This window comes from Sander lucioperca, chromosome 3 (assembly GCF_008315115.2).
Source record: "Sander lucioperca isolate FBNREF2018 chromosome 3, SLUC_FBN_1.2, whole genome shotgun sequence".
Lineage (NCBI taxonomy): Eukaryota > Metazoa > Chordata > Actinopteri > Perciformes > Percidae > Sander > Sander lucioperca.
In genome coordinates, this window is record NC_050175.1 from 18,425,430 (window position 1) to 18,569,608 (window position 144,179).

The 144,179-nt window shown below is 39.1% G+C and overlaps 3 protein-coding genes across 12 annotated transcripts in view; all 3 read left to right on the forward strand.

The window, feature by feature from the left end:
• Nucleotides 1–3,757: 3,757 nt before the first annotated feature.
• Nucleotides 3,758–72,974, forward strand: spon1a (spondin 1a). Its single transcript, XM_035999417.1, has 16 exons — nucleotides 3,758–4,391; nucleotides 5,477–5,583; nucleotides 10,291–10,424; nucleotides 21,566–21,639; nucleotides 22,096–22,218; nucleotides 29,453–29,601; nucleotides 56,390–56,454; nucleotides 62,112–62,313; nucleotides 64,674–64,814; nucleotides 66,511–66,586; nucleotides 66,747–66,929; nucleotides 70,341–70,511; nucleotides 70,621–70,788; nucleotides 71,118–71,282; nucleotides 71,686–71,952; nucleotides 72,064–72,974. The coding sequence occupies exons 1-16, from the start codon at nucleotides 4,157–4,159 to the stop codon at nucleotides 72,225–72,227; spliced, it is 2,424 nt and encodes an 807-aa protein (XP_035855310.1). The 5' UTR covers nucleotides 3,758–4,156; the 3' UTR covers nucleotides 72,228–72,974.
• A 29,949-nt stretch (nucleotides 72,975–102,923) lies between these two features.
• Nucleotides 102,924–124,244, forward strand: syt9a (synaptotagmin IXa). 2 transcript variants are annotated; one of them, XM_031314252.2, is made up of 7 exons: nucleotides 102,925–103,663; nucleotides 110,043–110,538; nucleotides 111,029–111,584; nucleotides 120,800–120,920; nucleotides 121,017–121,188; nucleotides 121,408–121,537; nucleotides 123,433–124,244. In XM_031314252.2, the coding sequence occupies exons 1-7, from the start codon at nucleotides 103,516–103,518 to the stop codon at nucleotides 123,499–123,501; spliced, it is 1,692 nt and encodes a 563-aa protein (XP_031170112.1). In that variant the 5' UTR covers nucleotides 102,925–103,515; the 3' UTR covers nucleotides 123,502–124,244. The 2 variants fall into 2 exon arrangements, with proteins under 2 accessions (XP_031170113.1, XP_031170112.1); XM_031314253.2 differs by lacking the exon at nucleotides 123,433–124,244 and having other exon boundaries at nucleotides 102,924–103,663; nucleotides 121,408–121,546.
• A 4,340-nt stretch (nucleotides 124,245–128,584) lies between these two features.
• ppfibp2a (PPFIA binding protein 2a) overlaps nucleotides 128,585–144,179 on the forward strand; it is an 18,808-nt gene continuing 3,213 nt past the window's right edge. The window contains exons 1-14 of one of the 9 annotated variants that reach the window (XM_035999418.1): nucleotides 128,585–128,854; nucleotides 133,287–133,373; nucleotides 134,390–134,503; nucleotides 136,262–136,393; nucleotides 138,109–138,414; nucleotides 138,733–138,825; nucleotides 140,135–140,246; nucleotides 141,069–141,130; nucleotides 141,788–141,866; nucleotides 142,033–142,157; nucleotides 142,237–142,304; nucleotides 142,393–142,453; nucleotides 142,709–142,847; nucleotides 143,721–143,862. In XM_035999418.1, coding sequence (XP_035855311.1) covers nucleotides 128,612–128,854; nucleotides 133,287–133,373; nucleotides 134,390–134,503; nucleotides 136,262–136,393; nucleotides 138,109–138,414; nucleotides 138,733–138,825; nucleotides 140,135–140,246; nucleotides 141,069–141,130; nucleotides 141,788–141,866; nucleotides 142,033–142,157; nucleotides 142,237–142,304; nucleotides 142,393–142,453; nucleotides 142,709–142,847; nucleotides 143,721–143,862 — 1,763 coding nt within the window. In that variant the 5' untranslated portion in view covers nucleotides 128,585–128,611. Of the gene's footprint in view, nucleotides 128,855–129,511; nucleotides 130,070–133,286; nucleotides 133,374–133,619; nucleotides 133,637–134,389; nucleotides 134,504–135,101; nucleotides 135,355–136,082; nucleotides 136,184–136,251; nucleotides 136,394–138,108; nucleotides 138,415–138,732; nucleotides 138,826–140,134; nucleotides 140,247–141,068; nucleotides 141,131–141,787; nucleotides 141,867–142,032; nucleotides 142,158–142,236; nucleotides 142,305–142,392; nucleotides 142,454–142,708; nucleotides 142,848–143,720; nucleotides 143,863–144,179 lie in introns of those variants that run through there. The other 8 variants (XM_031314246.2, XM_035999419.1, XM_031314248.2 and 5 more) reach the window with 8 other exon arrangements.

Here is a 144,179-nt window from a genome sequence, read left to right on the forward strand (position 1 = left end):
CGTACCTGTTAGTGACGCAGTATATTGACAGTCTCCTACTGTTGCCTCTGAGTAGCTCCCCTGAAGCTGTTGGGCGCTAAGTGCCCCACTCAAGGGCAACTCAAGAATAGTTGTTGAGGGAATGACAGCTCATAACTCATTCAACTTCCTCAGATTTTTTGACTAGTTCAGGAATTTGAAGCAGATTTCCCTGGTCACAACATATTTCTCTAACATTATGAAACATTGAGACATTGCCATCTCTTTAAAGGGTAAAAAAATCCAACTGCTGTAATACAAAAATAGGAGTGTTGAGTATAGAAATCCATATTCAGTAACTGCAGACTCCAGCTCACTTTATTCTCATGCAGAATGTGTCTGAGGAATGCAACAACAATTAAACTGCAAAAGGTTTCATGTGCCCAATGTAGAGCTACAGCACTTATGAATATGTATTATATAAGGCTGTGGGCAAAATAAGTTAAAAGTTATGAATCAAGAGCTATTGTTTTTTTTCAACTGGAGAGTCATCAGCGCTTATATAATTCATTAGGTGCATATCTGAAAATTCGGTTAACATTTTACTATCATTGGTAAAAGGGAATGTGAGGATCTTGCGGATATTGTTCTGATGCGTGTATTATGTAAAAATGCAGAGAGTAACCTGAGGACTGAAGGTGGTGAAGGGATTCAGCTCAGCAGGGCTGTGAGACAAAATGCTTTCATGACACCTGCTGGTGCAGTGTTCTGCTAGCCAGACTCTTATACTTTCCTCTCCCATCATCCATCCATCAACCCAGCGGTCGATTCCCAGAGCGTAGCCACTCTCTATTTGTCACTGCCCATCAGAAATGGTTACATGCTTGCTGACCCTTTTGAAGACTCTGGGGGTGTTGCAAGAAATTGTCACAAAGAATGAAATGTTGCCTTCCTCCTCTGCAAGATTAAGAGGCAAAAAAACAAGAGGGATTACATCAACACTTTTCAGTTTATCGTTTCATTCTCAGAGTTGTGTTGTTGTGTAACGTGTCATGTTTTTATTTCAGTGACTGGAGAACTGTGGTGAACAGACAACTGTCAAAACCAAAACGCTTTGGAAGGCAGAAGGAAATGAGAAAAAAGAGGCAGAAAAGAAGGTGAGGAAGATAACAAGAGAGAGGCAGTAAGCGATCAGGAGAGAATATTTTATATCTTGGCCTGTTAATGAGACACAGAATGTCAAACTAAAGTAAACCATGTGATAGATTAAAAAGTGATTAGTCTACTATAAAGTAGTTTCCTTACCATGGTTTTGGTCCAAACACCCACTATGTTTTCAAGAATGATGCTAACTTCAATCATTAAGGCTTGAAATAGGCAGCAAGTGGGTGAAATCCAACTTTTGAAACCCCCCACTAAATCACCATGCTTCTGTTACTGAGCCAAACAATGCATGGTTAATTTTATTAGCTTTTAATTGCTGAATCAAGCAGTTAATAAATCAATGTAGGATACTATGTAATAGAAAAGAATAAACCAAATGTGAATGAATGTCTTGATTAATGGTTACTCTAAACACTCTTGTATTATTTGTTTAATCCTATGTATTAAATGACTTCATACCTGGACACAAAGGAAACTTTCCCTGATGGAGAGCACTTGGTCATGATCATTAGTTGTACTTGAACTATATTTACATTCTGATTACTGATTCTGATTTAAGGTCTAAAGGTGAAAACGCGTGTGTACATATGTTACCGTGAAAGAGACTAAGCTGGGTGGAAGAAACCGAAAAGCAGAGAATAATGACAAATGAGACAGCTCAAGCTTACATTTGATCCAAGAATCATATAAAACCAATTCTAACAGGCATGCTTGTCCCTTCCAGGGCTTATGAATAACAATAATTCAGATTTACCTGAAAAAGATTTTAAAATGTATGAGTTTTTAATTGGCTGATAGGAATTTCAGATGTTAGCAGGCAAGTCAGTGGGGCACCAGAGGCAGTAAGTTTCATCCTCTGGGGACCATGACAGTTCATACAAAATATTTCTATACAAAATGTCATGACAATCCATCGAGATATTTCAGTCTGCACCAAAGTGGTGGATGGACCAAACCACAGACAGACATTGGCATCTCAGAGACATGCAGCTATGGCTAAAATGTTTTTGTACACAGTGCTACAATCTACATAACTATAAGTGTGTACAGTGACTCTGCAAGGTCACACTTAATCTGTGTTTTTGAAGTTAATTCACATGCCTTGTTTGCAACTGTCGGTAGGTTAATAAACCCTCCAGTATCAGTAGCATCTAAACTTTTATCCACCAGGGCCTGCGATGAATTTGCCTCCTTCACTGAAAAAAATCAGAAAATTAGACAAGCAGTCAGTGCCTCCATATCAGGTACAGGATGTGTTGTTCCTGTATCCACATAAAACCAATTAAAATACCATGACACAATTTTATGCGACTAACCATAAAAACCTGGAGAATATTATACCATATCTGAAATCCTTCTCCTGTTGCCTTGATATTCTGCCAAAGCCACTCACAACAATCTAGACAGGTCACTAAGGAGCAATTATAGGCCCATATCAAACCTTCCATTTTTAAGCAAAATCATTGAAAAAGCTGTTTTACAACAGCTTGACTTTTTCTTGTCACTAAACAATTGTTTTGATGCCTTCCAGTCAGGTTTTCGACTGAGACGGCTCTTGTTAAAGTCTTCAATGACATCCACTTGTGGCAAAATTTCAGTCTCAGTATTACTTGATCTCAGTGCTGTATTTGAAAGAACAGGGATTACTTTGTGTCCATAGGTAATTACACATCTGAGTGGACAAATATGGAGTTCCCCAAGGCTTCATTCTGGGGCCTCGTCTGTTTAACATCTACATGCTTCCACTGGCTTAGATTATGAAAAAAAAATTAAAGAGGTTACAATAGTTATGCGGATGACACACTAATTCACATAACCATATAACCAGGGGACTATGGTCCAATACAAACACTGAGTAAGTGCATTGAACAAATCACCTGAACAAAAGACCTCTTCGTTGTCTGGGTCAACTGTCTGTCACCAGAATCGGAACTAAAGAACTCCCATAAAACTGCAAGTACGCTGCAACTCTGTTCTTTTAAATCATTTTTCTTTTTGATGCTGCCTTTTTTAAGTAATTCTTACACTGCACTGTAACTTTTATTCTTGTATTTCATACCTGTCTTATTCTATTTTAGCTGTTTTTATGTTCTCTTTACCAGATGTTTTTAACTGCTCTTTAATGTTTTATGTAAAGCACTTTGAATTGCCTTGTTGCTGAAATGTGCTCTACAAATAAAGCTGCCTTGCCTTTTTAGATGTTATTGAGATGGATCAATATTCTCTGAGAGTTCCCTAATGTACTGAACAATCTGTAAAATCCTATTCCTTGTGTTGATCATGACAGTAGTTCCTTTTAGTCCCAAACTTTAAAAAAACCCTATAGCCTACTCAGATTTGACTACCATGACTAACCTTATTTTGCCTGATCTCACTGATGTGTTGAAACAGGTGGAAGCTCACATATTGGCATCAATTCTGAGACAATGTGAAATTCATCAGTTCGCTTATCATTTAATCAGTCACCTAGACAACCGTTTAGCATACTTTATGAATTCCTTTGTGTGTCATCCTTATGGGTCTTGAGTAATGACACTACACACACACACACACACACACACACACACACACACACACACACACACACACACACACACACACACACACACACACACTGCACAGAGTTCAGTTCAAGTATGTCCAACGTGTCCTCCTCATTGGTGGGAATGTTTGTCTTTGTTCTCAGTCTGTTGGTTCAGAGTATTCTATAGTCTGTCTGTAAATAGCTGTGGCCTTGGAGACAAACACACAGCGCTCATTCCTCTCTTGGCCATTTCCTCGAACCTCTGCTCTCCTGCTCAGTCTACCAGCGACACAGTTCTCGTAGAGCGAGAGAGCACAGCGCATCCCAGTCCCTCCTTCTCGCTCTCTGTTACTCAAACCAGGATGGATCTACCCTCCTAGCAGAGCAGAAATCTACTTCAGCAGTTGGCAAGTTGGGTTCTCATTTAGGAGTGAAACAGGAGCTTAAACAAACGTTCATTCTCCCCCCGACAAGATTTAACACACATCAACTTGGCTTTCGGAAACCTACATGATGACAGCAACCGAGCTACAATCGCGCTTTATTCTCCTGCTCTGCTTAATCTCCATCGCAGCGTGCAATATGTTCGCATTCACCGAGGATCCCTCTGAGAGAGCCGGGAAGGGAGACGGGTATTGTAGTCGGATATTACGGGCTCAGAGCAATCGGAAGGAGGGCAACAGCGAGTTTCGCCTCCGCGTTGAGGGAGACCCGGAGAGCTATCAGCCAGGGAGCACATACAGAGGTTTGTGTTTATCCGCGGGATTTTACGCACACTGCGGTGGTTTCCACTATACGCATTGTGAAATAAATACGAGTCTACGGTCAGTAGGCTATGCAAACATAATATTATAAATAATATTATAAAGTTTCTACAGGGTCTACTTTTGTTGCGAAGCGAGTATATGTGCCCTGAAAGTATATTTGGTTAGTAAATAGATCCCAAAAAGGAAATATGCATTTAAACTATTTATAGCCAAAGGTGACAACGATTTACTTTCAACCTAATTTGGACACAATTAATAAAGAGTAGCTAAATAGTTGGTCTTAAAAGCTACAGATGAAACATTCAAAAGGTTTATATAAAGCTAAATCCCTCTGCAAACTCTTCCATGCTTTTTGGTATTCTCTTTCATAGTTAAAACAGATTTTTAAAAAGCCAGCAGTCCCCGATTGTATAGCTTTTGTTTAAAGTGGAAGTTGTTTGGAGCTGCATGTGCCATCTGCTCTGTGAATCTCAAAAAAACATGCTGTTCTGGACTTGACAATATATTGCACTGCGATTAGTTCATTATTTTCTGATTTAGCCTAATTATGAATAGTTACATATCATTCAAAGCCAATAACTGAATTAGCTCAAAGTGAGGAGTTGGTAATCACAAGTTATTTTGAAGTTCAAACACTTCCCATCCCAAGATTCTGATAAAGTTGTCAAGTGCAGCAAATTAAAGTTTCCCTAAAGTAAATGAACATTCTTTTATGTTCTGCTGATTTGCAAATTCATAAAAAACACTTAAACATCTTCTGTTAATAGCCTACTGCCTGGCTGAGACTGAACCATTATAATTGCTGTTATGTGAGCTACATTCTCAAGAACAGGTGGCATGTTTGATTGTGCAATTAGAATTCTATCAGAATATATTACCGTTTATCCACCACAATCCAACACATACAATCATTTCACATTACTATTATAAGTGTAACACTACTCAGGCAGGTAGTTAATTAAACCCACTTTAGTCTACAGGTATGTTTGGCAGTGAGTATTGTAGTTCAGCTGCTTTCTCTGTCAAATGATCCTTGTTGTCACTCTTGTTTGAATCCATCCAGTGACTCTGATTGCATCCAGCCCCTCCTACTTCAGAGGGTTCACCCTTATTGCCCTGAAGGAGGGTGCAGAAGGAGACAGAGAGGAGGACTACACTGGAAATTTCCAGGTAAGGTAGCAGCTAATGACATGACTGCTTGTACAATCAGAAAAGATTTGACAATTCGACAATTTGTACATTTTCTCTATTCACAGTGCAGTTCCATGGCAATTAATTAACTTATCCTAATCTGCCACACCGGTAATTAAACCTTGGTATTTAATGTCCATTCTGCATACCATCCTTCCTCTGGACTCCAGCACTGTGCATGACGTGTGTGAATAAATAGACAGATCTTACTGTAGATTGGGGGGATGGGGGTGTTGACAGATTTTCTTTGCACGCCGTCCTGTCTTGACATGTCAAAGTGCGATAATTCTCACCTCAGCTTTTTTAATAGGCTTGATAAAGCATATGAAAAGAGCGTACTCTCAGCTCAGCTGCATGTAGCTTTGCTTTCCCAGGCTGTGAAAGTACACGTTTGTGGAATTTGAAAAGTTGTGTGCCCACAATCAGGCATACAGTGCAGTTCATGTATGTAAGAAGTGTATAATTGGTGTAGTTGAGAGGCTAATAAGCATTTTACACAGACAGGCCAAGCTGGAGTTTTGTAGGAAGCAGGGAGAGAACGGAGTGGTGTCAAGAGTGCCAAAAGAAGAGAGAGAAGGCAAGGAAACTGGTGCTGTTGCACACATTTGATAATGGCCAAATATGTGAGGCCTTTGTAATTATTATGCAGTGTGAGGAGTCGAGTGGTAGAGAGAAGATTGATTGATGGGGTATGTGTGAGTCCAGAGAGAGGAAGGGTAATAATCATGTAATGATAAACTTTATTTCTAGAATGTAGAAAGTATTATACATATACATATATCATCATGTAATGTCTGTAGGTCCTATTACAGCACATTCACAGTGTAGAACTACATTGTAAGTTGATGAAACCTCTACGTAACATTAAATTTATAACCTTTTGAATTAATTCCACTCTACTGGTTCTTGTTTTTTCTCATGCCTTTTAGCTTACTGTGTCCTGCCAATGTTTATTCCATTCAAGTCTAGGCTACAGTTTCAAGACATCCATAGAGCTCTCAGTGCAGAAGATGACATCCTGTTTTCAAAGGATTCAAAAAGAACTGAGCAACTGAGGAATTGGGTTTTAGCTGCATCAAGTATGAAAATGTTAGAGAAATATTTGAGTTCAGTTTACAACAGTAAAGGCACTGTATACCACGATACAGAGTTTGTTTTTAAATAAGAAAATGCAAGTCATACATAAAGTTTTAAGCCAAATTCCCACTCCTGCCCAGAACTTGAACATATGTCTTCATAGGGCAGAACTCGCAAAGAAGCAGTTGTTAAATGGGTTTAACAGCATATGTGGAGTTCTCTTTTTTTGTCTGTTTCAGTCGCTTCCCACATAAAACCCTATTATTTTATTGAACCTGTAGTACAATACACAGGAAGGGTTTGCACAGCAGCCCTCAGGCTTCTCTGATCACAGCTACTGCCATGTCATGGCACTCTCTGTGAACCTTTGAATATGGTAGGACTTAAAAAACGGGAACATTTGATTTTTGTCCTGTCATTAACCAGCGCTAACACTGGCAAGATTCCTTCTGTTTTATTTGTCCTTGCAATATATTTCATGCTGTTGTTATTTAGTGCCAGCCTTGAGTGTGCTCTTCAGCCGTATGGCGGAGTGTGGCGTGGTGTGACAGGGCGCTAAACGTCAGGAGTGAAGAAACACTACATCATTTAGTCACGTTCAGTCTCTTTGCTTTTTACGCATGGATGCAACTGAGTGTGGCGTGCACACAGAATGATAGATAGATCTGTGACCGTAGACGTAAGATGTTGGCATCAAAAGTAAAAAGAATGGATATGTCATTACTGGGACCTGCCTTTGATAGAAGCCTGCTAAGTTTTAAGAAGTTGAAGGTATCAGCTGCAGATGATCACCTGTTTCGTACAAGCACTATGTGACAGCGCAGTAAAAATAAACTGCTGTCCAAAGAGATATCCCTCTATCATCACCTGCTCAGTCTTTCATTTTTTATGTATTTTATGTGAAACACACACAGACACACACACACACACACACACACATACACACACACACACACACACACACACACACACACACACACACACACACCATTCCTCCATTCTGAAAGAGTCCTGGGTGGGCTGCCCTCCAGGCATTGAGAGAAAAGAATGAAAAAAAGAAGCTGCAAGAGAAGACGTCAGGCTTTATTTAACATACAGCTCATTTGAAATCTGATGGTGTGTCCCGTCTCAGCCGTCTTAGGACAGCTCCTGACTTGATGAAAAGCACTTTTATTGAGCTTTCTGGGAAGGTCAGCTGCCACTGTGTGTATGTGTGTGTGTGTGTGTGTGTGTGTGTGTGTGTGTGTTTGTGTGTGTTTGTTGGCAGGAGCGTAAACCAGCTGGCAATGCTGGCGATGTCTGATGAGACATTACTTCTCAGCAGGGTGAAATGATAAAACAAGAAAAGGCAAATGTGGCTATGTCAAGGGTGAAATCGGTGCCACTGTGAGGGCAACACACTGTATGACTTAATTGTATACGTAGACATTACAGAGATCGTGGGTGCATCGTCTTCACATCATACTTCCACAAGGATGATCTGATATTACGACAACAAAGATGTTTGACACGTAAACCTCTGTGCAAATTGTTCCATTTGCATTCAATTTTCCAAAGTCCCCATGTTATTTTAGATCAGTGATGTTGTTTGGGTCTGACCAGTAGCTACTGTAGAGCCAAGCACTTACTCTGATGCACAAATGCATACATTTTTCCAATTATGTGTCACATTTTTCTCCTTTCCCAACTCCCACCATCCATCTATTGGTAAAAGCTTTGGAAATTTGGAATTAGAAGAAACTGGTCATAGGTCAGTTAGCAGCAAACTAACTGACCTTTTGCAGATGGTGTTTAATGCATTCCCATGAGACTTCACTGGTTTTAACATGTGTTGTAGTCCAGTCAGGCCACCCCAGGATGCCTGTTAGAAACCATGGGAACATAGAGGGGGGGGCTGTATAATCCGTCACACCGTGATAGGCTGAACACACACACACACACACACACACACACACACACACACACACACACACACACACACACACACACACACACACACACACACACAGAGAGCATCCAGGCTCCCCTTCTGATTCCGACTCTCCCTCTCTCATGCATTTTAACACACACACACACACACACACACACACACACACACACACACACACACACACACACACACACACACACACACACACACACACAGAGGCATGCACATCCACACACAATCCACTTTAAGAGGGAACTCATTCATAACATGGCATGACAAAGGAAATTCTCTGCTGACAGCTTTATGGAGTGAGAACGTTGCTGCCCTGATGTCACTTCCAATCAAACAGATCCTTGGTCTCTGGGCAGTGAATACTAGCTTGCTGGCTGCGCTCCCTCGTGCAACCAGCTCTACTAATTTCCTCTCTAGTTAAAATCAATGAGATGCTCAGTGTCTCAGATGTGTACCTGAGTAGAGAGGGCAGCATGCATTTGGACTCTTCAGTTTGATGCAAAGAGTCTGGGGACTTTTTTTTTATGCTGCTTACAGTGATCATGATATATACAGGGGTCATGATTGGGCATCTGGGTGTTAACTCTCTGATCGATCTAAGTAGCTGTTTGGTGTCAGAAGTCTTAACCAGCTTTTTTTTGGTACTGTGGTGGAAGGTCTGAAGGAGCTTGTGTCCTTGTCCCCAACACACTGACAATGACAGATTTTCACAAGGACTGGAATGAGAAGAATCGACTGTCCTGTCTCTTATTCTGACTCAGTGGGTCCAAACCTTTTTGGCTTTTGACCCCTTGAAAAGAAGCAGTATCTACTCCACATTAAAGGTTATGGTGACTGTTTCATTTTAAATAGACAAAGTAAGAAGAAAAAGTATCCAGTACTTTCTTCTTTCTTTGTCTGGTAAAATAATGTAACACTTTACTTGAAGGTATCTATATAAGAGTGACATTTTACTGTCATGAACACATGACACTGTCATGACACAGTCATGACACATGAACCCTAACTCTAACGCTAACCTTAACCATAACTTGTCATGACAAAAACCGAATGACACTTACTAAAAGAAGCGTTATGTCATAAACATTTATGACTTGTTTATAATGTTTATGACAAGTTCATGACAGTGTCATGTCACTCTTATGTAGATACCTTCAAGTAATGATTGGAGAACAACATATACAACATATGTTTTATGTGTCAATCTCTTTTCTTCTCTCCTCTCCTGTAAATCATAGTTCGGAATGATTTTGTGGCCAATTGGAAGCATCCTGGACCTCAGGATGCTTTAACACTGGCGTTGGAACCAGTGCGTGTGAGAGGCTTCTGTTCATTTTAACGTAATAGCTGCTAAAGTCAAATGTGTTTGTTGTACCAACAACTCTCACATTGTGTGTTTTGGATTTATTTTTGATGAATCCTGAAAATTTGAAATCAATGTCAGTTTCAGCTGCTAATTATGTTTATAGGCACTTGAGCTGACAATGGGAGAGGAAATTAAAATGAAATAGTCCAATGCCTAATGACTAAAATCACATGCAGATGTTTCAAGTGCCTTTGAGGCAAGTCTTGTCTGAGGACATTTTTATTCATCACTAATCTCTTTTTGTGTGTGTGTGTGTGTGTGTGTGTGTGTGTGTGTGTGTGTGTGTGCGTGCGCTTTACAGATAATTGATGAGGAGGAAACACAGTTCATGACCAACTGCCCCCCTGCAGTGACAGAGAGCACTCCCCGCAGACGCACCAGCATCCAGGTGTTTTGGACTGCACCTCCCAGTGGCTCTGGCTGTGTATCTATTAAGTATGTATACCGCGCCTGATGCTGAGCCTGATGAGCAGAGGCGAGTCCTCAGCTCAAATGCTTAGACATACAATATACACTACTGGTGGAGGATTAACTTTTAGCTAAACCGGTCCTTGCGCTTGGTGAACTGTAATTCATTACGTTCTAAGTAGTGCTGTCAGTTAAACGCGTTATTAACGGCGTTAATGCAAACCCATTTTAATGGCGTCAATTTTTTTATCGCGAGATTAACATTCTTTTTGGCCTAGCAAACTTTGTCATTTTTTTCACATGCTGTTGCAACAACTAGTAACGTTAGAAAAACTACAATACCACACTGGATCTAGCTAGACCGGAAACAAAACAACAGGCCCGCCGCACACACTTGTTTGGGCTTGCGAGCCGGCCAAAGAGTAGGCTAGTAGGCTAACGTTACGTGTTGAGTGGATGGCGAGCGCGAGATGCCGAAATGGATGCCAATAAGATTCTGAATGGAAAGTTTACTTTTAAAAAGTTGCCAAATGGTTCCATTGACAAGACCAAAGTAATCTGTGTGTTTTGTCGTTGTGAACTGAGCTATCATCGCAGCACGTCCAGTCTGAACTTGATGGCCAAGCACAGCTGATGCGAATTCTCCGTACACGGTTAGGACTTAGTTTGCAAGTCCTGAATGATAGATTTGATTTGTAATTCTCTCCTGCTGACTATTTTCAAAGCATACTATACTAGGGGTTGCATGACTTCAGATTTTTTAAAGTTGACTCTGATGTGATGAAAGTCAAGTTGACGTCGACTAGTTAAATATGCGTCACACATTTCTGTAATTGTCAGTCAATCAAAAGTTCGCCATAAACAAACACTCAGTGCAAAGCCTATTATCCGTCCTCGTTGGCAACAAATGCATTGGGTTCATGCTTAGTTATGTGTGCACGCAATTTAAATGGCCATTAAGTTCAGCGTGACTCATACCTCCTACATGGGGCTCCGTGTGATAATCCAGTGATCTGATGCTGGACAGCCTGTAACGTTAGCATTAGCACGTAGCTCCTGCGTGTCTTTACACAATTAGCTGACTGCAGACGCCCTTTAGCGTAGCAGAAATCCAAACAGCTACAGGCAGCTCTCCTCGTCCTTAGCTCCAATATCTCCATTTGTCCCAAACGTTTCGTGGCTTTCAAATGAAGTTCCAAATGAGCTGGGTTTTTGACAAATTTTGCCAGTGACGGTGCTACAGGTCTATGGTGTTAGTGACAACACCACATGATCAGCGACTAGTCGACTTCAAGCTCAAAACGTCATTGTGGAGGAGCAAAGTCGACTAGTCTGTGCAACCCCTATACTATACGCTTTTAGATGAATAAGGGTTAATGAGGTAACCTAAGTAACCTAAGAATAAGGTTTCTTTTCTACTTTCCAGGCAGCCACACTAGCATGTCTTGTTGTATTTTTGGGAATGTGAATTTATTATAGCAGATTGAAAGCACTTATATCAACGAGGGTAGATCTAATAACAGAAACACCTCTCTGTATAATGCAATACAGTTTAACAGCACTGCAAGCTACACCCTACAAAATTATCATAAGGATTTATTGCAGGACTTTTGCATCAGACTGCATTATTTTAGCTAGGTGTACTGGCAACTGAGTAACTGTTAGTTTTGATGTGAGAGAGGTTGACGTGCAGTAGTAGGATGGTTTTTCAACTTTTTAATTAAATGCTTTACAAGATAGAAGGTTATCTATTTTATATGTAATTCTGTCATACAAAGGTAAATCTAAGTTGTATCATTTAATTTAAAGAACTACAGCTCTCTGGGATTGCGAACTTTGCTACCAGCATACACCAAGTCCACATGTACAGTAAATAGGGTTGGGTATCGTTTGGGTTTTTTCTGCGTTACTATTCGGTCCGGTAGATACCGATCGTTAAGGCACCGGTGCCGTATTAACACCAGGTGTCGGTACCCAACAGTAAAACAGTTTCAATACATTGCTTCCCCTAAGCTATGCAGAGTTAAGTACAGAATGTCTCGTCAAATTTTCATTCCCACTTAGCTTCATAAAATATTCATTACTTTTATTAGTTATACGGCTGATTGACATCAATCAATTCTACTGTTTTTCTGTCCTCTGGGCTTACTTGGAAACAGAAGGGTAGTTATGTTGAGCTGAAGACAAATCATGGCTGGAATCCATTTATTAATCCAGTACTGTGGGAAAATAATGAGAGTACAGGAGGTAGAAAGATACAAAGGGATTGTGACTCACAAGGCTTTCTGATCAATTCATTATTTAACTGTGTGTGTACCCAGTCGGTTTCTCTGCTGCCTGGTCTACATCTCTGCTGTTCCTATTTACAAAGGGATGATGAAAAGGTTGCATTTTATAGTAATGCATGTTATTATGTGGCTGATACAGAGTGCGAGAAGTTTTTCCTTCTTCTATGTCTCTGTGCTTTCCATTTCCCTTGTCCTTATCTTTCTGGAGTATCTTCATGACCTGCCCTCTCAATAACCTCTAAGCTTTCTTATACTCTCTCTCACTCCTCGCTCTCCTTGCTTCTCTTTTTTATCCATCTCCTCTTTCTTTTAATCTTCACTGTGGTGTGTTGTCATAGTTTTCTCGCAGCAAGTCATGTCGGCACTTCGGCTGTCCTCATGAAGATCAGTGGGATGATGGCAGAATAGTACTCAGTTAGGCACATGGGTAGAGGGATAACAGTTTAAAGTGTGCCAGAGCATGCAGTCTAGAAAGAGATACTTGAAAGTGCTGAGATATGGATGTAGTAATACCAGAGCGCAGACAATAGGGGAGGGAGAGAGTAAGAAGTTCAAAAGAGACACCTCTAAAAATCATAATTACCCCTTACCTAGCACTCATAAAGATGACAAGGCTTTTTTATGCATCTGTGCTACAACAGAACAAAAGTGTTAATTAAATGGTATTGATTGAGGAGGTTCATCTCCTGTAACTAGAGGGAGAGACATTCTTGTACACCATGGTTGTGCTATCATACAGCTCATACCAGCAGAGAACCATGGGTACATATACACATACTGTGTAGTCAACACATATGCAGAGAAAGAAACAACATAATAATGTGAAGATTGCTAATTTGTATAGATTATGTAGAGACACTTAAATTAAACAGGCAGGGTAAATGTAGGGTAAATGCAGGGTAAACAAAATTTCATTTCATATCCCAAAAGAGCTTGGTCAGTCTGCCTGCTTGTAAAATAACATGGTTATTTAAAAAAAAACATCTGGCCATGAAATTAAAAGAGTGTGTGTGGCATGTGTGTTACTGTTAGAAAGCTTCTGTGACTCAATTGCTGTCCCAGGACTCCCGAGTGGTTTTCTGCAGTATAATTGACGGGCAGTTGCTGTCTTTTAAATGGAATGACTGAGCTTGGTGGTTTGGTTTCGTCTAAGGTTGGTCTGTGATGATAGGGTCAGGCAAGGATGCTCATTCAAACTCCTGTTCTCAGAGCACTGTCTTTGAAAGTCTTACCATCCAATCCAGTTATTTTCAGCTTTCCTTCATGCTAGACTCAAATCAGGCCAAGGTTTCCGTCACTGTGTCTCTTGTTTGGTAAAAAAATGTATCTATACATGGACGTTTTGCTGCACAACTAAAATCTTGTTTTTGCTGACTTACAGTGGTTGGATTTCTCATCTTCCTGCAGTGATACAGAAATGTGTTCAGGCTGTGTTCAGTACACTTTGACGTCGCTGTCTCAGAGCACACTCTGGACAACGCCCAGTAGTGATGCTGGTTGCAGTCAGAGGTAGGGATGGGGTTCAATAGCATCAAATTCAGTATTGAGTCTGCTTATTGAATCTGATTCCTTTCAAATCCCTTATCAGATCTAATTAAGTTTAGCTGAAGTTTTTTTCTTTTTAAATCTGTAGTCAGCTAAAACTGCACGGCACTTGCCTCACCATATATAACTATTAGGTTAGATTATCTAATATCTGCTGGTCTTGTTAACTACAAAAACACACAGTCCACTCAGTTGTACAGTGGTGTTACAGAGTGCAACACATTCTCTTGAACGGGTTTGTATGATATTGTATGAAAAGTAATGCACACTAAAACGTATGGTATACGAAAACTAGGAGACCGCCGGCTGGTCACATGACATTGGCTACAGAGCTCCGTGCTACAGAGCGGTAGTTGCTAGTTGTTTAAGCCGCTACAGAGCTTCCTGACACGGCTACAGACCTCCGTCACAGCTCGTCGTATCAGCGTCAGTTAGGGACCGTTCGGTATTTATGGAATGGACCACCGGAGGAAGATAGGAGAGGGTCATGTCTTTTTATTTTATGCTGAGGGGAGGGTCATCCAACATTTTTTAGTCTGGGTGGGGGGGTCACCCAACTTTTTTATTCATGAAAAGAGCAAAATTTCAAAGTGGCTTGTTTGGTGCATATTTATCCATGTAGCTCTCAGTCTTGGCCCCCTAGCAGATGGGTCTGACCCCATACGCGGAGTTTGCTGGGGCAGGAGGAGCACTCAAACAGGTAATTGCATTGTTTAAAAAATGAGTGGAATAATTACATCTGGCATGACCAGATATTTTATAAATATCTTAAATAACACAAAACAACTAAATGGTGATAGGTAATACATCAGAGTTCATATACTGCTTTTGTAAAAAAAATATTACCTGGCTGACGATGGGAGCAGCAGGATGCAAAAAACGAAAGTTACTGTTGCACTAGTCTGGACATCTTGCCGTGCCAACCTTGCAATAAAGGTTTCCTAAATGCCATGTATATAAATGTGATGTCAGCTTACTAATTGAATGCGGGTTTTGTGTAGATTTGGACTTTTATACGTTTATTCCACTTTGTTTAAACGGCGAAGTGGAGAGGCTTCGTTCACCTGTTTGGAGCTGGCTGGTGAATGTGACGCCTTGCTGGATACACCGTGTCATTTACCTTTTTGTGGATCTCCTGATCGCTGTGGATTACTTTTTTTTCGTGTCATTGGATTACGGCAAAATAGGGATCTTTTTTTGAAGTGTCTTAACGTTTTATGGTGAGTTTGGAGAGGCATCTCAACAGACTGGAGGTCCAACACTGATTGTTCACTGTTACATTTTAGTTGAATTTAAGCGTCTGTCTATTGCGTTCCAAAACAGCCGTGCCGTGATTGGATTTCATAAGGGCGAATTGTTAAATTGTTACAATGTAACTTAAAATCTTCTTTAAAAATAAACATATATGTTTGGGAATATAATGTTCAGCTTCGGCAGCTTTACCTATGTGCTAAAATATACAATGACGAAGCCTAGTGACAAGTCCATAGCAACCAGTGTTGAATTGGTTATTGGTTATATCCCAGCGTCCTTTGCTGAATGGTCTCAATGTTTTATTGTTTTATTTCATATGAATACTAGTTTACTAGAGGAGTAACTTAGTATTTGAAGTAATGCAGTAATGCATGAAGTGTGCATTTAGTTTCCAGTGCTTATTGTGTTTCCACAACAATGTTAGTGAGTAAATCTACTGAAATGGCCACCACACCATAACAGAGGAGTATGATGTGTAAGATGAGAATGCAGAGGTTAACTCCTGTATCTCATGGCTGTAAAAATCAAATGGTATCTGTACTTCTTTGCTAAGTGCAAGCTTGCATGCAAGGGGAGGGTCATTCCTCTTTTTCAAATCATTTTGGAGGGTCATAGGAAAATTATTACTGACGAAGGGAGGGTCACGTCTTTTTAGGTTAGAGGCCACAAAACTCCTCCGGTGGCCCCTTAATTAAATAACGAACAGTCCCTTAGTAGATGTGTTTAGCCGCTACAGAGCTCTGCGACACCGGCTACGGTGCGCTGCATGGTGCTCCGTCAGGTCAGCGGTAGTTGGTGGTTCAGTTACACAAGAATAGGTGACTGTGAGCCGGGTACAGAGCACCGTGAGCTGCTAGTCATTTCCGCGGAGATTGCGGTTAAGAAGAAAAAGTGAGCGTTATGCGGCGCCGAAAGTTAAGTTTTAGGCACCGAAACGACTAGTTAAGTTTAGGAAAAAGTTAATGGTTTGTATTAAAACACTCCCAAGGAATACGCATTTCCTGGGTGAAAGTCTTTTGTTATTCCCGGGAAGCGAACCCATCTACCCCGACCACCTCCCTACGTGGCCAGCCGCGTTCTTATACATCAGCAGTCAATGTGGTGCGCACAGCAACAAAAAAAAAAACATGGAAATCATATGAATTACAGTGATGTGTGTTCCTGCATATAAAGGATCTTTGGTCAGTAAAAGAACTGACCAAAGTTTTTTCAGCCTTGTGCTGTGTATTATTGTTCTGTCTTTTTTATTGCTTGTATTGTGTAATTGTTTTTAATGTTAAGCACTTTGTGATCTGTGAAAGGTGCTATATACTGTAAATTAACCTTACTTACTTACTTACTTACTTAAAAAGTAAGTCTAAAGAGACGTTGGCGATGGCTAAAAATAAGAAGCAGTTACTAGACTGTTTTGCTCTTTGCTAATAAAACAGAATAAGGAGAAATAAACTTTCCGTAAGATATTTGTTAGCCTATTTTGCCTATTGGAAACCAGATCTAAAATGGAACCAGCTATAATAACCCAACCCTAGTAATAGGCACAAATTAGTTAAAAGATTTCAACTTGAATTAACCAGTGAAAGGGTTGCTCTTCAGCACAGTGTTTCTAATTATTACCTGTTTGCAATTGGGCTTTTTCTACTGCTGCTTGATTGAAAATGGTAGATAAATGAGTGCTAAATTATCATTAAACCTTTCATTGTAAATGTCCCCATCATTTTTTATCCAGACTGTTCTTTGTGCAATATAAGCTCTAAATGTCCTTCACAGCAACTTTTAGTAAAGAGATGACAAAAAGTGGAGCTCTAGTCATGAGTTACTGTAACAGCTGAATCCTTGTGGTTGGAGCCAGAGTAAGTCACCCATCAAAATATAATCCATATGTTGCACTCGCCATTGAAGTTGCCACTATCTCTCATCTTTCCATTTGTAGGTAGGAAGCAATTTATTTGTCATCCCCCTCTGGCGTGCAATATGGAGGGTAGTGCAATGTGTTCTGATGGGCTGTCTGATTGAGACAGTGTATCAGTGATCAGATGAATGTCACAACCACATGCAGCTGTCAGAGTCTGCTAATCTCCTTCAGCACAATGATAGGACAGATCAAGGAGAACTTTGACAGGCCACTATAGTCAAGCAGACACATATAGTATAAATTAAATGTAAATACGTTTGCTTTTGTGCAGTGGATTTTTGTAAGGCAGTTGTTTCTTTTTTTGTAAGTTTAAAATTAAGTAATTTAATCTCTGGCTGTAGCAGGAGCCAATATAACTAAATAATAATTTATTTATTTAGTTCTTTTACACATCTACTGAGCATGCAAATGGAAACGTAGCCATAGAAAGACTAAATCTATCTCGCTTTTTTCTTTTTTCTTTTATTCTCTTTCTCACTCTCTCTTCTTTCTCTCTTTTTGTTAAGGTCTCAAACATGCATACAAACTCCCTCCCACACAGAATCACACGCATTCAAATCAGTGCACTTTTGGGGTTATTGGGATCGGTGGCTGTGTGGATTCGGCAAAGTGAGATAGAATTTAAATTGGATGTTAAATAAGCATTACTCCGCTTGCTTGTCTGGCCAGCCCAGTAAAGTGGGCAAGCAGTGAGGCAGAGTGTGCTCCTCTCTCTCAGGGAGATATGTGAAATTGGTGTGAGATTGAATTAAAGTGTGAACAATTACGCCTCATTTCCACTGCATGGTTCGACTCCCCTCACTTTTGGTACCATGTGCTTTTCTGTATTTCGTTTTCCCCTGCAGATAGTACCCCTTCAGTGTAGGCGGGACTCTCAGATGATTGCCATAGCGACGCCGTGTGAAGAGATGTGCTGGTGGTGCTGGCTTACCTTGAATCATTTCATCCCTGTTGGCCTTTTTGACCATAAATCATACTTGCGCTTACCCACACCATCATAATCTCACATTTCCCCCAATATACCCCAAAAAGTATCCATATGAGAAAGATCATTTTTATGAGAGTGAAATATGGTGTGTTTGAGTGAGATTGAAAATACAGAGAGAAATGATAGTGTATGTGAGGGAGAATAGTAGTGTATGTGAATTGTGTAGTTGTAGTATATAGTACGTGTGTGAGACAGAGTTAATGTACTGACGGTGTCCTGTATGTGAACGAGTATAATTGTGTGTTGTTGGTTTTTCTGTGAGAAGGAATGACATAGAGAGAGAGAGAGAGTAGTAGCATTTAAGAGTGTTTAAGTCAAAAGGTAATTTGACTAAAACGGAAGGCCATTGGGGCTTACAGCCTCTTGAAATCAAAGCCTGAATCTGCTCTGTGGCACTGCCGATAATATGTTGAAAGGTTAATAGATGAACATTTAACTCAATATAGTATGTTTGTGGACAAATTATAATCTTTACATTTCGTTAAATTGATAGAAAGATCACCATTTTTCTGTTCTCCTTCAGCCTGTCAGAAAATACAATTTTGAATATTTTTAACTATTTCGATCAAACTCTCTCACACACCACTACCACATATACTGTCTTTCTCTCATGTGTATACTATTATTCTGTTACGCTGTGAGTAGTAGTGTATGTAGGAGAGTATGGTGATGAGTATTAGAGAGTGTTATCAGGACACAGTAGTGTGTGTGAGACTGTCGTGGACCAAGCAGTCAAGGAACACAGGTTTAAAGTTCAAAAAAAGTTTATTTTCCCCAAAACAAAGATTAAACAAAGTAAATAAAGGCAAATAGTTATAGGGCCCTTAAAAAGGTCAACAAAACATAACTCTACTGAAAAATAATGCCAGAGCAAGTCGGGATCAAGTTGGATACAATTCTTAACCGGCATGCATTGGGCGGCGATCGCCGGTGATCGATTCTGCGCAGACCTAGCTCGTCTCGAATGAGCCTACTTATATACAAGCTGACCAAACCAATAAACATACACAGGGGAGGACAACATGGACAATCACTAAAACTCTCAGAAAGAAATGTCAGATCTTTTGGTATGGTCCAAGGCTGGGGCCTCTGCAGAAAATCAGGCTCCACCCTTTTTCCCATCATTTGTTCCACCAGGAAGAGAACTCAGCAGCCATGTAACTCAAAGACAAAGAGAAATGACTTAATATAAAAATTTAACTAAATAGCAACATGACAAACAATGTAAACGGTGTGCTAGAGGGTCTAGTCTAGGTGCTAATAAAGTAATTCTAAATCAAACAAACATGTTTTTTTTTATGTACTATAAACTGCAACTTAAAATAACTGAACACGTGGTAATGATGTGATGAGTGTGTTCAACCTCAAACCATCATTCGTTTGGATGTGGCCACCACAGAGACCTTAGTGTGATGTATGACCTAAACGGTCTCTCATATCCCGAGACAGTGTGCAGGATATGACCTGCGTTGACCGCCGCATTTTGAAATGTAAGTTTTGCAATGATTACCTCTTGTGTCTTCTATTTTATTGAAGACTGTTCCCTTGCTTTTTGATCTTTTGATATGTATCTGTTTATCCATCTCTCATACACACTGCTTACATTAAAAGTGTAAATAAAACTTAGAAATACTAAGAGAACAGACAATGTTATGTTATTTTTGAGCAAACCTCCCGGAAAAAGTAAGAGTTTCAGGATACGATTACATGCATGAGGCCAATTGTTATGTTTAAACATGTATATTACTGTCATATATTGATACCATAGAGATGTGGACTGTACAAATACCATCCCCAAACCAATACGTCATAATTTATAATGTATTAAGCCAGTTTTGAGAGATGTATGGGTCCATTTACGTATTGTACCCGGCTGGCTCATATCAGTATAATATTTCCTTATACAATTCAATAAATGTTAAACACGTTCATAAAGTGATTTGTAGTATGATTGTTTTATTTAGCTACAGTAGCTGTATGGGTAGAAGAGTGATCTAATGGTTAGTTAGCATGTTAACATTACGTTAGCTAACATTTCTTGTGGATAGATGTTTTTTTGCGATTACTCTATTATTTACTGCGAGTACTCGAATATGGAAATTACTTAAACTAATTTCTCTCATCTTCTATGTCAATGTCCACCAAGTCACTGGATGTATTTTCTTGCTGTGAAAGACTGGTTCTGGGATCAGCTCAGCTCAATAGAGCACAACACAGCTCAGCTTAGTTTGATACTCCAGAATAAATGCTATCCAAACAGTCCAGCTGGACGGGGCCCACCTGGATCAGACTTTACTCCCAGCACCTCCATCCAGCACCTCATTGTTGGGTTTTATCCCCATGGAAACCCTCCTTTAACCATAGCTGGTGTTTGAGAGGAAGTTAGGTGCCTGGAGGCTTGTTTTCTGTTGTTGTTTTCTCAAGTCTGCTGGCCTCTGAAAAGGTTTGTTTATGGCTGATTTACATGTCAAGGCCCCTCTCAGACCTGTGTTCCCCAGCACCCGGTGGAACAAGCCTCTTAGACAGCTCAATCTAGCGAAGCTCCCCTCTGCCAGGCCTCACATTTTGGGCAGCATCACTGTTGGCCTGTCATTCAGTTCTTATCGACACAGTGCATATAGCTTACTACTAGTATGTCTGCATTTCTGCTAATGTTACTTACAAAGTGCTGTAGGGACTTTATTCAATGCAAAAAAATATTTTTTGTTGTTGCTGTCTTTCTCTCCTTCTCTCCAGTTTTTTCTTCAGCCTTTCTGCATCTCATTTTTATGTACGCGTATATCTTAATGCTGATGCATGCTTTTTGTGGTCTTTGTATGAGACATTGAATGCCTGCGTCTGAAAGACAGACTGATTTTGCAATTTCCCTGTGGGCTCTGATACCTGCTTTTAGAATTCTTCTGGGGGAAAAAGGAAGATGATAATGAATAACTCTGCACCTGTTCCATCTGCCACAATCCACTGTTCACTCTGTCACATTTTAAAAGCCAAGATTTTCCACATTTCCTGCTGCCTGTTTTGTTTTTTTAAACCTCACAGCTTCTCCAAAATGTTTCTCATCTTTTCCTGTTGTGACATTTAACTTATACATTTGCCCCTTATGCTTAGATTTGCACTCAGTGCTGGCCCCGACAAACTTCACACCTCACTATCTTCATATATTTTTGTTCTCTCTGTGCAGGGCCAGTATTGTGCAGAAGAGGATAATTAATTTCCAGGATGAAGGCTCACTCACCAAGCGAATGTGTGAGAAAGGTAGATTTCTTTCATTGACATAGAATAAATAATTTAACATGCATTTCTTCTTCCTTCAATTTCCCTGCTGTTATTCTATTTCCCTCCCAACTTAGTCTCTTTTTTTGTCTGTCTTCTTTTACACTATTTTCTTTCATTCTTTATTTTCACCGGGACAGTCTGGCATTATGCTATGGCATATGAATGATAGTAAATAAGTGTGACCCCCTGACTGTATGACATTGAATGTCACACTGTGCAATAGATCAAAAGAACTGTGCTGCACATCCTCCCCTTTTCTCATACCCTCCCTCTCTTCCTTCCTTCTGCTCCCCACTTTCTTAAACCACCCGTCTCCTGTATGATGGGCACCACTCTCATCTGCTCCTAATAGTAATGAGCATTCTCTCTACACCTGTCTCATGGTCTTCTGTATTTCTCTCTGGCTCTTTTACTTTTTCCCTCATTACTGTACAGAATCCCTGTATGGAGACGCTACAGATAAACCTCTGCTCAGCTGTTGTGCCTGTGGAACAGCAAAGTACAGAGTCACCTTCTATGGGAACTGGTCAGAGAAGTCTCATCCCAAAGACTATCCACGTAAGCACAAACCTCACCTCAGCTCCTGATATTCTGTTTTTTTGTTTTATTGCTGTCGAAAAAATCCCATGAAAAGTCAGCAGTGAATTGATCATGCTAATGTGTATTTCCAGTGTAGCCGAAGCCTGTTATAGTTTATTCTATAGACTACCAGGCCATGGACTTTCATTGTTTTCCAATGAGCAACACTGTGTACTGGGTGACATGTCCCTTCATTACGATTAACATGGGTTTTGCAGTTTATTTTCAGCTGATTCCAAATACACCATCCTGCTGCTGTAAATACTCAATAGCTCACCACATCTGCAGTAGGGATGCCACGGTGAGGATATTTTTCCACTGGTTAATAAACCCTCGACAAAACCGGTGTTACTGATTACACCTACATACATTACTAGGTGACTGCTGCTACTCTGTGCTGCTGCTGTACAGAGCAGACACTTTCAGTTTATAATTCAAGCGTCTGTCATCCGACTTTGATAACACACTTAATATTTAAGTGGGCGCTAATACGGGAAAATTAACTAAATGGGTTTTATTTCTTTAAAAACAAAACAGTGGGGGTGGTGGGCCAATAATGTAATCCTTTAGTTAGTTTAGTTTTAGTTTAGTCAATTTATTATTTATTATTATATAACACGAAAACATAAAAAAATACAAATAGAAAATATAACTTATAAGCACTAAACAGAAAAGAAAAACAAATGAGATCATCAGCAACATATAAACAACAAATAAGCAATAGTGTATGCCCGACCACGTGTAACACAAGTCGAATCTGTAGCTAAAATTAGTCCCCAACAAATACACTATTTACTCCTGTTTGAGTAACTTTTGTTAAAAATTACAGTGCCCAGCTGTGTTAAGAAATGAATGTCTTTTTGAAAGTCATATACTAATGAGACTTTTTTTAAATATAAGTTTTGAATGAATGGTTGGGCTGGGGCTGAGTGCCATGGACTGGGAAGGCAAGTCGGAACGTTTTGAAACAGACACATTTACAAAATATTTCGTTTTTAGCCCTTATTTGGAAAAAGCCAAAATTCCTTCTAAGCTGTTTACATGGCTAATATAAATGAATATTCTACAAATATTCCCATTAACTTGCAGCCGTCAAAATAGGATTTTGTCAGAGTTTTCCAACGGTAGCAGACTTGTTTGACTGTGCAAATACAGCCCTTTCATTCCTTAAACCACCTTCTTGAAAGGTCGATGTTGCAGTGTTTGCACATATCCAAAAATCTGTTGTTGTATGTTTAAAAGTAGGTGTTTCTCCTTTTTAACAGAAATTTTTTCTTTTGCTTTTCTCTTTATGCATGCATCTCTACCCCAGCCTTGCAAACTATTGGCTAGTTGGTTTCTTTACAATGTACAGAGCTACTTTTTCTATTTTCAAAACCAAGCCGATTCTGTCATTTAAAGATCTTGAGAAAGTCATTCACACCTTTTATAACCTCCCGCTTGGACTACTGCAACTCCCTTTTATACTGGGATCAGTCAGTCAACCCTGTCCCCCCTGCAATTGGTCCAGAACACCGCAGCCAGGCTCCTGACAGGTACCCGGAAGAGGAACCAAATTACTCCTATCCTGGACTCTCTCCACTGGCTCCTAGTTCGCTTCAGGATTTTAAGCTTCTCCTGTTTTGTCTATAAAGCTCTTACTGGGCTGGTCGCCTCCTATATTGCAGACCTCCTAACCCCGGCTGACTTGGGGCTACTGGCTGTCTCACGCCCTAAACTTAAGCTCAGGGGTGACCGCTACGCCTTTGCTGTTGCGGCCCCCAGACTGTGGAACAACATTTCCCTCCATATCAGATCTGCCCCAGCCATTGACTCTTTAAAGTCCAGGCTCAAAACACACTCTGATTCGCTAGCATTTGAATCCTCCTGATGTGGCTGACTTGTGTTCATTTGTGCCTATAAGCTGTGTGCAATGTGTGTTTATGTTTTTTTGTGATTTTAGCTACCTGCTCTGGTCTGTACAGCACTTTGGTCAACATGGGTTGTGTTTAAATGACTTGAGAGCTGACCATAAACAGGCCCAAGGCCCTTTGTCGCAAACTGCGGTAAAAACCCCAATTGAGACGCATAGTCCAAAGAATGCTACTATAACCTGAATTATATCGGCATATCCCACGTCTTAATCAGAAAAATGTTACATTCTGAATAAGGCTTTATTCAAAATATACAAACGGAATATGCTGTTTACATGACCTGTATCAAATTCGGAATATTGTCATATTCGGAATAACAGTAGAATATTTGTGTGCATGTAAACATAGTCATTATTATTAAAAAAGGATTTGTTGACAATAGAAAAAATCGTTAACGTTATCCTTTAATGTTGATTGTAGCACTGTAGCCCAAAAAAACCTAGGATATGTTCCCAACGTGGGTGGTTTAGCCCTGGTACGTGACTGTCAATGTGTGTGGTTTGCTACAGTATGATGCTATGGTTGAGTGTGATGTGTGCATAACCTTGAGCCACTCTATCAGGATGTGATTGGATTTAAGGATTACACTGGCTCTCTTGTCTAAGTCTGGCTCTCGCTGGTCAGATCAATATACTGATTAGAGAGGAATAAGATAAACCCTGAGATCGAAAGGAGCCCTGATTTACTGTCTTATAGACGGAGTCGTTGGTGTGTGACTCACTCTCACACACAGATACACACCTCGCAGATAGATCAACTTAAAAGAGGATAGGGCAAGCTGCGTGGTGTCTGTTTCATCCCGACTCTTAGGATGTTACAGTTAAATTTCTCCTTGCACAAAGTCATCTCCTAGGTAACTAGTTATTATAGCACACCACATTTTTCACTGGACAATATTATTCACTGACTGCAGTATATTGAGCATATTATGATATGTGCTCATTTAAATTCTGATGATGCTTTCCAATAAAAAACAACAAATAATTAGCTATAAGAAAACTTGGTCTAACTTTTCCTTTCTGGTGCAACTAGTACTCTGGCATTTTTTGCCTGAGATATGCCAGAGATATGCCACTACTGTATGTCAGATGTCATTCCTCTATTTTTAACATATGTCCTTCAAGTGCAGGAGCATTTGACCATTGTGGTGACACACATTCCAGAGCAAAAATTCACTGTAAAACAGGCCAACAGGACTGTTTTTCTTTTTGTACTGCCGACATGATAACCTTGACAGTTCCATTTTCCTTCTCCCTTTCATCCCCATTGTAAGTCATGTAACAATGCATGACTATTCAACCCAAGAGCCGGCAGCTTGTTTGGACACAGAGTATATCGAGACGAAGACTGGCCTGGTTGTCAATAAAGATTTTTTATGGGATTAGTGAGAGATAGAGAAAAAGAGGGAAAGATAATTTTAACATTAAGTTATTGACCAAATAAATAAATACCCTATCAGTTATTTTCCTCTTACACAAGGGAAGCAATATATTGAAGTCCAGACTGAAAACCATATACACTAAAACAACACCTGCCTTCCATCTCCTCTATACTTAGCCTAGCCAAAACTTTCTTTGCCTTGACAGAATACAAAGTGGTATCGTATGATTTCATATAATGCATTCACAAACACATTTCTTTGCTTTGTAGTAGACAAAATTCACTTTTAACCAAGCCCCATCAAAGCTCTTGAACACCACAGCCACACTGTGGTTGGCCTCATTTTAAATCAGAACATCCACATTGTTGTTTTAACTGTCTAATTAATCAATTTTATTTACATTGTCCCCTATCAATAAAACAACAAAATAAAACATAACACTGTTATGTATTTTCTAGCATTAGCATACTACAACTTTGCATCATTTGTGTAGAACATCATGTCCATAGATTCTGTTTATTTACAGATATCTGGCAATACACAGAGCAACATCAGTTGAGTGGCAACAGAGACGTCCAGTGTAATCCTTAATTTGGGGGAAACACTGTTGAAGTCAAATGACTGATGCTGGAATGGAATGTTTACCTCTGAATCAGCTGCACAACAATCCTGTTGAACGTTTCCCAGGTGCATCACTACTTAATAAGTCTGTTAAATGCCTCTGTTAAGTCTGCAAGTGTTGTTCTGAGGTCTAGCAATGCACCATGGATCAGAGAGTTGTAGTAACCTGTAGAAAGAGGTCAAAGGGGGCAGTTATATCCTTATGAGGCTCCATATGTTCTTAACACGGCCCTGTAAATTGTGACAGGTCATTAAAAGACACTATGCAGCTCAGCACATATCATGTCACTGCTTCTCTCCCTTGTATCTTATGAAAAACATTTCCACAAATTGAAGACGGAAACCAGCCACAACACTGACCACAAGCACTAATCACTTCTTAAACTGCATTAAATGCATGGAGATGTGCTCCAAGTTATATCCAGCAATACTGCCTCAACCTTAGGTGAAAGAACCCAATGATGCATATAAAACTGCGAATCAAAGCCATTATGTTAAAGCAAATGTAGTTAATGGCAATGACTCCCTGCCTGCCAGGGTCCGACATTTATGAAAGCTTGGGGCACCAATGGCCTTACAATTTTATAAAGGGCCATCAACAAATATAGTAAACAACTAACTGAAATAATCTTGACAGTGAAGACAAATATGGATTAATGGGCAGGTAATGTTGCTTCCATACTTAGACTGAAAGGCCTTTTTAAAGATCAAATGAAGGAAGGAGAAATGCCCTAAAAAATTATATTTTTTTATCCTGGTCCTTGCTACATCCAAGCACCAACCATTTCTATTTTTTACTACAAACATTCAACTCTTTAAACAAAGGTCAATCTTGTTGACCCTGTCTTCTTTTTCACATAAACATATACTTGAAAAAGTAAGACATCCTTGTTTTTCCTCAAATTAATATCCTAGCTAAAGACCACAGCCACCAACGAAGAAGTTACCCCAAATAAATAATGTGTTTTGCCAGATTTGTGCTAATTTTTCTCATTCTGCACTCTTCCAATTCTCTTTTTGCAACTGATGCACCACAATTTTCCCTTGGGATAATAACGTTTTATCTTATCTTATTGTTGATGGCTGGCAAAAAAACAACAGGCATCTGTTATCAATCACTCAGTTCATGCACTAAAACTAATGGCATAAGCTATTACTAACTAATGAAGAACCAAACCATGCATTTAAATAACAGAACTCTAAACCTGATCCTGTATTTAAATATTCTCTAACAGCCTGAGCAGAAACGGCCACTGCTAACCTTCCCTCAGTTGACCATGTTTCAGTTTGGAGCTCTCAAGGTGCTTCAACTGCAAGGCAGATTAATGTAATGCACCTGGAGCACAAAAGCATTTAACAAACCCATCGGCAGCAATAAGAAAAGGGCACCTTTCACTGCTAAAAAACACACTCAGAACAGGCCCTAAGAGATGATATTGACATTGCTAGTCTGTGTTCCTCAGGCAGGTCATTCCAAATTATGGTCATAATTAGTCTTTATAACGGTTAGAAGGCTCTGTGAAGGCTTGCAGTAAAGAAAAGTTCAGAAAGATTCAGAAAGGCCAATTTAAAGGGAGTAGAAATTCAGTATTAATCAAAACTCACCCAAACACTAACTTAATCATAAAGGTAAAACAAGTTTTACACAATATTTGAGACATCAGAAACACTAGAAAGGGCAAGAAGTATGCTTATTGATTACGTTCAGTGCAAGAAGAAGGAGATATCATATCTATCATAGATATATTTCATATCCTTGTGATTGCCAATGAGGTTTGTACGTAGGGAATTTATGCCATTTAAGATCCAAAACTGAAGGATGTGTAACCATTTGAAAAATCATTTTTTACAGATAATATAATAATAATCAAAGAAAGTAAAATATTTCAAAGCACATATTCAGTGCAAGAGGTCATGCCAAGCTGTAGGAAGACCATAGGCAAAGAAATATCAGTCTCCTGAGAACTGCAAAATGTGTTGGTCACCAAGAGGCTAAATCTACCCGACTTATTAAACCGCAGCCGGTCCATCTCCATGGACACTAGTTCTGTGATAGCTGATACAATCGTTCTTTTGGGGATCATGCATCTATCTACTCTTACAAGTGTACATCCAGATCTCAGTAAAATACATTTTTTTTGTAGAAGTAAAGGTCATAACAAGTAAATATCTTATAATAAAGTGGTTTCACATTAACATTAGCCATGCCTACAACGTCCTATAAAGAACTGTTTACGTTTCCACAATATATTATTACAGGGATACTGCAAACACAGAGATTAGATTATCAGAGTGATTCATCTCTGTTCAGACTCACACTGGAAACCAGCATTAGGCAGAAAGGGTGACTTACAGAACTGCAGAGTAAGGACTCTATTTAGGCCATAGAATTGAGAGGCAGACCTATGACCAATTACAGTGAACCTCACCTTGACCAATTAAAGGGGTATACAAGTATTCAGACAAATGGTGAAGTCATTTAAAGATAACAACAATACTCTTTCAGTTTGGTGAGTAGCTGTCAAAAGCAACTAAGGTTTATGTCTTCAAAACCAGGGATGGTAGACCCACCAGGACCCAAGCAAACATTTTATGTAGATTTGGGCTGTAAAATCACCATTGTGCTCTCCGGGGATGTGTAATAGCTGGATGTCATTCCAGTCCATGTACACAATAACATACTAGGCAGATGATATTATCCTGCCATATTTCTGTGCTGTTGAGGGCACAGTGAGATAGTAAGGATACCCCAAAATGACCCGTAAACACTATACTATATTGACAGCTGTACTCCATGTTCTATTATGTCTTACACAACAGTGGAGGTTACTGAAGGGCTTTAGATTTCACAAGTTAATTGTGCAAGGCTCAAGTTTGCTTTAGCCTGTGCTGTCATCTCTGATGGATCATTATATACTACCACTGCTGCATTTTCTGTATGCTTACAGGTATAGGGCTCCACTATTCCTTTTTTCCATTTGTCATACACCTTTGCCTAGAGCGAGAGAGATAAAGAGAGGGAATGGAAGGATTATGAGGGAGCATACAATTTTAGTAATATACTGTAGGTGATTTGCAGCAACAAGGATTATTATTTTAGACTGAAACAAAACAGTTTGTCAATAAATATGAAACACTGTAAGGTGTTTGGTCAGTCAATCAACAGACTAATGTACCAATCAACTGATGGATCATCTCTAGAGCTATGCCTCTACAGTGGCAAACATGATCTGCTAATTACATGATTAACTGTTTGGGATGTCCAACTAATGAGATGTTTTGTTGTCCCATTCGCCAGGTCGTGCCAATCACTGGTCAGCCATCATTGGTGCCTCCCACTCTGAGAAATATGTGCTTTGGGAATATGGTGGCTTTGCTAGTGATGGAATTAAACAGATAGCTGAGCTGGGTTCCCCTGTCAAAATGGAGGAGGAGATCAGACAGAAGGTAAGATTCTCCAGCACGAAATTACATTACATGTTGTGTATAAAGTACACTAGAAAAAGATCACAAAAAAGTCCACAAATCAAAAAAACATGAAGCTACATATACACTAAGGAGACCTAGTTTTGATGTTGAAAGAAAAGGTTAAAAAGAAATATCACTTACTGGTGTGTCATGAAATAAGGCCAATTATACATACCTCCAAAAGGCTCAGCATTCAATTCTTGCATATCAGTTCATCTTTGATCAGACTTTGGGGCTTGGCATGACCCTCATAATGCTCAGTAGGTGCTTTGGAGGTAGCATCCATAGGAAGTAGCTGTGTCCGTCATCAACTCTGTGTTAATTAGTCACTGATTCCAACTTGGTTGAGTTACATCTCCCCTACTGTGCCCAAGGGACATATTCTCTGCTTTCACATTTGAATTGCTCTCACCTTACTTTTACATATTAAGTTGTAATATTTATATATTTCTTGTGCTCAACTTTTTATCTTCTTTCTCCTTCCTTGGCCTCTCTTCTTGTTATTATTTCCACAAACATGCATGGTATGAAAGCTTGGGGCACCAATGGCCTTACAATTTTATAAAGGGCCATCAACAAAAAGGATCATTTTCACTTTCCATCTTCTCCATGGCTGCCTCTCTCACTCTTAGAATAACCCGTGCTGGCAGAGCAGATGGTCCTGCAGAGTGCTTATTGCTGGCTAATTTTGAAGACCTGGAGTCACAGCAGATAATGAGTGCATACTGTGAGCAATAGGGTTTCTGTCATTGCTGCCACTGCTAATACAGCAAACTTTTTTTTGTATTATTCTCATCTCTCGGCCTGGATCATGAGAAGTGTTTCCTTGGAGCTTAGAGGTGAGAGTGAAGTGGTACTAGATTTAAATGACCAGTACAGTAAGTGTGCTTGAAAAAAAATCAGTTGTATCAGTCATTTATGATTGAATGTTGTTTTGTTTGCTGTTAACAATGAGAATTCATTTACTCACACAATCAACCATATATGCCTACCTAGACATCAGTTACATAAACCAAGAGGGACAACCCTCTGCTTTCTATAGGTGGGTTGAGAATTATGTACAGGATATACAACAGTTCGATTGTACAGTATGTCCTTTTTCATATCAGCAGATATGGTGAAATGATTGAAAAGGAAGAAATGAGGCGTTCTTCCTAACCACCCACAATCATATCATCACGAGGTGTAGCGTGGCGTGGCGTGGCGCAAGCTGTGGTTCTCGAGAATAATTGCTCAATATTGAAGTGGGACCGGCTGACACATGAATGGAGGGTGATGATTATGCAGGCAATCTATAAAAACCCTGATTATTCTGATACTAGCAAGCTTCATGCTATTTTTCACTGCCTGTAAAAGCGAATGAAAAAAGAAGAAATCAGCCTTTTTCAAGACTCTGTACATGGCTTAAGTAGTGCCATTTATGTGTGTTTGTTGCCTTTGTGTGTTTCTAAGTGGACATACAGTGTGATTGTACTGTAAATAGGTGATTGCACATAGCGTTTGTTATTTCCCTTACATACATATGGGTTCTTTGTGGTTGATGTTCACAGCAGCTTTGCTAACTGGAAGCTAAAAAAGTCTTTAGTTGCCTGAGACAACTATCGCACACGATCATCGTATCCACTTTTATACAACTGTAGACAACACATAGAGTCTGTCGATGCCCTTGAGGTAAGGAGGCTGGGTAAAGTAGACTCCCTCTTATAAGCCGTGCAGCACTTCTTGGTAAACGCTGACACAAACAGAAAGCTGATTCTCTTTTGTGTCAGGTGGGGTGTCAGGGGGAGCAACTAGCGATTAATTTAAAATTGATATTCATAGCCAGGCTCCACATTTCAGCCAAGGGGTACATTGATCAGAGTGTTCATACAAAGTTTCATTTGCAGAACCAAGCAGGCATGCAGTCAGACCAGACAGACACACACACACACACACACACACACGCACACACACACGCACACACACACACACACACACACACACACACACACACACACACACACACACACACACACACACAGACAGACACACAGACAGACACACAGACAGACAGACAGACAGACAGACAGACAGACAGACAGAGCCCTCTTTATCCTGCTCATGTCAATTCAGAGTGTGATGGCTTTATTTTATTTCTGAGTTTGTCACCCTTTCAGAGCTTGGACAAGAGTGTGCTGTTCCATCTGTCATGCTATTACTGCTCATCGGCTGTATGGTGCATGTTCCTGTCTGCAAAACTACAGTCGGCAGTGGTAGTACTTTGTATGTTCTTAGAATTTCCCTTTTAAAAGACAGTTTTTTTGTTTTTGTTTTAGTAAGGATGTGATATGCATAATTTGCTAAATTAATTTTTTCTAGCCCATACAAGCATGCTACTTGGCCTGCTTATTTCAGTCCTTACTATGTAACCAGCTGGTAATAAAATATATGATTGCATGTCAGAGCCTTCTTAAAAAAAGCCTTCACCCACACAGCCATAGCACCTCTGCACCGCACACAAGCAATCATGACACCATGCCACTCATCATATTGAAACGGCCTGAACTTATTATAAGTGTGGCTATTACTGCCCTTTTAAGAATTAATATATTGAAATGAACAGCATCATTTTACAGTGCATTGGACAAGAAGGAGCTTTGATCTTATTTATGATAGCTTTTCAACAGAGATGCAGATTAAATTTGTATTTAGAGTACACCTCTGTTAGTACAGTATGTGTATTATGTTAAAGAGGGGATATGTCTTGAGGTTTAGTCCATATAGTAGTTCGAGAAGGTGAGTTACAGAATTTAATGGGGCATCCATTCTTTTTCATTCATTCATTCTACAAATTTCTAGACTGTAAACAGATGTGCACTACTGTTCCATTCGCCAGGTACAAATGCTCTTATCAGAGGACTTGGCAGCACAGGGATGCAGCCTGGGTCCATTGTTGTTGTCCCTCCTTTCATGTTTGAGGTGATTTGTATATGCATTCAGTCATTACAGAAGCTCAGTGTGTCACTAATGAGAAGTTTAATGACGACCAGGGCCAAGGCCTCAGATTATGAAATCTTCTATTTCCTCTCGCAGCATGGGGCATTTTTCATTATTGCACAGTACGGACGCTTACGGAATCCTCTATTATCCCGAGCTCTGCAGCTGGGTTACAGAGCAGCGACAATGCAACTCAGGCTGGAGCCAAAAAGAGACATTACAGATTAATGACAGGAAATACAGAACCATGTCCGTGTCACAACTTTTTATTTTTACAAGGATACATGTGCAGATGTTACTTTCAGGGATCATTCAAGTGACTCCTGGCATTCCCCTAGATTTATTTTTTTAACGTAAGAAGTCAATGCTGAACAGGATTCATATGATTCATGTTTGTAAATCGCTTATACCAATTGATCTGTATTTAATACATCAACCACATCAATTGTCAGGTTGATGAAAGCTCATTCACAGGAGCTTTAGAGCTGACTCGGACATTTAGTTTGCATAATGAGCAAAAGAACAAGTATTATGGAAGACAATTTCAGCTCTTTGTTAGTCCTCCCTCTGCTCCTCTTTACGTTACAATGATTACAATTTTGCAGTTCAGTTGTCGTGAGAACAGTAAGGTCTGCCATCTGTAAGTGGGAGGCCTGCAGTCAGGAGTGTGGGTAGAGAATAATAGATATGCAGGTTCCTTTGGGTGTTTGACTCTGAATGAGCAGGTGTGTTTGTGTGTTCCTCTTTGTGTACAGAGAATTACTTTACAGCCATTTTTTACTGCACAAAAATCGGTTTTCCCATGTGTCTTTTGGCACACTTCTAATTACCTCTTGTATTAGCATTGATCAGTCATACATACATACATATCAGAGTTTATGTAGGGAGAAATGATGTAACTATTTAGTAGCTGCTCAGGGAGAAGAGCTACTGTCTACTAGGGGTGGGGAAACAACGATTGCAACGAATTTTAAAATAGATTCTTTTCCCTAGAATCAATATTTTTTTAGTTTAATTTGTTTTTGTCAATTAATTTTTTTAGGCAGCGCTGCCTGGAAGGAGCCGTTGGGGGCAAGTCGCACTAGGATTAGGCACTGGTTATGGTAATGGTTAGGGTTAGAGTTAAGGTTAGGGTTAGGTGCCTTGGAGGCAGCGGTCGCAGCGCTGCCTGTAAGGAGCCATTGGGGGCAAAAAACTCCATCGAGCATACATGTCAGACTGACTGGCTGACATGTGATGTGCATTCCTTTTTGAAAACAATTAGTTTTTAGAAATGTTTCATGATGTTTCTAAAAGTGTATTTTTCAACTTTTGTTTTTGTTAACGAAGGATAAGAAAATCGCAATACTCAATACTAGAATCACAATAAATGAAAATCGCGATACAAATCGAATCGGCACCCATGTGTCGTGAAAGAATCAAATCTGGACAGAATCATATTTTCCCAGCCCTACTGTCTACTGCATTGATCTTCTGAGATTGAGGGCGTTTATGGGAAGTATAAAGTTATTTTATTTAATCATACTGATAAACTGTTACTGTCTGCTGTTTCATTTTTCTTGTATTCCCATCTGAGGAATGCATCCCAGAGTACTTTCAGACCATTAACTTGTGTCATAGATGGGTTTATTCTTCTCATCGTTTAAACAACGATGCACTTTCAACAACACAATGTCTTGGAAAGAAACGGTTATGTTATTGCTTGGAAGTGTGTTTATGTGGTACACATACACATTTCACTCCATTTATTCCAATGAATGTGCAATTTAGTAACAAATACAAGACATGAGCACAATTCAAACACACTACAAGAGCACACTCTCCCCTAACTAAGTAAACACCTAATAGTTGACATTTTGATAATGAGCCTTTCTGCACACACCTCCTATAAGACCGGCATAAGGCCAGCAGATTAGAGAAGACTGATTTAGGTCCAGTTATTTTCTTGCATCGTTAAGTTTTGTAATGCCTTTTTGAGATCCAATCTCTCATCAAACAACAAGAGATGAAACGGCTCTTCACCTTGATGTTCTTCAGAATTGGGCTTTCAACCCTCACATTTGATTCTTTCTTTGTCCAACTAATTATCTTGTGCCTGGGTTTACTGTATGAGAGAGTATGTGGTGGTCCGTGCACCATGCAAGCATGTATGATACATCAATGAAATTCACTCCCTTTTATCTTCCATTCAGAAAATATCCCTATGACAATTGTATTTGAGATGATTATGATTGGAGAAATGTGTTTATGAGACAACATACTATTACAGAATGTCATTGTGCTGAATTCAAGTGTGCTTAAGACAAGTGGCCTGCTGAAAGGGGTCAAGCTGTGTAGGGGCTATGGGTTTAAATGATTTAAGGATTCATGGTGGTTCAGAATTTTCCTCTCAAGTACTGAATCTTTGCCAGAGGTGTAATAATCTTTCAATTTGTATACGGACTAAGTGATGTAAAAAATGGCAAAATGGTAACATGTATTATATTTAGGTACTTCACAAACAGTTTAAACTGTTTTTGTTATATGCAAAATACTGTGTTGATTTTTTTAAATGAAGTTCTTTGGTTTAGCTGTATTTTCTCTTTCAAAACATTCATGAAAATATTTGTCCTTAAATATTTAGATAAATATTTACAATGGATGCAAAATGCTACTTCAACACTCTGGACAAAGCAGAGTGCTATGCAGAAAATGTAAACTCATATAAAAGATAATTCACACATAAGCTATGGGCTCTTTTTCTACCTTTCTCTGTTTCTGTTATCGTCTTCACTCTCTTTCCTCTCAACATACCATTTGTCATGTCTTCGTAGTCCTTGTGTATCTTGCTGTGCGTGTGCTGCTGCATTAGGTCAGGTTTGCCACAGTGGGATAGCAATTAGCTATAAAGGGGCCTCCCAAAGGGTAGAGTCTTGACCCCACCTCTCATCCAACCTTGCCAAGCCATGGTGCACCATGCCAAACCCCAGTGGGTGTAAGAGCATGCAGGAATCCCCTAGCTCTTCACCACCATCCCCCGTGGCCGCTTCTCCTTTGCTACACCACTCTTCTGTTTGCTGAACATTTTGTTTTCTGGATATCTTCTTGGATCTCTGGTTAAAGAAAAAAAGAAGAAGCAAATACCCAAGTTAAGGAGGGAGTAATTCTTTAATTTTAGCTGGCAGTTTTCCCTTGGCCCGTCAATTCAGCTTTATGAGCCCAGCAGAAATATTCTTCAAAAGCCTTAATGTCTGCCTTGGTTCCCAGGACTGTTATTATGATTGCTGGAATCGAGCAGTACAGCTGGAGGCGAGCGCATTTTGAAATGCAGTGGGGTTGAGTTAGCCCATATGGGCTTTGTGTATGTGCATGTGTGTGTCTGAGTGTGCATGTGCACATTGTTTGGGCATATGAGTGAGTTCTTTATTTTTCTCATAATGAAGAAGTCTGAGAAACATGTTACTTTATCATTAAGAGTCACACAGGTCATAATACTTTCCTATGTAGGTTTTTAAGGTAGATAGTTTATGTCTGTGGTTAGTAGGTCTATTTGCATGTGTCCTCCATTTGTGTGTGGTGTGTGTGCGGCCCTTAATGTTGATTTAACCAGTCCTTAGTGCAGCTGGCTGGCTCAGGACTCAGGGCTACATACACAGTCACAGGGATAAAAGCTGGATTATTCTGGAATCTCAGACATCTTGGCCGGAGGCAGCTTTGAAAAACTATCCCAGTGTCCAGAGAACTGAGTGGAATAAAAGACTAGTACCAGGCGAAGGAGAGAAGAACCGACACTGCTCCAGTCCCTCTCCTTTAGTGTGTCATAGCATTTAAGGATTAGACATTTGCCTTGTTTGTCTTATATTTAGCTATGCCAGACCGTTTCTCTGAATATTTGTCAGTTCCTGTGAGTGTGAGATGAAACAGTTTAGGGAAATTAAAATTCTAATTTATGCTAAACTTTGGGTTGTTTTGAGTTAGCTTTGTATCTGTAGTCTCCAAGGGAAATCTTTACGCCTTTTATCAGTTATTAATCTAAGTTATTTACATCTCTTGTGGTGTTTCATGTGTTTATCTTTTTATATGTAGGACTTTTTTTTTTTAGTTTTTGTGAATATAACCGGCAATGTCATACTTGATGTGTCACTGGCTGTTTGTGTGTATGTGCTGTTGGTGCCAAAACTGCTACATCTTGCAAACACAGAGAAGTAAGTGAACAAGTTGTGAACAGTTGTCGGTAAATGGTGTCAGAGAAAGTGTTTTAGTGGAGCAGATATGAAAATACCTGAGTGGCACACATGGTGGTACACAGTGGTACACACAGAGATATATTTACTGTATGATGCCTCTCATGTGCTTACTCATCTCATGGGATATGGAATAGAGACGTCCCTTTTTTTTAAAGATCTTCATAAGATCAAGGCCGGCTAAATACAATAAACCCTCATTATAAATCTTTGTGATCTTTTATTCATGAGGTGGCCTCAAAAAATCTGCTTCCAGTAATGGCTCTACCTGTTATGCTGTCCCTATGTAAATGAAACCATGGCTCTGAGGCCCTCCATTCACTGCAATCTCCATATCATTTGGTAGTTTGGGGACATGGAGTCTGTCTTCCCATGCATGGGTCAAACAGATGAAAGAGACAGAATGTGATTGACAGTAAAGGACATAGTAGAGCATCCAGACACGACCACTCAAATATTTCTGAAATCAAATAAGTGCAATACGTTTTTTATAAGATTTGTCTCGATATTATAATTTTATATATTTGTTTAAGTGCTATCTAGCCAACATTTTGATTGTAAACACTATTGTCAACTGTTATTAGTCCATACTATCTTTTCATAAAAGTCGGGAAGAAGGCACAGATTTATTATCCAAAACACTGCTTCTGTACCGCTACAGTTTTGCTAATTCCAGGTTATTGGTTATTTCATTACTTTAAGTGCAGCATCTTTCATTTCTAATGTTGCATTATTTTGCCTCAAATACATTAAAAAGCTCATTACTCTCCCTCTCTCTCTCTGTGTGCACACCCAAACAACTCTGTGGGTATGATTCTCTGCTTGTAGAGAAAACTAAGAAAAACAAGACGTTTATGTTATCAACTGAGGCTGGCTTCATATTGGATGATATGGGCAGTCAAGCTGTAAAGCTGAAAACTTGACTGGTCAGTTATAAACACCGCGTTGTAGTTTCCGTTTGATATATCAGGGCTGTCTGTGCAGTAATTGACCTGTACGTAAAGGTTAGTGGGAGCAGTGTTGTGGGCACATACTGTACATAACCCTTTCTACAGGCCGTTTTGTGTACCTTGGATAACTTTTAAGCTATCTTTAATTGCTGATTAAAATTTAGATTGTTACAAATGAGAATCCCCTATATTTATTCAATCCCTGATATTTTTTCCATAGAAAATTATAGTGTTCTTGATGTCATTCTGCTTCAAACATCCATATACTACAGTATACATTACGTATATATTGTCTTTTAGGGCAAATGGACACACACATTATACAGTATATTCTGCAAAGACATATAGCTCTGACAGTTTCTGTAGTCTTACATACCGTATATCTATGCAAAGTAATGTTTTGCCCTTAGCATTTGTTTTTTGTTTTGTTTTTCCCCTTGAAGGTAATGCTGAGTTAATGTCTCTTGTGACTTTTGGACTGAATTATGTATTCGGGTGCATAGCCGTGTGTGATACAGTGCTTTAACAAGGATGCATAAGGCATCTCTGATGTTGTTTGTATGACAAAAACATGGACATATTATATATGGGTTTAATTTGAAACTTCAGGGCTCAGCCTAAGTTGGTAGAAATTTGTTTTCTTACCAGCGGTGGGCAATTTCAGGATCATCACTTACTCTGCAGTGCAGTACATCTAGCCTCAATGGCCAATGACCTCCTTACAGAGCATGATTCTGGGAGTAAGAATGAAAGTTAGCAAATCGGAAGAAAAGCTTAGAGAGCGACAGACAGCCTGAACTGGGTCATCAAAGGCAGTTACCTCAATTCATCTCTAATAATATCCCCTAGCCCTGGGCCCAGGTCTGCTGGAGTTGCCTGTATAATGGCTCAGGCTGCTTGATGAATGAGTGTGCCAGGCAGCACTATAGGCTTCCCGACTGCGCTGTGAGGCTTAGAGATTGCAACTGAGGACAACCATGGTCAGCAAATCAATTCACAGCTCTCTAGAGAAGTAGTCAGCACTTACAAACTCATCTGCTTTAAGCACGGACGATTCTCTTGTCACTACGTTTCCTCATGAGCCTGCGGGATGTTATCCTGTCCTGTTTTGAGGTAGATCGGTCTGACTGAAGTGACTTCACCTATGCAGTATCTGAACTACCATTTATTCTGCAGGGCAGGATGTAAGTATGTCAGTGGAGATTTAATTAACACCTGAAGGCTGTGTAAGCCTTTACGTGTGTGCTGATAACAGCCAACCTGCATCCCATTGGAATTTCGAAGCAATTTTTTATGTCTATTAATAGTTTGGAGTACATGCTGAGACAGACAGATCAGATATTCCTGGGCAGAACTTTGATTACAACATCAGAGGAGGTTCTCTCTCACCCAGGGAAAAGGCTCCTTTAAACCAAGTGGGGCTTTGGCTCACAGCTCTTAATTTCACGTAATTGTTGTCTCCTAGGGAATAGTTTGGCCAGTTTGAATACAGAATTATGAATTCTGCCATCTTTAGGCTGAGCGGAATCTTTATGACATACCACTAAATACTAACACCGTAAAGTTATTGTCCGTAAGATTCTCATCTAGTTAATTGTCTGTTAAGTTCCTATATATCAAAGAGTGAGTTACAACAATGGTGATCGAGCATATGACCCATTGATGAAAGCGCTTGTATTTGCTGTATTGTCAAGTAATAGGGGGGGGGGGGGGGGGAGTGTCAGTGGCGACTTTACCGCCCTAAATTCAAATGCGCGTGCACAGTTAGTGGCGCTTTTTACATTAGTCAGCAGGGGTTGGTCTCTCCCCGTCTGCCCAGGTGGAGCTTGACAGTGCCAGCTTTGCTGCGTTTTATTGTACTCGGAAAATGGGAACTTCCAACAAGGAAAGATGCAAAGAAGTGGTACGTAAATCGGACCGGGCGCCTACATTTCATTAAGGCTGACTCACAATGGCGGACCAACAGACAGAGAAAGAAGACCATTCAACTTTGAGGCCAAAGAAAAAATAAACAAAAAACGAATATCCAGTCTTCCATTTAATGAATCACCTTCTCTACATGGAGTCGCTTTTTGGGACGACCTTTCAGGAAATCACAACCAGGCTGTAAAGGCTCTCATGTCCGCAAATAGCAGCAGCAGTCAAGGTGCCGCCAGCGGGTTCGGCAGCTCCGCTAACATTACCCCGCGGAGCTTTGGAGATCACCGTCACTTGCCATCCTGGTTGCTCACTGCTCACTCACTACCACTGGTTTCAGCTTCAGGCCAGCCTGTGTTGTAACGTTACCTTCGAGAGAAGGCAGCACCACCAACAACAGCCTCCTTCTTTTATCAATAAGGGGTGTACATTTTTTATGGGCTCATGAGTTTTTCTTCCGTGCACTTTCTGATGCTCAGGTTGGTTCAGATGTTAGCACTGTTAGCCATGTTGTGTCAGCTAAAAATTGTTAGCAATGTGAGCGCCATACACGGCGAATAAGGGGAAAAGTTATTTCATATTCTGCCACAGTGGCTAGTAGGGTGTTTGTGTCACATTAGTTACCTAGATGCCCAGTGCTGCGCGGCTAAGTGCACTAATTTTATCCGGGCTGGGCGTGCACTGGCTAACGGCTCCACTTGTTTGACTGCTAAAGCTATGTGCTAACACAGTAAACAGTGCTGGAAACATCGCGCCTCCCCGATAGCCTCAGTGAGTAATTCTGATAGCTGCATTAGCACTGTTGACCGTGTTAGGCACGTAAGCCAGCCGCTGCCTCTATCATCTCCACCGCTGCATGTGTCCTCACAGGGCTTGCATCTTCATGGATGTATGAGCTCCTAGCTCATCTTAGACTAAACTGCTATCTGTGTGGACTGGAGCATGTGAAGGCATCGCGCCAATGTCATTCAGTCAACACTTCACTTGGAGGTCCCAGAGGCACGCCTGCAATTACATCATACCACCAAAGCTGCCGCTAGATACAACCTAACTCAAATCAAACGGACAACAACTTTAAGCAACAGTATAATAAACAAAGGAGTATTTAAGTTGCTTATTATTTGTGTTCAGAAAATGCTAACTTTGTTTAGCATCTCACATTCCACAAAGGATAAAGTAGATATTCATGCAGTGGCCATTCTCCTACTACAGTTTGGATGTTTCCATGCCACAATGTTCCTTGGCAGGTTGCTTTGATACATTATAGTTGTAACAAAGCATATGAATGAGTTCTTGATCTTGATCTACATAGTTCTGCACTCAGAGGAAAGCGTTGCCAACAATATTAATGAGGTGAAAAAATAGAGATAGAGGTATTTGCATGGTAATTAGCATTGATGATGTTTTTAGCATGGTGATTATATGACTATGTGCTGCAGCTGATATTCCAAAGGGATCTGAGGCAGAAGCTCCAGCTGTTAATGCTTCATGTGGATGTATTCCTGCTATTGCAACGAGTGAAGGGATTTTATCCCCGTACGTTGTTAGCATAGCCACACCATTAGTATAAAAAAAAAACCAGAATGATTTCAATGGCGTCTCTTCTCTGCTTTTGCTTCAGTGTCCTACTGGCTTTGTTGGCATGAAAGATGCTAATATGGTTTTATTTGCATTGGAAACATGGTCATTTGCGCTACCTCATTTGTTTTCTAGAGAAAGACTCTGAGAAATCATCATTACTGTTTAATGTAAACTTAACCCTGAAGAGTCTGTTTTTATGTTATGGACAGCTGATGCATTCCAGGGACCTTGTTAATGTTGATTAATTCAAAATCTGAATGCACAATTTCAATCGAGTTCCACACACACACGCACACACACACACACACACACACACACACACACACACACACACACACACACACACACACACACACACACACACACAAACACACAAACACACAAACACACATACACTGTACATGTGCCCACAGAGTCCCAGACAGTATTACAGATGTATAAAGCTTGATGATATCTTTGGTCCTGGGGCAATGGTCTTGCACATACACACATTAGTTTAGTTTAGTATTTACACATATACAAATACTACAGATGCATATACACATAATCAATAAAAGATGTGATGGAGAGATGCAAAAAAACCCTCAGAGGGGCTTAATCAGGGCACTCTCTAATACATAATCCATTTAACATAAGAAACTAAAATACTTAAAAGAATTAAACGAAAAGAAAATAAATGCAAAACTAGGTGGTCCAAAAACTAGAACTTATGCAATAAATGCAATTTAAAATCAACAAAAAAAATACAAAAGGTAAAATAATATTAGGAGTTACTTGAGTGGACATCCCATAGGGATAACAATGCATGGACAAAAACAAACCTTTAACAGCTTTCTTAAATTAGCATTGGCATTAAACAGTAAGTAATTTAAGTGCAATTGAAAAACATACAGTGTAAAGCAGTCAAATAATAAGCATATAATCACTCAAAACACAGAAGTCAGAACAATCCCTCTGATTTGTTTATCAGTCCATTGATTTTTCACTGTTTAGCAGGTGGATACTTGTAGGAATGCTAGTGGCTGCCTGAGGGCAGGATGGTGTAATCAGTGTGGAAGGGTTGAGATGGATTAGCAATGATTTCCTTCCCCAGAGATGCAGTGTGATGTTCTGAGAGCTGTGTGATATTGGGAACAAATGTTTGCGCGTTTGCTGGCAATAGTAAGGGTTCTGATAAGTTTGTTCTTTCTTGTGCCTCCCCAGCATGGTATGTTGAATCTGTAGAGGTCTTTTTAGCTATTGTGTTGTTGCATCTGCATAACATTTCTTGAGAATCCTCTGATAAGTCTTTGCTGAGGCGTTTCCATCCACTACTTTTGTGCAAATACGAGGAATTGTTGCATTAAGATAAACCACCAACTTTTTTTCACTCACAATTTTTCCACTCCACTTCCACTGTTTTTTGTATCTGCTAATTGAATGCATGTATACCATTACTGCTCTTTTCATTTTTGTTCAGTCCATCCAACATCAAGCAGACATTTCTGTTTAACTGGCCGTCCACTTACTGTTGTGTTATTGTGTTTTATATATGGGGATATTGATATCAGATGATTTAAAAATGCCTTGATTTCCCCTGCCTTCACTCTTGCTGATCAGCTTGGGAAGTTCTTAGTAAACAAACTTAATTTGTTAAGCCTAAATGTATGATCAATGTTACCCTCTTACATCCAAAACTGTACTCATGACTTAATTGAAATGTTTGTGTATTTAATCTTCAGGTATTCTGTGATACTATCTCCGTAGTGTTTTTGCAAACAAATTTAAATCACTATCTTAATAAAATGCTGTATTTAAGGGACTGTTAGTTTTTTATTAAAGGGGCTACCGGAGGAGTTTTGGGATCTTTAGTCAAAATAGACTTGACCCTCCCTTCGCTAGCAATACATTTTTCTATGACCCTCCAAAATGATTGGGAAAAAAGGCATCCCTAACAATTTATTGATGCCTTCTGTACTGGTTTGCGCTTGGCATAGATGTACAGATAACCACTATTCTTTTTACAACCATGACATAGACAACTTAACCTCTGCTTTCTCATCTTATACACCACACTCTATGGTGGCCATTTCAGTAGATTTACTCACTAACATTATTGTGGAAACACAATAAGCATGGAAACTAAATGTACACTTCCTTCATTTTACTTCAAAATTACTTCAAATATTAAGTTACTCATCTAGTAAACTAGTATTTACATGAAATAAAACAATAAAACATTGAGACCATTCAACAAAGCACACTGGGTAATAATCCATATTGACAGCTGGCCTGCCCAATCAGAAATTCAAAGTTAAAGCAACAACACTAGACTAACACCCGTACAGGACCTCTCATTGGAACTACAACTGGAAACTTTATACATTGTTCGTCTGCTATTTCATTACTAAAATCCCTTCTGAGACTTTTTTTATGCGAGAAATCAACTATGTAGAGCTCAAGCGTATATAATATTACGAAAATTGATGGCTATTGCAAATTTGGTCTGACTGTCAGAGTTCAGAAGCTCCACAGTCTGACGTGACAGCCGGCTGGTGCCTGCCGGGGTCGCTGGCTTGCCACCCGGCCTCTCAGGAGACTTGCGGACAAGAGGCGTTTATTTCCCCAATCATTTGTTTAAATAACTGAACACACATATCCATTATAAGATTAACTGGAACCTGTGGTTTTTCGAAGTTATAATGCTCCACAAGAGATTTATGTTTTCCTCCGTGGGTGCTCACGGGCGCACGCCTTTTAATAAAAAAGTAGTCAAAAAATGTTTGCATTTCAGAACCTTAGGAAATGGACAGCGGCCGACACGAACACACACGCCTATTAACTCGATAATAAAGCCGTGAAGTAGGCTATCTTTCAACTCAGGACAGCGCCACTTCTCACAAATACAGATAGGATTGGAGATGAGAAGTTTAAATGACACGTAACCGCAATCAGCGCTCACACGCTCCACTTAGCAACAACTGCAATGTTTAATTTTAAATGAATGTAGCCTACTTGCAGTCTGGCACACGTGGATGCTCAGTATTTTCCGTGGGTGCTCGAGCTCGTGGCAACGTGAAACCTTTCAGCTAGTCAGCTTCATTATATTCCGTCTTCATGTCAGTGACGATACTTTGGCAACAGGTGGCGCAGTTAGCTATAGATTGCATTCTCAAAGAAAGCAACTCCAAACTCGTGTTGCTGTCATGTTGCGTTTTTTGTTGGGTCAGACCCATTTGCTAGCAATGGTGGGCCGAGATCTACATGGACAAGTATGCACCAAACAAGCCACTTTGAAATTTTGCTGTTTTCATGAATACAAAAGTTGGGTGACCCTTCCCCCTAGACTAAAAAACGTTGGGTGACCCTCCCCTCAACAAAGAATAAAAAGACCCTCCCCTATTTTCTTCCGGTGGTCCATTCCATAAATACTGAACGGTCCCTAATTGCTTAAAACAGATTTCCCTTAGCAGATGTAAGGTAGTAAATTGAGTTTTTGATTGTTCACTCTGCAGTGTGAAGGCACATAGATAACTGTATTGCTGCCTTTCCGCACCTATTCATATTAAACCATTACAAATGTCAGTGGAGCAAGCAAGCAATATTAAACCATATTAACACTGTGACTCTGTTCCTAACCATTACTTATTTGTGACGATGCCCGTTTAAATGCAGTTTCTTGCCTAACAGGGAATTACAAATGCTAAATCAAGCATTGCAAATGAAGGTTCACTGCGCTTGTCAGGACTAGATGCGAATTATTCATGCAATATGAATCTTTTCCCTCCAAGATGAGAGAGTATGTCATCGGCACTGCATGATGTGTCTTCTCTAATGGAAACAAGCAGTTCTCTGTTCTTGAAATGACTCCACGGAGGTTTTTACAATAATCGTTTTTTTTTCACAACGTAAGCTGGTTTGAGTGAGCAAACATATTAAAAAGCAGAGACATGTTCAAGCTAGACTACACAAGAGCTAACGAGAGTTACCTGAAATCTCTGACTTCAGGACTCGCAGGTGGGAAAGAAACCTGTCCATACTCTGAATGTCCAGCATTACAGCAGGTTCACACTCTCATGCTGGAAGCCTTGAGGCCCAGCGTATATAATTATTAAGGGTGTAAAGATTCACCGATATGAAACGGTCCTAGCTTTACTATTCCCTGGTGGCTTTTACAAAATATATATTTATTTGAGGGTAAGCAATGCTTCTTTTATAGAATTTGCTTATTATTATTATTTTGCCACATTTGCTGTGGCAAAACATTTTTTTTTTAAACAGCCTCAAAGCCTTATTGGGTTGGGCTATCGTTTATGAGCTCTTGGTCTTATCTTGAACTTTTATTGCTCTTATTTGACATTGCACCAACGTTCATGCCTCGTCTCTTTTCTACTGTCTGCCAATTTGTAAAGTCTTATTAGCCATATAAAACCGTGTTAAGAGCTGCTTCGGGACCTGTATCTGGTATGACTGTTGGAGAGGAAGTAGAGCGGCCTTTAGAGTGGAGTCTTTCCAATGAGCTTAAAAAGATGGTGTCACCAGTTGAATAATTTTGTGGTGCAAGTACAACATGGATTTGGATGAATGTTATGTTCATCTTAATGACTGCAGTGCATATAAATGGGGGTTTCATTTAATCTGAGGCCTGCCATCTTCAAAACGCTCAACAAGAACATCTTAAATGTAAGTGACTTTATACAGTAACTGAGTACTTACTCAATACTTATGATCTATATGGCAGCCTTCCTCTTTTCATGTCCAATTCATTTCCACCTGCAAGCTTTAAGACGGATCAGTTTCTCTGCCGGCTGTGTTTTCTCTCATCAGTTACTACAAGTGGTAAATAAAACTTACTATGCTCTTTACCGTAATTATTTTCTGCTCTGTCAGGTACATAGTCCTCTTCAGGGAGGTTGGCTCTATCATCATCATCTCAGGCATTTATATAGGAATAGAAAAATGGGGCTTGATGATGTAATTCAGAATGACACCCCTGCCATTTTTTCCAGAGGGGGAAAACTGCTTTCAGTAATTACAATGATCATACTAGACTTGTGATACTAATGACTCTCCAAGAAGACAAAAGCATGAAAGAAAACTGTCATCTTTTGCTGCCTAAGGCACTCATTTCTTTAACAGTCCATTCTTTTCCTGTCTCTGTCTGTATGCTGTCGTATCTAAACTCCCAGTGTCCCTTACCCCTATTTTCCACCAGGTGTGTCTGTGCTGCGTTCCGGATGCGCCATGAGCCCCGCAAGCAATCACGGCCATTCAAGTCAATGCTTGATATTCCACCAGCCACACCACGGCGCGAACCCGGAAGCAGACGTGAAGCGGCTCTCTGCTCCGCTAAAGATATGCGCCAGATCTATTTTCACGCGAGCCGCGGGCCGTTCGGACAGCCGGGCAGGCAGTGAAACAGCGAAATCCATCCAATGTACCTAAACACACCCCCCAATATTGTTTATGTCTTCTTTACAACACCATGGACGACGAGAGATTCATCTTGGAGGTGGACAAATAGATACTAGTTTAATAAACACACAATTTCTCTGTAAAGTACTAGTAGAGACAATAAAGTCTGCGAGTCTGGCAGCAAGACGCTGCGCTTCTGAGACGCTCCTGGTGTGGTATGGTGCGTAGCGGAGGACGGAACAAAACCAGAACGCAGCAGGAACACAGCACAGACGCGCCCAGTGGAGCATCAGAGTTACTATCACATTCACAGCCTCTGGACAAGTAAAATTATGTCTTTTTTGAAAATGAAAATGGTTACTAAAAACATCACAATTTCTTAATTTCCCACACTTATGTTTTCACTACAGCTGATGCAGTGAATAAAGGCAAAACACATTTACACACCCATCAAGAAGTGAGAAATCACAAAAATGTGCATTTATACTACACTATATTAGTCATTTTGTAAATGTATGAAATGATAATTGTTTGGGGACATAGCCACCCTGCCTGTTTATCAAACCAGAGGCAGATTAAAATATACAGTACTAGTATAGTGGAAGGGAATACGCATTAACAATTATATTTCTTTTAATGGCCTCTTTATTCATCCTTGGACCAAGAACAAATTCATAACAAGCAAGCCAAAATATAAAGAAACACAACACTTTGACACCCTTCACCCCATAGAGAGGCATCTGCACAATGAGATAATTATGCTTCCTTTAACAATTTGCAAGAGTTCACTTTTTTTAAGCGTCATATTTCCTCCTTCAATCAGTAGTCCCTGTTCATTTACACATACTGTAGTGTACAGTATTCACACTTTCTGGTAGAGTCTAAACTGATTTCTTGTTGATTTAGTAACACAATCTTTAGTATAGTATAGTAATAAATAATCGTATAGTAACACAGTGCCAAAGTGTTAGATCAAGATTGTAGAGGATAATGCAAATTCTGCTCATTGCCTCACCTTGAAAATATGTTTGAGATGAGCCTATTTGCCTGACACCAGCCATCAACCTTCTGTGATCCACTGCAATAATGGACAGCGCAGCGAGTGCTTTGCGTTAAGCCGCCTACACATGATACACGACTTGCTCTCTGCGCACCGCTAGGTAGGGCGCAGAGCAAAGTGCAGAGAGCGAAGTGCTGAGAGCAAAGCGCAGCGCAGGTAAACGTCATCAAGGGTGGCAAGGAAGCTATTTCCCGTTGCTAGGTAACAACATGCTGTTTGACAAGGTCAAAGTTGAAATAATTTGAACTTTGAGTGCAGCGCAAATCGGCAAATCCGAGCGGTGCGCGACTTCCCTCCCTTCCTTGCCATCGGAGGAGAGAGGCAATGAGCAAATGTGTTTTTAAAGGGATGAGACGTCCTTTCCTCTGAAGTGTCACATGAATACGTCAGCTGTGTGGGCGGAGTTAGCAACTCCTTCAGCTGCACGGCTTCTGGGAAGGCTGCTCTCGTGTATCCACGGCTATAGCCCCTCGATGATCCCTCCTCGGTCCTCTGTCCTCAGGGACAAAATAAGAGCTTTGAGATGGCCTTCACCGTGGAGGGACAGAACAATATCCAGTTCAGCTGAGGACCGAGGAGTCGAGGAGCTGTCAAATAAGGGGGATGAGATTCAGCCCAGGGGTAGCGTAGTGTATAGTTGGGCGACACCGCTCTACTCATAGGAAATCAATGGAACGGCCAGAGCAAAGCGGTTTTGCCACCTATGTGTAGGCGGCTTTATTGTCAGTACTGGTCATGATGTAACGTTATAACAGGCTCAGGTGCAGCACAGATCAACATGGACACAGACAAGAATCCCACTTATGGAAATGAATACACACACATTGCTTAACATGCAAACAGACAAGAATATATTCCCCAGATGCACAGCCTTTTTTTCCCAGCACAGCACCTGCGCCAGAGACAACACAACACGCGTGTCAGTGTTTCTTCACAGGTTGAGTTTATTTTTGGTGGTCTAGGCTCTGAAATCTGGCACCTGAGGGGTGACTGCCACACAACATTGCATTCACAAGCAATCACAGTAAATTGTCCTATATTATTTTACCAGTTGGGAAGGTATTTCAAGTAATCCACACTTTACTTTCACGCAGACTGTCACAGAGAACTTCCATTGCATTTCATCATTAATATCTGAACAAGACCAGATACTCCTAAGTAAATCAAGCAGGAGAAAATACTACCCATAGGGTCATAGATGAAACGTGTGGAAATAGTAAAAGTAAAAAAGCATTGCAAACATGTGTCCTGTAATAAATCCTACAACTCATCACTGTTATTGCCTGAGAAGCTTAGAGTTCCTGTGGGCATAAAGAACAACCACCCTGCACCCGCAGTTGTCCGGGTAATGGAAGAAAAGTAAAAGATGTGAGGGTCACTAAGGTTTTCTGTGCCAATGAGATGCACTACGTGGGTATTATCTACCTGAGGCAGTATTTAAAGACTACATCCTCAGCCAGCCTTGAGCCAATTTCATGGCTGATCATCTCAGTGTGAGGGACTACGACAGGGCAATTCCACCCTAGCAGACTTAGCTTTGGGGGTTCAGAGGCCTCTGACAATGGGCTCACTTCCAGCATCAGAGGGTCTCTATTTAACAGGTCAAGCGCAACAATCCAATACAAGAAGCCTAAATTTGCATTAATGCACTGGTAACACTGATGTAAACACTATAGCACTATAGAGGTCACAAAAGTCATGTGTTTTCAGATCGGTCCGATAAGCTGCAACGTCCAATTACAAACAGTTTCCCAATAAAGGGGTGTGTCGGCCTGGTAAAACATACAAGAGACTTCCGCGTAGGTCTCTTGTATCCTCGCTCATGTTTCCTAAGAGATACCTCTTTGACTCCGCTCCTCACTCCACAGAGCAGAAATAAGAGCATTGGAACGGCCTTCATGATGGTGGACTGGAATGGTTTCTGAGTCAAGCAAACGAGAAGCAAGGAATGATCAAATAAGGGAACTAAGATGCACCAATAGACAGTGTGTAAGTTATGATGCTATGGATCTTTGCTAATATTTGAAATCAAACCAATTGCGGTAGAATATTATGAAACAGTACAGTTTTTACAGATATTTTCAGTATCATTAAGTGTCTCAATCAAAAACGGCACAAACATTAACCAGTCTTATAAAACACTGCTGAGTCATACATTTAGAAAATGTGCTTAAAGAAAACAAGAACGGAATACCTTTGATGTTGCTGATCTTTTTAGAGTTTTCAGATTTTTATAACAACTTGTAATAATTCATAGTGGTATAGTTCTATGCCACATGATGTGTTGCTGCCATACAACACCTACTTAATGAGAGTGCTTACTTTGGATAAAAAAAAGTTTAAGGAGTGAATTACTCTGTTGAAAAATGTGCCCTAGCTTTGCTGGACTATAGTAAGATAATTGACTTGGAGCAGCAGATTGTTATTGTATAGAATATTTTAATAAGTCACACTTTGTACCCTGCGATTCGAGCCAGTGTGTTTGTCCAGTTGGGCAGATGTGCCCCTCTGCTGGGGTCTGACAGCGATTAATGACACAGGGATTGTGATGCACAACATGATGCATCAATACAAAATGATTGATTGCAAAAACAGATTTGCATTCATTTTGGGAATGAATTGAAAATTGTCAGTGTGATGCTGATTCTCACTGGAATGGCAAAAAAGAATGTCAAAGGTTACATCAGGACTGCTCAGAAGTAAACTAAACAAAACACCAGAAGAGAGAAAGATCAACTCCAATGCATACATATTAATTTATTTTGTGAACTTTTTGGTGCTGCACAAGTAATGAGTGATGAATGGGTGGGTGTAGGTAAAGAGATGTGTCACCTTTTTCAGCCCTTCTGAGTTTGCAGGTATGAGTATGTGAGTTTATTAGTAACAAATTCCTCGCTGTACTAAAGCATATGCATTAAAAATACACTTCTTGAGCCCATTCTAATGAGTTCCTGAAAGGTTGTCCCTTAGCTGCCACCCTGCAGGAAGCAACAGAATTATAGATTTGCTTTGGCTCAATATTAAATTAGTAGAAGGAAATGACAGGCTCTCTGAAAAGCTAATTACTGTGTGTGTTGAGCAGGAGAAGCAAGGGACAAGTTACATTGCTAATAGGGTTTAGTTTTAGACACCCTGTCATTAGTGGAAATACACTGCATTTCAGCAGCAGAAGGTCTACTTAAACATAATCTTTGAAATTCTATCCTTCTCTCCCTGCCTTTGACATAAAGCAGGGAGTGGATTAAAAATTCTGCCAGTGGGAAGACTTTAATTAGTGGTGTAAGATGTCCAATGAACAGCTAATCAAAATATCCTTCAGTTACTGCTCTGAAAACATCAAAGTGTGGTGGCCCTATTGTGCAAAAAAACATTTAAGAAAACAAAGTAATGAAGCAAAAATACAATATTTTGGAAAACAGCTTAAGGAAAACACTTCAAAAACAACTTTCACATTTCCCAAATTCCATTGTTTAGGGAGTCATGTTGCATTTGAGGGCAGTAGCATGGTTCAAGAAATTTATTATAATGTTTTATTTCAAAACCACAACGGAAGGTAATGTACCTCACCTTCGTTTGTGGTTTTGAAATGATTAAAACAATGAGACATGTAGTTGTTTGCAACTGCACCTCTTGCAGTGCTGATCTTGTAGCAGCATGAGAAACAAACAGCTGCACTGGACACGAAAACAAGGTTTCTTTTACTATAAGAGAACAAAAATGTAACTTTTGCAGCCAGAAAGTTCTGTACTTTAAAGTGAGTTTCTTCTATCTTTATTTCTGGCATACTAATGGTTTAACGGATGCACGCACAGTCATACTTGTTAATTGAGAAATGCATCCAGTCTTAGGATTCTGTGCTGAGGTAATGATCTGTTGCAAATTTTGTCATCAAGCCAATAAATCTCTGTGCTACCAGTCATTAAACCCAACAACAAAGTGGTGCGAAGCAGTAAAAGTGATGTTATTTATGGCAGCATACTTTGATATTTATCTGTAATGGAAGGACACATCCAAATATTGCTGCTTTCTCTCTTGAATCAAAAAGAAGGAAGGGTTACAATTGCATACATGAGAGATAAACAACACAGCTAAATATTAGTGTACTTGTAAAATCTAAACCTGTATGCCTATGTTGCTCAAACTGCAACATAGGCAAGTAATGGAAAGCAATCAAAGTCGTTTTGTACCTGTTTTGACCATGCATATATTTACTAATATGATTAAATTATTATTACTTTTGTCCATATGATTTTTAATGTTTTTAAATTCATTTGAAGAATTATATGGCCCTTTAAAGACTAGAACAGTTGAGTTGAACAGTTCCTGTAATAGTGAATGAAGTCAGTACAATGTAAACGCATGGTTGGCAAGCCAAAAACAAGTTATTTTTTTCTGAAAACATGACATTTTCTGACATTTTCGAAAAGCTATTTAAATCTAGAACTACTCATAGAACCCCTGTCACCATATCAATGATCAAGGGGGAGCTCTGGGGGAGCGAAGATTTTGTTAGAAAAAAAGATCAGAGGTCACCGGAGCCATTAGGAATCATCGACTGGGGACCACAAGTTTCCTTACCAATTTCATGGCAATCTGGTGAGTTGTCAACATACTGTATCTTTCGAAAGATGCAACGTGCCTGCAGCTTTCAAGGAGGGCTGCAGGATTGGCACTGCTTGAATTATGTAAACACAAGAAATAAAATTTGGGGATAAATGTAAATTATATATGTAAAACAGAGCAAAACTCATCTGCATTAATTGTCCCCATTGTATTCTCTTATGTCAATGTGCAAAGTGTAACTATTTTCAAATGAAGGAAATAGCATAACATTATAGATGTTTTCTACTAGAACAATGCCAAGAAAGATAAAGGAGTATTTCTATTACATAGAGAGCAATTCATATCAATGTCAAAATCGGTCCATTAGGGTGTCTATGACTTGGTAGATTAATATTCTAGCTGAAGTTTTTCTTTTTGTGATGAAGCAGGCTCCTTGCTTGTGTAATGCTCTTGATTTGCATGAATCTTTTAGTGACTAAGATGAAAAATCAGAGCACTCAGCTCTAGCAACATAAGTCCAAAAAAAATCGAATTAAATTCCAAATGCAGATTGCCCTTGCCACACTAATTCAGTGAATCTGAACCCAATGCATCAGAAGTTATCTTCCGTTTGTGTGTTTATAACTGTGCAACTGTAACATGTAATGTAAGTTAAGTAAGCAAGCTAGTACATTTTAGCGTTAAATAATAATACATATATTTGCATATTTTTATATATATGTATATGTATGCAAATACATATTTACCTAAATAAATTGTCACTGATGACGTCAATATAAGGAAATAAAAAATGAATAGTTCTGTCCCAAGAGGCAGATGAGCCTCTGGCTACAGCATAGCTTGCAGACACTGTACTGACAAGTCTGCAATTATTTATAAAACATATCCATTCCATCAACATGTCTAGGGAGTTACCAAGTGATGGGTTTCTGCAATTATTAAGTGTTGATTGGAAATATTAGATCACATCCTCCTTAGTGATCCTACAGAGACTTTCTACATTTGACTGAAGACTCAATTATGGCTGAAGGGAATGAGAGCCAATGGTGAGACTCTGTTCCCTGTTTTATGCATATGCAGGAGAAAGTTTAGCTCAATGGTATGATGCGTTGGGGAATATGAATATTATGAGACAATTTCCATAAGATTATGAATCTGTTGATATAATTGTTCTAATGAAAGTCTATGAAGTAACAAAGGTCACATTCATGTAACTAAACACATACAACAATTACTTTAAATGGAAAACTATAAAAGAATGTATTTAAGTCTTTGAAATTTAGGGATCTGTTTCTTTGACAGGGATTACTGTGTGTCTGGTGGACATGTCGGTAGGTCCTGGCAGTGGTCTGTATGTATGTGAATACACACTTAAGAAACTGGTAACTTAGTACGTTTTTTTTTCTAAAATCAATGAAAAGGTTCAGCCTAATTTGAGTGTCCAATGATCTGGGGTCACAAGCTGATCAGTTTGCTTGCTTGCATTTTCTTGGTGTAATTAGCTGGTTTCCCTGTCCATTGTAAGCGTCTTTAACCATGAACTTTGTTACTGTGTCCCCAGTGGAGACTCTTGGGCTAAAAGTCTGAACTGAACCTCCAGTCCTGGTAAACAGAGCCCTGATGCTGGAAAAAGGTGATTGGGAATCCAGGATGGTAGCTTTCTTGTAAGGGAGAGGGGAGATTTTTTTATCTGCTGCCTGGCGTCAGAGGTCGAGGGAAAATGTGCGGGTTTTTTTTGTTTGGATTTTGGTTGATGCTGGAGTTAAAAAGATGGTGCTGGTTTAATTTGTAATAATGCTGTTCCTCTTTATTCTAAAGTTTCCTTCTACATACCCTGTTATTACATTTATTTATATATATATATATATTACATGTACAATAAATAATAAAATGCAAATATAGTATTCTTAGGGCTAATATGTTTGACAACTGATTTGAGGCTGAATGATGTAGCCAAAGAGCATGATAGCCTGAAACATGACACTCTACTACAGTATATAGAAAAGTTGGTGTTATTTGACAAAAACACATATTCAGTGTAGATAGAACCTGCATCAACATTTCCAAGTGATTTTACAACATTTTGTGTGTGTTTTGTGTGTTTTTCTGCTATATTTTGCAGTGTTCTTGTGGTATTTTCATAACCAGAGGCACACAGTGTGCCCACTGATAACTTGGGAATGGTTAAAAGCATCCAATTACATCCAATCATATCAGCTCCTGTGATCCCGTTAAAAGCGGCGCCCTCACCAGCATGACTTACTGACACTTGGGGAAGGAGCAGAGTCCAGACTGTCCTTCCTAAGATGAAACAAATATTCTTATCAGTGTGGAGCAGAGTTGCACCACACTAAAATCCACACACCTTTCTGGATTTGTAGGTGCAGAACATGAAATGTGTCCTTTTCAGCAGTTATGAGTCTCATCTTGACAGTTCGATTTGTTCTGCAAATGGCTGCCAAGAGACTAAATTGTGGGAGAAGGTCTTTTTTTGGCTCGCTCACTATAATGATCTTTGTCACCGGCTTGGACGCTGCTGTTTGTGACGTATCTGTTCTTTAAAGGTCTCGCAGCAATATTTGCTAACTCTATTCCTCATCATACCTGTATTTCCAAGCTCCTTTCTTTTCACCTTCATGCAGAGAAATTGCATGGTGAGAACCTCTATCACATTTAGGAGAGAGATGGTGTAATAAAAACAAGTTCACAAAGAAGCTCTAGAGTATTTTCCAAAAAAATGTTCTTGTGTAGAACAAAGTAAAACATTTTTCACTGAGAACCTGAACCAAAAGTAGCACCTTGAATTTTATTTTCACACTTGTCAACTGCTATTCATTTTAAGTTTGCAAGTGCCTCGCTGAATATAATGTAATAGTGACAGAAATGTTTACCTGAAAGTGTAAAGCTTCATTCAGAATGCAATACTGTGTCTTGTTGTGGAAACATGCAAAAAGCACAAGTATATAATATTTGAATTCTTAGCACAGGCACAGCCCATCAGTACCATCCTTGAATCTAAAATAGGATTAGTCTGCTGCGGGCTTATTATCAGCCTGTCAGATTTGCTGCAATAAAATTCAATAACAGAGCAAGTGATGGGGGTGCTGTCATTTGGGTTACTGGAAGAAACATTATTTTCTGACCACAGGAAGTAGGGTTACTGACATCATCATAACTTAGCACATTGTGAATATACTTACACAGCTTGTTTTTAATGAGAAAGAGTCATTTGCATGAAAAGTAAACACTTTTCCTCTGTTTGGCATTGTCTGAAGAAAACATTTGTGACAGTGTCTTCTGCCCCTCCGTGGGCTTTTGACTGGAAGGTTGCAAGTTTGATCGATCCTCACACTGGCAGGATTTATTTTCACCATGATAGATTCTCATCCTCTCATGTATGTCATATGCATACTATATCTGTTCCTGAGTATAACTACAGTCTAATGTTCCACTGTTAACACAAACCTTGCTCAAAAAAAGAGAATTTTTATGTTTTCCACAATGACAAAACATAAAATGCATCCAACAGGGTTTGGACACAATAACACATATACAATACACTATTATCCTACACAGTAGCTCTGCAATATATGCTGTATTTGTGAAGCTTATAATGTTCATGTTCAGTTTGTGTTGTGGTGTTTAAAGAAGCACAAGATGAAACAGAACATCAATCACAAATGTAACATGTTTGAAATCCTTGCTTACATGTTCTATTAAACCAGCTGAATGACACAAAACCAAAATGCATCTATCAGTAAAGTTCAATCCATCAAATCATTTAATGACAAGGGGTGATCCTTGTATGTGTATCTTTTGTATTAAAAATGTTAAAACCACCTGTTGCCTCTCACTGTGAAAATGCATGTTGAGGCTGATAAACTTACTATAAGCAGAGCCTATTCCAGCCCATTCTGACCACACAGACCAACTTTATTCACTGACATAATGACTTTATAGATTAAAGTATAGAAATGGAAGAAGTCTTTCATTGATTGGTTTTAGTCATTCACATGTGAAGCGTGATGGTTCAAGAGAGCGTGGATTATTTTAGGGGACTGAGATTCAGTTTTTGTGTCTTTTTGTCTGTCTCTCTTCTGTAGGGTGATGACGTCCTGACAGTCATCAAAATGAAAGCACAGTGGCCAGCCTGGCAACCACTTAATGTGTAAGTAATCAATCCTGACTATCATAATGCTCACCACACATCTCCTGACTGTGCTGCTGGATTGCAAGTTTAATCAAAAAATTGAATACAAATTGCAAATCATCTACATTACTTTTCACTATCATATGTTTCCACGCACCCAGTGGTTTTCAATCATTTGAATTTAAATTACAGTATAAAGTCGACCTGTAGAGACTTACAACTGGCTAGTGATCCGTCACAGGCATCCATCACAGATTCCAAGGTCTTCCTCTGTTCTTGTTGATCTTATTAAAGCTATCATCTGGGTCTTCTGTCTATCAATATGCTGTCCATAATGTTGAAGACCATAAAAACCAGAGACCTAATCACCCTGGTGTTGCCTTCACAGACAGTGAGTTCCCACTGCTGATGAATAGTATATTGTATCATGAATTAATGCATGAATTCCGTTTTTATTATTGTGTCATGCATACAACTATTCCCAACCTACATGGGCTTGCAGTACAAGACATTTACTCTTTTGTTCTGCACCAGCAACTACATGGATACATGCACAACATCGTCTTTTTTTGAAGACACCATGAATGCATATGAGCCAGATCAGAGTGCTCCATATACATTTTACAAACAAGTAAATGTACAGAAAACCAACTCAAACATCTTTCTCAGACATCTTTCACGATCAAATCTTCAGACCTTCATCATCTACAACAAAATTCATACATCACTGGCAAGAACATTCACTATACTTTAAAAATCTGAATAAATACAAATTAAATAATCCATCTTGCCTCCTCTTTCAGGCTTGTGAGACAAAACTAGAAACTTAAACACACTATCTTAGATCATCATAGATTAGACAGTACAAAAGAAAATGGGATTCCTAACTCCTACCTCTAGTCTTTAGTACCTTGGAGATAAGAGGGCTAAATGGAAAAAAAATTGCATTGGACAGGAGGACATATACATCAGGACTAAAGGGGTATGGAACTTAAAAGTCAAGTAAAAAGTCATGCCCTGTTTTTGTAGTTCTGTCTTTTAAGTCAAGTGTTATGTAACTCTTACAATGCATACATTTCTGACATAATGCATATGTAGAAACAGGATTACCTTTAAGTAGGTTGTAGTAAAAGGAATTGTTGATTACCAGCAGACCTTTAACAGCCAGCTTTACTACAAATTTTGAAGTTCCTCTACTTGTCTTACCCCTGCTGTGAATTTGTAATATGCTCCATAGCGTCTGTAACGGGTCCATGGTATATAAGTGGCTCTGCTACTTTCGTTTGAAAATAGTGTTTGACGTGTTTTGAATTTCAGTCGTAGTTAAATCAGTTACTTATCTGGAGCCAGATGCACTCATTAAAATGTGGGGGACATAACATCAGCATGCTCTTCAGTAGATATGTCCGCTGTGATGGATTATCTTAAGCAATTTTTAAGTCATACCACATTAAAATGACTGCAAGGTAAGAAATCAATCTAAAAACTTAATGGAATTCTTTCGAAAATAATCAACATTTATATAACTCATCCACACTTGTGGACACAATGTTGTCCCGTTAGCTACAAAGTGACTTTGTAATTAATGGGCCACAACAGTCTCAGTCACTGGTAAATCATAACAGAAATTAATTAATGAATTCACATGTACGATACCATAGGTCCTAAGGTTTTAAGGCTTAAGGTATCAGAATATACAGTAAGAAGTCAGTCCAAAGTTGGACCCAGAGCCTGCAGATCAGTGAAAACCCAGCTCAAAGGTGCCCTGAAACTGCCAGCCATACCATGCTTACAGTGTGCATGCTCATTTACTCCTAAATTCACAAGAGCCATTTAATATCTTATTCATGAGAAAAACAAGAAGCTTGTTGGCTCGGCTGGCTCAGAAAAACTTCAGTGGTAAAGGCCTGTGCAGCGTTGTTTCCTCAACCAGGGGGCCTCAGCAAGGGCCATGACTTTAGTCTCAAAAGGGAAGAATACAGGAATAGAAGCAATGATATGCACTTATTAGCTTACTCTGTGCTGCACAGGCAACCAATTAATTGTTGTACAGTGCATCAGATCAATTACGTTGGTTTGGAGCAAAAAAAGGAAGGACGTTTTGTATTGATAACTATGTGGAAGTGTGCTCACCATAGAAGTAGGCCAAAGAAAGTCTATGTTTTACTCAACCAACTGGGAGACATACCTTGTTAAGTCTTAAAAGAGTCTTTGGAGAGTTCATTAGCTTTACATATGAGCTGCATTAAAAATACATAAATAGATATATGTCAGCATGTTTCATAGCTGGATGTGTGTTTGTGTGCTACAGTAATACGTGTGAATATGCATGTTTGTGCTTTTTGTGTGTATGTATAAAGTACTGTATGTCTGTATAAAGATGAAATATGCTGTAATCTAAAACAAAGTGTTTCTCTCAATTAGAGATAATTATCTCCTCATCCCATTCAGGGTTTTTTTTAACGGTGGTTGTCAATTAAAGCTTTCAACGTTCCTGTCTTTGACAAAAGTGAGGATGAGAGACAGGAAGAGAAATAAACAGAGAGCAAGGAAAACAGCAACCATACAGAATAAGGAATTGATTATATAAAGCTTTGGTGAAGAATAGGGTTTAATTACTCTACAGTAGTAGAGTAGTGCCAAATGGTTGCTGGAACAAAGGGCAAAGCAGCACAGATGTTGAAGGAGAGTAGATGTGGGAGATGAGAATGGAATGAGGCTGAAGAAGTGATAGCCATCATCACACATATTAGAGCAGTATGTCTACAGCAGTGGCTCTCCTGAGGCTCAATACATAATAGGGAAAAATAAATAAACTTGAGTATGGTCATTTCTTTTCCAGAAATTAAGGTATACTTGACAAATCCTTGTTGGAAAAAAGAGATAACCTTATGTTTCAGGGTCACCTGTATTTCGAAACTAAAAAAAGCCCAATCAAAAAGAAAAGCACATCAATGGAAGTTTACTATATGTCAGTAATTAAACTAAAGAAGATAAAACAATAAAATAGAATGGAAAAAGTGAGATTCTAAGCATGAGATGAGGCAGAGGCTGAATTTGACTCAATTATATGTTTAAGTTATAGTATGGAGTTGCATTATGCTGATAGTAGGGATGGAAATTTTCAGAACTTGACATTTAAATGTTAGTTATGTCACTGAATACCTACACAGACAAAGACTTAGAATATATCTGTAGACAGGCACTGAGATCTTTTTAAAGCAACGCTTATCTAAGCCACAAATTTGAGTTTACCAAAATACTGTTTTCAACATTGTCTAGTATGAAACCTCACATTTAAAGTCTACTGATAAAAAAGCAAAATAGACTACCTCAGGAAAGTCTATGTGACTCATTCTAGTACAGTACAAATCCAGAATTCACACACTTGTTAGCATGAAAGAAAATTACATCCTTTTTTAATCAAACTCAATCAAACACACTCTGTCACTCACAAATGGTCACCAGATTCTGACGCAAAAACACCAAGTAAGCAGTGTAGTTTCTTAAAGACTTCTTAAGTAGTTAACTTTTAGGTCCTTACAAAAAATAATGAAAAACTTGTTGTTGCACTGTATCCTCTCACTCTCTACCAATTCACTTTACACTGGATTCAAATTGTTGCATCCATGACAGCTACAGTGCCTTCATAACACTCAGCTGGCTCCTTGTCGTCCCCCCACTCCCGTTCTCTCTTGTCAGGTGTCTTTCTAATAACCAGATAACTGCTTTGGTGTCCTGTGGGTTACATTTGATTAGCAGCTTAAAGAAAATAAGCTGTTTGTCAACCGTGTGAAATAAGGAACTTTTGAAGACAAGAATATAGCCGTTAATGAGCTACCTTCTTTATTTCTGTCACTCTTAGAACTACCTTTTGGGGTTGACATCAATGGTTTATGTGTGTGTGTGTGTAGTGTGTAGCAAGCCTCTTTTTCTACTAGCTACTGTGCAACCAAGTATTTTTGGTATGAAAGCCTCGACGCAGGGGTCCAGGGTTCGAGTCCGACCTGTGACGATTTCCTGCATGTCTTCCCCCCCCTCTCGCCCCTTTCTCACCTAGCTATCCTATCAAATAAAGGTGGAAAAGCCCAAAGAATAATCTTTGAAAATAGTTGAATGCTTGGTCAACAAGCAAAAACATTAGACAAATAAATAAATCATGCCCTTCTAATAAGTGCCAGTCAGTTAAAGTATTGAACACAAGCTGGTAAAAGGTCTGCTGCAGTTATTATGGCATTGTTAGCTAGCAAGGCAGGACCAAGATCCAATCGATCAAATTTCCAAATATCTATGTGGCAACACCATGACAACTATTACCATTCATTTCAACACATCTACAAAAATATGCACACATTTATAAACAGAAACATTTCTGATTAATAAAAGCATTTCACTGGGGTTGTCTGCTTTAGGGTGATTTATCCCTTCCTCGTTTGCTACCAGACTTGCTCTGTCTCTCCTTGTCTGTCAATTACACTTTACCTTTTTGTAGAGCCCAAATATCTGTTTAAGATAAATCTTAGACATACAGTACTCACTGAGCAGAGGCCCGGGAGAGTCGAGTTAAGTTGTGTGTTCCCAGGGGATAAGGGCTATTTCACATTCTCAGAGGCCATCATTAGCAGAGTGTGCAGGGGCAGGACTGAGTTGGCTGAAGTCAAATGGATTTATATGGGCATGATGACAGCTGAAAAGGAATTACTGGTGAATTGTCTATGTTTAAACAAGAATCTTCCCACTTTTAATTAATCTTGTATTGGCTGGGAAAGTTCTTAATTAGTTTAGCTGTCAATCATTGGTCAAGACAGATGACCAGAGGTGGGTGTGTGTGTGTGTGTGTGTGTGTGTGTGTGTGTGTGTGTGTGTGTGTGTGTGTGTGTGTGTGTGTGTCTTTTGTGCTGGAACAGAGGAAATGTGTTGTGGAGATAGATGTGGTCTGGCAAAGTGAGTCTAGAAATATGTCAACTACATATTTGTCTGCACTTTATTTAAAGGAAGTGTAAGTACCTTTCCTTTCTCTCTCTCTAAAGGAGTCAGAGTTTCCTACTTCAATGCAAACTTGTGCCAGTGCGAGTGAGTCCCAGCACCCTGAAATACATGGATTCTCTAATCTCCAACACTAACAAACGTGTTTCAGAAATTTTTGATTGGCCTTGGCATCGGCACATACCTAATATTAATGGACTCAGGGCTAAAATAAACTTGATCTTTTGATATCCCTTGTGTGTACCAGACTGGTGGATCGATTATATAAACCTTCCCACTAGCTGACTATGGCATTTCATTCCTTACAGCCTCCCATTCAGAGACTGAATTGACTTTTCAGCATCCTGGTTTTGTTGTTGATTACTATTAACTTGGTACACTGTCAGTAGAATGTCATAACTTATTAATTTGGGTATCAGAAACGTTTCCTCTTGTATTTACACCATTTGAGGGCAACTCTCTGGTGTCTCAATTGAAAATGTATGACTATAAGTTCACGAGAAATAACCACATGCGTCACTAGGCTTGCTTTTGTTCAGGCTGGACATCTCATTTAGGGTGCAGCCGAGCCTCAGGTCTTCTGAAGGACACAGGCCAGTTGGGATGCAGCTAACATCTCTTTCTCTCCCTTACTCACACTTACAAACTGCTTTGAATCACACAGACCTCATTCTCACTCTCTCTTTCAGGCGGGCCCCCCCCTCAGCCGAATTCTCAGTGGACCAGAGCCGTCACCTTATGTCCTTCCTGACCATGCTGGGGCCCAGTCCAGACTGGAATGTGGGTTTGTCTGCTGAGGACTTGTGTACCAAGGAGTGTGGTTGGGTCCAGAGGGTGGTCCAGGACCTGATCCCCTGGGATGCAGGAACTGACAGCGGGGTGACATATGAGGTCAGTGAGAACATTGGAGCATTTAAAAAATTTTGTTTATTATGGCATTATGTCACTTCAGTAATTTGCCCAACATGCATAACATTTTTTTTATTTTTATTTTATTTTTCTTAGTTAACTGTTATTCATTTTAAGTATTTTTGGTGAAGAAAGCAAACACTGAAATATCCTTTTACTAAGAGTTAAAATTGAAAACTGTAGCATTTGATTCATTGGAAGGGCCTAGAGACCTTAAAAGTTAGTACAAACTTTAATCACATTTATTGAAATGTAGATTTGACACATTACTGTCAAACTTGTCAGTTGTCATTGAATTATTGGTTACACTTTACTTGAAGGTATCTACATAAGAGTGACATGAAACTGTCATGAACGTGTCATAAACATTATAAACAAGTCATAAACGTTTATGACATAACGCTTCTGTCATTAAGTGTCATTCGGTTTTTGTCATGACAAGTTAGGGTTAGGGTTAGAGTTAGAGTTAGGGTTCATGTGTCATGACAGTGTCATGTCACTCTTATGTAGATACCTTCAACTAAAGTGTTACCGAATTATTCTGTGAAACCATTTCACATTTATTCTGTTTTAAAATGTACCAGTGATTATTATTATAATTGAAAAACTAGGGGGAAAAGGAACTCTATCATCATCAACATGCAACAAAAACAAAGTTTGACTCAACTCAGGTTACAACCCCACAATTCCACAGCAATCACAGCCTTCTGCAAACTGCTATTCTCTCCACCCTTTACCCCGTGAATAATCTTCCTCCTCACTCTCATCACCAGCTGAGTCTTCCCTTCACACTCGGGTTTTGACCTTGTCATTACGCCAACCTCTTCATCTGCCTGTCTGCTCACACTCACAGTCACTCCCTCTCTCACCTCCTAACACACTGCTAGTCTGTAACAATTCATCACCCATTCAATTCTCCTTTAACACCCTTGAAAGTCTTCCCCACCCGCCCTCACCCTGAGGTGCTGCCTGCTGCGTGCTCAGTGTCTCCAGTCAGCACTAACAGATTAGGCTGTGCGTACTGTACACGTTTGACCAAACTCTATGACGACATGTGTGACACATTTGGCTGATTCCTGGAGCTCACAGATGAACCCGCTGAACTGTGCTCTCTTGCTTGTTTTGGCCAGCCTCAGGAATAATTTATTTCCACTCTCTCTCTCTCTCTCTCTCTCTCTCTCTTTCTTTCTCACTCACTCACTCACTCACACACACACACACACACACACACACACACACACACACACACACACACACACACACACACACACACACACACACACACACGCACTCCCTCCCTTGTACACTACGTCTGTCCTTTCTTACATAAACTTGGTGCCTCACACTGACTAAATGGAACTGTACTGTAATGGCTATTCAGCCATATTCAGAACATATACTTTGCAGCAGTTAACTTATAATACTCCTTATAACTCCAGAACCTGCCTGAGCATCATCACGTTTTTAAGTTTTCTTCAGGATCAAGGTAATACAGTGATAGTTGTCTGTACCACTTGGTATACAGTAATCTGAAACTAAGGTATCCACTGTAATGCTCTTTTTGTCCAAATACACAATTTTCAATAAAAGAAAGAGACTCCCACGAGTTTTGCACAGCTAACATCTCAGAGATGTAGATGTAACATGCCAAATTAACACATTTTGTTTAAATGACAACTTGCTGTACTATCCATTTAGCTGAGAATAAGGACAGAACACAAGTATCATGTTTACGCTTTTCATAAAGATCAGTGAAAGAAACTCTCTATCCAAAAATACATTGTGTAGCAGAGGATAGTGGAGCAGAGGCTATTCTAGATGGGGGGTGGGACTCCGGCTCTCTGTTACAATTTTTTTTAAAGGCACAGGCCTGTAACAGAGTAATGAGATCCATTCTTGGTGCTATTACTTTTGTTGTATCTTTTAATTAGTGTCCAGTCATTACCCTTCTCCCTATCTCCCTCTCCCTCTCTCACAAAAACAAACAGAACTGCTCTTTGCCTGTTTTTTTTCTGTTGTCTCAGTGGGGGGTATGAAGGATGAGCTGGTCTTCTGTCTCCAGACAGCCTCTGGCGGTGGTACTTCTATCAACCCCATGCTGGCAGACCTTTACTGTTGACTAATAAGAGCATCTCCCATATAAACTACAATGCTCCTCCACAGCTGCTCTTACACTTTGGGACTTGTCCTTTGTGGGACTTTGTGTAACTTTGAGTGACTTTGTGCTCATTGTAATGTATCTTTCAAACAAATCCTGACAATGTGTCATTTTTTTAAATCCCAAAAATCTAAAGCTTTCTGTTTTTTTTTCTCTTCTTCTTTCTTTCTGTGTGCTTTTTTAGTCTCCCAACAAGCCCATTGTGACCCAGGACAAGATCCGTCCCCTGACCAGTCTGGATCATCCACAGAGCCCTTTCTATGACCCTGAAGGGGGCGCCATCACTCCAGTGGCTAGAGTCATTGTGGAACGCATCGCCAGAAAGGTCTGTCTGTTTTCATACCAGTCAGCACTTGATGCAAAGACGGATACTTTGTAGCTCTTGTAGGATAATTGTCATAATGCAGGTAAACAAAAACGAAGGTAAACATTCAGACCGTCATTCAGTATTCGCGATTGATAACCATAATGATATACTAACAAGACTTGAATTGTGCTGTACATATTACTGCAGTGTGCAGTAAAGTGACGCAGTCATTAGCACTTTTGTCTCACAGCAAGTAAAAAAAGAAGAAGAAAAAGGAAAAGGTTCTTGGTTGGTCTGTTCTGTTTTGATTGCTTCTCTGCAAGTTGTTTTTCTCTCCATAGTCACTGATACCCTTGCTTTATTTCTCTATTGTGAGGTGATTCTCCAGTACTTCCAGCTCAGCTCTGCATCTCATCTTCACATACAGTGTATTTTTAGTTCACTCTTAACACTCTAGATGATATGCTACACTGATAAAACAGCCATATTAGATTAACATAAAAACAGAACTGGCAACCTTTCCCATCTGCCGTCATTGTGAACAGAAGTATAGATGCCTTTTAAAAGCTTCAAAATCAGAGACGGAGAGGAAGGGAGAGACAGCTTTCATTTTTCTTCATCGCTGCTCAGCAGGTATGACAGTGAGTTTAATCCTGTCCATCAATACAGCAACTGATCAGTGATGGATGTAGTACCTGTATTTGTGGTGTGGGAGTAGCGTTTCACAAGGTGAAAACAAATCATTGGGGCACCTGTCAACACGTTTTGTTTGCTGCTTTTCAAATTCAACAAAAATGAAATATAACCATACTAAGGTATAATTGATGTTATCAAATGTCAATTTTTAGTAGTTGTAGTAGTAAGTACTGTGCATTTCAGTTTCAAGTTTTTTGTTTTTGTTTTGTACTGATGCCTCTTATTGAACTATGCCCTTTGCTGCTGAAACACAAAACACAAATTTCCTCGCTGTGGGACTAATGAAAGATTATCTTATCTTAAGTATATCAAACAACTCAAAGTAAGTAAGGTATTATTACAAAAATGGGAATGTGATATTTAATCAGTCAATATATGAATGATGATGATGGGTAATATTTTGACCAATCACCACCATTGTTATTTATTCTTAATTTAGGCTATATCAAGAATAAGAAATTACATAATGCCTCAAATGAGTTGTGATGCAGCTCCTAAAAGACCTTCAGCCAATAACAATGACACAAATCATTGAAAAAAAAGTGACTTAAAACATTTATGACAGGTATTAAAATCCACTGAAATATAATTTGATGGGTGATGAAACACATTCCCTGGGATCTCTGACTGCAAACCAGAAAGGGATAAAAGGTTAGCAGTCCTTCAGTGGCATCTAGAGGCAGCTGTAGGGAGTTTATTCTGTGATCCTTTTGCCACAACCCATTTCTAATCTTTTACATACACGCATGCACACATGCTCAGTTTACACTTTTAGAATTTTAGAATGCATGGACTTTTATTCTCATACAGTATGTCTTCTCCCTGTGTATTGTGTGGATGCCCCAATTAAGAGAATTTGTAAGCTTATGCTGACTTTCCCATTTTCCGGCTGTCACTCTTGCTGATAGCTATCAGAAACAAACAGAAGGATTTAAAGAGAGCAGAAAATTGAAGCAACAGAGCACCTACAGAGTGCTGGAGTATGTCCTAACATTACTGAGTGTCTGTGTGTCCGCAGGGCGAACAGTGCAACATTGTGCCGGACAATGTGGATGACATTGTAGCAGATATTGCCCAGGAGGAGAAAGAGGAAGGTCTGGATCCTGCTCTCCTCTCTCTCTCTCTCTCTCTCTCTCTCTGTCTCGCTCTCTCTCACACACACACACACACACACACACACACAAGATGAAAAGCATTGTGTCAGCAACAGTGTTAGGCTATTGTAGTATCTTTATTCCCTTTACCATGTTGCAGATGATACCCCTGAGACGTGTATCTACTCCAACTGGTCTCCATGGTCCGCTTGCAGCTCGGCCACTTGTGAAAAGGGCAAGCGGATGAGGCAGAGGATGTTAAAGGCCCAGTTGGACCTTAGTGTGCCCTGCCCACACACCCAGGACTTTGAGCCTTGCATGGGGCCTGGATGCAGTGATGAGGGTGAGTATCTATCTAAAGACTGAAGGTTACTGTGTTCACGAGGAAAACAAAAAAGTCCATGTGGCAGATGACGTAAAAGACATCTGAATTAATTTAGAGTTTTCTGAAGGTTCAGCATCCACTAGGCGCCTTTATGAGCCTTTTTATTCTCTGATAATTTTATTGAAATGTTAGGATTACTGCTTCCATTAATATTTTGACGTTATTCGTGTAGGCCATTGATAATACCTAAGGTACTATTTTCCTGCAGCAATGAATTGAGAGCAGAAGGAGAGGCAAGGACAGCGCTTTGTTTAAATGGCAGGCTTTTACATTTTATAGCAAGTCAAGTTGAATTGCAGGAGGCCATTAAAAATAGTTTGTAAGATGTTAAGTAGATAAGAAATTATGTCTGCTGGTTGTTCAAGGTTTATTTTATTTTCATTTTTTCGTCTTTTCTCTTTCTCTCTATACAATTTTGTTTTCCCCCAGAGGCAGGTTGGGTGTTGAACACAGAGTGACAGACTGACTGATCTACAGTCAGTCTGTCACTCTTTGTGTTCAACAATTTGGTCTTATCTAATGACTAATGAAACATAATGACGTTTGACCCCCTGACCTTTTGCCAAGCACCACCATCAAGTGAAAGTTTCCTTTGACCAACATGTCTATGACAAGGATGGATGATTTATATTAATCCCAGATGATTAAATTATGTAATGATGAAACCAAACGTGGTTACCAATTAAGGTTGATCAATAGGTTGGATTTTCCATCATTGAAAGAAGCCCTTTATTTATAGATCAATGGCAGACGGATTGATCTTTTTAGAGATTAATTATTTGTGCCATGTTTTTCACCTTGAATATGCAGAAATATTAAGACCATTACTTGAGACGTGATAATATGGTCAACTTTAATTGATTTAAATAGCACATTTAAAGCACTTCAGCACTACAGTTGAATAAAATCAGGCAAACAAAAGTAAAATAGAAAAAGAAATGCCACAATAAAACTGCTCATTTATTCAAATTAGCTGTGCTGAGAAAGTAGCTCCTTCTTCCTCCTGTGGGTGCACATAACGCATACACACTGGTGTCCTTCTTCAGCATAGCCTTGCTGACTTCCTACACACATTATCAATGGCATGACAATAACATATTGGTGAAGCTATGTATAAAAAGGGCTATAATTCCTACATGGTTTGTCTGATGTGGATGTAAGGACCCTGGAATTAAAGCTCAAAGTTGGCGTTTCATTTTGAATCCAGCGAGCTGGAGTACAGATCCAATACAACAACATGTCACTGTATATTTACTTACCTTGCATGGCAATGGACGGAAATGCAGCTCAAAGTTATTTACATTAAGTTTGTTTGTAAGTTTATTTGATTAGGACAATGCACATTAATCAACATTTCTGTAAATGCGCCAGTGTTAACCAGTCGGCTAATTTTCAACTGTAGTCCTAGTATGCATGTCTTTATGGTGGGAAGAAACCGGAGTACCCAGAACCTTCTTGCTGTGAGGCAGAAGTGCTAACCACTGAGCCACCGTGCTATCTGCCAAGTGATTTACATATTTTACCTATATGTCAAAAAAGAAAAAGAGGATATGTTGATTAGCTTTTTATCTAGCCAAGGGTATAATAATGAAGACAGTAGAATGGGTGTTGTTGCATGGGGCGTTTTATTATTAGTATTAGTATTAGGAGTCACTTGAAAGCCTGATTTTCTGTCCTTAGATCTAAAGCAAGACTGTTCCCAAAGGCAGCTTCACTGTAGGTCTCTGTTCTGTCTCTCACTGTTTGGTACAGAGAACAGTAGAGAGAAAGATCTGATGGCTTCATCAGGGACTCATCTGGGACTTTAGACTATAAGCATTGCACCCAGGGGGCAAGTCTGTGAATATTATATTAGATTTATAGACAAGTAAGGCAAGGCAGCTTTATATATATATATATATATATATATATATATATATATATATATATATATATATATATATATATATATATATATATATATATATATCACATCACATTTCAGTAACAAGGCAATTCTGTACAATTTTGTACAAACTGTGATACAGAGTTTTGTGGAGACCTGAGAGCAATGTGACATTCATCAGGCCTACTTGGAAAGCATGCATAAGTTTCTCTATACAGTACCTGTACTGTAGTACTACTCTGAAATTATAGTGTGCTGTTTTAGTTACATTCCATATGTGCTACTGTAAGTTAGATCAGACTCGATGCACACAATACCACCCTAATTTCTTTCCTGCATTGTATTTTGCTGAGGTAGTATAGTTAACTGTAAGAAAAGTTACAGTACTTAACGTACCTAGAAGCTCTGTTTCCAATTCAGTTACCTCTGCTCTATTGAGCAGAACTTACTGTCTCTTTAAAACCCTAGTTTATTTATCGGGTATCACAAAATAATAAATTGAGCATTGAGACTCACATAATTACATAAGAAACCAGACGCAAACTCTTGGTTCCATGGGAGGGTGTATGGGGAGGGAGAAGGGGAGGGCACCAATGTGGGACTATGTCTCGAGTTTGTATGTTTGTATGTGTATGTATGCTTATTTCTGTATATTGAAAACGCCTAAAATAAAGTTATTAAAAAAAAGAAAAAAAAAGAAACCAGTTGCAAAGAAAAGCAAGTTGCAAATGTTCTTGTCAATTAGGTGACTTTGTATGTTTGAACCATTAGCTTTGAATAAAGGAAGGGCATCTACAGTTATTTTATTGTGAGAACAAGTTATGTCTTCAGTTCGATTTAGAATCGCAATGATTTTTCCAAATGCCAAGACAGTATGGGCATTTCAATTAGATGCAAATAAAAATCGATAATGACCTCGGAAACAGCAAAGTATAGAAACGCACTATTAAGGTAAGCGAAGGATCTCACAGCCATGAACTGTATATTAGTCTGTGATGAGCCCCCAACAACCAGGACTGTACAGAACAATTTCACCAAGTTCAACCTAACCTCCATTCACTTCGATGACGTGAGAGTACCTAGATAAGAAAGAGGTACCAGAGGAAAGGATTGGTTCAAGGTAGGTTCACGGAGATACATCTTTAGGGAGTAAAACAGTATAACAATTTATGATACAAATTTATGATTCCAATTAAAACAGATGAGAGAGGCTTTGTTTAGAATTTTACATAAAGAAATGTAACAGATTCACAACAAGCAGCGTTCAGCCAAACATGCGTCTAAACCAGGATTATAAAATGTAGTCAAAAAACAACAGAGAAGCAATTTACAGCAATTGGCAATACAACATGCATGACACCTGTTAAGCTACAGATTCACAATTTCGAGTTCCCTGTGCCTTTGAATCTTTTTGTCATTTACCAAAATTACCTACATCTCTTGAAGCTTTCTGGCATCTTCCTCTTTGTCATTTGACTCTTTAGATGCTTCCACCTGTATGTTGTCAGAGTGGATCTCCTGGTCTCCCTGTAGTTTGACCTGTGGGATGGGCACACGTTCCCGGGAGCGTTATGTGAAGCAGTTCCCTGATGATGGCTCAGTCTGCACCCAGCCCACAGAGGACACTGAAAACTGTGTGGTCAATGAGGAATGCTGTGAGTTGTCCATTGTCCCCTTGTTTGTCCCAAGTGTATTAGTTCATACTATAGAATGTGAGTAGCACTGTGGGTTTACTGTACCTTGTCTTCCCCTCTTGGCCCCTAGCACCCAGCAGTTGTCTGGTTACAGAGTGGGGTGAATGGGATGTCTGCAGTGCCACTTGTGGTCTTGGCATGAAGAGGAGAGAGCGCATGGTGAAGATGCCTCCTGCAGATGGCTCCATTTGTGGGGCAGAGGTGCTAGAAGTGGTGAAGTGCATGATGCCAGAATGTCGTGAGTAGCAACATTTTCAGGACTACAACTATCCTGACACCTTTTACTTTTTTGCCTCATTAAGCAGCCAGGCACAAGTGGCCGGTAGCCTAACTGAATTCAGAACGACGCAACTTTTAAATCAGCTTTTGTCCCTACTCCCTATGTCCCTTCATGATTAAAAAGCCAGATGCTGTTTTGCTGCTACTATTCATGCATGTAACTGTTTAAAAAAAAAAAATGTGATCAGTTGCATTTGAGATATTTCACACATGTGATGTATGTGATGGTAAAATCTGAACACTGGATGTATGTGTTACTGCTGTAACTGTGACTCCTGTTGTGTATAGACACAATCCCCTGCATGCTGACTCCATGGTCTGACTGGAGTGACTGCAGTGTGACTTGCGGGAAGGGTTCGAGGACACGACAGCGCATGCTCAAGTCCTCCGTGGAGCTGGGCGAGTGTACAGAAGACTTAGAACAGGTGGAGAAATGCATGCTACCAGAGTGTCGTAAGTATTTCTATCCACACACCCACATATGGAAATTCATGATTATTTCATCTTTGTTATGCAACCCGGTGCCTTGATGCAGATACATACAAGACTGATGAGAGTGTCCCTCAAAAGTATTGTAATTTATGTAAAAAATCTATGGTGTTGTTTTTGGAATGACAGTTGTTAATATATACTATATGCATTTGTTTTTTATGTCAGTGCTTATTAGTTTACAGCAGTGCTACATCAGAGCCATGTGACAACAAATCGCACCCTGTGGCAAATCAGAAATGTATTCTCTGTGGTGTCACTATAATTTAGGATAAAACGAATCAAACCCTAGCTATTGTCCTTCTCATCAGTTACCACTCTCATCTCACAACTTCCTCTAAACCACTGTCCAATTCTGTCTCCCCAGCCATAGACTGTGTCATGTCAGATTGGACTGAGTGGTCGGAGTGCAATAAGTCCTGTGGGAAGGGCCATACTATCCGGACACGCATGGTGAAGCTGGAGCCTCAGTTTGGAGGAGACCCGTGTGCTGAAACCATCCAGAGGAAGAAGTGTAAGATCAGGAAGTGCAACCGAGGACAAGCCAACAGTGACGAGAAGAAACGACGCAAGGAACAGCGTGAAAAGAGGAGGAGCAAACAAGGCCGAACTGAGGTCACCTCCGAGCATCCAGGTTGGTATTCACCCTTCATACGTTAGGAACTACAACGCCACACAGATAATTAACAAAAAATCGGAAAGGAAGAATTATTCTGAGTCTCTCTTTTCCTTTTTCTATCCTTAGGGTGTAAAATGAGGCCATGGTCGAGTTGGACAGAATGTACCAAGCTGTGCGGTGGAGGTATTCAAGAACGGCTCATGACAGTGAAGCAGAGGTTTAAGACCGCCCAGCTGTCCAGCTGCAAGGACAGGAAGGAGATCAGGGCTTGTAATGTGCACCCCTGCTAGGAAGTAGTAGGGGAACGGGGGTGGTGTTGAAGGGAGGAAGGGATGACAGTGGGGCTGGGAACAGCACAGGGCATGGCACACTGTCACACAATGATCCAATGCACTCTGTTTAGGGCTGAAATGGCACATGCTTGAATCTGTCTTGGTTAAATCCAGAGCTCAGGTCAGTTGTTATCAAGAGAATTTGAACTCAAAGATCTCACTGGAAAACTCTGGATTTAAACTAGGCTGATTCTTCTGGTTTCAAACTAGCTCTTATACACATAAGACTCTTTTGCAAGATTACTGTAAACTTGTTGTGGTATAATATATCTTGAAAAATATAATTATGAAATATAAATTGATTTAATAAAAAGATAAAGAACTGTTATATATTGTGGTATCCTTAAGTAGTACAGTATATTCCAGACTTTAAAGCACAGGTGCCCAGCCATTCCAGTGTTTTATACGCCTTCAATTGTTCAGTTGTTTCTAGGACACAAAATGCCCAGTTGGCTTTTTACCCAGCTATATTGTTGTACATGTAGATGCACCACGATTGAGATCTATATTATTTTGAGCATTGTTAGAAGATTTTGTTATTTTTTCCTGTGAAATGTTTTGATAAGAATGTGTCCCAAGATTCTTACCAAAGTCTTGTGTAGATGTTTTCTAGATGTCTCCTCATCCTTTTCTTCTCTGTTCCTCTAACATATTAATATTTTGGAATAATATCACCTTTACAATAAAAGTAAACGTGACAACTTGTCACCTGGATTTGTCTTTTTATTTTGGAGGATAAATGTGCAATGTAGACAGCTGATGGTTTAAAGTTCTGCTGCCACTAGATGGCGATACATAGCTTAAATCCCTTGCCTTTCATATGGAGACTGGTCTTTCCTGAGGCTGCTTGTTCTTCCCTTAACTTCCCTCTGTACCTAGACATAAGCTATAAATATAATGGCCAAAATGGACAGTGTGATTAATGAAGACACATTTAAAATTACAGAGGCATGTTTTATTCATTATTGTATTGTAATTTGGTCTTTGGTGGAAGTAGGGCTCACATCAACAAGTAAAAACAGCATTAAAATATACAATGTATAAATTACCAAAAGTAAAAGTACTCATGAAGAACGGCCTATTTCAGATAATTCATAATAATACTTATTCATACAGTAGCAAACTGAACAACTTCTAGTCAAAGGCAATGGAACAGAACATAATTTTACAGAACTTCTAGACAGAAACTGAAGAGCATTCAAATGTATTTTGTCACTCTACAGAGAGGGAGTACTCTCACTTTAAAGGAACATAGAGGTTTGTAGTGCAGTGAGTTTTTATGTCCACGTGCTGGCTAAGATCTTGAAAGAATCTGCCCCCCTTCTCTCTGGTGTAATAGATGGGGGGAGGGGATGGTGTCAGGCTTTCCTCACTGCAGGGACAGAGTTGAAAAAATCAATACACACATCACAATGCCATTCTTGTTTCCATGCCAACACAACCACACATGGGGGAAGCCTACACACTTCACAAGCGTTGGAAACATGGATGGGGAATTAATACAGTCGTGATTGAGCTGTTAAAACAGAACTTGCTGCAGAGACTGTGACAAGAGGTGCATGGATTAAATACAAAAAATGGACAAAGGATGTGCGTTTGTTTATCTTTGTATGTGGTCTGGTTGGAAACCCCTCTAGACCTCATCCAGTCTAATGCAATGCAGGTTATGTATAGCTGCTCTGAGAGCCGACTCAGACTGAAAATCAACTCAAAAATTCAGTTTATGCCAGTAGATCTTCCATGTTTCTGTGATATTATAATGAGTTTCCTCTGTCTGTGGACACATTGATGAATATTTATATTCTGGGGGCAGGCCACACTGCTGACATAAAAAAACAGAACTCTCCAACCTCTCTCTCATTTATCCTGTTTCTCACTGAGCTTCAAAGGTTTCAATAACTGAGAAAAATGTAGGTCCATGATGTGGCGATAGAGGGACTCTGCCACATGAGTTAGGTAGCATCTTTTGGCATCACTAATCTGAAACATCACCTTTTTGATTTTGACTGGTTTAGTTGTTGTGCCTCAATATCTGTGTGTACTGTAGGTTACTGCAACACTTGCCTCAGGCACAACGCTGTGTGGTGAAAGCAGTGCACAGTGTTTTTATGTGTAAGATGTTTTACAGTATCTATTAAACTCAATAAACATGGATCATCAGTCTCTGAGATTCTGCAGCTCGATCAAACCATTACCTTTTGGTCACAAATACTGATTCAACTGTTGGAAGACCACACTGTGTACTGAATCTGTAACAGAGATGAAATTCCTTTAGCATTTTTCAAACTGTGAACATCTGTGTGCACATTTAATAATGTAGGCTGCCTAAGCTATAAATAGATACACCTGCAAAAGACACAGGGGTCTTCTTTGTTTAACAACACAACTGTACAGCCATGCTAGTGACACTGTTCTTAGGCACAATGGTTCTTTGAGCTTAATGCTAACTTTAGCATGCTAACATGTTCATGAAGACAATGGTAACATGCTGATGTTTGTTTATTCAGTCAGATCAGCAATGAGACAGATTCAAACTCAATACCAAATCTCAGATTAGCTGTCTCTTTGTCAAGTGTTTTCCTGGTAAAGGTAAATGCCCTTACTTGTAAGATTTGATGGTCAAAAGACATGTTGTCAAAACCAAAATTACGAACTTATATTTATCTTACAGCAAACTCATGAAGTTATTTTTTATAACTCTTTATGACATATTATACCAGTGGTTCCCAACCTTTTTTCCTTGGCGCCCCCCCTACTTGTGTCTAAGAAAGGCCCCCCCTCTGAAACCGAAGTTGAGGTAACTTTCCCTTACTTTCTTTTTTGATACAGAGGAGTTATCAGCACTTTTATGTTTCTCCGCCATGTTTCGTTCATAAAATAGTGATGCTGTGGCGGCAGGAAAAATGAATAATAGCAGCTAGCAGCTAGCAGCTAGCAGCTGACCTGATGACAGCAGGGTCCCAGGTTCCGGTGGTTTGGCCTACTAAGTAGCCTGCCTACAAGTTTAAGCGAGAACAAAAATATATAGTTTTTATACAGACTTTTGTATACATTATATATTTATCATAATTTGTTTAACGTGCAAATATTTTTTTTTTACCTCAACCTCAAACCAGATAAAGATTTGCGCCCCCCCTGTGATCTTTGCCGCCCCCCTTAGGGGTCCCCGGACCCCAGGTTGGGAACCACTGTATTATACCATGACTTTTTAAGGACTTTTTTGACATGCTATACTATGACTTTTTATGTCATGTTTTAAGACATTTTATGACATACTATAATATGATTTTTGTAGGACTTTTTGACATACTATAGACCTACTATGACTTTTTTGACATATTATACTATGACTTTTTATGACATATTATACTATAACTTTTATGACATATTATACCATGACTTTTTAAGGACCTTTTTGACATACTATACTATGACTTTTTAAAGTATTTTTTATGACATGCTATATTATGTTTTTGTGACATACTACACTATGATCTTTTAATATTATGCTATTCTACGACTTTTTTAAGACATGCTATACTATGACTTTTTATGTCATGTTTTAAGACATTTTATGACATACTATAATATGATTTTTTTTAGGACTTTTTGACATACTATAGACCTACTATGACTTTTTTTTTGGACATATTATACTATGACTTTTTATGAGATATTATACTATGACTTTTATGACATACTATACCACGACTTTTTTATGACATCCTATATTATGACTTTTTAAAAGATGTTTTTATGACATGCTATACTATGACTTTTTATGTCATGAAAAAGTCATACTATGTCGTTAAATGTCTTAAAACATGACATAAAAAGTCATAGTATAGCATGTCATAAAAAAGACATAAAAAGTACTATACTATGACTTTTTTAGGCCTTTTCTGATGTACTATACTATGACTTTTTAAGACATACTATACTATGACTTTTTTAAGACTTTTTTTATAACATATTATACCATGACTTTTTAAGGACTTTTTTGACATACTATACTATGACTTTTTAAAGTATTTTTTATGACATGCTATATTATGTTTTTGTGACATACTATACTATGACTTTTTATGTCATATTTTAAGACATTTTACGACATACTATGACTTTTTCATGACATACTATATTATGACTATATATTATGATTTTTATTTTTCATACTATGCTATGACTTTTTTATGACATACAGTACTGTGGCTTTTTTGACGTACTATACTATGACTTTTGAAGACATACTATACTATGACTTTTTTAAGACTTTTTAATGACATATTATACTATGACTTTTTTAATAACTCTTTATGACATATTATACTATGACTTTTTCATGACATACTATACTATGACTGTTTTAAGATTTTTATTTTTCATACTATGCTATGACTTTTTTATGACATACAATACTATGACTTTCTTAGGACTTTTTTGACGTACTATACTATGACTTTTTAAGGACTTTTTTTGACTATGACTTTTTTAAGTATTTTTTACGACATGCTATATTATGACTTTTTGACATACTATACTATGACTTTTTTTATAACTTTTTATGACATGCTATATTATGACTTTTTAAGACCTTTTTGACATGCTATACTATAACTTTTTATGACATGCTATACTGTGAATTTTTAATGACATAGTATACAGAACGTTTTTATGACGTTTTGTAACATTTTCTTTATTATATATCTGTGCTGTGACTGGCACCTGGCACCTCTCCAGTCCACACTCGGCGAAGCGGCGACCCTACCATTCCCAACCCAAATCCCTACAGACTGAGCTACTGCACTGTAGTACAGCTACTACAATATGACTAAGTCTTTTTTATGACATGCTATATTATGACTTTTTAAGACTTTTTTGACATGGTATACTATGACTTTATATGACATACTATACTGTGACCTTTTATGACTTGTTCATGACATACTATACTATGACTTTTTAATGTCATAATATAATGTGAATATAGTGTGTGAATTTTTTATGACATTCTATACAATGACTTTTAATGTCATGTTTTAAGACATTTTATGACATACAGTACTATGACTTTTTTGACATACTATACTATGACTGTTTCATGATTTGTATATTTCATATTATGCCTTGACTTTTTTATCATATACTTACTATACTATGACTTAAAAAGGCATACTATACTATGACTTTTTTATGACATACTATGCCACATGTGTGCACTTTTTCTGTGCGGCTCTCAACCATATTCTGGCTCCCTAAAATGGCCCTCATTCGTCAAAACTTTGAGAACCTCTGATCTTGGTTTCAAAATGCTTTAAAATTGTCAGATTAGCTGTCAAGTTTCTGAAAAAATTGTCCTGGGGGAGACCCTGACCCCCTTAGAGGGTTGGGTTGCCGATGGCGTACATTTATAATTGTCCTCCCGCCCCAGTGTTTAATAGGTGATTAAAGCCCTGGGTGTACGAGATCACTAAGTTAGGGGATGTGGAGGTCCATTTATCAGCATGATTACACAACTCTTACGTCATACTGTATCATCATAAAGCAATTTAAGAATTTAAGCTCTTAATAATGATACGTAATTGCCCCCTTCCCCTCTGCTAATCTACATGATAACATATTAACATATATATAATAATAAAATCAAGCTTAATACACCAGCAATAATATTTCAAAAAATTATATCTTCTTTATGAATCATTTTGCAAAGAAACAAAGCCTAGTCTTGAAATTGTCGCATGACATCTGTCTCATGATGTGACAAGCTTTAATTTTTGTTGAGCAGTTTAAACAATCATTTGTCTTCCTTTAAATTATTCTTAATGACAGGGGAAAACCTTAACTGAATGGGGTTATATAAAGTGGATTATTATTGTTTTCTTTCATTTTGACAGCAACCATTTTGTTTAGCTCTGTAAAGGCAGTGAAGCATAAGTGAAAAAAGCTCTGTGGAACTATGATGGTGGGTGAGTTGGCACATTCTGCTCACTGGTTTGATTTACCTCTGAGCATTTTTGAATGTGACTGGGTTAATCTACTCATTGACAAAACATACAAGAATAAATAAATACAGCTGCCTTTCTGTTTTTATAACGAGGAAGGAAATGCAGGTACAGTATAGCTCCCCCTATTATTGGTTTTTCAGCCTGCAGAGAGAGGAAATATAGGATTTCATAAACTAATAAACCTTAGAGGGAAAATCAATATGGTTGCTAGCCCTGCAAAGGCTCCTTTCCACAAATTTATAGACCACAGCAGCAAACAATGTCCTGAGTTTATAACCTGTTTAGACTTGGAACAGGGGAAATCTGTGAAATGTCAGTTAGCATTATAGCATCTTCAGAATATTTAGTTAAATAAACAATGATAGTCTGTGAGGCAGAGCCAGGGCTTTTCTTTGTGAAGTTTGCAGCCCCGGGCTCCAGATTGCCTCCCTGGGGATACGGCTCATTATCTGGCTCCAGTGTTGTGTATGTTTAATTAAAAAAAAAAAAAATTCTCTTTCATTTACTGTCACCCCTTTCTAGTGCTGGCAAAGACTAGAAAAACCCTTTTACAGCGATGGCACAAAATGATTTTCCTGTCATATTATCTTTCTGTTCCTGGGGAAATGCATTTTGCAGGGATTCACAGAGCACTATTCTGAAATTGACTGGCATTCCACAGCAAGGCTACAAAGACTCACTATGAGGCTTCTGTAGGGTCATTGTAAATTAAAACTTCAGTGGGTGACAACACAAACAAAAAAACAGAACATTGAATAATGCAAGATTATTGCCAGACATGCTAAATAGTTTAGCACCTCATTCCCACTCTAGGTACATGTGTGTAAGGATTTGTATAGCCTATTGTTTAATTTTATTTCTATTCTAATTTAAATAATTGTACATATGACATATATGTGTGTGTAATGTGAAGGGACTACAACTTACATTTCATTGTGCAACCCTATTTTGAAAAATGACAAATAAATGAACCTTGTTGTAACCTTGTATTATTAACCCAAATTACAGCAGAAATTATAATCTGGTGCTCTAATACTTGTCTCACCTTGTCTGTGTGAGCTATAATCTCTAAAAGAGAAAGGACTGGGATGAACTCTACTTTTGAATAGCCCTAATGCCCCGAGGGACATGCTGAAGATTTAGGTAGGTGGATAGTTATTCACCCTTTCCTTGTAAGAAATTATCTTCACTGATTGGAATCAAGTACTAGGGATGTCCAGATACTGCCTATTATACGTCTCCATGTATATACTAACACACTGTTAGCCAGTGCTTAAATACTCTATGTAAATACCAAATCGGAATTGAAATAAGTATTTCAATTTTCAACAGCATACAGAGAACACAAATTGGAAGGTTTGATTATGTTATTCTAGTGTAATGGACATTCTAATAATGTGAATGAAAATTATTTCTTGTGTTGGCCAATAGTTTTTATGTTTCTATGTAACACATACATCAAATAATGTAACAATGGACTGATTCAGAATATTTGCAAAGTTGTATTGCCCTGCCACAATCCAGATATTTTTTCTGCTGCAAATAATCTTCCTCCAAATAAGATTAGTTTGCTCAATGGGGCTTAAAGTTAGGTTGAGTGCTGCTGTCAGTACATTTAAACTACTATTAAATAATGTAGAACTATTGACATCAAACTCAACAGTTTCAACTAAATATCCAAATTTAACTTCCATGCATTTGGACTAGCCTCAAACCACATTAAACATGTTGAAAGTCTTGGATGTATCCTCTCTAACAGATACCATAATTTGTATTATGGTAATTAAAAATTGAATATTCAGCCCTGACTATAATGAGCCACATATCATGGTGTAGTATAATTTATTTATTAAAATATAATGCCAGTACGTGTTGCATCAGTCGGCCAATTAGGTCTTTTTCCTAAAGCCAATTCTAATCCACTATAATGTCTATTTAAACAAACCTCATGTGTTTTGATTTTCCCTAACAGCAGCTTCCAAACAGGGATTGTGCTGTTATATGTTGGTTGTTGGTGTGTCCAAATATATGTGTGTATTCAGTATGTTTCTGTGGCTACATCCAGAGAGACCTTGAACCCCCCTCTCTCACTAAATCTGTTGATTCCTTCCCTCCATCTAGATTGATCTGGGTCACAATGAATCAGAGGGAGATGCAGAGAATAACATCACACATCCATCTGTTCTCATGTTTTTTCTTATTTTTTTCAGCCAAAGTATGGGTATTAGGACATACAATTAGGTAATAAGGAGACACCACAGGAGTAAAAAGCTGGACAATTCTCTAACTTGAGGCTGCACCAACAGATAGTGTTCCTATTTTTAACAGAAATAGTGGGTATAGTAGTTTTCTCACATCCCCTTAGGATTTATATGTCTATGACTATGTCATTTTGATAGTCATGGCTAAATAGGGTAATTGTTTCAGGATAAAAATCCCAGATCCAGATCACCATCAAGACAGAATCAATCATTCCATGGCCTGAGGACTTCTGAATTTAATGGAAGTCTGTCCACAAGTTTTTGAGATATACTGCAGACTATCATACACAAAATGTGACCTCCCCAGCAGAGGTAATTATTTTTCTGGGTTCCTGTGATGGTTATAAAAGGATTTTGTAAAATTATAAGGTTGACTGTAGACTGATTTATTCTAGTACTGCTCTGGCAGTTTTGCCAAGACTCAACAAAAGCTTTGAGACCTCAAGAATAGGAAAGAGCTCTGTTTTCTCACTTAAAGTAAAAAAAAATGTTGGCACATGGCAGAAAAACATGCTCCGTATGATCAGTTCTCAAGCTGTCTGTATCACCTCTAGGTGTGAAGTACATGTAATTAATTCAACTTACATTTCAATTTAAATGCTGTTTGAATGTCAAAATCTTCCTACGCTGTAGAGACGCCTGCTCACTAAAGTCGCGCCAACCAGAGATCAGCACAGTTTCAAAAGGAGGGTGGTGAAGCCAGGTTGGGCGCATGTAAGCTTCCAGGTTTTTAATTTTCTGTCTGACGACTGTCTGATGTGACAGATATCTTTCATCTAACCAATGCATCTGTCTGCACCACTCATTTAATAAGTCATGCTTTTTTTGTATACTGCGCTCTGAAGCATATTATTTTGCTTAAAGTCTACATTTTTCCACACACATTTGTTAATACTCCATTCATTGTATATCCCATGTTCTCCTTCAACCTACTTCATGTGTAATAGCCCATTGCCAAAAGTTTCCCTTTGTCAATCCAATAGGTTGTTCACGTACATCTACCCAATCCTAATTCACGTTTTTAGAATGCATGGGTTTCCATACGAGACTGGTTCAATTCATATTAAGTCAAATTTGGTAGGCCTTCATCACCATACCACGCTTGTCTTGAGCACAGATACAGCAGTATATCAAACATGCTAAATGCTGCTAAATGTCACCCATGCAGCAAATGGGTAAAATTGTATTTGTGTGTAGAGAGGATCACGACTAAACCAGAACATAGATGGTTTTTGATTGAGCGATTATACATTCACACCTTTGCATCTTGTTTCCTCACAACATCAACTCATCTTCCAGTGAGCTTTCCCTCCCTGAAGGTGTAAACTACATTCAGGACGTGGTCACAGATGAAGTATCTCAGAGTCAGCTTGAAGCCTCCAACGAGCCTGTATTAACTGTTCTTGTATTCTCTACTGATTTGTGTGAGATAGACGAATAAAAGCAAGGCTTCTGTCAGATTACTATTTATTACAACTATATATACCGGTAATCTAGTCAAATGCACAAAGGCATCACACAGCTAGCAGGTGTGCTACCAAACACAATAACAGAAAGGACACCAGAGGTTTGATGGTGCTATGGTTGCATCAGCAGGGGAGCTTTTTCTTTACATCACCATCAACAGGGAATGTTTATTGTACGAACTGATTCTCTGCAATAGGCTGCATTAATAAAACACAATAAAGGCTATTCTGCAGCATTAATAATTTAATTGAAAGTGCTAAATAATGTGGCAGACCGGTAACATTTTTGGCAGGACAACATGTACTGTAGTGCCGACCAGACTGTGCTCAGTTAGTGTGAGCAGGAGGAGCAAAGACAGATTATCTCTGAATCGATGAGTAGAGCTTAGTGGAGGAATGACCTGTTTATACAAGCTAATGACTCCCAGTGCAGCGCCAGAGCATGTAATGCTTCCTTCTAATGTTTTCTCACATCGTTTAAAATCTCTCTCTCTCTCTCTCTCTCTCTCTCTCTCTCTCTCTTTCTCACACATACACACACACACACACGCACACACGCACACACGCACACACACACGCACACACGCACACACGCACACACACACACACACACACACCAAGGAACTCTTTATATATATATATATATATATATATATAACTCTTGCTTCTTCAAATCCTGTTTATTACTCCTGAATTGGCTACAGTGTTATTCCCTTTAACCAAAATGCTTCAAACTATTTTTGTTCTATGGCTTGGCTGTCACTTGGCATTGTAGGCTTGCATGGGATGTGGGAAGTGTTTATAGTGTGTATATATGTTTAGTTATGTCATATGCAGGATAAGTAGACTCAAAGACAAAGCAACTGGGTTAAGAAGAGTCATCAGCAAACAAAGTCCTTAAATCTGTCTCTTATTCACATAGATTTTGCTCCATCTACCCCTAATATTTAATAAAATGAAACAGTTCATTAAATGTTAGTAGAACAATGCAAGTCAATGCTTTATTGATGGCCATGCCATTTCTACTGTGACTATGACAATGTGACATAGACATGACTGTTTAGATGATACTTCTTTATGAATACATGGTAGTCCATATTCAGTTTTTCATTACATTTTTCCATGTTGTGGAAGTATTTCATAATGATAGTCAGAGTGTGCACATGTAAATGAAGCATGCAGAGAACTTAATGGAATCGCAGACCATGGTGTTTAATCCAGAAGGTCTCAAATGTATTTGCTGGAATGAATTTTTCAGACTCGGAGCATCTTCTGAGACAACAGATTGTTCAATTGTATGATATATCATTTGCTGCTGTTGAAAATATGCATTTTCATGTGTAAACAACACAGGCAGCAAGTGGTCTCTGAATATCATCACTTCAATAGAATTGAAAAAAATTTCAGAAAGTGCAGGAAGAATCCTTCCTCACTAGTTTGCAGCCACTAGTCAAGTTGAAGGAATGAGTGAAATATTGATTAAATAGTGCAATGAACTGATTTAATATTAGAGTATGTCATTAACATGGCTCAGTATGATGCTACATGTCAAAATTATGTATTGTGGCAGGTTTTCCTTTCCTGTTAAGAGACAAACTATGCCGTTTGTCATGGTTATTTGCATCTTAACAGGGTCTACCACCCTTCTGACTAACACTGTTGAAGATCACATTGGGCTTCACAGCCATACCCAAAACACATAGTTTCCTAATTAGCTTAATTCTGTGTTGCTAAGCAATCTCAACTGTGCTAGCAATTACAAAAGCCAGAAATGATCAGTTGTAATTAATAAATCAACCATAGTCATAGACAGTTTCGGCTACAGAAGATCAGCTTTTTTTTTTTTTTTTTTTTTTTTTTTTTACAAGATGTTGAGTAAAACATGCAAGCTAAAAAATGTAGTTATTTTCTGCTTGGAAATTTGCAACATTCAGGCTAAAAATGGAACAAGAATTTATAACTTTGTAGTGAGACTGGTCAGCTGTATCCCTCTAGTTCATGTGGCCCATTTCTGTGTGAATTAAGCAGATCTGAAGGAATCAGTGTTTTCATCAGGTTTTTCCTGTCACCTGCTTTGTCCAGTAAGAAACAGGTAGTCGGTCTCAGTACAGGATATTCCCAGCTGTTCTGCACCAGTGCCACCCTGATTCGACACTTGGTGAGCAGAATAGTGATCCATCCCTTTACCTAAGAATGGAAACGGACAGCCATAACCAGAGACATAGGAGCTATAGAGCTACTTGATGCACTGTTACCATGGCAACAGGCCGTGCAGGGGGGCATCATCATCAGCTCTCTGAGATTGGCTGGTGGTGGTTTGGTGCAATGGTTCAGCTTACTTGGTTGTTCTCCCCTCGAGAGACACAGATAGTGGTTTGCTGATTTTCAACCTACCTTGATGTGGTGGAAGAAGATTTATGATGGAAAAACAGTAAAGACTATAACTGAAAGCCTGGGATAATCACACGGATGATGTAACTACATAATCTACATACATGTATCACAAAGCTATGCCTGTGGTCTATTTTCACTACAATTGTTGGACGGTAAGGCTCAAAAACTGTTTGGCTTTTTAATTGATTGATACATGTAATAGTAAACGTATAGCAAATCAAAGTACAATAAAATATTTATATGTATATAGTTGTATGTTCCCTAATTGCACCACTATCATGTCTGTGTATCCCTTACCATACTGAGCCCATGGGACACATGTGCAATATACACATCCAGCCTCACAGATTCTATCTTATAAATTATTACTCACATGGTAACACAGTCACAAACATGAGATAGCTTACTGTCCCTAGTTGCATACTTTATGTTCGATATAATATGAGCTCAGAAAACATGTACTGAAGGAGCTGTCAGATGGGATTTAACAATATGGGATGATGGGTTAGGACACAAAGACTTGACCTGGATTTATACTATATAACCACATGACAGTTTGTATAACAGTTAACCAAACAGCCTACTTACTTCTGGTCACCTGCACACACAAGAGGGAAGGTTTTCTTGGATAGTCCTTTCATAGGAAATTTTCGAAACCGGCCTTGCCTCCCATTTCTATGGCGATGAATTGGCTTGTGAACGCATTGCCAGAGCCTTTTCTATGCATGCATTATGCAGTAAATGTAAGTACACACATTAACAATACAGATGAATCGCTGCACACACACAAACAAACACACAACTGTGAACCTTAGCCCTGCCCTGCTGAGTATATTTACAGAGCTCTCTCACTAAGATGCAGTGAATCTTCTGATGCTCTGTGAAGGTGTAAGACTAGCTGAGGGGATAGTTACTACATTGGTCACTCCTCAGGATAAGGATATCAATAACAGAAAGGATAATCAATCGAAGGCTGTTACACACAAAAATGTCAATATTACAAGTGTCCATGCATACTAATAACAAGGTGCAACCATCCTCCTACTGAATGCAACACCTCTATTTGCTTTGTATTTAGTACTTAGCCATTTAATACTTTTGTGTCAAACAGATGTCATTTTATCATGTTTTAATAGATATTGAAGATATAGTGCATAGTTTCTGTCTCCCCTTGAGGAATTCTAAGTAATGACAACAATTCTGTCGGTACATCCACATGACACAAGCCTTCTGGTAACACGCTTCACCCCCACCCCTCCTCCATACAGTTGCTAGTAGTCAAGGAGAACACAGAGAATTAAAAAAACATGATGAACTCTTCAGAAGAGGTAATTATATTCACTCGAGCTTCTGCTCGGGAAAGTCGCCGGACGACACCAGTTTCTGAACATAGCCATTCTGACAAATACAGAGAGAGTTTTGTAGAGCTGATACTCTTAATTGGCTTTTGTATCCACTCATTTGGCAATTGCTTGAATGTAACGGACGTTCATTATTATAAAAAAGTTACGCCTAAAACTTTAACAAAACGAAATGACAACTGTCAACATTAAATGTGTTTTTTTTCTCCAGGAAGGAAATAATGTTACGGAAGCTTCCTTGATTGTTTCATCAAACAAATTGAATCTGGTAATGTCAGCTCCATTGTTTCCTTATGTTTATGCAATTTCTTTCCTTCTTTTCCTTCTAATTGCTATAATGCACCATTAACCAAATATGGAACATCTGGGAGTGTGCTACAGACTATGTGACGATTAGCAATTGTGTGTATTCCAAGTGATTCAAATTGCAATAATGATTAGCAAAGCAACAACATTCCCCAGTGCCTCGTGGCTAAATGAAACAGAGAGCGACTAAGAATTGTAAAGTGGTCCCATCCTTTCAAGTGTAAATTAAATTCATTGTCTACAAATAAAGGAATTTGATTTCACAGCTGTGGGGCTATATAGAAGCATAAGCAATATAAACAGCACAAATATATGGCCAAAGTCATTATGCAATTTATTATAGTCTACAATCAACAGGTGTTATATAAAAATGTGAGGTACAGATTTGACACTGTACTGGTTTAGAGTAGCTTTAGTGCTAGTGATTCCAGAGATATATTGTTAACTTGGCCCAAGAGATCTATTTAAAGTGTCTGGCATCAATTATCTGCTTATTTCTCTATTCTGAGGCTTACAGCTTGAACCTGTGCTTGAGATGGTAGTCAAATACCCTGAATAACATTGACACCTGACAGTAAAAACACAGAGAGGTCATTAATTGTTCAAAATGTGTCTTCATTTCATACAAATGTCAACTTCATTTATCTTGGCCCAGTACAGTAGACATGTCAACTGGAGCTGGAAGCTGTGTGCATGTTTTTGTCCTTCTCTCGCAACTAAATCCTTTTTATAGGAGCGTCCTCCCACGAGCCCCAGCAGGTTTAGCAGGTGTTAACCTCTCTCTGGGAGGCTCCCTCCTGAGGCAACGCACAGTCTAGCAGAGCAACACTTCTCATTCCCTGAGCAGCTTGCGGTCTGCCAATCACACAGGTGGAGATTATGGACAGGCAGATGAGTCTCCTTCAGTCCCTAAGTAATATTACTATCTGCTCCTGTTCAGGAAAAATCCCCACTGTCTTTGCAGTAAGTTCATCAGGCGGCTCAACAACAACAACTTTTTCATTAAATAACTTTTTCTACTTTGTTATCTCTTTCTTATGTAGCCATCTATCTGCATAGATTAGCTATGCAAATCCTTCAGTAAAATAATTGATTTCTCAACAACCACTACAGTAGATGGATGAAGTTCAGCTGTATATGTGTTGTTGTCTATACAGGATACTGTGTGTGCTGTGCCAAGCCCCAAGGTTTTAGTGCATGTACATGTTTTGCACTTTTAGAACTAACCAGTGAGCACAGATTTCCACAGCAATTATTTCCACAACAGGTAGGCCTCAATGTGACCATTGAAGGGACATTTTACTTGGTGGCCTCTTGTTCCATTAACTGCAGGTACAGATACTAGTGATCTTATTAGCCCAATGTAGGGCCAGATTTAACTCCATGGTCATTTTTTGAGACAATGGTTTGTGGTTCTTTTGTTATTTTGTACACTTCTTGGGATATAACATATTTACAAGGGCTAAAAACATTATGTTGTAAAGCACTCCTGTTATTTTGTCAGCCCTCTACAGTACATATGTCTTAATTCCTGGGACTCATGAGTGTCAATTATGTGACAAGAAATTGACACCAAAATTATCTCAGTTTTTGCAACCTGTTTTTAAGCTACCTACACTTACCCAAATGATCTCTCTCTGTGTGTGATTGTTTGGTTATCAAAATATTATTTTGCCCCTAACGCTGTGTCTGTCTGTCTGTTGTTGTCTGACAACTGCAGTAATGATGGCTAATGATTGTGGGAGGACATTCTTACTTATAGTTACTGTCTTGGGAGTCTTGGAAAGTTTGTCCTATTTCTCAGAAAGTGCCTGCTGCACAGAAAGTAAAACAAATACGTGCAGTGCTCATATATGAGCTAGTCTCATGTTATCATACAGGGAAATAAAATACAAATACCACCACAATGCACCTGTAGCGATTTGGTAAGGTTTGTATTCATGGGTACATTACCTTTGGCTTCATGTCCATGCAGTAGCAAAATTAAACTGTGAACGTAGCCAGTTTCTGTTTTCAGAACAAAGAAAACAAAAACATACAGTAACTGCAGTCCACACGCACACGCAAGCCGATAGACAGAAGCATCAAATCGTATATAAAATATATTGATTTTTCACCATCTAATTGAGATGAAGTACATGAACCTACTGTACATGTTGTTGAGTTATCACAGCAGACCCAATGCTACATGATCAAAATGACTCCATGATAGAAACCTAGTGGCATAGGTTTTGTGCATCATAAGCAATTAAAGTAATTCAATACGCAAGATGGAGAGAGAGAGAGAGAGAGAGAGAGAGAGAGAGAGAGAGAGTAATATCTAATATCTAATTCTATCTAATCTAATTCTCTCTGGTTACAGAGAATAGCATGTGCCTCTGTGGTTATTTTTAGCATCATTCACACATTATTTTGCATTCAAGCTTGCAGAGAGGTTTGTGGCCATGCTTCCTATTTTTTTTTTTAAAGCAGACCTCACCCTCCACCCCCTCTTCTGTAATATTTATTTTATATACATTTTTTAATTTGTTTTACACTTTGGAATCAGCAAGTTGTGGAAATGATTTAGTAGTGTGGTAGGTGCTGCTTTGACACCTCTGTTTGACAACTCCACATTTTCTGAGTACCATAAGTGCACTTTTGGCTGTACTGCTACTATAGCTCGAAGCGTTACAGTGTACTGACTGCATCATTGCTGTACATTCATAAGTCTTGTGGGATAAAACCGTTTAATTTTTGCCTCAACTTTTTCAGGTATTATTTTTATTCTCCTCGGGGTCACAGGGGAATAGATCCTTGCAAAGTATGTTCAAGGCATGTTCAACATTGGGTAAACTGACTTTTATACTATATAAAAAGCAATTTATATTTTGGACTTTTCTTTTTTCTCTCTCTAATGTTTAAATATGCACTAGTTAAAGGAAGTGAAATCAATGATTTTATCAGTGAAATTGAGTAGATTATTCACTGGCAAAGAAAAATGGCTTTAGGCGTTGATTACCAGCTCATGCTGAAGTGAGACTGAATTAATGTTTTAGCTGCATCAGCATAAAAACAGTAATAATATAGATTAAAATAAACTTGATCTTCATGTGAAAGCAAGAAATGTTTTGTCATAAAAATAATTATAAAGCATAGGGTATTAACTCCACACGAGTAGGAGTGAAAACACTGGGGATGCTGATAAATATGAAGGTAAATATGGTGCAAAAAGGGAGAGCTTGTAGAATACAATGTGAGAACTTGCAGAACAAAAAATCTGAATTTGTATGTTAAAATTTGCACTTGTAAAAATAAAATTTGCACTTGTAAAAAATATTCACACACATGTGATCTGAATTTGAAGTCATACAAAGAAAAAAAACATGAGAGCTTGTAAAAAAAATCTGAACTTGTATGTTAAAATTTGCACTTGTAAAAATTTAATTTGCACTTGTAAAAATAAAATTTGCACTTGTAAAAAATATTCACACACATGTGATCTGAATTTGAAGTCATACAAAGAAAAAAAACATGAGAGCTTGTAAAAAAAATCTGAACTTGTAAGTTGAAATTTGCACTTGTAGAAAATGTTCTCACACCTGTATTCTGAATGTGAAGTTACAGAAAAAATATTCACAAATGTGTAGATTGATATTTACATGAACACAATGACAGCTGCAAACTTATAATGCAACATTTACTCGTATACTTTTTTTTTTACTCTGGTTCATTTTCCATCACAACCACAACTCAGTGATTACAACCTCTCGAATCTGTCACTGCAACTTCACATATGTGCTCTCTCGCATCACAAAGTGGCGAATCTGCGCACCTCGACTTTCACAACACTCTTGACGATACATTTGGTGCAAAACTAATTTGTACCTGTGGACTTAGGCTGTGGAGCTCTGAGCTAACAGAACGGGAACGTCTTCTTATATACAGTCTATGGGAAAATCAGGGTTTCTATCGCCAGATGAGGGACAACTCTGTCCGGCTTATTTATGTAGCATGGAAACTTGGCGGAATAGCATGCTAGCGTTAGCTAACTAGCAGCCAGCCCGCTTCTAAATAAATACCTTTTAATTGTCTAAACATTTTTAACAGTCAAACTAAAACACTGGCGGTGAGCTCCACGGCCTGCAGCCGCAGACGGACCGTCATCAGTGGGTAACAGGTGCCAAGTTTTGCATCCCTGCCGAGAATTGCATCCACTAGGGAAAATAATGATTTTATAAGGCAAAGTACTGTTTAAAAACTAGGCAATAGTAAATCTCTTTGTCATGTTCATCAATAATGATTAGGATTTTAGAAGGTTTAGAGACATCAATGTTTTATCAGACTCTGTAGTAGCATTTCCTTGCTACCTAGATGCAATTTTCGGCAGCAATGAATTCTGCAGAAATTATTGTTTCCGACTGCAGGTTGAGGTCGGCAGCGAAGCTTTCTGGCAAAAGCAGTGTTACTACGCTGGTCGATCCCCACTGATGACGGTCCGTCTGCGGCTGCAGGCCGTGGAGCTCACCGGCAGTGTTTTAGTTTGACTGTTAAAAAGTGTTTAGATAATTAAAAGGTATTTATTTAGAAGCGGGCTGGCTGCTAGTTAGCTAGCTAACGCTAGCATGCTATTCCACCAAGTTTCCATGCTACATAAATAAGCTGGACAGAGTTGTCCCTCATCTGGCGATAGAAACCCTGATTTTCCCGTTCTGTTAGCTCAGAGCTCCACAGCCTAAGTCCACAGGTACAAATTAGTTTTGCACCAAATGTATCGTCAAGAGTGTTGTGAAAGTCGAGGTGCGCAGATTCGCCACTTTGTGATGCGAGAGAGCACATATGTGAAGTTGCAGTGACAGATTCGAGAGGTTGTAATCACTGAGTTGTGGTTGTGATGGAAAATGAACCAGAGTAAAAAAAAAAGTATACGAGTAAATGTTGCATTATAAGTTTGCAGCTGTCATTGTGTTCATGTAAATATCAATCTACACATTTGTGAATATTTTTTCTGTAACTTCACATTCAGAATACAGGTGTGTGAACATTTTCTACAAGTGCAAATTTCAACTTACAAGTTCAGATTTTTTTTACAAGCTCTCATGTTTTTTTTCTTTGTATGACTTCAAATTCAGATCACATGTGTGTGAATATTTTTTACAAGTGCAAATTTTATTTTTACAAGTGCAAATTAAATTTTTACAAGTGCAAATTTTAACATACAAGTTCAGATTTTTTTTACAAGCTCTCATGTTTTTTTTCTTTGTATGACTTCAAATTCAGATCACATGTGTGTGAATATTTTTTACAAGTGCAAATTAAATTTTTACAAGTGCAAATTTTAACATACAAGTTCAGATTTTTTGTTCTGCAAGTTCTCACATTGTATTCTACAAGCTCTCCCTTTTTGCACCATATTTACCTTCATAGATAAACTCTATCAGTATAATTAAAGTTGTTGGAATTCAACATTACAGTACACTGAACAGTCCCTGTTAAATTCTGTCCTCTGTTTCCATCACAGCTTGATTGTGTGTTCTTCTCTTCTTCCCTCTGGACAGCCATCTCAGTTATAAAGCAATTGTTGGCTCAGCTGGGATCCTTCCTGTTTATCTCCTTATGTGGTGCCAGTGTGGTATAAGAAATTGTGAGTCTTGTATTTTCTTACTTCAAACTTCAAAATTGTGTCTTGTAAATGATTGCTATGAACATGCTCTAAGTATGATGATGATGAGGATGAAGTGGATGTGCAGTGGGGGCTCAATTGAGCATTGTTTATGGAGTAAACTGCCCAGTTAGTAAGCTGTAACTGTGTGCATATTTTGATAAAGTGAGTGGGTGGCAAACAGAACTATCTACTAAATATCAAACTGCCATGATGACACCTGCATACTCTCCTTTTGCCTATGTCTGTGTCATGTGTTATTTTGAGTTATCTTGGCTGTATACCTCACCTGCCCACTAGGCCCCTTTGGTGAGCTCTCTGCTCCTACACACCTGCTCCCCATCAACTGATTACCCCCGTGACCCACTACCTTCCTGCACAGCTGTCCCTCACCGGCTCATTACATTACCTGATACAGGTGTCTTTTTTCCAGAGGGACTTGTCACATAATCTTAGCTGCTTTAGTGTTCGAGATATACCTTGCATGTTATCTGCTTATGTGTTTGCATGTTGTCTATGTTCTACTTTCCTGCTGATTTGACCGAGCTATGTTTGTCTGATATTGCCCACCCATTAACTGTAAACCTGACTAACAGTTGAGTTAAAGCATAACTCTCGCCAAAATGCAACCTAGAGTCTTTTTGTGAATGTACCCGAGTCAAACTTTCGTTTAAAAGCATAATTAGGACAGAAACGCCACTTTTAAGATTTACTGTATACCGTTTTTCGGTCAATTGGCCTTTTGAATGGGAGTGCTTGGGGCACTTCTATGATAGCATCAAAATCACTATTTTTAAAACACAAAGAAGGCTCGACACAACATGAAACTTTGCTCTAAGTATCACCAGGGTCTCTACACATGAACTCGAGCATTGAGAACATTGTTGGTGTACACAGAGTTTACTAAAAAGAAAGGTTTTAAGCAACTCACGTTAGCAGTTGTTGTTTACGCTATCCGCCATTTTTTCAGTCAAAAATAGTCGATCTGCGAATGCGAATGAACGGACTCCGTAGAAGGAAATGTCATTCTTATATGAGGCTCCTTTTCAACTACAAGGTCAATATTGTGTTTCACTAACGACAAAACAATAAATTATCCGTGCATTTATATGGAACTAAGCTTTAGGAGCTTTCCATCTTTACTCTCCTCCCTCGACTATTTTTGACTTGCGAGATGGACGGCGACCGGAAGAACAACAGCTACAGTGAGTTGTTCAAAACCTTTCTTTTTAGTAAACTCTGTGTACACAAACAATGTTCTTAATGCTCAAGTTCATGTGTAGAGACACTGGTGATACTTCGAGCAAAATTTCATGTTGTGTCGAGCCTTCTTAGTGTTTTAAAATTAGTGATTTTGATGCTATCATAGAAGTGTCCCTAGCACTCCCATTCAAAAGGCCACTTGACCGAAAAACGAAAATACGGTAAATCTTAAAAGTGGCGTTTCCGTCCTAATTATGCTTTTAAACGAAAGTCTGACTTGGGTACATTCACAAAAAGACCCTAGGTTGCATTTTGGCGAGAGTTACGCTTTAAGTGCTGTTTAACTGTTCAACAGGTCTGCTTTTGGATACAAGTTCTCATTTCTTGTATCACACCAACATGTGTCGACCTATTCCCATCTTTACAGCTCCAACTAAATGTGGGTATGTATAAGAAAATGTGCCATGGAACTGTAGACTTTAGGTTGTTGTGAAACGTGGACATACCCCTGTCAGCATGCCTTAGATGCAGCTGTATGTACAAGGGTATGTACAAGCACGACTGTATAGATACAGTTTGCAAGAGATGGCTTCTGATTGGATTCAACCACTTAGAGAGGGGAGAATGTGTAATGTACTCTAACCACAGTCCTGGGGCTTTTAATAGGGCCACCTCTTTTCAAAACTCAATTTCAATATATTTCAATCAATTATAACCTAGGAGCGAGTGTGATGAGCTCAAAGTTATCACGGATCACAGAAGGCTTGTATCATGTGGATGCGCCGACAGTTTTATTGGCATTACTTAGAATTCCTCATGGGGAGACAGAACCTACACACTATAGCTTTAAAGATTTTATGGTTTAAGGGCCGAATTTGTAAAGAAACCGCACCTAAACACTAAAGCGTTGCCATTTCTTACTCGTCAATTAACTGACATGAACATTTAAGGGCTGTACATCAAATTAAATGCTTTTGTACTTGTTGATTTCTGTAAATTTGCTTTCATTAAAGTAAAACACTTTAGCAGTTTCTGGGAGGTTCGTAAACTGTAAATATACCAAAAATTGATATACCCGGTGTATCCAAATTTTAAATTTTTAGTTCTTATATTTTTTCAACTTTGATTCTTTATTTATAAAGGACAACACACATTCAAAATTTCTGTAAATGTGCCACTGTTACCCAGCCGGCTAATTTTCAACTGTAGTCCTTTGGCCAGATGATTTTAGACCAGAGCAGCAGGAAGCAGCAAGATATTAGTACAGGTTAAACTATACAGACAGAAGTCCACAAGACACCATACAGACCACTAAAACAACAGAAAAGCTTTCTCAGTTTGCCATGCAGAGCCACAGGAAGCATCAAAACATCAGCACAGCTACACATCAAACAGTATCACATTCAGTATAAGAAGCCACGCAACATCAGAACACATCCAAGTAACATAGACCTAACCCATCTTCTAACACCGCTCAACCATGCAAAGCCATAACAGCAGTAATGAAATGATGAACTAGGCTACATCACTCGTTAGGTATGCGTTAATATAGCACGGATTGATAAGATGGTAAAATATTTAAAATACTATTTAATTTTTCATACATCCCCAAGAAATGCAGGGCGAGCTAAATTTGATACCGGGCAAGATATCAACATATCAAACATGTTAGCAGCAGTTCATCAATAATAACAACAATAATATAAAAAATACTAGTTTAAAAATGTTCACAAGTCTGACTATGCAAGAGCCAGGCCTTGAGACTTTGTGTGAAATTATGGTAGGTGGTGCAGTTTCTTGTTTCATTTGGTAAAGTGTTCCACCTATTAGAGGCTCTAACAGAAAAATACGATTGACTAAAGGAGCTGGACCTGTAAGTGGTTACACAGTCCCCTCTCAGAGCAGACCTAGTGGATCTATTGTTAGAATTTTTTTGTTTTATAAAATTGAGTGGTGGAGGAGCTTTGCCATTCAGGATCTTAAACATTAGGCAGGTGTCATTGTATTTGATTAGATTTTCCCAGCTAAGGATGTCATATTTGTTAAGAATTTTACAATGGTGATAAGTACTGTGTTTCCTGTCTAGCACTTTGATGGCCTGTTTATACAGAGAAAGAACAGGCTTAAGGGTTGTATCTTTTGCTTGCGTCCAGCTTGTCATACAATATAGTAGATGAGGGATAATCATTGAATCCAAATATAATTTTGCTGCTGAAGTTGTTAGGCAGCTTCTTATATACCTAAAATTGGCTACATTGTATTTAGTTATTCGGATTACTTTTTTCACTTGTTTTTTGAAAGACAAGTTGGAGTCAAGGATGATACCGAGATATTTGACATGAGAGACAACTTGAATATTCTCACCAGACACATGAAGCGGAGTGTGTCTTTGAAAAAAAAGCATACAAACAGTTTTCTTAACATTTAGACACAGGTGAGAATTTTCAAGCCATGTAGTTACATTTTCCATTGCTAAATTAAATTGAAGAATTGCTTCTTTTTTAGTTTTTGCATGGACGTATATTATAGTATCATCTGCATACATCTGAACTTCACACCCTGTACAAATTGATGGTAAGTCATTTACGTATAAGCTAAACAACAGAGGTCCTAAGATAGAACCCTGGGGCACACCCATCTCATTGATCATAAAGGGTGATGTTTCGTTACCCACTCTTACACACTGAAACCTTCATCCAATTCAGCACGTTAGATGAAAAATTAAAATTGGCTTATCTAGAAATGAGTATTTGATGATTCACAGTATCAAATGCCTTTTTAAAATCAGGAATATAGCCCCAACAACACCTCCTTTATCTAGTTTAAGTTTAATGTTCTCCAGGAGGAAGCAATTTGCCATCTCAGTGGAATGATTTTCTCTAAAACCAAATTGCATAGGATGCAGTATGTAAGGGCTAGTGTTGAGATGAGTGGTCAATTGTTCAACAACACATTTCTCTGCAATTTTTGAGACAACTGGTAAGATGCTAATAGGCCTGTAGTTGCTCACATCAGTTGGGTCCCCTGTTTTATAGACTGGGACAACTATGGCTGACTTCCAATCTTTTCCCTTCTCTAATTGAAGCATTTATTAACTTTGTTATTGGCTTAATTAGGATATCTGTATGGCTTTTTATAAGCATGGCATCCAGTCCAACAACATCCTTTGATTTGGAATTTTTAAGAGAGTTCAGAGTTGTTTTTACTACAGATTCAGAGAAATCTGTTAGAGAAAAGACCGGTTGAGAGACATCTATAGATGGTAAATCTTGGGGTGCAGGATAATTACAGTTTACTATTTCCTTAACAGAGTTCACAAAGTAAGAGTTAAGGAGAGTTGCTGTTTCTACAGCTCCTTTTACCAGACAGCCGTTGATGTTAATTTCTAGCTGTTTTGTTATGTCATTAGGCAGCTTTCCAGTTATTTTTTTAAATTGTCCCAGATTTGTTTGGGATTTCCCTTTGCTTCCCCTATCAGACTTACAAAGAAATTAGCTTTAGCTACTCGGATGTCCTTTGTTACCTTATTTCTAAGTGAAGTGAAGATATGTCTGTCATTCAATAGTTTTGTCTTAAGAGAGGTTCGCAGGGCAAGGTCTCTCTTCTTCATTAGTTTCCGTATATCACCATTTATCCAGGGCAGAGTACATTTACCGTCACCTTTGACTTTACTTTTCTTTAGAAATTGTTCTGTTGTATTTTGAATTGTGGATAAAAACACATGGATGTCATCATCCACATTTGAGCCAGACATTAGTTCATTCCAATTAATGTTCTTAATTGCATTTTCATAATTACATAATTCACTCTTTGGTATTCTAAATTGACTGCGCTTTGCATTAGCTGACATATAGACCCACTTTTTTGTGAGTTTTCTAGCTAAGAGGATTAGATTATGGTCTGCTAGACCTGTGATCATGTTGAAAGATGTAATTACTCTGTCTGGTTTATTGCTGAAAATTAATTCAATTTGTGTTCTGGATGATGGAGTTATCCTAGTCGGTCCCTTCACTAATTGTCTGAAATCAAATTTATTTGTGATTTTTTTCCAGTGCCTTTTTAGCTGACTTATCATCCCAGTTTATATTAAAATCACCCATTATAATTACTTCCTTATCTGAGCTGCATTCTCTTAGTATAGCATTTAATTTTTCAAAGAAAACTGATTTTGCAGAGGGTAGTCTATATACACCAATGAGAATAAAACACATTTGCGGTGACAGTGTTACGTTTAAACAAATACATTCTATGTCATTCTCAACCGAGTAATGAATCTCTCTACATGATATTTGATCTCAACTTCAACTTGAGCAGTGATGTCATCCATGGATAATACATTGATGGCACACAAATCCCAGCCTGAGAAACCTCTATTGGCTTTATGGTGAACATGTCTCAGTGTATTGCCTCACTGTATTTTTTTCTCACAGTTCTCCTTCTTATCCCCTCCCCCCACACACTAACACCCTACATTACTCTGTTCTTCATAGACACAGCATGATCTCTCTCACTCTCTCTCTCTCTCTCTCTCTCTCTCTCTCTCACACACACACACACACACACAATAAAATATCTTGAATTGGCTTTGCCTTTGTGCCTTTTGTTTTTTGAGACCCGTTGTTCAAAAACTCAAGGCCTCTCTTTTAGCCAAAGAGAAAAATAGAAGCAGAGAAAGAGCAATTGAGATGAAAGAAAATGACATCCCATCATTCTGCTCTTTTCTGTACAGCTCCTCTGTGAACCACACTTTGTTTGATTCAAAGAATGTTGAGGCTTGGGAAGCAGATGTGAGATTTTGTGGAACCTAACAAGTAATGAATATCTTCAACACTCATTTAGTCACATATATGATGTTCTTGCCTGCCTGCGGCTGGTGGATCCATTTGTCAAAGCAGTGCTTCCTATTCTCCCTCTTATGTCTGCACTTAAAAAGAACGTTCAGAAACTCCATCTATGTCGTTCACTATTGTGATCCAGTATTTACACATTCTCTGATAAGATAGTATTAACAATGGAACCGGGAGATTTTATTTTGTTTTTTGCATGACGATGATCCTCTTTGTGTTAAACATATTGAAAACCGAAGGAAACATTTTTGATATCTCCATCTTGAGGGTTCACTCAGTGTGAAACACATGTTTAGGAGATCATTACCACCAAACCACCAGTGCCCTGAAATTAATAAATGTAATTCTGCAGCAGCAGAGGCAAGCCGCTGTTTCATTGAGATTATCTGCTCAGCATTACAACGCCAGAGGCAGAAACTCCCACCATTTCTGTGACCACAGTAAACATGGAATGAAAGAGGGATCCATAAAACAATAAATACATCTCATTACAGTAGTTCATCATCGCAACAAAATCAATTAGAATTGGATAATGGAAAAAAACAAAGCATCACAACATCCAACATGTAATGGTATATATAGTAAACATATCTGTGACATAATCAAATCTTATTAATTGCAAATATATAATTGTATATGATATGTGGTTGCTGTATATTTAACTCAACAAAATGTTTATGGTTTTTCAAACTTGTGTAGAATATTTTATGCATGCTTTGTCCTGTACATTATACTGTATGCATGTGTACACACTTGAGTCTTGCAGCTTGCAAATCCAAACACAGCCCAAACCAATTAGGGTTAGAAACAGCACACTCACAGAATCAGCCAATTATAGAGGCTCCCCCAGAACAGCTCTGAAAGGTAACATCACAAGTATCTGCATGTCTGGCAGATGTTGACTACTGGATGATGGCTCAATAGTTTTAGCTCATTCAAGCCAAGACTGAGTTGCTTCTCTTATTGTCCTTTACCTCATTTAGATCACAATCCTCATCCAACTTAAACACTGTAAGGAAAAGTGGCAGTCCATGCTGAGCTGGGAGAGAGCTTGTAGGAATGCAGTCTATGCAATGTTCGTATGCGTTCTTCAAATTGGCCTTTTACCACTCTGAGGACACTGTCCTCAATTTTGTTGATCTGCTGAGCCACCAGCTGATAACTTTTAAAAAATGCATTAGTCCATGAGCAAAGGAAAATAAGTAAGACATGCACAGAGAAAAACATGGAGAGAGTAAGAGACACAGTGAGAGTTATGGAATTTAAGACATATTGGGAAGTAGTTTACAATGAAAGAAGACAGCAAGGAAAGAAGAGGAAACATTATCAAATGAAAATGGGGAAGAAGGTTGAGTGGAAAGAAAATGCTGGAGCATTAATGGGTGGTGTGGAGAAGAGTGGCTGACAGAAGAGAGAAGAAATGGGCGAAGAGTGCCTTCTGTCTTTTACAGTTGCCATGGACACCAAGAAAGCTGACTTACCGCTGTGAGAAGATTTTTCACACAAGATTTTTGAATGGAAAACAAACTTTTTGTTAGTGGAAAAGGCATTTAAATCACCAACACAGCATTCAAATGTATGTCATTTTTTCATCCCCTCATCCCTTTCTCTTAGTATCGCTTTTTCTCCCTTTTGAAATCATCAGAAAAAGTGGGACATCCTGAAGCTCTGATATATTCATAAAAAGTATTTACATGAGGAAATTCTGTTACACTGTTGTTCCCTCTATTGGCATCCTCTTTGAACTTTCTTTCTTCCAGTAACCTCATTATGATTATTATACGTCTTCATTACATCAAAGGACCATTTTATATCATACAAAAGATTATCAGTCAAGATTAGCCTATAGCATAATATACCGCATGTCGTTGCATGGTGCATGTCACAGACTGCCTGGTTTCACTTGGTGTGGTGCGCACACTCAGTGGCGTAACAAGCCAACACCGGGCCCTTATGCAGGATTATCAAGGCGGGCCCCCCTACTACAGCACGTGATGACGGTGCAATGTCCACGAGTAGGCTACCATGAATAGGACAGGATAGGATCATAGAGACACAGCATATAAGACATGCAATGACTGACAAAATCAGGAGTAGCCTACGCGCACCACAACAACAAAAAAAACACTGGTGAATGCGCACCATAACACATGAAAAAACACACAAGGGCAGTCCCTCCAGGATTTCGCGGCCTTTTTTTGAGATTGTTGTGGCCCAAAATGCCTGATTTCGTGGGAGCTTTTGTAAAAAATTGCGATAAAAGTTGCGATGTCTTTTGTATGTTTGTTGCAATGAAGTTGCGGAAGACAGTGAAAGTTGCAAAAAAAGTTGCAACAAAGGAAACTTGTTTTGGGAAGAATAAAAATTATTACTGAGAGGGCTGAGATTTCCTAGGAACCTTACCAAAAAGGCTCAGGATGCTGCACATGTTGGTATAATATGAAAATGGCTGGTGGATTTAAGATAAAAAATAATAATTTATTGAATGAATAAAATATGAACATATCTGTCACTGTTGATCTTTATATTGTTAGTTAATTTCCTATCCTGGGCTGGGACACACATTCATACGGTTTGATAAAGTACTTATTGGACTTTAACTTATCATTGCACTTACAATAACGAGCGTAGCTGTCCTCAATTTAGGTCATCCTGTACGTTTCATCTCCGGTTTTTCCTGCATCCACCATGTGTGATTGTGTGTGTTTGTGTGTGTGTGTGTGTGTGTGTGTGTGTGTGTGTGTGTGTGTGCGCGCGTCAGTCGCAGGGGAACGGAGCAGCAGTCCCGCCCGCTGCAGAGAGCCGACAGGATTGAAACAGCAGCAGCTTTCAGCGACTTTATAGTAAAATCGTTACAGCGTACATTGATGTTAAAGGGGTGATAGAATGATTATATAGGGTATTTCACACTGTTCCTTAAGGTCTCCTAATAGGGTATGTAACATTGGTTGGGCTGAAAATTGCCCGAGTGCTATTCTAGGGGCCCTTAACTACCCTGTGAATATGGCTCTATTTGTAACAAGAGCTTTTCTTCCAAATATGGTATGCTCATGAATATTTAGATGAGCTGCGCGATAATTGGTTTGAGCGAACCACATACACATATACTGGAGACGAGACAGCAGGTCTCATATTTCAGACACTGCAAAGTTATACATTGTTTGTCTGCTATTTAGTTATTGAATTCACTTCTGAGACTTTTTTATGCGAGAAATCAACTATATAAAGCTCAAATATGGGCCATTTTATGAAAATTGATGGCTAATTGCAAATTTGGTAAGACGTGTCGGACTTTCAGGAGCTCCACACAGTCTGACGAGAAAGCGGCAGCCTTCTGGGCTCTATACCCAAGACAAAGTAACCGTTTCTGGATTACTGGACTACCGGGGCTAGGGGCTCTGTGGAGCTGGCCGGCTGCCAGCATAACTATAGTATATTTACAGTTTGAATTTCATCACGCCACTTATATAACAGCTACCCCAAGGTCTTACAAAGCTAACACTTGTGTCCAATTTCAATTTAATGCATTTTTGTGAATGTGAGGGGTTTCGTTAGCTGCTAGTGTCCCTTCAATCCTATGGGTAAAGATCGCGGCTACCTAGCTACACCAAGGTCTTACAAAGCTAACACTTGTGTCCGATTTCAACTCAAGGCCTTTTTGTGAATTTCAGAGGTCTCGTTAGGAGGAGGCAAGCTAGCTCTCATTGATAGCGCTCCATCCAGCACACTCATGGACAAGAGGCGTTTATTTCCCCGATCATTTGTTTAAATAACTCAACACACATATCCATTATAAGATTAACTGGAACCTGTGGTAAAGCGTAACAAGCTCGCTGACCGCCCTCTCACTCACACACACCGGCCATTTAGCAGGAAGAAGGGAAGGAGGACAGCGAGCTGCAGGCCCTGGAGCTCTGTCAGGGCAGCGCCGTTTGGTAGTCCAGTAACCCAGAAACGGTGACCGACACACAGTCGGACAAAATTTGCAATTAGCCATCAATTTTCTTAAAACGGCTCATATTTGACCTCTACATAGTTGATTTCTCGCATAAAAAAGTCTCAGAAGTGAATTTAGTGATAAAATAGCAGATGAACAATGTATACAATTTCTGAGATCTGCGTGACCTATTCAGAAGACTACCTGATCTCAGATCAGTGGTGTAGCCTATGTAAATGTTGGGGCGTGACAAAGGTAGAGACTAAGCCAAATAAGGAAGAGCCTTGGTTCGTTGAGATTTGCCCGTTTTCAGAGGCAGTTTCAAATTGTGAGATTTGCAGAGGAAAGAGGTGTCAATGGGATCTTGAGGTTCTATGTATGCCTGTTTTACCCACCAAACTGTCGTTATTCAACTATGACAAGGTAAAATCGGTTTTGCATTCTATCACCCCTTTAAAATGTATACAGGTTGGCAGGACGGTCTGAAATGTTTTGCACGGTCTTTCGCTGTACCTTTTGTTGGTAAATATGAGATTAGAGTCACACATGTGTCTCGTCCATGGATGTATTAAGAGAACGGTCTCGTTTTCATATCAGAAACAAGGAAATTAATTTGACCCGTTCTCACTCCCGTTTGGTCAATGGCTGCATGTGGGACTGGATTGTCCCGAGTAATGAAAATGCGTTCGGGGGCCCCGGCTGTCAATCAATATCTTCGAGCCCCTGATTGGTCCGGCCGTAAGCAACCGCGTACCCTGCTTACCGATAGTTATGCGCCTGCGCACACTCAGGCTATTACTTTCTACACTCGTGTAATGACATGCACCCTGAAACAACATAGTCCACAATACCCCTAATTACTGGACTTGTCAATCACTGAAATGAACTGAAGTATAGGTGAAATTGACTGTGTGCCTTTAGAAAGACTAACTGATCAGCTATGTGAATGAATAACAGGAATGACAGCACAATAATGTACACTCAGAAATATTGACATTGATTGTCCCATGAGAAATATATGGAGGTGTTGATTACAGTCCAGAAACGATTAGCAACAAAAAAATAACAAAAATAAAGACAGGTTCTCTCACACAAAACGTGCACATGCAACGTTATATGCGCGGCTACTGAGTGATAACTCGCTTTGCATAAAAACAAAATTGACTGTTTTCACACCCAAAAAAAAAAAAAAAAAAAAAATCATGTCATTCTCTGATTGGCCACGTGCATGCACGTAAAACCACACCAGGTTCGTCGTAGCTGAGAAGTGATCGAATTTCGCTACAGGTAGAGCCGCTCTCAAATCCAGCTATTTCTCCCTTTAGGTAAATGCTGCTCAACTTTTCCTGAGCTTGTTACCGCTTGAAAGCGTAAAGACATTAGATGACAACGGACCGCCTGGTGCAAGGATTCTCTGTGCAAGAGTCCGGCTCTGAAGCGCGCGCACATTTCAGCACCCTGGACAGAGCACGACGCCGCAGTGGCGATGCGTGAATTCAACCGGTGGCTTTCAACCAGAGCAGCAGTGTGAGGAGACCGTTTGACTGAATGTTGCATAAAAAAACTCTTTCTGTTCCATATGTGGGAAACGCATCTTGCTTTCTGGATCACTTGGAATCTGGAACTAGTGTTTTTGCTTCGTTCTTGCTAATAGAGAGCGTCTCCGTCGACTCCATCGTGTGGGTAGGCGTGCCGCCGTGTGCATACTGTAGTTGACTCCAGAAGCCGTGTTGAGTAGCGTGGAATAGGTGACTGTCAGGCGGGCGGAGTTGGGTGGTGGTGGTGCCTATAAGAGACCTTCCATTTATAAGGATGCTGGTGGGAAATGCCTGGAGACAGAGATGAAAAGATTTGTCAAAAGGCACTTGAACTCCTGTCAGATCTTTGTTCGAAGGGGGAAGTGCAGAACGAACACTGCCTGGATTTCATCTACTATTTCCGAGACCTTGCCAGGCCACGTTATACGGATTCAGGTGAGGCATCATTTGCACTCTTAATTGAACTGTTGCATTTGTTTGAACTGCAGTGAACACGCATGTGACCTCTTTAATTGGACATTCTGCGCCTAAAACTCAAAAAGGTGGTCCAAGCTTTACAATCAGTACCCTTTGTAAATTCGATCTTCACCATGTTTCCCCACATTACTTATCGTCTTATTTATTATATAATTTCCATTGCAACGAAATACACGTGCACGGCGATAGACTCTCATTTTCACAGAGAGCCAAATTCGAGGTCTAAAATGTTCAATTATTATTTCCAATCTACATCCACGTGAACCTGACATTTTTAAAGTGTGTGTTTTTACTCCAGTTCATTCTTGACACGTGCACAGATGCCGGCGTTGTATAGAACTCTGTGTCACCGTCAAGATCTGTTCCCCCCCTGAACCAACCTTTACCCTAACCCTAACTACGGAAGGGGGAGCTATACGCACAACCCCGGCAGTGTGTCACAGAATAACACATCATACACAACTGCATGTATAGCATTCTCCTCCCTGAGTTGCGCTTATACCTGCTCTCGCCGGTAGCAGTTACTTTCGTGGCACACTCCCTCTATCCTACTTCTTTAATAGTTTACCAAATATTTAAGTTTTCGTCTTACCTAAAGCATGTATGCACCGTGAAACATTTACTAAATGGATGTACGGAAATTTAAATATAACAGTCGTATATCTGCAATATATTGCAGACAAGGACGTCGTTTTTGAAAAACAAAGCGGACATTTAGTCACATGTGAAGAATGAATGTGACTACAGAGTCACGTTTCATCATTAGCAACACCTAGGCTAACCATCTTTGTCAGATTGGCATGCGTGCATGTATGTATGTATGTGTGTGTGTGTGTGTGTGTGTGTGTGTGTGTGTGTGTGTGTGCAGAAGAAAAAAACGAGTGAGATAATGTGCAGGAGCGAGAAAGCACAGTAACTGCTGCTCCGCCACATACCTAGGCTACTCCATTCATCCTGCTTCCATTAGTTTATTTTATCATTAATCATTAAAGACCTTTTTTTATATTCCCTCTCCTTTCCTCATGCTGCCTCTCTGCACCCCTTTGCTTCAACCTTTCCCTACTTGTTTCCTCCTGCTTTCCTCCATTCCTTAATCTCTCAGCCCTCTCCTCTCTCCCTCATTCATCATATAGGCCCATCCAGTCTTGTCTTTTTCATTGTCTTTTCCATTGACAGTTTGAAAAGTGGAATTGCCATAGTAGGTGCTGTAGTGGAGTTAGCTATCAGGATGGCTTGCCTATACAATTCAATTTCAGTAACCCGGCATGCTGGCAGCACCCATAATAAGAATGACAAAGGAAGTAGATAACAGTAGATAAAAGATCAAAAACTCTAACACTCTTTGATCCAGAGTTTAGGTTGGGCTGGATGGCATTCAGTGTATTTGTTAAGGGTACTGCTCATGAACATGTATGTGTTTTTCACAAACATTCATAAAACATATTGACATGGCAACTTGAGAAATCCTTTCTTGTTAAAAGTAATTTATAATGGAGAGGTATTTGTGGCCATCTTGTCAGATGTGTCTGGTATCAGAAAGATAATCACAGTGATCAATTAATGTGGAAAGTGGAACACATCAAAATTAATCAATATATCACTCCCTTTCCAAAGTCCATCATTTAAAGGGCAACTATTATATAGCATTTTCAGGATAATACTTGTATTTTGTGTTTTTACTAGAACATGTTTACAGGCTTTAATGTTAAAAAAAAATCACTTTTTTTCTCATATTGCCCATGGCTGCTGCACCTTCACTATGTACTGTGAAAAATCAAGAAGGCCAGCTTAGAGTTGCGTAACACTTAGCCGAGAGTAGAAAAAACTGTTGAAACTGGAGCGTTCAGAACGTTGCTGACAGGGATTTGTCTAAAATACATTTACCTCATTATTTGAAATGTTGGCCACGTTTAACATGAAAATCCAACATTATAACATTGTAGATATGACAGAAAACACGGAAAAGCATAATATGTCCACTTTAAGGTTATTTAACCCAAATTTATTGAATGTGTTACATTGTCACTGTGCAGTATTTTTTTATGCTCGCACAGCCAACTAACAATCATACAACCATCTTGAGTTATCCGGTTATGTGAATGCTCGCAAGTTGACAACATGGAAATCTTACCTATCCACCCTTTATGATGTGAATGCCACCATGAATTAGTCTAGCACATAACCCCCGTAAAACCACGACTTGTCATGTTTACATTTAGCTTTAAACAAAGGAGATTTAATGTGTTAATTAATGAGCTTTAGCTTTTATATTTTGTTACCGTTGGACAGAGCCAAACTAGCTGTTTCCCCATGTTTCAGGTCTTTAAGCTAAGCTAACTAGCTGTAGGCTGTAGCTTCACATTTAGTGTACAGACATGAGGGTGGTATCTATCGTTTCATCTAAGAATTGGCAAGAAAGTGAATGTGCATGCAGTAATGGTTGCCAAAGCAGGATCCAAAGTTCCACTTTTTTTGTAGCCATCTAATTAGTTAGACAAGGGCCATCAGGTCAATGCAACTAACATTCAACAAGGGCCTTGAGAACAACCAATTGGCAATTAGAACCATTCACATGTAATATATGTTGTGTACTCTGTGTTGATACTAACTGTACTACAAAGGTAAAATGAAGATATTTCCAATAACTGTATACACACAAATGTATGTTTAAAGCAAATAACATCTCAGAAGGTAGAAGGTCATATATTGCTTTTTTAGCTTGCCTCCTACACTATTGCACCTTTGAAGGTCCTGTGCTCTAAAATTGTTCCACCCTCCTTGTTGTGATGCAGTCTCTGAATCCTTCCAGATGTCTACAGATTCGTCTCTGGTTCTAATTGCTCTGCAGGCAGCCTATCAAACTGACTGTGGACTCAGTGTCCTCAGATGGCAAGTCCCTCAATTTATCCACATTATTCTCCCAAATCACACATACTCTGGTAGAATCTCAGAGCACAGAAAGGACAGTTTGTCCAAGTTCCTGTGCAAGGTCTGGATAGCGTCAACAAACAGAAAAATGCTGTATTAGGCAGTGCTGATTTGGAGGGTAGGTAATGCAAAAGTATTACTGTCAAAGTCTTTTGAGATTTGTTATGACTGTAAATGTCGTGTGACATTTTGTCTTTGTTTTTAGATCAATTTTTTATTATTTTTATATTTTTAAACATATAGAACAGACAAACACAATTGAAAAAGAACAAAGACCCTATCCCACCCCACACCCTCTGCGGTCTCAAGGAAAACAAAAACAAACAAACAAAAACAAAAACAGAAATCACACCTTGCCTAGTCACTCTCCTCTAATTCTTGTCATGCTGAGGTCATTAGGACTGCTACTTCTGCTGCTGCGTTTTTCCATAGGTCTGTAGTCAATGATTTGGCTTTGTTAATCCTTGCCGTAGAGAGCTCAAGCCTAACTAACTAACTATGTCCAGAAAATATGCCAACCACTGTTTTATACAAAGCGAGTCGGGGGAAGCCAGTGCTGAGCTATCGTTATCTTGGTTGCAGTTGAGCCGACTAGCCAAACTTTCTTCTGTCTCCCAAGCAGGTGTAAATTAGAGTCGTCATTAAGTAACATAACAATCGGGTCAGTAGGAATTCAACATCCTATCACATCAGATATTATTGATGTTGTTTTATTCCAGAACTCATGCACCTGTTCACACTCCCAGATGTGCAGGAAAGTTCCAGTTTGTTCAGGTTGAACATGCAATAGGGAGTGGAAATGACTTTAGAGATGTATCTCTTCTGAGGAGTCCGTCTCATTTACTTTTAACTAATATGAATGTTAATGGCATAATAAAAATATAAAAGCTAACTAATAAACACAGTTTTACAGCAAGTGTTAGCTCTACATCAGATGTGCCTGGCATCCTTCAGTTTAAGATGATTCCTGGATTATTCCTGCTTGCAACATGTTCTGATGTTTTAAACAGCATTATTCAAAACAACAAACTTTCAGGAAAAATTGTAGTAGCATAGCTTTATATTCAGGATTTTCTACTGAACATAGAGTGCAAAAATTAGAAAAGGAAAAAAGAGGATGAAATTCAATAACTGTCGGAAATTGTTCACTTGTAACAAATTATTCATACCTTAGTAAGGGCATAGCAACAGATACACAACACATAATTCTAATATTGTCTTCATATTACTATACTATACTATTTTATTTGTTATAAATAAAAGTTATCCCGTCATGGATTTGGTTTTACTGTGGGACAATAAATACTAAATATTGGCCACTGCCACTGCTAATCTTAATTGTCCAAGTTCGTCATGAAGTCAGCTAGTCACTGAAAAGATATACAGCGAGTTGTCAGCTCATATGAAAAATACATCTATCTATATCCTGGTAATCAACATCTACCTGGTATGATGCTCATTATGTTTATTATGTTTTTTTAAACATATCAGCATGCATTGCAGTGACACACTGTGCTAAATAATGTGAGGATAGTTACTTAGGAAAAGCAATCATTAGTGCATCTAAAGTGAAATGGGATAATTTTACTCATTAGTCTGATTAAAGTAAATGCACTGATTATATACAGTACGTATTCGTTTCTTTTGAGTTTTTGTTTTAAATCCCGACAAATATTCACCAACATTGACCTCAACAAAATCCCTTTGCTATAATACTGTAGGCAACTTTTGCACAGTCAGCACATAAACTAGGCTCAAGTCTGTTTCACTGCCCTCGCACAGAACGAGGTTTAGCCAATAATAGACATGGTTATGGCAATACAGTAGACTGAGACTAAAACACACACTGTGCAGGAGCCTGGACTTTTCAATATTTCAATACAGCAAATGAAAGTAAAAATTAGAGCAGCTATACAGGGATGGCAGTTCATAAGGGCATTATAAGTCTCAAGTGTATGCATGTGTAATGTAAAATACAGTACTCACATTCCCCAATGCACATTGGAAAAGTTTTTGGACGCTGTGATCGTTCCTCCTGTCAATACTCTGCTTTCCTCTAATCACATTCTAAAATTCGGACAAAGCTAATATGATGCTTCAACAGTCTGAGTTAGCCATATTAAGTGGCTACTTTCCAAAGTTACAGTCTTGTATAGAACACAATTCATTGTTTGTTAGTATACATCAGCTACACCTCAGCAAGGAAACACTGTCAAGGGAAGCATGAGGGAATGTTTCACTCAAAGGACCATGACTTTGGAAGACACCTTCATTTGTCTAACTAAGACTGCTGAAGCCTCATGTTATCCTCGGCCGAACTTGTGTGGACCGTATATTCCCTAACATTGTCCACTAAAGCAGCAGTGATCACTTCACGGCCAGTTCGGAGAAGAGGAACAAATATAGTTGCCGATTCTTACTCTTTCAATAGACGTGTGAGTATTGTGTTAAGGCAAACTTAAAAAAAATCTGGACCTATCCATTTAGACAAGTTGAGGGAAAAACTAGGTGAAAAACAATTCAAGATTAACAATGGACTGAAATTGTGGTGCATGGCAATACATAGAACAATATTTGTAATGGTACTATATTACTGAACTATTATTATCTGCTAATTGCAAAGTAGCTGTCTTACCTGTATGTTACCTTCTGGTGGATGTATGTGAAAGGCTTAATATTAGATTGAATTAAGATGTGGTTATAAGACACCATATTGCTCATGTGAAGACTTTGTTTTGACAAAGATAACAGTCCTGTCTTGAACTTAAATTCAGTTCTGCTGTTATCTTGTTGTCAAGTGTTTACAGTAATCAGCCAAGTCAAGCATAGCATGTGTATGCCTTTGATAATTACATGTAGTTAGGAAGTCTTAAAGAAACTAATCTCAGAAATGCACTCCATCCTCATTATAATATAACCTACATGCTGACCTAAACTCTACTGATGAAGTCTACTCCATTTTAGCTCTTCACCACTCATACCAGATAAGTGTGCATAGACTAGGCTCATCACTTGAGGGGGGGGGGGGGGGGGGTTGCATTCAGACGCTGCAGAGGATAATTAAATAAATGTAGTTAATCCATATTATTCTTGTCGAGGATTTTTTGTCAAAATGTAAAATAAAGTTTCTTTGTGACGTAGTGCAAAGAAGCATGATGTGTCATAAGACATTGAGAGAAAAGAGAAACCAGCATAAAACGTCACATACCCATGAGCGTTATTGCAATAACACTATGATGAAATATGTGTAAAAAAGGTTTGCACAGTACAAAAAGTTGCTGCTGCTGCTGCTGCTGATGATGATGATGATGATGATGAAGGGGTAAAGGTGTAGCTTTGCAACAAAGCAGGAAGAAAACTGAATTCACTGTCATTACCTTATTTCCTGTCTCTCTTGTCACCTTCTCAGATATATCGGTGAGTCTGTTGTCACTGGTAGTGACTGCCTGTGGCTTGGCCCTGTTTGGGGTCTCCCTGTTTGTTTCCTGGAAGCTCTGCTGGATACCATGGAGGGAGCATGGGCTCTCCCCTACCACCAAGGAGGCCCATGGGCACCTCAACCCCACCATGAGCCCTCTACCCTCACAGCTTGCAGCCAGGCAGCCAGTATACACAGCTGTGGACCCCCCGCCGCAGAACCGCCGTGAGTCGTCACACTGCTCCATTGCCAGAGAGCCCACTCCTGTGGCGTCTGTAGTGTCAGTGGAGGCTCCGATGACTCCCGTATCACCCCCACCTGTGGTCATGGCCACACCTGAGGCAGCTATGAAGATCAGTCACACATCTCCAGACATCCCACTGGACGCACAGAGTAAAGGCCGGGAAAATGGGGTTCACACCAACCCTCGTATGCAGAGACAGACCACTGAACCCCCACACTCTGGTGACTTGATGTCGGAAGTTGGGTCAGTATAAGCTTTTTGATTTACATTTTGTCTTAGTCATAACTACTAGATTTCTGGAACACTTCCACCCACCTCTTACATTCATTGGTGTTTGAACTGATCAGTGCTCATGGTTCTTAACCATTGCCAGACAAAAAGATCAATTTATTCTGCAAAACTTCACTCAAAGCCCACGTTTAACATGTCCAATGCCAATGATTTTTCAATTTTTTGCTTTCTACAATGTCTCTGCATGACAACTATGATACGTTTAAGGTTAGGAAAAGATTGTGGTTTTGGCAAAAATGTGTATTAACAGGACGTGAACTCTACACTACACAGCTTTCCACCGTGCTACATATAGAGAACATTACTTCCTTCATGGGCATGCAACTTTGGCACTGAGTGTAAATTGTGAGGTGCAGAATCATCCAGTATGGATGTAAATGCCTTTTCTGACTTAATCTGTTAATGTTGTATGGTGATGTTTGTTGTTTTCCTCTGTCCACAGACAAGGGTCTATTCGCAGGCATATCAACTTGTCCAACCCAGACTTCAATGTGGCCCAGTTCCAAAGGCAGGACTCCCTCACTGGAATGGGGCTTGGCCTTGGTCGCCTTAAACCTGAGCTCTACAAACAGCGCTCCCTTGAGGGAGATGAAGGCAGTCGCAGAGGCGGGGGCTGTGGGCGCCTGCACTTTATCCTCAAATTTGACTGCGACCAGGAACAGTTAATAGTTAAGATCCACAAAGCAGAGGACCTCCCAGCCAAGGACTTCTCTGGTACCTCTGACCCTTATGTTAAGATCTACCTGCTACCTGATCGTAAGACCAAGCACCAGACCAAGGTGCACCGGAAGACGCTGAACCCTGTGTTTGATGAGGTCTTCCTGTTTCCCGTGGCGTACTCTGAACTTCCCACACGTAAGCTGCACTTCAGTGTCTATGACTTTGACCGGTTTTCACGCCATGACATTATTGGCCAAGTGGTTGTGGACAACTTCCTGGATCTGGCAGATTTTCCCAGGGAGACGAAACTCTGTCGGGACATCCAGTACGTCTCCTCGGTGAGTCAGCAGTTATGTTTAATATGATGTCATGCTCACTTAGATATGCCATGTCATATTTAATGTATTATTATTACCACAAATGGCAAAATGTGTTTTAAGAAGTCTGACAGATTTGCTGCAAATTTAATGAGAGCTACATATTTAGCTCAGTTGAGTCTTTCATTTCAGCACAGTCTGTCTCTCGCTGACAGTATAAAGTGTAAAATAAAGATGACTGCTTGTTTAAATACACTGAGCTGTCAGTTCTGAATAAAAGAGGCACATTAGTTGGTAGGTAAGGTCAATAGGTTTCACTTTGAAGAAAAGGATTTGTGTGTCTCTGACTGCTGGTGAGATGGAGAGTCTTGTAGCAGTAAGTAAAGTATCTGTTCAATATCTGATATCAATATAGTTCCCTCCTGCAGTATCCCTTACAGACTAGCCACTACCAACAGTAGGACATCTCAGGCATTTGTACTGTACTGTTATATAACAACTTTTACACATGTGCTTCATTGCCTTTTCAATTTTTGAAATGTACACTGTAGTTAAGAAATGTTGGCGAGCAGTGTGTGTGTGTGTGTGTGTGTGTGTGTGTGTGTGTGTGTGTGTGTGTGTGTGTGTGTGTGTGTGTTTAAGAGAGGGAGAGCATTAGGGTCATACTTTAGTATGAGGTCATGAGTGCCTGTTACTATGCTTTCGTCACTGTCCACACAAGTCAGAGCTCTTTCTGTTCTGACTGTTTCCAATGCCTTGTACAGTTTACATATATTTGACAAATCTGTTGTATAATAGACAATATGTGTCAATATTTATGGGTATATGCTTCCAGTGATTGCTTCATTGACAGGGATTTCATCACGTGAGCGTATCCAGCTGTAATGTGCAATTGATCCCTTTCTTCGTGGCATGCTTAAGTGGCCTTAATACGATTCCTTGCCATTGATCGCTGCAGACAATTTATTTAATCGTAGTGAGGTCAATAAAGCAAGATCAGTGAGGCGCAGGTGTTGTGGTGGGTTACATTTCCGTAGGTCCTGCCCTCGGTTACATCTGTTAAGATGACCATTTTTCTGCTCGGTTTGTTAACCTGTCTATTTTTAGCAATGTTGAAGCATTCAGAAACACGAGCAATCTCTTTTGTGAGTACAATGCTATCACAAGCGATAATATACTGTTAGGCCTGCATGATATTGGAAAAAACTTACATTGTGATATTTATTTTCCCTGCGATATATATTGCGATATGAAAAAAAAGACTAATTTTTACAAGAGGACATAAATAGCCCCATTTAGAAATACTAAATCATTCTCAACTACTGGGGTGATTTTGTAGGGGAGTGCATCTACAAAGAAAATAAAAATTAAAAAGGAAATTTTCTTATGCTAACCATTCTTTGTTGAACTTTAATGCTTTACAAAAACCAAAGCAAGTAAGTGCTGTGATTACTCTTCTGAAGTGATTTTGGAGAGGGATATTAGGAAGAAATACACTGGTTGACTGACATGACACCATTGTATTCATATAATATCAATCCAGGCTAAAGTGAATGATATTAATAATGCATGCATGTTGCTTCCTCTAAATTCCAGGTTGTGGTCGACTAGCGGGGCCTGCTTTGGTTGTTTGATAAATTGATTAAAATTGATCATGATTGTTGGTTTGCTGTGCATGCGGAGCCTGCATGTCACACTCTTGTAACAAACTGTGTATCCATGAGCACTTAAATCAGTGTAAATTACATTATATCAGAAACAGACTGCTGTTGTAGATTAGTGTTACGTTTCCAGCGTCGCAGCTCCGAACCATAACGTTAGTTGGGACAGACGCCTTGTTTCTTTAGGCTAACTATGTTAGCTTTAGCCTGGCTGGTAGCAGCTTTCTGCGGTGAAAAATGGCCGGGATATGTCGTGATTACGTTGCATTAATCAAGTGATTTAGTTTGTCTTTGCAGCGAACATAAAACACTGACTACACATGGAAAAGCATGTGCATCACTGTGTCAGTGGCAGCTGCCGCTTACGGTACTTTTCTACACACGGGAGAGCCTCACTTCCCATAACAACCCCCCCCGTCGGACTAACGTTACGTCACATAACCACCTGTCTTAAAGGGGAAGGGTCGGCCGGTAACAATCATGGAAAAGGAGAACGGTGAAAGTTTACTTTTTTATCAAGCAGCAAAGAAGTTGTAGCGTCAACATCGCAACGTCCTGCGATGTGACTATCGCGCATGCGCACATCGCGATGTAGACGATGAAACAAAATATCGTGCAGCCCTACTGTAGTTTTTTTTCTTTAAGACAACACTCGTTCTACAGTGTATAAAGCAGTATGCAGCTATATTACTGAGCAGCTATGTGTGTGAGGATTTGTTAGCTGCTCTGTCCCTCACTGCATATGCAAATGGTATGCACTGCAGCTATTTCAGTTTAATAAGCTTGGTAGCTCAGGACCTGAATTTGTGTCCTTTACCGATCCACTGTCAATCTAGGCTAAATATAGCCACTGTAGTAATGGCTCCATGGTGTTTTAAGCCCCCAACGTCTCCTTCCAGGCAGCGCTGCGACTGTTGACTTCAAGGCACCTAACCCTAACCATAACCATTGCCTAATCCTAGTGCCTTCCACGCAGCGCTGCCTGTAAGGAGACGTTGGGGGCTTAAAACATTGATAAACAGTAATGTGGTCTATGTAATTTAGCCGGGAAAGGAAACTTGTTAAAACTTGAAACTTGTTAACGTGTTTTTCTACTTGGTCTCTCACATTGTGCAAGAGAGCTGCATCATTTAATTTTGATATTAATTTTCATTCATTCAGAATAACTGCTCCACTGTGTATCATTTGTGTGTGTGAATCGTTAAACCAGATGGTAGTGCAGAAATACATTTGAAACTCATCTGTTGAACATGTTTTGGCTGTATAATCATCTAGAATTGCCTATTTGAGCGTATTTTGTTAAAGCAATATCTCAAGACAGGCCATTATATTTTGTGATTATATCACAGCTAAGGGGCGTTGTTCGGCCTAATGCCAAGCTAAAGTGAGCTATTGCTTTTATAAAACGGTCATACAGTATGGCAATATAAAAGTTATAGTCACATTACAATTTAAATATATTAATATATGTTCACAATAAAATAGGCCCTCCTGGGCTGGCTGGCTGCCTGTCTGCCCATACCGAGGTGGTTGCTATGGAATGTATGTAAATTTAGTTCACACTAACAGCTAGCATAGGCTATTACTTTTGCTTAACACTAAATAGTTAGTTCAGATTCACCAAAGTCACACAATAATGCAAACAAACTAACTGATCGAGGCAGCCTTAGACCAGCAACTAACAGATCGAGGCAGTGGTAGACCAGCAACTCCTGTGTTCTTCGAGGTAAAATTGCTTCCACCTTCCTCTCTTCAGCTGTCCTATCCAAAAAAGCCCAGAAATCTTATAATAATGATAATCTTGTGTCAATGGAGTCGGGTGTCTTTGAAGACAGCATAGATTACAGCTTCAGTTCCTTGTCGGAAAGGGCTGTCTGCAGTGTAGACGGACCATACTCTAGCACTGTGGAGCTCTGGCAATGTGAGACTAGCTGAAGACCATTAGCATCTTCCTACTCATGGCCTCTAAAAATACTCACACACACACACACACACACACTGTATCCTCCTGCTTTACCTAGCTGCTAGCTGCTGCTTTGTGTAACCAGTGAATGCTGAAAGCAAAGGCAGGTTAGATGGATCCGTCCAACAGTCTTTACTTGACCACACTCACTGCACTGAAATGTGCATGTAGGTCATATTGGCCACTCACACAGTACAAGCCATATATACGGCCATTATAACCACACTTGGCATCCACAAAATCAGCAGCTGTGTCCCACTTTCATAATACATACAAAGTCTAACTGGGTTTTGAGTACGTAAAAGGGACAAAAATAAGTAGTAGTTTATAAATAGTAGATGTCAATCATTAAGTAGGTTCACTTGAATTGTCTGGTGTTGATGGACACTGTGGCCTTATATTACTGTGCATGTAGGAAATGGAAGAGGTACTCATGGCCAGAAAGAGTTTAAAGACAGCTGCGTCAAGATCCTGGAAGCTTTGGAAAAGTGTTAAAAAAGTTTCTTTTAGTTAAGTTTAATTAGGTGCAGCTGTTGTAGTTTGATTGATGTTTATTGACATTGATGTTGTGTCATTTGCTCATCTCAATCAAACACTTAGCTCAACTTCATTTACACAACACAGTAGACAAGTAAAAGTCAAATAAAAATAAAAAATCATATGCTCATGACAAAATGTCATATTTGTACAACAAATAAAGTATATTAGTTACTACTAAACTAACGGCAAAAGCAGTGAACTATACTACTGTATAGTGTTAGTATGTAGTGTTACTGTGTAGTATGTAATTAGGGGAATTATCAAGTTGAGGACAGCAGGGTGACACGTTCAGTGTGCCTATATGCTTGATGTTTTAGGGTCACAATGTGTAACCATTCTGTTCAGCTTCAGCCTCTAATGAGCTGTCACAGTGGCAAAGTACAACAACCAGCTTGACAGATTCATAGACACATAAAGGATCATGCAGAAGCGGGTGATTGCTTAGCTATTCCGGCATCCATTGTGGTTGGAAAGGCAGAGAGCCATGTTCAAAACTATCAGTTCTAAGTAGGTCTTCATTTATTTACCATAACAAAGCTGATCTGGTGTAGAAAATAAGAGAAATGGACAGCTAGTGAGATGCTGAGAAAATGACAGGAAGATATCTTTCAATATGTCAGTGTGTGTCAGATAGAGACAGAAGGGAAATATTGATAATGACCATAGTATTGATATTTTTGTATAAACTCTCAACTTGTGGCTGTTTTATGGTGCAGTGCTGACACTTCTGGCCTTTACTATTGATTGTTAATCAATGTTACCCAGTTGGAACAGAATGGTATGTGAAAGGTGGCGATGGGGACCATAGATTCACAGTATCTGGAGTGCTTCATTCTCACACTGTTTTTGTTTTTTGCACTAATCAGCTCATACACACATGCACACTAGGGGTGGCTCGGTTCACAAAACCAGCGGTTCGGTTCGTATCACGGTTTTAGGGTCACGGTTTTCGGTTCTGTACGGTTCTTGTTATTTTTTCTTTTAATCTTTAACACTCCAGAAATATACTTCAGCATATGATATTTAGCTTAATTATCCACAATGTAGGATATAGTATTAAAAAATAGTTGTATCATGTAATCATGCACAAACTGAATTTGACTTGACTTTAAGCACATTATTGGGACCATCTCTGAGGAAAACTAGGTGAGATTTTGATACAGCAAGAGGGAAGACATTGATGATTTCAACAAGCTTTTCATTTATTTGGCAAAAAAACAATGTGTATTGCCATCTACAGGAACTTATGTGCCTTTTTAGCACACGAAGATTGAAATATTACAGAATATCAATTGAATTAACTTGCATTTATCAAACTGCCAACTTCAGTGTAGCTCTTACAAAAATTCTATCCTTTAAAGAGAGACTTAGAGAGAGACTTAGACTTTTCTTTATTGATCCTTTTGGGATGACTCCCACAAGGAAATTAAATATCCAGCAGCAGATTTTAGCAGCATACAAACAAACAAACAAAACACTCAAAAAGAAAAAGAGAGGAACTCTTAAAGCTCCGTCTTTTGAATAAGTCAGAATACGTTAAACATAAAAAAAAGTTGCGATTTTCTTTTGTATAGTTCTTTAAAAATAAAAAGGAAACTTGTTTTGGAGAGAATAAAATTACTCTAGGCTGAGTTTCCTAGTAACCTTTCCAAAAAGGCTCAGGATGCTGCAAATGTTGGTATAATATAAAAATGGCTGGAGGATTTAAGACAAAAAAATAATAATTTATGAATTAATCAAATTTGAACATGTCTGTCAGTGGCTTGTTGATCTTTACTTTATTAGTTAATTTCCTATCCTGGCCTGGGCTGGGACACACATTCATACGGTTTGATAAAGAACTTATTGGACTTTAACTATCATTGCACTTACAATAACGAGCGTAGCTGTCCTCAATTTAGGTCATCCTGTACGTCTCATCTCCGTTTTTTCCTGCATCCACCGTGTGATTGTGTGTGTTTGTGTGTGTGTGTGTGTGTGTGTGTGCGCGGGAACTGAGCAGCCCTGCCCACTGCAGAGAGCCGACAGGATTGAAACAGCAGCTGCTTCAGCGGCTTTAGAGTGAAAAAACGCAGCGTACATTGATGTTAAAATGTATACAGGTTGGCAGGATGGTCTAAAATGTTTGCACGGTCTTTCGCTGTACGTTTTGTTGGTAACTTGTCCACACCTCTTCTTTTGCGCGAAAGGGAAACGCACTGTCTGAGGTCACATTCGGGCACCTGACAGGCACGAGGCTACATTGCGCATGCGTCGAACCGTGCGACGCACACACGCTCCGAATCGAGACAAGCGGACCGAACGGTTCGGATGTTTTTTCATGAACCATGCCACCCCTAATGCACACACATACAGTACACACAGACTTTTACACTTGTTCTCAGACATTTGCACACATACAACTTAGCTCTGGGGAGCTTATTCTCTGGAGTCCTTATGTTTTTTTTGCCCAGCAGTTTACCTTGGATTAGGGTGGCACCTAAATCATGGTTGCAGCTCTCGCCGTGGTCCTGCTCCATGCCCTGCTATGCCCTGCTATGCCCTGCTACACCCTGCTATGCCCTATACAACTACTATTTGTAGTCATAGTTCCATTATCTTTATTGAGACTATTATTGGCACTGTTCATCACACCCCCAACCGGCACCGTCAGACACCACCTACCAAGAGCCTGGATCTGTCCGAGGTTTCTCCCTAAAGGAAGTTTTTCCTCGCCACTGTCACACTAAATGCTTGCTCTTGGGGGAATTACTGGAATTGAAATCTATCTGTAAAGTGTCTTGAGATAACTCTTGTTATGATTTGATACTATAAATAAAATTGAATTGAATTGAATGCTCCACACATATACCCTCAAAAACAAGCTATTCATCTTTCACTAGTGCAGAAGAAGTGCAGAAGTAGGATATGTTGTATCCAATGCAGTAGAGCTCATTTGTCATAATCAAGGTACAGATTCATAGGAACGATAGAATTATCATTAAGTCATGATTGTCAGTGGGACTGACCATATGGTTTGTTCCATTGCCAGATTTGGCTTGTTTAGCTCTATGAGTTGTTATGATTTTGAAAAGGACCATGGTAATACAAACAAAAGCTTTAAAAAATATTACTATTAAATGTGGCTTACTTTTGGTTTCTTTGGTTTTATGTATTATTTTGATTGATGGTTGTGCCTTTTAATGTGCTAGGACATAAACAAGTGCAGTGTGTGCAAATTGTAAATTATGGATCCGACCCGCAGGTATTAAATGTCATTTTCTGCCTAAGAGGGATTCTGGAGCACATGACAACCAGCCCTAATCTCTCTCTATTCCCACCTGTATCTGGAGTGTGCACAAAGACCATGGACTATGAAGCGTGTAAAACCCACAGGATCCTTTTGGGATGTGAAATGCATTTTCTGGAGTGACTGTCAGTTAATCCATCATGCAAATTAAAATGCCTTATACTATAGCCTTGTAGAATACTTGATCCTGATTGTAACAAAAGACCAACGTCAAGATACAAGGAGATTTGGGTCTCAAGAAGGGGAAGTCTTAAACTCTTTTACTTTCTCTCCTGCCTTCTTTCTTATACTCTTATACTCATATAGTTTGTGAGAAAGAAAGAGGACATCAAATATAATATATTTTTTTTACATAAATCATGACCTATTTTTGTAATGAAATGAAAATTTCATTAAACTTCAACTTAGATTAGGCTCCAGTTATAAGTAGTATATCTATTTTTTTTCTGATTGTTTTTCGCACAGTGAAGTTCAATCAACCAAGATCAATTACTCAATAGTGCCTACTTGTGTGAGACACTTAAAGAAAAAATTGAAATGCCATAAGCCATCAATATCCAATAGACCTGACTCTCTTAATAAGTGGACAGCAATTACATGTCTGCCCCATCCCCCTTTTCTACACTGTACTAGCATAGTGATCAACCACAGTTTGCACTTGGCACACATTGTACTTTGGCTAACAAACACCTGACTATACTGTACAGCTCAAGCAGAGTACATTACAAAGTGTGTTTTACAAAGGCAACTCAGATAGCATACAGAAGGGACTATTTTATTTAATATGTATTATTTAAGGTGAAGGCTTGCTTGAAATTATCTACAAAACAAGTTGAAGCTCATTCCAATCTATGTACTTAAATCTCCCAATATATTTCAGCATAGGTGTAATTTACAGGGGGGATGGGGGGTTACAACCCCCCCAATAATCAAAACTGGCCAGTGCAATCCCCCCAAGAACCTTATATAATTTCCTTTACATAAATAAAGACATTTGCACCATAAACTGATGCAGAAAAGAAACAAATTGTTGCAGAAAAATTCACCCTAATGCAAAAAAAGGAAGTGTTTGATGCTCGAAATTTAAATTTTGCTCAAAAGTGGAGATCTTAACCCCCCCAGTGTTGAACCCAAAGTCACACCCTTCTATTTCAGACATTAGATGCCATTTATCTCATCATCTCAACCACAGTTAACAGAGCAGCTCTGAGTAGTAATGTGATACCATAGATTCTTGGTTCTCAGGTTTTATGTTCACACACGTATTAAACTCACTGAGCATCTCTTTAAGAATGATTGCACTGAAAGTTAATAGCATAAACGCAATCTTTCCGACAAACCACTAGATCAGCAAGAGATTCTGCTGTAGGAGTAGTTGTCTTCACCAGACACGTTTGTGTGCTTTCCTGGTTCTCACTTCTTTGGTGGAGTTATTTTAAGAGCAAGTGAGAAGTGAGCTTCTGCCTTTCTGCAGCTCAACAGAAGTCTCCATGTCGGGTGAAATGTGGGAGGCTTGTATTTGAGCAATGTGACAGAAGAGAGTAGAGAGAGATTCAACTCTGTAACCAAACACCAGATGGCTATGCCATTGTTCTTCACCTTCAATTAATGTACAGTAATGAAAAGCAGCAGTACTAGAAATAATGTCATTAATATCATTTAGATATGAGCAGCTGTCAATATATCAATATAATAGCAATAGATACTTGCATGACAAAACTGAGTAATATATCATCAAAATAAAGCTTATGGTAGAGTAAATGCGTTCTGTGTTGTCTTTCAGGATAATGTGGACCTCGGGGATCTGATGTTTTCACTCTGTTACTTGCCCACTGCGGGCCGATTGACCATTACCATGATAAAGGCCCGCAATCTCAAGGCCATGGATATCACTGGCGCATCTGGTAATTGAAAACTGAAACTGTCTACAACTACAGAGTTTCACTGGTATCCTGAATGAAAATTAATGTCTTTCCGTTCTGTTTGTCTCACTTTCATAGATCCATATGTGAAGGTTTCACTAATGTGCGATGGTCGCAGACTGAAGAAGAGGAAGACATCGACGAAGAGGAACACTTTGAATCCAGTCTATAATGAGGCTATTGTCTTTGATGTCCCTCCAGAAAATATAGAGCAAATCAGCCTTATGATTGCAGTGATGGACTATGACCGGTTAGGAACCATTACAATTCCATACCTGCTGCAGGACAAAAAGGATGAAATATTTTTAAAGTGCTTTTTGTAAACTCTGACTCTTTGTTGCTGTCATATAAATAGTTTAACAGTTTGAGTTTGAGTTTTCACACTCAAGATGTAATACATCATTATTTTTGGAACGCATGGTAGTCGTGATCACATTTTTTTCCTCTCTCCCCCCCTCTGCACCTACAGCGTAGGCCATAATGAGGTCATTGGTGTGTGTCGAGTTGGCAACGATGCAGACAGCCTCGGTCGAGACCACTGGAGTGAAATGCTCACATGTCCCCGAAAACCTGTCGCCCACTGGCATCCTCTCGTTGAGGTGAGGTGACTTTACTGTGATGGGTGTGGCGTGTTTCCATGCATGCACGAGGACTGACCACATTTTGAACACAAACACATTTTTTGCTCTTGCTAAACATAATTTGCTATTAAAACTGTCATTGCTCTTACACATGTAGGTTGTAGCCCTCAGGCAGGACTATGCTAACAAATGTTAGAGCAAAATCTAACAATGAATGAATGAATGAAATTAAATTTGGTAGATGGTTATAATCGGCTATTACTCTAACAGACCCTGAGACGTGTGTCCAGTTCAATACATTGCTTCAGTCAAGAGTCAGTCAGTGTAAAATTTGAATGTTGAATGTTAATGTTTTCTTTGCTTTTGGAAGCAGATTTTGTTACAAAAAGCAAAGTGTGTGCAAAATGTAGATTTCCAGGAGATATTCTTTAGAGAAGATAAAGCTTTATTTAGCCATGTGGTAAAATTGCAGCAGTAGTAGTAAAGGTATTCAGTAGAGAAAACAAAGCAGAATGTATACAATATATATATATATATATATATATATATATATATATATATATATATATATATATATATATATATATATATATATATATATATATATATACATGTTTGTCACATTGCATGTTAAAAAAGTAAAGGAAAAATAAGATGACTAAAGGCAAATAAATGGATTACTGACATTTATGGAAAACAAACTCTTGTAAAAAAAAAAATGAGAAACCCAGTCCACAGAGGGTGATGCTGTGTTTGTGAAAGTAGGCTTACTAATCTGGATCTGACAGCGGAAATATTACCTGCTCTGAAACAGATCACATCTTGTGCCAAAGTTACCATGGCGATGCACTGTAATGTACAAATGTGTAAAAGACCAAAATCCTAGTTTTAAGCCCTCAGTTATCTTTGTAATTGACTAGGTCCCTACACAGGACAGATCCCTTGTCTTTCTAGAGTGTGCCAGTTCACTCATTCTTAGTCTTTATTTTCTTTCTTTTTCTAGAAGAAACAAAGTAGACAAAGCTCTGACGCAATTCAGCCCCAGGCATGTTGGGGTACATGTGGTTTCAGATGAGAGCCACTCATTGAAATGCAATTACCCAATACCTATCTACCCATTCACTGGGAATTGCAGAAGAGTGGTTGAGGCAGAGATACTATAGAACCTATTCTGACAGCAGAGAAGAGGAAGTCTTGCTGAGAAGTTGAAGAATGGTATCTCTGACCAGTGCACTCCGCCTGGACAAAAATGGCTTTATTGGGTATATTTGTGTGCACATCAAAGGTCTGCATCTTGCAAAATACAAAGAGACAGTGAGAGTCAGAGAACGCTGGAAATCGAGCTAGTTATGTTTCTTTCGTGGCAATTAAAGTATGTACTGTAGTACTTTGAAATCTTCATTGGAGCCTCAAGAAACCCCACTTATTATTTACTTCCACCCAGTTTATATCAGTCAGTGGTTCTGTCTTCACAAGCCCCTCATCCTCACACCACTTCCGAAACTGTAAAGCACTAGCCCTAGCATGCTGATAGGTTTCAAATGCAGATCTATTTACATGTTTGTTTGCCAAGTAAGCCACTTTGTCTGTAATCTTTGTGCTTGCATTTGGCAACAAACAGTCTCACAGTCTATTCCAATAAAATTGAGTGAATACATAAATAAACTGACTTCCCAAAAAATCCAAAATAAAATGGGAGACATTCACTGTTTGTTTTACTGCCCAATTTATAACTCTATGGTGGTTAGTACATTTGTTTTGAGGTTCCGAGATAAAAAGCTGCAATTTTGAAAATGTATCTCTGGTTTTCTTTGATAGGACATCTGTTTATATGACTGTGTGAGAGAGGGTTTGTTTTTACACATGCATCACACAGCTCTAACTGAATGTTTCTGCTTGACTATTCTTTGCAGTATCAGGGGACCACAGGTAGTAGCCAGGGAGGATCCTGTAATTCTCTGAAGACGCCTCCTTCTCCGTAGCCTTGAGCAACACTTCAGATAAGAGCACCGATCAGCCTGAAGCTTAATAGAGCATTGGCCGTATACCTTTGGACTGTAGTGTTGCTGAGTGCTGCACACATATGTTCCTAAAAGAAGAATGCAGACATTGATAAACTAATGTGGAAAAGAGAGACACAAACTGTCTTGAGCTCTGCTCAGTTGGATCAGTTGCATGTTGAATGACCGCACAGATGGATGTTTTCTTTTCTATGATGTTCCATAAGAAAAACAACAGGCATATTGCAGACATTTTAAGTCTGTGCTATTCCTGGGTTTATACAGTAGTAATTGTTTTTTACTTAGTCGTGTTACTTGTTTCAATGAGGTGAGTCTGTATTTGCACAATGTACTAACAACCAGTTGAACTGCCATACTGTTTTTTTAATTTGGTGGTAAATTGGTGCATGAGATCATGGTTTGGTGGGATATCTTCTCCTAGTTTGTTTGTTTTTCGTTTCTATTTTTGGGAATACGATGTGTTGTTCTGTCAGTTGATGTACAGTGACGGTTGATTTTCTAGGCAAAGTATCTGTTAGAAAAATGTGTATTATATATAATAAATATTATTCCATAAAAAAAAAAAAAAAAACATTGTTGATCTCAGCATTACAATTTAATTGTGCAAAAATATTTTTCTCATTTTAGGAATATAAGAAAAAACAAGATGGACAACTAGAAAACATGTGAAACAATAAAATAATGAAAATTAAAATGTAAAAAAAGAGTTTGAATTATATTGTTTAAGTTAAGCATGTCAATTGAATTTCTCTTTAAGATCCATAGAAAGACAGCCACATGGAGTTCTGAAACAGGCGACAAAGGCTGTTTGTGTGCGCAGATTATCAATGCCTGCAATCACAGCATTGAACCTTTGCCAAATTAGCTTGTATGGTCTACAGTACAACATAAATATTGCTGAGCTGCAACTGCCTTGTGTCTCTAGTAATGCTGCTAATGTTGAGATTGGACCCACACTGTTAATGCAACTCTAAATGCTTCTGTTAATCCTGTGTATTGTATACAACAACAACCAGGGGGACACATAAATAAAACAGGAGAGTCTTATGAAGAAATACAAAGATATGGAATTTAATTGCCTTCCTAATTAAATTATGCAGAATTCCAAGAGGAACGCTAATAAGACTTTTTTTCAAAACCTGTGAAAAAGATAAGAGAAATTAAAATGAGATGTGGAGAACTAAAGTTAGGTCAACGTCCAATAATTAACTGCATAATTACATCTGAAATAGAGGCGACAGTATATCACACTTTGGGCTGCATGCTAGGAAGGCCTCTTCTGCTTCTTCTATTACATTTTAGCGAGGTTTTGAGTGTCTTGTTATCCACAGTTATAATGTTTAGCATTTAGCAGTGTTGTGTTATGATGCTATAATAATGCTGGTGTCTAATACTTTTGTGAAATGGAGACTGTAAACACATACAATATTCAAACTGGCTGATTTGGTATGAATGATAGAGTAACATTGTAAGAATCCATATTTCATATAACATATTTATTTCTTTATGCAGCTGGCTTAAGATTTACTAAAAAGCAGTCAAAAATATATATGTATTTTTTTATCACAGTGTCTGGCCCAAATCTTTTTACTTAATCACAACTGCATTGCTGCTAAGTAATTAACTTAGAGAGACAAAGATGAAACGAGGGAACAGAAAAAGGATAAAGAACAAAAAGATAAAAGAGGGAACTTGGAGAGACTGAGAGAATGTCTCATCCTGACGAAGAACTGTCTTTTCTATTTTCTAGTGTCTTGCAGTTATGTTGGTGTTGTGTGAGTGTGATGAATATAAACAAGGGCCGAGTGTCTGCATCTTACTAGCACCACATTGTCCTAAAGTTTTTCTACCACGCACACTACAAACTGCCTGAGGACACCTAAGTGCTTGTAATTACCAAAAAAGTCTAGTACAGAAAAATAGCAAATATAAACGTAATCCTAGCATAATCCACCTCTAACACTGAAAATATACATAAACTGTTGAATGACTAAATAATATTTGACGATATATAATATGTGATAACAACATAAACAATAAATACAAATATGCGCTTACAGTAAGTGACGATGTAGAATGTTAGAAAAGATTTTTACTTGTTTTGTCTTGTATTATGGCAGGATTTGACTTACTTCAAAGCTTAGTAGCTTTGAATTATTTGGCAAGGCAATTAAGCTTTTTCAAAACTTTTTTTTAATCCAGAACAGGTTCATTATGAATATTGTCCCATAATCCCAATGCAGGGTACAAATGTGTTTTCTGGTCTGTGTGATTTTAAATAATGCCATATGTTTCTATTTTATTTCCCCTCTCTGTCCTTTGGGTAAGGATGATGATGGCAGGACTCTGACCTCCTGGCATCTAACATCTGTATGGTCTCTGTGAGTTCAAAGAGTAAGTAGCCCAGCAGTGTGAAAAATAATGAAACCGTTTAGTGCGTGCACTCTCACATAGTGCTTAGCCGAGACATGGCTGGACGGATTGATATTTTAGGTGAATAGATAATGAACATCTACGACATGAATGCTATATATATACATAATATGTTTAGAAATACTGTATATTGTGTGGTCTTTATTTAAATGCATGCACAATTTCAACAAAGATCTGCCATTAAGAGAAAACTTGTATTCAATATCCTGAGAAAGGAGAAAATGAACAGCAGCTGTAGGCTTTCTATAGGGGCTGCAAATAATTGTTGTTCTTGCATTTTCTCCCCATTTTAAATATGTACTGTACCCTAATAGCACCACACATCTAAATGTTAGATAGGTTGACACCTAACATTTAGATACTTGCTGGAAACGTACAGTATATTTCCTTAGCAGCTCACTGTAGAGAGAGATCTCTGTATGAAGATATGTTATTTTTTCTTGACTAGTGATGCACCCTGTTGGTCATACTGTGTATAACAGCACAGTTTATGACCTAACACATATTATCAAAGATAAGGTAATAAATAGAAGGTAATCAATGTGCTTAACCAGTTAAACCAGTCAAGTAAGTTGACTGCAGTTGTACAGTAACCCTCCAGAAGAGATGCTATATAATAAATGATTGATTCATGTTTTAAAGAATCAAAATGAAACAAACAAATTAATAAGCTGTATTTCTTTCATTGTGATTGATATTGACTTTAACAATTTAGCTTAATTCTCCTTATTTTATTTCTGATTTCTGTAGGGCCCACAGTAAAATATGTAGAAAGAATACCATGTTTTAGTACTTTTAGAGTTCAAATGAAGTTTACCTAAGACATTACAGCAAAGGAGCATATCCTAAGTGACTTCTGTGTGTCAGGACTGTTTTTTTTAATCTCATGCAAGTCAAACCACTGACTCTAATACCAAATCAATAAATGAAATACCAAACCCCAAGCTCTTATGGGTGTGACTGCTCAGTAAGCTGCTGCTTTTTCCAGCTTCATTGTGCTTTGCTTATCATTATGAAGTGTCTCCTCTGTCATTAACGTCAATCAAAATGGGGTTACTATGGTCCAGTGCACTGCTGTGACCTCTGTGGCTCCACCTAAACAAATGTTGACCAAAACTGTTGGTTTTGAGCTAAATATACGGGTATCGTCGCCTCTTCCACTTTGTTTTTTGCACTAACTGGTCAAAATTAATTCACAAATGTAGTTGGTGTGGAGTAAAAATATATACAAACAAACAATTACTATTTATAGAAAGAAACAAACAAACTATTCCAAATACGAGCTTTGGCCTCATGTGGATAACAGCACTGACAATGAGCATGCCTCTTGCCACAAAATGAAAGGGGACCCAAAAGCCACTTTCAGGAGGTTATTTACTTGGAAGTCACTCAAATGTCAGGACAGATGTTGAAGCTTTGGTGTGCAAAGGATCTAAGTGCAACAAGAAAGGGGAGTAGTCTGCGACACTCTGTCTTTCTGTTGAAGAACTCTCACTGTCTCTCATTCCACCAGCTAGCACTCTTCTTTGTACTATTGAATGAGGATCTACTAGTGTTGCTTTATAAGACGAAGAAGTTTGTTGCCATGGCGTCAAATGCCAGCCACATGTTGGAGGCTGCCTTGGAGCAAATGGATGACATTATTGCTGGTAAGAGTTTCTGTTTCATTGTCAGGCCTTCAATAGACTGCCCAGTTTGTAATTGCAGGCCTTCATAAAACCGGTGCTATCCACCTGATTTTCACATACACATATAGTACATAGAAAAAAAGGATTTTTAAATTGTGACGGATAAGTTATGAACAAGAGCTAGAAAAGAAAACAGTAAAACATTTGTTGAGGATGAGACACACGCGTTTTTAGCAGTGTTGAGGTTTGATTGAAATAGAAATGAGCAGGTTTTTGATTAGATGAGTACCTTTCTGTAATCTTTCTTCTCAATATTCTTCAATCAGACAAACACTTTTGTACTTTTATTGCTTCTCCTTGAGCTTCTAAACCTCACTGTGCACTAATTGCATGAACTCAGAGTTACTTTGCAGTGTCTTCCCTTCTATATTTTCTAGCAGGGGTGATACATTTTAGTCAGAGCTGTTTGTCACAACCTCAGCAGTCTGTTGGTGTTTTTGCACAGGGTCAGAAGACAATGCTCTATTAATAGAGGGGACTGTCCCACCATTAGCACACTCTAATGACTCTAACCCTTAGTACACCACAGATGACAACTAATAATCACACACTGTCATTGAAAATACAAACGTTACAAAACTATGCATATGTCCACATTGTGTCCTTACTGTATTACTGTACCTTTAATTCAACTTCAGATGGCATAAATGATAAGTACTTTCTGCAACTTAGACATGATGATTACAGTATCAGTTAAACCTCTAATTTGTGGAGTTCGGAACCCACAGTGTACAGCCATTTGATGCTGTTGCTTTACATCCACTGGAGCAACATTGGAGCACAATAGCACCCTCAAGAGGCCATTTCAGGAACTATTCTTATTGTTCTGCAGCCTGCCAGTCACCTATTGAACAGTTGTATACTCTGATGCCCAAGAAATTAAGATGCTGTAATCAGATTTTCTCAGTTACTTCTCTGTTGATTTCCTGTTGTTCTTTCCTCTAGGCAAAATGGGTGAAGGGCTGTTCAGTGCTCTTATGCGGTCCGGTGGCCAGGATTGCCAGGCCTCAGAGGGTACCTCGCAGTTGACCCTTGCCGCACTCGTGGACCCCGCCCTCAAGACTCTCCAGCTGACTGAGGCCCTCAGGGCAGTGCTGGAGGGGCAAGGGAGTGATGAAGAACAGGACTCTCTCAGGAAACATGTCTCCACTAATACAGCACATGTAATATTAAAATGGCTGAAGAGAGATGAGGTAGGTGCTGTGTCACTTACATCTGTAGGCCCTAACAACTCAAACAGGGATGGATGACAGACCAGAACAGCATTATATAACACCCATTATGCAAATACAATACCCAATCTAAAATATCCAAAATCCAATTTATGAGAAAGGGTTATGTTAGAATTGTGCAAAGGCATATACTATGCATTCTATAGATTATACTGGTCCATGAGTCCCTGGGTTTTATTAGTTGTGTGATATGGTGGTCTTTGATCTGGCCTTCAAAGTCTGGAGGGCTTTTTCCTGTCTGCTAAGAAGTAGTGAGCTGGAAGCTGGATCTATTGCAAACTGCTCTGGTAATGAGATCCAGAGCTCCTGTTTAAAGTACAAGCAGTTGCTCCCCCTTTTCACTCCCTTATTTCCTTCATTCTCGTGCCTCTGCATTACTCTTGTCCTCCTTTTTCTCCAAGTATTTGTTTGTCTGGTCCATGTTAGCCACCACCAGTATTTTCCCTCTTCTACTCTACTTAAATTTTAATATTGTCAACTTTACACACCGGTTCCCCTTCAGTCTCCTGCACTGCCTCCTCCTCCCCTTCTGTGTCGTCTTTACTGACTTCTTGCTCTGCACCACATCTGACAAGCATGTGCTTCAGAAAGTTTCCTCTCCCCTGTGCCCCTTTAGGAATGATCTTGACCGAGAGGTACCACAGACAGAGCGAGACAGGGCTAGAGACAGACAGAGAAAGGTACGGGAGAAAGAAAGGGAGGACAGAAAAAGATGAGATATCATGAGGTGCAGCTGAATTGCTGAAGCATTTTAAGAGTGCTTGAGAGGGAAAGCAGGAGAAAGCAAAAGGGGGAGTAAGAAAGAAAAAAGTGAAGAGAAGAAAGAAAGGGAGTACAGCCAACTGGCATAGTTTGAGTTATTCGCCTCAGCTCTAAAAGTCTCAGGCTGACTTCAAACCACACGGACCAAGGTCCTCTCTGCTCTCTCTACGACTGCAGTAATGGAGGGTCTGTGAGAGAAGGGTAGTTGGATTCAGAGAGATCGAGTGCATCACAGTTAAGAGCCATTGTTTATATTTTAGTGTGGATTTTGGTTCTGTTCATCCTCCTTTCAGCTTTATAGCACTGACTTAATTATCTTAGTATCTAGCATTAAGAGCCAGACCTACAGTACAATGGGCCTGCAGAATGGAGTATGATATTGACTTCTACAGACATTTTGCCTGGCTTAGGAAGGTAAGACATTCTACACTTGCATGTCTGCTCTTCATGCTTTCATACGGCACCAAAAGTCGCACAAAGGATCTTGTTTGTTTATTTTGCTCTTGCATTGTCATTGCTTTTACAACATAATTATGGTTGCCATGGAAGATTATTTGGGAGCAAGAGTTGTGGAGTGTTTTGATTGGATTAAAGATGTGTGCTGCAAATAATGCAACACATGCACTCTGATATACAAGCTTCTTGTGGACTGGAAAAAGTAATCAATACCAATACTGGCTACTATGTGATTACAGAAATGCCACACGTCTTGTTTCAGGGTAAATAGTAAATGGATAACCACATAGGTGAATTGTTGAATGCACAACAAGTACGCCAAACTGGTCACAAGCTTGAAGTGTTTGAGGTGAAAGATAAATGGATATGCATGTCAGCTGAGATCTTTGGACAGCACATACCATCTTGCTATCATTAAGAAGGCAGTAGTCCTTCCGACTGCCTCCAGTAGGTTATCATTCTTACTGAATGTTAAATCCATAGAGGAAGCATTTTCATGCATGCACTTGTCAATTATTATTATGTACAATTTTGAGCCTCAGGTTCATGATGTAGTGAGTACATGCTAGCTATACTTAATAACCTACACAGGCAAAATAGTAGATTTTTCCCTATACCAGAGATATGACTAATCTTCATGACGTTTGGAATCTTTTGATATAGTAAATAAGTAATAATAGTAAGTATAATGTATTTATAAAACACGGTTCAAGTCAATATACAAGGTGCTTTAGAAGAATCATGGATATTAAAATATGAAAAGAATTAAGAGGAAAAATAAAAACACCTGTACTATGAAATGCAATGCAATATGATAGCCCTGTAATTACTACTTCATCATAGCTCAAATCAGAAACCTAAACCATTGTTGAGTTGAATCAACACCTCTGTGACAGTGTCACAAGTTTCACAAAGGAAGGCTGGAATATAATTTTGAATTGAATTACAATATGGATTTTTGTTATTATTATTGTTGTTATTATTAGTGTTATTATGGTGTGTAAGTATAACTTTTGAAGATCAGTGCTGCTTGTTAGACCTCACGTAGACCTCACTGGATATTATTTGCATTACTGTATTAGTACAGTAAAGCAAAGCACTTGCGTTACCTAGGTTTTTCGGAAATAAAAGGGAGTTTGGATATATGTCTGTAGTTATGAGGAGGATCTAGGATTGGATTATTTTTTAAAGTTGGCTGAAAAACACTATATTATAGCTGCTCTGCAGCGATGGTCAGGGCCAAGCATTTTAAACTCACAGGGAAGGTGTCCAAAGCAGAATGGCTGATTTTGTATAAGATGTGTCATTGTGACCGTTGAGCTTTAAACTTGCATTCTTCGGGTCCAAAGGGAAACATTGATCTCAGTGAGATATTATCCAGGTAATGACTCCTCTAGCTATTTGGGCTATATTTTATTGAGTCAGCCTGGGTTGACTCAATAACATGACTTTCCTAAATTGGAACTGCAGTAACTGAACTAAGTTCAAGCACGTGGTAGGCCTATTGCAAGATGATCATACACATATCTCAACCCAGTCTCACGGCAGTTCGTGAAATGGTCACGTTATTTGCAACCCAGTCTCACGGCAGTTCGTGAAATGGTCACGTTATTTAATCTATTGATTTGTGTTCACAGGGACGTTTTTCTCGTTTTTTTTTCATGGTGGCCAGCACAAAAATGTAAAGTAATGTATTTCAATGGGAAGCATATTTCGTGATCACACGAACTGCCGTGAGACCGTGCTGTGTATTTTGCATTGACTGCAATGTGTAGATGAGGACACAATTTTTTCCATGAACATCAAACATTTAATTTGGAAGAAATTGCAGGATTTGTTTATACTAATGTATGCAGTAAAATGTTTTAAAGCACTGTGGGCTCAGTTTATGATGAATCAAAAATCTGAATACTATTTTTGTCAATATCAGTCTGGAGATGAAGTTGCCCAAATTGAGTGTCAATTGAAACAAACATGTGGGAGGTGATAGGTTTAAGAAGTTTTGTAGTTTTTGCAAAAAGTAGAGTGATGGACTTCAAAATTGCTACAAGGTAACGGCAGAGCATAGTTTCTGCTCTATTGGGGCTACAGTTTGGCATAAGTTGCGACGTTGTAGCATGTACGGCTGATTTGTTATGAATATTTTAAGTTTAGAAATTTAGATGGCTGTTGTAGCGCCACCATCAGAACAATTAGCACACAAGTCGCACTGATTAAGTATGGCATAGGACTGGATATATGTGCAAAGTTTGGTGAGTTTTCGTGCATGGGAACATGGATTTCTTAGGAAGAATAATAATAATAATCATAATGCCATGTACTGTATATAGCATGTGCGGGACGCAAATGCTGGACGCAAATTCTAAACATGCTATACAAAGTGTCCACGCAGCTTTGCTGCTCGGTCGCTAAATATAATACAGGCAAATACAGTAGGGTCTATGCAGCTTCGCTGCTCGGCCCCTAAATATAATACAGGCAAATGCAAAAGGGTCCACACAGCTTTGCTGCTCGGCCCCTTATAATTAAGCACACAGCAAGAAGTACGGAGGCTGGCCCCAATCCACTTAAAGTTATCCCTGGACTATTATTTCCAAATACTGAACTGAAACTAAGAAAAATGACTATGCGGAGGAGCGACTGTGCGGGACGCAAACGCTATTGATCACCAAAAGTTACATAAAATAATATCTGTAATAACACTTAAAGTAGGCATACTGTACATTCAAATATGCTAAAACACATGTATTCAGTGTTTTTAAAGTCGGACTCAAACAGTATATTAAAGGCTTAATGGTATTTTAAAATGATTGCAAACCACTTGCTGGCTCAGGATGATGGACTTTGGTCTGCATAATGTTTCCATGATTGTGGTTGAAGCCTGGATTTCTGAGAAATTTGAGCCCATTTGGTTGCACTTTGCTTCCCTTGCACACTGATGGCTCTGAAATATCCCTGACTGCACAGGCAGCCCTGAGCTCAGCCAACATTTTTAATTTCCACTCATCAGCCGGTATTAAATGTTGTACACAATGTTCACTGCTGGATTAGGTGTGTGTACGCACATCTGTGTGTTTGTTCTGAGAGTGCAACCTTATTAAATAAAACCAACAGGGAAACTGTTCTGTATTAAGAGTGTACCTACTGAACTTAACAGCTGACCTTTATTCTGAAGGTAAACCTCCATTCATCTGGCAATAGTGAGTCCTACCAGGAGCGGTTATCGCGTCTGGAGGGAGACAAAGAGTCACTTATTCTGCAGGTGAGATTTGTCACTCCTAACATACAAAATACAAAATAATGTGATCTCTGTCTGTCTCTTTTTGTGTAAGATTTACATCTACATTTACAACTAAAGCATGCCCGGACATTTGTTTATAAAGATGAATCAGTTTCATTGGGTATAAGCCTGCTCAAAGAAAAGACGAAGTATGACACCACACTGTGAGCAGGAACTGATTCTAAACAGTGCCCATATCACATAACAGCGCCAAAGAGAGAGAAACAAGGAAAGGAAGGGCAAAGGTAGCTCAGAGTGTTGTGTTGTAAATGTTGCCTAATTGTTTTGTTTTTCTTTTGGATGGGCGAAGCAGCAGTTTTAAAGCTGGGTTTGGTGCTGTTACAACACTAGAATATCTTGTTTTGTGTGATGTCTTTGTCTGCATATACATGTGTGTAGGTGTGTGTAGTTATGAGGACTGCTGAACAAGTGCTTATCTCAGACAGGTTGAGGCTAGCACCACCATGTGCTGTAGCGTGTAGGTGTGTGTGAGAGCAGGTGCCCTGTTTGTTTTTCAGGCTTCACATTAAAACATTCCTTTAGAAAATCCGCTCCACTTGGCTGGTCGGACCGGCCTTTTTCGCTTGTGATTAGCTATTATGTGGCTTTATAGTTTTATCCGCAGATTTATATTTAACCTGCATTCTCCTAAGATTACTGGAGCCACTGAAGTGTCGCAAGCACCTAGTGAGCACAAAGGATCATTCATTTCTTCTCAAAGGAAACATTTGCATTGTTTGATCTGGCACAGATGTAGAAATTTCAACAAATATTGAGGGCAGCAATTAAATGAAAATAGCTGGTATTAATGTTTACTGTGATAATCTCTGTAGTATAAGAGAGAATCATAGGCCTAAAGTATTTTGCTCGGTCTACGCTGCAATTATGCGATAACATTTAAAACTAAATGATGGCAAAACAGCTTTATTGTGAAGTTTTGATGTGGAGAAAAAGACTCTTATCTCTACTATTTTTCTGTCCACACACAATACACACAGGTAAGTGTGCTGACAGACCAGGTGGAAGCTCAGGGGGCCAAGATCAGCGATCTACACAGTTCTCTGGTGGAGCATCAGCACAAACTCAACTCCACCGAGGAGATGCTACAGCAGGTACACAGCTTTAAGACCTTGTATAAAAAAAATATCTTATATTGGACTTTCTCAATACCAAATGTTTGATGTATTACTGGACCAAAATCAGGAAAGTCTGACTTCAGTCAGGAGACATCCAGGGCTTTTATATCAATATTGTTCTACCATTTAATGAGATTTGACAGGGCCCTAGACTGTCCTTCTATCTTTTAAATATGAGTCTTCTGCAGACCCAATCTTTTCTCATAAGCTGTAGAATGTAACTCGGAATGAGTTCTGCTTCCTGGGAATAAATACCTTGCTAAGATTCCAGTGTTTCTGCCTGCAGAGTACCTTGACAACTAACATATTTAGAACGCTCAGACTCATTCCATGGCACTGTGTTGTTTTCTGGTTCATGCAGTGCCAGACTGCTCTGTCTGGGCAGGTGATTACAGCACCATGCTCTTTGACACACACACACACACACACACACACACACACACACACACACACACACACACACACACACACACACACACACACACACAGAGAGAGAGAGAGAGAGAGAGAGAGAGAGAGAGAGGAAATGAGAGAGGGACAAATGAGTAAGGGAGGAACAGCTGAAAAAGGTGGAGAGATGGGAGGGAGAAAGAATAGGGGTGGTGCTCCTTTAAGAGCTAGAAGTGTGTGCAACTTTCAGTTGTTTGCTTTTGACTTATAATCTACAACAGAGACTCTGCTAAACACTACGAAGGGCACTGAATGGATTGGATGTATTAAACTATAATCTGCTAAAAACTACTAGAAACTTGAAACCATTGTATCCATGAGGGAAATATACTTACTCCTCCTTTGCTGCAGGCAGACACTGGAGTAAGATGAACCAGGTATTACACAGAATCAATGTATCATTCCTATAATGCTGCTCTTGTGAAATTTCCATTCAAAGTAGACTGTTTCACCCTATTCTGACTAATTGCATGGGTGCCAGGAATTTGTTTTTTGAACTATTTGATGAGTTGTGAACTTAATGCTCAGTGTCTACTTCTACGGTGTTGTATGTGTGCAGTGTATTAAAGGGCAGCCAGGGCTAGTTTCTTGGAGACGTGGTCATTATGAGGCTTTGGACCTGAGCCGTAAATCTCTTCCTGGTGACAAAGCTCTAATATTTTCCATGTGTATGCTCTAGAAGAAGCCCAGATATTTTCCTAAGCCAGAGTTTTAAATGGATGTATCCAAATGTACTGTTTGCCTGCCTCCGATGCTCATTTCTGGACTTTAAGTGATTTAGCACCTGCTTGACATCCACCAAATTAGTAATACATCGTCCCGCATAGCCTGGCTTAACTTTCAAGGCTAACAGCCGTTCAGGACAGATAGTCACAGAACTGTATAGCAGACCCATAGTCTTCCTCTGCACCAGCAGTTCACAGTGACAGGAAAATGCACCTGTCAACGTTATTTTAATTTTCTTTCTATGAGTATGCTTTTGGTATCTCTCTCTCTCTCTCTCTCTCTCTCTCTCTCTCTCTCTCTCTCTCTCCCTCCCTCCCTCTGCTGTGTACTTTGGGTGAGCTGTGAAATAGGCATTATAAATAGTGGTCATGGGTTGTGTATATTTAGCCACTCAATGGCGTCTAAACCAGTGAGTTTGTCTGAATGGACTGTTAGAACAGCAAGCTTGCTCTGCCTCATACTTAATGTTGCCTTTGTTCAGTGAGTATTGAGTGTTGTGTATCATTGAAGGGATTATGTATTTATGTATGTTTGTATGCTGTATGTTGTTAATGACAGGAACTCCTGCATAGGTCGTCACTGGAGAACCAGAAGTTGAATCTTATGGGGGAGGTGTCCTACCTGAAACTAAAGCTGGCAGACATGGAGGGAAAACAGAGCCATGGAGCTGAAAGGCAGCACAAAGCAGAGGTAAGGCTTCTCACAGAGCCACATATGCATACTTCCTGGTGGTATTTTATTTTTAATATGCAGTACAATTTGTAGGTGTGGTTGTGTTGTTTGTCAGAACGTATTTAAAGCCAATATGTATCCATCAAAACAAGGTTGACATGTTGAGTAGTACTGGACTTTATTTACTTACTTTTCTTTAATTAGTAGCATTATTTAGCTAAACTCCTCAGGAACTTCTGTTTTACTTCAGTCCTTGGAAATGCTAACGCTGCCAGGAATGAAGAGGGTACACAGAAAAATCTGCTTTGTGTTCTGATGGATCTAAACTTGAAGTCAGCTGCGGATTTTATGGAAGATCATAAACACTTTCTGGACGGACGGAGGGGAACATTCACCCAAACCCTGGCTCTGTTGTTCCTGGGCAAAGTCCACAGGAAAAAATTCTCCAAGGGGTTTACATTTTTGTCAGTTTGAACTGAATCATGTATTTGCTTAAGACCGATGTGTTAGGTTACCAGCACGCATCCTGGGCATTCAGTGACCATATGAATTGGAGAAAAGAGGAAGCAGAGAAAGCAGCACTATCACCAGACAGGATACTATAATGTATGTAGTTACCATCAAAACACTGCTGGTCAAAGAGCCTTTATGTACTCAGGTTAAAAGAGTTCCTGCATAGCAGAGCTGGCATGATGGATGGCGGGCCAAATGTAAGTGTGTGTAGGCTTCAGACCAGAGAATTTTGTTCTTGGTGGTGGGTAAAGATTGACTTAGCCATTCTGAAAAAAGGACATTCTTCCTAACTGGAGGCATGTTCCCAAAAACATTTGACATCTACAGTATAAAGTACATGAAAAAAGGATTTATTCAAATATGCTTGGGTTTTGAGTTGCTTTGTATTTCCTAAGCAGAAAGTAACGGTGTACTGTAAGTATGATTTAGTAGACAGCAGTGTTTCAGCACTTCTTAATCCTGCTTTCATCATGTGCACAAACACAACTTTCCCTACAACAGCTGCTAGGACTTAAGTAGAATGGGGGGAAAAAAAATGAGCTTTGAACAGTTTACTGGCCTCCCACGTGCTGCCTCTACTACACAAACATGTCCACACACACACACACACACACACACACACACACACACACACATGTGGAATCCTTCTTGCTGTGGAGCCAGTAAGCTCACAGTTAAATTTAGCCACGCAGGCACTCCATATCATCTGCCATATCCGCTGTACCGGACCCCAAGTGAGACTTCCTCTGTCCACAGTCCGGGCATAGCTCGGCTGCTGTTTACACTCTTTCTGAAGGAACATGGGCATGGATCACCTCTGAAAGATGGCAAACCTACTCACCCCTCTTGCAATTTATCAATGCAAACTACCTAAACTGGATTTGTTTGAATTCAAAAACATGGCACAGCATAATGTTAATACAATTATGGTCAAATCAAGGGTTCAGGTTCATGAACAAATACAAAACATGTGTTTAACCAGATGAGACTGGCCCAGCGTGTCTGTATAAAACAAACCAAGGATTTGTGTTTCTAATACAGGCTCACTAGCATATTGATGTATTTTGGCTGAAGACCAAATTTACACTTTCTCAGGATTTAAATTATCAGATTATGTAGACATGAGAAAACTGATTTGAGATAAACACCTACTCTATAGTATTTCCCCTTCTCTTTCTAAACATTTCTCTCAACTATTTCCCCCCCACTGCATCTGACAGACTGTAGTGAATTTCATTAGTGAGCTGCAGGAGCAGATGTGTAGGTTTCAGAAGGAGATCAATAGCAAGATCCAGGAGAAAAAGGCCTTGGAGATCCCGGCTGACAGCAGCTCTCCAGTGTCGTGCGGCTCGTGCCCCACTGAGTCCACCGAGGGCAAGGGCTCAAACATCGGGCCATCCTGTGACAGAAATCCAGGGCTGATGCACAAACTAGAAGAGGCTTCAGATGGGCCTGATGGGAACCCACACAACCTGGAAGAGGGTAGCTCAGATGCAGAGCAGCAATACTACTGTGGAGAAGAAAGTGTAGGCACAGCCTGCCTGCATGACTTCTGTTGTGTACAGCATGGGTTGTCTCACTTTAGTGTGTGTAGATGCAAATAAAACAAGCACTCACTAAATATCCTCAGCAGCACTAAATGTCACTGTGCAACTTGCTTGATCTATTTGAAAAAAATAATCACATTTATCAGCTATGTATCAGTGTGGGGCACAACTAATAAATGCATTTCATGTAATCTTTAATAGTGTGTGTACTGCAAGGCCAATGTGCAAATACTACTAATTACTAAGAACACCTGCATATTTTAAGCTAGCTAAATGTTCTCATGCCTTCTGTTTTAGGGCTTACTTAAAGAGCTCAGAATTCTCAAGGACAAAGTGGAGCACCTGGAGGATCAGAAGTTACATTATGAGAAGAAACTCAAAGCAACAAAGGTAAAAGAAAGTTCTGATTTTCACGGTGTCTAGACTTTGCAATACACCATCAGTGCCCAAATTCCACTGCTAACTGTCCACTCAACTTTCCTAAATGCTGTCCAATCCGATGTTCCAGCCAGTTCAGTGAGTCATTCTGTTTTGCACGAACACCTATATTTGCTTAAGAAGTCTGAGAACTATTTCACCTTCCATTTTAAAGTCCTGTAGAAATAGATTTAATGATGGCTTAGTCCTTTTTTTAATGCCCCACTTGTATACCTTGGCATGATCCCATAGCATTCAACTTCTTAAACTTTCTTGAGCAGTTTTACTTGCTCTAACTCTTTGATGGATTCATATATTGCTGTCTTCCTTCTGGTACAATATCTGTCTCTGTCTGTGTATAAGATATATGGCAGCAATTTGATTTTACTACTTCATTCATATAAGTGTTGCCTGATCAGCATTAGAGTTACATGGGAATACTTTTTTTAAAGGCTGGAGTTATCCATAATAGCTCAGTCAAGGAGGTCACCCTGGTTTGCAGTGTATGTGAATACTGTATATTACCATCTGCAGTTCTTTATTTTTTTTGTTTTTAGAAGTTCATCAAATATCCTATTGGCATCAACTGGATGTTTACCCAGAATTGCAAAATGCAAAAACAAATATTACATTTCACAGAATGTGTTATTCTCAGTGTGGAGCTTTGGTAGATTGTTAGAAAAATATTTTATGAATCAAGCTAGGAAAGTCTTAATGCACCTTCAAGTAATTGGCTACAGATGTTGATATGGCAGATACTGAGCTATACAAACAAGTGTGAGTTTATGTAACTTACTCTACCTTTTTAAACAAACCACTTGGGAGTAATGTTTTGAGTAAAACAGGGAGTACATGAGGCAAAAAGTGTACCTTCCACTTTCCTCTAAACAACTTATACAGACATAAAACACTGGTAAATAGATCAGACTGAACTTAACTTTATTGCCATCTGTTTTTTCCTTATACTCTGCAACTTATTTCAAAACAAACTATAAACTCCAGACAGGAAAGGCCCAATATTTGATTCTTTCAAATTTAAAGAAGAACCATGTCTGTGCTTTGTTATAAGTGTTCTATATATACGTGGTGAAGAATAAACAACCTATATCTTACTAAATTTGAGTTTCAAGTGCAGGCACTAAGACCCATGTAAATGTCTTGTTTTTGCTTGTGTAAAAAGCACTTTTAGCTGTGCATGTTAAAACACATGTGTGTTGGCGCATACAGTGCACAGACCTGCATGTCCTTTCTGCTAAGATTCCTCACTGTGTGGCACCCACAGGCAGAGATCAGCAGCCTTCAGCAGCTTCTGCTCAGTAAGAACGCTGAGATCGAGAGCTTGCACAATCAGCTGCTGGCCAGACCATCATCATCCCCTGAGAGCTCGGAGAGAGGTAAGCAAAGCACCCAGCCTCAAGCCCTTAACCAACCTGCCAACAACAGCCTCTCACTCTGACAGAGTTACCCGGCCTGATAGGTGACACAGTTAATGACTCATTTTTGCATACATTAACTTGCAGTAATAGCTGTGGGGAAAAGTCTGATACACTGTTTCATCATGGGTCTCTGTCTCTCTATCTCTCTCAGAGGAGATGTACAGGAAATGTAAGCCTGAACAGTACTTAATGAAAATAAATTTAAACCCATGGGCCATGTCTACTTTTGATCTTTCATTAATTTTCTTACTCCAGACATGTCTCTGTATTGAATTATGTTTTGTTTCCTTCTGCTCTGAGGGGCAGCTTTACAATCACCAACTGGTTTCCAAAAATGACTCGATGCAATCTCTCTTCCCTTTGGCTTTTTCATTGTCTTTATGAATTCCTGAGAGCATAATGTCTTGTTTTTTCTTAATTTTGTCTGTCATAGATAAACACATCTCTGGGGTACTTCTTTAGTATAATCACTGTCCCTCACCAGCAATGCTGCCTGTGTGCCTGCAATAGTTATAAAGGAAGTTTTATCAAATATGTGAAAATGGAAATGGCCAAAGCTATGATTGGTAGATTAAAAAAAGGCTTGGGTGAATCTAAAAATCCATAGTTTGAATGGCACTCTAGTGAGGAATAAATCTACAACATGCTAGCATGTATTTCTGCCTATCCTTTCTTTCTAAATAACCACGTCACAATGTGTCCATATACAAAATGCTCATTTATATGACAGAAGGAACTGCCTATACAGATTAATAATCAATGTTGGATTTCTCTTTATAGATCAGGAGCTGCAGAGCCTTAGGAGTGGAATGAAATCACTGACGGCTGCTAATGATGAAAAGGTAAGTTGCCAGTGATCTGGAAACCTATCCTTTCTGTTTCTGGTCAACACAGCTGTACAGAATGTGATTGTGCAGCTTGTGTGTTGCCATCAGTTTACTACAATGTAAAGTTTCTTACTGGCCTGTATATACAGCTGATATCATCATGCTGTTTAAAAGGTTAGAAGGTAACTGTTTTTAGATGTTGTCATTTCTGAAAGGGAACCACCCTCCATCCATTTATAGTACAGAGGGGCTTTTGTATTCTCCCTCCCAGACAATCTTGGACTTTAAAGACTCACAGATGAGGGCCTGCAATGGCACACTACTGAAGACCCACACGCACACACACCCCAAGGCGAGCCATTTCAGGCAAAGCCACACTTAAGTAGGCCTCGATCTGCCAAGCCTAATTTTGGAGTGAGCTGCATTAAGAGAACCATGACAAAACCAGGCATGGGCACCACTTCAAAACACACACTCTGTATGCAGCTACTTACCACAACTAAGATTTCCAGCCAGGCCTGTGTCAATCCCCTCCCTATCCACTACTTTGATGTAAAGGCCATATGGTGAAAGAGGGACGTTTGTGTGGCGTATCGGTCAGTAATAGAGTGAAGCAGATAGTCTACATGTGTGTTTCCTAACCTTAAGGTTTCCTCTCTGTTTTTTCTTCAGGATAGACGTATCGAAGAGCTCACTCTGCTCCTGAATCAGTGCAAGCAATTCAGAGAGGTCACTCACACCACAAGGCAAGGTAATCAGTATCAATTCACTCCTTTATCCTTCCCTTGTGGCATTAGTATTATGTTAACAACAATATTGAGCACAATGAAAGCCACCACACCACACACCCTCCTTAACAGAAACGTGCGCCACTGCTCAAGTTAAGGAAAAAGAATCTCTTCTCTTTGTTACTGTAGCTCCACCTGCTGTTCGTTCATTGTCAAATGGTAGGACTCCATCAAGCAGCAGTGAGGAAGAGGCGCACGTACTGATGAAGAATACGGACTCTGCCAGTGCAAAATCAGTGGATGTAAAGTCTGAAGTGGGTACAAACAAGTTCAGCTACGAGTTCAAGTTTTTTGTTTGCATAAACATAAACATTTTTGTAATACCCATCACAGGTTTCCACAAGCAGTTCTTCCTCCCAACAAACATCTATTTCATCAGCCCAGAAGGACAGTGATTCCAGGTAGCGAAGCAGCTTTTCGTCAATGGATGAATCGCCAATATCTCTTTGTTGGATTTTAACTGAGATTACTGTATTCTTATCTTCTCAGAACAGAACCACAAACTTTCTCAAGTAGTATGAACGACCTAACAAATGCACCTTTACAAAAGGTATTTTATAATCATCATACAGATCTAATATACCAATCATTTTTATCATTTAGTTTAGTTTAAGTTAATGTATATAACCAGCCCTGAATTATTCTGATCCTTAATTATTCTACGGTATATAAGCTACTGTTGCTGTTTCTTACATAATTGATACATGAGAGAACTCAGAATGTGCTCATTTGTACAGTATCAGGTTTTCTACAGCTATTTACAGTTATTGTCTTTTCTATTTGTATCTGTGTGTGGTTTATCCAGAGTGGTCTGGATGACACCAGAAGTCAGACGCTGCCTGTGAATTCCTCTCTGTCAGAGCAGAATGGGAGCGGAGACAGCAGCAGTGAAATCCAGAATCAAAGGTCTCCAGATGGGAGCGAAGATGGAGACTCCAGCCAAAGTAAATCCAGACATAATAATTCAGTCAAGTGTGCAGTAATAATCCCTGATGTAGGATCAGACTTTCTTTTTCTGTGGTTTAGTCGTGAGGCAAGTAATTCCCATGAGAAGTATTCATATTTGGAGCAAACCACTCTCCTTTGACCAGACGACCACTGTACCTTTGATCACATCTAATTGCAGAGGCTCCTGACAGAGCAAATGTATCATGGGATAGTCTTTCTTACCAAACACACCCTCTCTCTTGCTCTGATTGACCACATTCATCCCAGCTCCACCCTTCCTCAGCTTCACTGACCAGTTTAACTTGAGTCCCACCCTGATTTCTTTCTGGTGCGTGGTGCAGTGGTGACTGACTGCAGCCCATATCGTAACGATCACACCTTGTAAAATGTAGCTAAAACCCCTTCATTTTCACAGGGCATTAACAGATTATTTGCTGAACTCAATGGTCTGTAACCTGTGTTCCCTCTCCTGAATAGAGCACTGTGAAAAGGCACACCGCCACACGTGCACTACATAGCTCTAAATGTTCTGTTTGGTATGCAAAGAGAGAGAAAAAAGCGTTCACTGCTTTCTACTCAGTCATCATCATCATCAAGATTGTGTCTTTAACAATGCCTCAACTACAGGGAACTATACATTTGGACAGTCTAATCTTTTCAAAGTTCCCATTATTGAAATGCTGTTTTATATGGCAAGATTACAGTGAGGCTATGTCTGCTAATTATTACAGGTAAACTGCCATTTTTAACTACTAATTAAATGCATCTATGCAATGTTGCATATAGGTAGCCCTCAACAGTACATTCTTACAATTTATACTCTATTTTTATACCATGTAGTATTACATTTTTTTGGAAACCTCTTACAGGAAAGTTGGAGAAAGTCGATGACAGCACTTCAAGCGATAATTCCCCTGTTCATTCTGGAGCAAACACACAGCCTGGCCAACGGGCTGTGGGCTCACCAGAATACATGAAGAATAACAGGAGCTTTAAAAGGCTCTGGGGAAAGTGAGTATGGGAAAATACATTGATACATCAACAATGCATCAACACAAATGATCGCCAAGACCAAAAAAAGGACAGCCAAACATTAAATTGACTTAAATAAAGAATATGTATGATATGTATGGTAAATCTAAATAACATATGGTTCATATAAAATACATTCAATTGTATAAATAACACATATAGGTTTATGTGATATAAAGAGTAAAAAATCATGTATGCATATGTGAAACTATCCTTCTAGTACTACACTTGGCCTACTATCACACTGATCAAGTAAACACCTACGATATCATTACTGAAATAACACAATTACACAA

Excerpts from the sequence above, each read along its gene's own strand:
- syt9a (XM_031314252.2), top strand. The coding sequence starts at position 103,516 with ATGCCTGGAGACAGAGATGAAAAGATTTGTCAAAAGGCACTTGAACTC. Across the intron at positions 103,664-110,042 it reads GCCACGTTATACGGATTCAG|ATATATCGGTGAGTCTGTTG; the intron begins GTGAGGCATCAT and ends TCACCTTCTCAG. Across the intron at positions 111,585-120,799 it reads ACATCCAGTACGTCTCCTCG|GATAATGTGGACCTCGGGGA; the intron begins GTGAGTCAGCAG and ends GTTGTCTTTCAG.
- spon1a (XM_035999417.1), top strand. The coding sequence starts at position 4,157 with ATGATGACAGCAACCGAGCTACAATCGCGCTTTATTCTCCTGCTCTGC. Across the intron at positions 22,219-29,452 it reads TCATCCCAAAGACTATCCAC|GTCGTGCCAATCACTGGTCA; the intron begins GTAAGCACAAAC and ends CCCATTCGCCAG. Across the intron at positions 66,930-70,340 it reads GCCTGGATGCAGTGATGAGG|ATGCTTCCACCTGTATGTTG; the intron begins GTGAGTATCTAT and ends TTGACTCTTTAG.